The sequence below is a fragment of the Vulpes vulpes genome, chromosome 16 (assembly GCF_048418805.1).
Source record: "Vulpes vulpes isolate BD-2025 chromosome 16, VulVul3, whole genome shotgun sequence".
In the NCBI taxonomy this organism is placed as follows: Eukaryota; Metazoa; Chordata; class Mammalia; order Carnivora; family Canidae; genus Vulpes; species Vulpes vulpes.
This window is the reverse complement of record NC_132795.1, coordinates 74794338-74912475: the sequence shown is the minus strand read 5'-3', so window position 1 is coordinate 74912475 and position 118138 is coordinate 74794338. Positions and strand designations below refer to the sequence as shown.

General features: G+C 37.0%; 1 protein-coding gene across 1 annotated transcript; it reads left to right on the top strand.

The window, feature by feature from the left end:
• Window positions 1-10391: 10391 nt before the first annotated feature.
• On the top strand, window positions 10392-117328 carry LRPPRC (leucine rich pentatricopeptide repeat containing). The gene is made up of 38 exons (XM_025992562.2): window positions 10392-10867; window positions 25405-25601; window positions 27126-27248; window positions 30457-30578; window positions 30681-30739; window positions 31430-31516; window positions 32578-32704; window positions 33061-33205; window positions 33495-33640; window positions 33884-33989; window positions 34072-34179; window positions 41454-41572; window positions 43246-43339; window positions 46521-46587; window positions 58674-58701; window positions 60677-60734; window positions 61806-61912; window positions 62143-62220; window positions 62565-62609; window positions 62938-63051; window positions 64051-64181; window positions 64863-64948; window positions 66377-66584; window positions 76026-76150; window positions 76623-76729; window positions 84497-84565; window positions 85395-85485; window positions 92428-92570; window positions 92714-92819; window positions 95536-95662; window positions 101432-101520; window positions 105275-105479; window positions 107872-108011; window positions 108143-108258; window positions 110729-110803; window positions 112936-113020; window positions 115001-115143; window positions 117171-117328. Exons 1-38 carry the CDS (start codon window positions 10719-10721, stop codon window positions 117225-117227), a joined length of 4182 nt encoding a protein of 1393 aa, XP_025848347.2. The 5' UTR covers window positions 10392-10718; the 3' UTR covers window positions 117228-117328.
• Window positions 117329-118138: the final 810 nt, after the last annotated feature.

Here is a 118138-nt window from a genome sequence, read left to right as displayed (position 1 = left end):
CATCCTTGATATGCTCCCCTTTTATTGAAACTTTGGAGGATAGCTGGGTCATATTTTACTCTTTTGGCATTTTCAGTGCATTGGTTTTTAAAAATATATAATGAATTTATAATCAACAAAATGATAAAAGAAATGATAAGAACACAAAGAATGAATTAAAACTTTTAAATAATAATAAAAAAGAATAAACATTAATGTTTAGAGGAAGCATACTACTAAAGAATCGTGATTCTATCCAAACTCAACATTAAGGAGGACCTTTTATTAGTACAACAGCAAAAACCCCTCAAATTAGATTTGTACAACTTATTTGTTGGCTCAAATAACTGGGAAGTCAGGAGTAAATTTGTCTTAAAGCACAACTGGATATAGAAACATCAATGAGGGGCACCTGGGTGGCTCAGTTGGTTAAGCATCTGCCTTCAGCTCAGGTCATGATCCTGGGGACCTGGGATCGAGCCCCACATCAGGTTCCTTGCTCAGTGGGGAATCTGCTTCTCCCTCTGCCTCTTCTCCAGCTTCTGCATGCTCTCACTCTGTGTCAAATAAATAAATAAAATATTTAAAAAAAAAGAAACATCAATGACTTCATCAGCCTCTCTCCAGTCATTGGCTCTGCTTCTCTACACGTTCTCATTCTTTACCAGGGAGAGTGGGTCCCAGCAATTACTGATTCACATTTTCATGGCTGGTGACTCTGGGATTACATAACTCTCCTACTAGCTATAGTTAGTAGAATTCAACAAATTATGCCAATTGCCTTAGTTTGGGTCCCCAAAATAATCAATCACTCCAGCCAAAAGGATGGGATTGTCTCAGAAGCTAGTCCTGGGTCATGTGCTGATCCCAGTGACCTGAAGTAGGGGCTGGTATCAGAAATCAAAAGTATGTATGTTTGGGAAACATGTAGAAAAACCCAAAACAAAATGTTGACTAAAAAAAATCCTCCTAACATACAGTGATAAACACCTTTCTTCCCATATATAATTCATTTTTTAAAAATATTTATTTATTTATTTTAGAGAGAGCATGCAGGCAGAGGGAGAGAGCCTTAAGCAGACTCTGCATTGAGCGGAGCCTGACATGGGGCTCTATCTTACCACCCTGAGATCACAACCTGAGCAGAAACCAAGAATCAGATGCCTAACCAACTGTACCATCCAGGCACCTCCCCATATATAATTCAAAAAATGTGCTTTAATATAACATAATTCAACTGTCCCACCCTTGACTGAAAATATACAGCTCATTCTTCAGTGGGAGACAATGTAAAGACACATATCGTTTCTATATCCTGCCTTGTGTACCATAATTCCAGGCTATTTGCATTCCTCCCAAACAAGCCTGGAAAGCAAGATGGGCAGCCAAGAACAAGAGAGGTATTGGTGTCTTTGTGACTTAATGTAATGGAAAATCCATATATTCTTTGCTGAGCTTAAGTAAATGCTATTAATCTCCCTCTCCAAATTAAACTGAAATTATTGGAAAGCAAGTGGCATAACAGTGTCCAACTTTTAAAAAAACTTTTATTTAAGTAATCTTTTCACCCAACATGGAGCTTGAACTCAGGACCCCACCAAGATCAAGAGTTGCCCCACCTTCTGAGTGAGCCAGCCAGGCACCCCAAAGGTGTCCAGCTTTTATTTATTTATTTATTTTTAATATTTTAAGATTTTATTTATTTACTCGTGAGAGACACAGAGAGAGAGGCAGAGACACAGGCAGAGGGAGAAGCAGGCTCCATGCAGGGAGCCTGACATGGGACTTGATCCTGGGTCCCCAGGATCATACCCCAGGCTGAAGGCGGCGCTAAACGGCTAAGCCACCAGGGCTGCCCGGTGTCCAGCTTTTAAAATGTAAATTATTTTCAATCCTTAGAGAGACACAAGCCAAAACAAAAATTCCACATTATCTATTGCTCTAAGAAAACTAAATACATTTTCTAGTTCCTTAAAAACAATACAAACAAAAAACCCCAATGAACCAGGAAATTTAAAAGACGCATGCCACGTTTTAGCAAGCAGCAATGACTGTTAATAAAGACTTCCTAAAATGTATGCTCGGCTGTTGCAAGGATTATAACTGGTTTCTGTCTTGAAGGGACTCAGTTTATAGTACACTGAAATGCCAATTATGTTTGACTACTTTTCTGTATTGATTTATCCAGACACTATCTGCCCTGTGGGAAACACATAAACTTTCAGCCTTCACACATGGCAACACTGAGAAAATACCAGCAACAACCCCTAGTTGCCACTGCTAGTTACTTTCTTATAGTGAGTGACCCTGCATCTGTCTTCCTGGTTTGTGTGCTTATGAAAAAATTATTGTTTGACAGAAGTGTTGCTGAAGGGTGTAACAATGACAAATTGGACCTCCACTTATAATGAGAATCTGGGGGCTGTGTGCAAATAAAGGTCTGAGCAGAATAGTTTTTGAATAATTGAGAATTACACACATGAATAAATTTGGATATGAAAAACAGTCACAGATGGAAGAAGTCCTAGATTCATCAGACAAGGGCCTTAAGAAAAAAACACAAACATAGCTAAACATTAAATCTACTGCTTAAAATATGTGAAAGCTTTTAAGCAAAATAGGCTTTTAAACTCAAAGCAATCACTTGAGTTCTTTGTTCCCACTATTTTGAATGTATTTGTGTGAAAACTGGAGAAGACTCCAAAAAGTTCAACAAACAATTATGAATGATCAGTACTATTTTCTGATTCTTTGTGATCCATCATAAGTTGTTATGAGGCCAAGAAAGAAAAAAAAAATGGTTAATTAACCAAAGTAAAATGAGATTAATGTCCACTGCCTTGTAAATTTTCCATTTAGGTTGTTGAGTACCATACTTTCAGCTCAAATTTTGAAGATAAATATTTCCTTAAAAAATAAACAAACAAAAAACACCACCACAGCCACTCTGGAAAATAGTATGTAGGTTAAAAATAGAGCTACTATACTACTCAACAATTGCACTACTAGCTATTTATCCAAAGGATACAAACAGTGATCTGAAAGGGCACATGCACCCCAATGTTTATAGCAGCAATATCCACAATAGCCAAAATATGGAAAGAACCCAGATGTCCATCAAAAGATGAATGGATAAAGAAGGTATGACATATAAACAATGGACTATTACTCAGTCACCAAAAAGAATGAAATTTTGCCATTTTGCAGTGATGTGGATGGAACTAGAGGGTGTTATGCTAAGCAAAGTAAGCCAGAGAAAGATGAATACTGTATGATTTCACTCATATGTGGAATTTAAGAAACAAAACAGATGAACATAGGGGAAGAGAAGGAAAAATAAAATAAGATGAAAATTGAGAGAGAGGCAAACCATAAGAGTCACTAAACTCTAGGAAACAAACTGAGGGTTGCTGGAGGGGAGATGGGTGGGGAATGGCATAACTGGGGGGTGGGCATTAAGGAGGGCACGTGATGTAATGAGCACTGGGTGTTATATACAACTGATGAATCACTAAATTCTACTTTTGAAACTAATTTAAAAAATAAGCTTTAAAAAACACCTCATCACTTTGGTCTTTTTTTTTTTTTTTTTAACTACCACTTCGGTCTTCAATGAAAATCTTTGTCTCAGATTGTAATGGTTACAATCTTCAATATTTCAAGATTATATGTAAAATTATTTAAAAAATGATTTTGCAACAACATCAAGTTTTGATGCTTGAACAACTATTTGCTGAACAAGTCAATCAACTGTGTTGCTTCTAGCTGCTCTAGCTCTCACAGGTACATTTCCTGCTGGGTGTTGTTTACTTTGCATTTACAATGATGTGATTGAGTACAGTGTTTTTCAAACATCTAGTCATGCTAGCATTTAAGATGTTTCTTTATGAACATTCATATACCGACAAAAGTAGAGAGAATAGTCAAATTACCCACATTCAATGATTATCAAGATACTGTCACGTATTTTCTTACATAACCACACAACCCATTGTCACACCTCAAAAAGTTAGCAATAATTCCTGGTATTGTGCAATACAGCTCAGGTGTCTAAAAAATGTTTTCTTGTAACTAGTTTGTTTGAATTAGAATCAATAATTCTAAAATTAGAATTTTATTTATTTTTTAAAGATTCTTTTTTTAAAATTAATTTTATTTATTTGTCAGCGAGAGAGGGAGCATGCACAAGCAGGAAGAGCAGCAGGCAGAGGGAGAAGCAGGCTTCCCATTGAGCAAAGAGCCTGATGCTCCAGGGCCTTGGGATTATGACCTGAGCCGAAGGCCGACACTAACTGTCTGAACCACCCAAGTATCCCTATTTTTTAAATATTCTACCTATTTATCTGAGAAAGAGAGAGATAGAGAGCACATACAAGAAAGAGCATGAGCAGGGGGAGGAGTATAGGGAGGAGAAGCAGGTTCCCTGCTGTGCAGGGAGCCCCACACATGGTTTAATCCCAGGACCAGGGGGGAATCATGACCTGAGCTGAAGGCAGATGTTCAACCAACTGAGTCACCCAGGAGCCCCAGGTTCAATCAGCATTTAAAGAAAAAAGTGAAATAGAATAGATTAGTGACTATCCAAGGGCAGCACATGTAGTAAGGCTCATTATTGTTTTATACCATTTCTTTTTATATGTGTGTATTTGTGTCATTTATAAAATATATATTTTTTAAATAAAATGTATTTTCTTGCTGGTCACAGTCACAAAAGTGTGAAAGCCACTGGTTTAGTGATCTTCCCTACTCCATAGGCTCTGGGAAGATTTCAGTGTCCAAAAACACATTCTGCAGTTTAAGGAAGGATATATATACAGGAAGGAGAGCTCTGTATCTTTGCTTCTGCTGTTCCCTCTGCTTAGAACTCCCCTGACTAACCTGTCTACTATTTCATGCTTTCCCCAGCTTCCAAGGGCTGAAGTGTCATGGAATCTTTTTCTCTTCTCCTGCTTAGCTGTCACTTGGTTTGCCTCTTCTTTTTGCACTCATCACACTGCCTTTGGTAATGCTTATATGGATACAATATATGTTTTATACTATTGTATAAATTAAGTTCATTAAGTGTATCATGTATAACTTCTTTGCCCTGAGATGTAACTTGCTGTGTGCTTTAATTATGTTAACCACTTAACTGAATAAACTGACTTAGGAGTTTGAGACACTAACTATAGGTTATTAGGTGGGGTCAAAAAATCAGACTCTAAGGAGAGACCGAAGAACCAAAATCCATGAAGTTTAGACTAGATCATAAAAAACAGCAACAATAATTTTCCAGAACTTCCTATGCTTCTGGTACTGTAGGAACTTCACTTATTTTACCTACTACTTCCAAAAAATCCTGGAAAGAAGGTTATCACTAGCATTACACATAAGGAAACCAAGCAGTTAAGTACTTTTTGCAAAGCCTAGCATCTAAGCTCTCTTTCCTTATAAGATTCTGTTCAGAGGCTATTTCATTCACTGGGATAGGGACTCCCAATTTTTAAATGAACATTTGAATTCACTTCATAGTTCAGAATAAACTAAGGGAGAACCAAGGATAATCAACCTGGCCTTCTCTTCCACTTTGTCACAGCCCCTGCAGTCTACCTCTGCAGTCTAAGGAAATTGGTGAAGGATTTGGAAAGTCTGAACTGAAAAACAAGCAAACACCACTATTTCTCTCTTATACACATGCACAAAATGCACAGACACACATGTGTGTGCATGTACCTTGCATGTGTTAACTATTCATCCTTCAGACCACAGCCTAATAATCCTTTCCCTGGGAATCTTTCTGACCCCCGGGTAGATATACTCTTTCATGGAAACATGTCCCTTTCCCTCAGAACCCATTTCAGGGCAGTCCCTGTGGCACAGCGGTTTAGCACCGCCTGCAGCCCGGGGTGTGATCCTGGAGACCTGGGATTGAATCCCATGGAGCTCCTTGCATGGAACCTGCTTCTTCCTCTGCCTATGTTTCTGCCTCTCTCTCTCTCTCTGAATAAATAAATCTTAAAAAAAAAAAAAAAAAAAGAACCCGTTTCACTGTGTAACTTAGTGTGATTATTTGTTTAATATTTGCCTTGTCCTCTGGGGTACAAGCTCCATAACTATAAGGACCTGTTTTTGCTCATCACAGTTTTTCTAGCACTTAATTTGCCACTTGGGAGATTTTAGGTGTTCCATAGTGAATGCGTTCATGAGTGAATAAATGAATAAGTGCCTGGACAAATTTCATCAGTAGTTGTTTCATACTTTAAGAGGAAGCCTGATACAGCAACACTGAGAATGTTGTTTACGGATGAAGGGTTTCGGGACTAGAAACAATTAGGAGAACATCCATTCATTCTCACCTACCTCTACCAGCCTTGTTGCATCTGTAATCATATACCTTGTTTTTCCTTCTGTGACAATGGCTGGATGGTCTAGATTCTTACCTAAAGTCAACCGATTCACTTTGTACTGGATCCTATTTCCTCTTGCTCCTCAATGTACTCATTCTCTCTCTCATGCTATCAAATTTTTACTCCCTACTACAACCCTATTCAACAGAGTTTTCTACGATGGAAATATTCTCTGTCCATGCTGTTCAATACAGTAGCTACTAGCCACTTGTAGCTACTAAGTACTTGAAATTGGTTAATCATGGAGGGACTACATTTTTTTTAAAATTATTTATTTATTTATTTATTTATTTATTTATTTATTTATGATAGTCACAGAGAGAGAGAGAGGCAGAGACACAGGCGGTGCAGGCTCCATGCACCGGGAGCCTGATGTGGGATTCGATCCCGGGTCTCCAGGATCGCGCCCTGGGCCAAAGGCAGGTGCCAAACCGCTGCGCCACCCAGGGATCCCAGGGACTACATTTTTAAAAGTTTATTTTAAACTAGTTACCTACAGATGACTTCCATCAGATTCAACATGCTATTATTTCTTCCATCTCAAAAAATAACTAACCTCCCTTGACTTCACACTTCTAGATACCATCCCTTTCTCTGCTTCTCCTTCACAGTATATTCTATAAAATGTTTGTCTACACTCCCTGTACACACTTTTCCTTCCTTCATGTACTCCTAAACTTACTTCGGTCTATCTTTTGACTCAACATATCACCATAATGTTGCTCAGCATCACCAGCGACCTCTGCGTTGCCAAAACCTATGGTCAGTTTTGAGTGCTCATTTTACCAGAATGAACAGCAGCATTATACAGTTCATAACTCCCTTCTTGAAAGATTTGCTTCTCTGTTATTTGGGATCTCACCTTTCTCACTCTCTCTCTTTTTAAGATTTTACTTATTTATTCATGACAAACACAGAGAGAGAGGCAGAGAGAGAGGGGCAGAGGGAGAAGCAGGCCCCATGCAGGGAGCCTGATGTAGGACTCAATCCCAGGACTCCAGGACCATGCCCTGGGCCAAAGGCAGGCCCTAAACTGCTGAGCCATCCAGGGACACCCCTCACCCCCCTCAATTCTCCTCTTATCTCTCTGGCTATTCTTTCTCAGCTTCCAGTGCTGGATTTTCACCTTTGCATCCTCTAAATACTGAAATGTCACAAGCCTTAGTTCTTAAACCTCATCTTTTGTCTTTATTTTCTTCCTTGGTGCTTTCATCCATTTCCAAGGCTTCAAATATCAGGTATAGGCTGCAGACGCCCACATGTATTTCTTGCTCTGAACTCCAAACTTGCATGTTCTAGAACAAATCCCCCACTGAAACCTGACATTTGTATGTGTAGCAGGGCCTCAAGCTTCAGATTCTATAAGATCATTTCTGATTCACCTTTAAATCTGTTCTTCCCTCAATCTTTCCCACTTTATTTTTAAGATGTTATTTATTTATTTGAGAGAGAGAGCGAGAGAGCATGCATGAGTTGTGGAGGCCGAGAAAAATTAAGGCCATCCCACCTAAAGTTTAGCATTAGCACAAGTACAGCCATCTTAAGCCCCTGTGAATAAAAGCTGAACTTTATGGGATAAACTGCAGAATGTCCTCAATGTCCTCGGCAGGTAATCCCATATCAGAAAGACAACAGAGCCCACGCCCTTGGTAGAAAGTCTCATATTAGAATGAGAACAGAGCTCAATGCCCTAGAAAGCCCCACATCAGAATGTAAACAGAACTTGGAGAAATTCTTCCACCCCTTCTGAAAATCCCCTAGACCAGCCTATAAAAAAACCCAGCTGTAACCCACTTCGAGGTCCAAGTCCCTGCTCCGCTGTGTTGGGTATACTTGGACCCAAGCTCGAGCTTGCTAATAAACCCTCGTGCGCTTGCATCAGTGTGGGCTCCTTGGTGGTTTCTTGGATTTGCAGTCTTGGGCACAACAGAGTGGGAGGAGGGTCAGAGGGAGAGGGAGAAGCAGACCATTGGAGCAGAGGGCCTGATATGGGGCTTGATCCCAGGACGGAATAATGACCTGAGCTGAAGGCAGAGACTTAACCCACCCAGGTGCCCCAATCTTCTGCATTTTAATCAGTGCCACCTCCATCTCTCTAAACACTCAGGCCCCAAATTTTGGAAATGTTCTTGACTTGTTTGCCACCGCCAATCTATCAGCAATTTCTACTTTGTCCTACTATTTAAATAATGCGAGAACCTGACCCTTTTCCATTATCTTACCTAGTTCAAGCCACTATCACTGCTAGCCTAGATTATTACAAGAGCCTCCTGACTGGTTTCTCTACTTGAATTTACTTTTATTCCCCTAAAATAACCTATCCAAACAGCAGCCAATGATCCCTTAAAAATATAAATAGATTCCTTTCACTGCAAAGCACCAAGCTTTCCAATGGTTTTCCATCTCTTTCTGAATAAAAATCAAGGTCCTTACAGGAGCCTATAACATCCTGCATAATCTGGGCCCCAGCTATCTCAGACCTCCAGGCTGCTCCTTCCCTCTCCTCCCTAACTTCCTCTTTCCTCTAATCCACATGGTCCTCCTTGTTGTTCTTTGAAGGGGCTGAACTTGCCACCTTCAATCTCTTTATCCTGATTTATTTTACAGGACAGTTCTTAATTGTCTTCCCAAACTAAACTTTGGAGCCCTTAATCAGAGTCCAGACTTGACCTGTTTTGCTCTCTACTGGATTCCCATCTCAAACAGTGCCTGGCACTGAATAGGTATTCAATAAATCAGTGTTGAGTAGGCGAATTAACAAATTATACCACTAATGCCTAGTAGTATAACCCAGCATAATAAACCATTTAACCTTTTTCGGATCTCACTTTCCTCATCTCTCAAAGGAGAGATAAAACTAGATAACCTCGGGCAGCCCGGGTGGCTCAGCGGTTTGGCGCTGCCTTGGGCCCAGGGCGTGACCCTGGAGACCCCGGATCGAGTCCCACGTCGGGCTCCCTGCATGGAGCCTGCTTCTCCCTCTGCCTGTGTCTCTGCCTCTCTCTCTCATTAATAAATAATCTTAACCTCAAATATTTAATGCACTACTGTGCCTGGCACTGGGGAGGTGCTTCAGATCCAAGAAAAGGTCACAGTTCCTGCTGTCAAGGATCTAGACGTTGAGTGGGGTGAAGAGCTACACGGGGGATTACCATGGAGGGCTTCCAGAGTAAACTGGAGTGTTCTCACCTGGTGATGGGTAGGATGCAGCTAGGGGAAGAGGGGGCAGGAGCCTGTTCCCGGCTTCCCACGTGTGCACAGCGAACCCTTTCAGGTTGTGGAGGTTTACAAGGGCCTCCCGGGTTTACGCTCAGATTTGGCTCCAGACTTAATCCTATCATTATCTTACCTCCCATGCTGGTGCATTTACGGAACGAAGAAGCGGGGTGGGAGTTGGGGGAAGATCATGAAATCAGTTCCAGCTTTAAAACTACACCACCGGGATCCCTGGGTGGCGCAGCGGTTTGGCGCCTGCCTTTGGCCCAGGGCGCGATCCTGGAGACCCGGGATCGAATCCCACGTCAGGCTCCCGGTGCATGGAGCCTGCTTCTCCCTCTGCCTGTGTCTCTGCCTCTCTCTCTCTCTCACACTGTGTGCCTATCATAAATAAATAAAAAAAAAAAAAAAAAAAAAAAAAAAAAAAAAAAAAAAAAAAAAAAAAATTAAAACTACACCACCTTGGTTAGCATCCACCTGTCCTACGGCGAGGAACTACTTGTGCACTTAGCCTTGGACCTACGTATGCTTTTACACTGTTTTTAAGCCCCGGGAACACAAATCACACCGTTTAACTCTGGAGGCCCCTAGCACAGTACAAAGGTCCTCAACGTTTTCCAGTCCCACGCTTCTCGGAGCTTTCCAGCCAGGACGTGCCCATCGGCGCGGAGCCCAGGCCGCGGGACGTCTGCGACAGCATCCGCGCAGGCCCGCGAACGGTCCCACACCCTGGGACCGTCATAGTCGGCTCTTCTCGAGAGTTCCCGGGCGTCCTTGCTAGTTGGCCCCCCGCAAGCCCCTGCGCCAACCTGGGCGGAGCCGACCCCTTGTGACTCTACCAACTGAAAAGTGCAGGGGTGGAGGCACTGAGCACGCCGAGAGGAAGAAGACAAAACGGAAAGAGAACCGCCCTCAAATAACCGGTCAAGTTACCTTATTATTACTAGCACATCGCGCGGGGCTCCTGTGTCCTGAGAGAAATAGGCTGGCCCGGCTTCCGAGCTAAAACCACGCGCGGCCCCCCCTACGTCTGGCGCGTCCGGCCTTTGGTCTCTCCCGCGCCGGGCGACCCTGCGGTCACGTGCTCCCCCTGTCCTTCTCGCCGAGCGTGCTTCCTGCGGTGGGGACGGCCGAGCCATGGCAGCCCTTCTGAGGCCCGCTCGCTGGCTCCTGCGAGCCCGGGCGGCCCCGCGCCTCCCGCTTTCCCTGCGCCTCCTCGCAAGCGGCCCGAGGCGGCCGCACGCCGCCCCCTGTGTGCCCGCTGCCCGCGCCGGGCCGGTCGCCGGGTGAGTGCCCGGGTGTCTCCCCCCGCGTCTGCAGGGCGGGCGTCCCCCGGGGGCGCGATGCTGGCGGGGGCCGGGCCCTCCTGTCTCCGTGTGTGCCCTCTTCGCCGCTCTGGGGCCAAAAGGTGCCGGGGCCTCGGGCCCGCTCCCCAGCGCGGGTTTTAGGGTGACAGGGTCAGCCGACTGCAGAAGGTCATGCCGTGTGCTAGGCTGGCTTCCGGCTTGGATTCTGCTCTCGCCTGGGATTGGGTCTTCCTGTGCTCGGGCTACTGGCGTCCTATTAATCTGAGCGTGTATTGGGGTGGGGGGAGTTGAAGACTGCTACTGGCCTCGGGTGCTACTTACTCTTCTCCTTAGGACTGACCAGCTTGGGTGCTGCCCCTCGTGCGAGCATTATTTGTGATCAGTAACCTGCTGGGACTTGGATTTCCAGAGGTTTATTGTGGGAGGGATAGGTTGGGAATTTAAGGTGAGCCGGAGATAGTTAGTTATGGGGGGATAGAGAGGGACGTTAATTATGATCACTTTGGGCTTTTGCTTTGCCTTTCCTTTCGGCATTTAGAAGGGCGGGATATGGGTTGGGAATTGTCCTAGTAGGGCCCTGCAAGCGTCAATGAGTGAATAAGTGAACAAGTGCAGAGGACTCCGTGAGGATATAAGGAGGCCGAGGGATCGGTGGTGTCAAATGTGTGAATACTTTCGTGGATCGAGGTTTATCAGGAGATAGGTCTGGCATAGACTCGGAGGGGGCATAAGGAAGTTTGATGAAAAAGTAGGAAAGTGGTATTCTGGCCATCTGAGAAGGGGGAGATGGGCACTGAGGTTTTAGAATTGGAGAAACCCAGATTTTGAAAGACTGTTTATAAATAAAGTTATTTTGGGAAGACAACATAGGATGAAGAGCCAAGGATTTGCCATTGGGCAAGTCACTTAAACCATTTCTGGGCCTCAGTTTCCTTAGATGGAGTGGTAATAGGGTTGGTAGCACTGCGTGAGATTGTCTATAAAAAGCACTTAACATAGGGCCTGGTACCTAGGAAGTACTTTATTAGTTGTAATGGTAGTAATAACTATGATTACATGGATCTTTGTGGAGCAGCCTGGAAACCTATTCTCTGCATAAAATTATATGGAGGAAAAGTTTTACGACTTAACAACTCAGTTATAGATCTTAGGAACGTAACCTACTTCTAACTTACGGCCTGCCTGGATTTTGTTCTTAGGCCTGAACAGTTAACCTTCAGGAGCCATGCCTCTGCTTTCTCAGAAAGTATATCTCTGCTTTCAAAGACTTTATTTTGAGAAAGTTGTGCCAATTACTTTTTTAAAGATAGTCCTTAACTATCTTCCATGAGGCCAGAGGAGGGTCAATGGTATCTTTGATCTTCACTGTTGCATTCGAGGAAAACTGTAGAACACAATCTAGTAGAGAGGGTGTTGGTCTTGGTGTTCATTAGACCTGGATTCCGTTGGCCTGCTCTGTAATCTAACCTAACCTCTTTGATCCTCAGTTTCATGATCTGTAAGGTCGTGGTAACAAGGCCTTTCTCCCTTTTTTGCAAAGCTGATTTCTTGTCATTCAGGATTCAACTTAAATACTGTTTCTTCAAAGAAGCCTTATCTCAGCACTCAATCTAAAATCTATGCTATTTTAATTTTATCACGGTATGTGTGACTTGTCCAATATTAATCTGTTTTTTGTTTGTTTCCTTTAGTAGAGAAAGTGAATTGCGTAAGAGCAGGACTTTGTTTTGCTCACCACTGCGTACTCAGCTCATAACAAACAATAAAGAAATGTTCCATCTTTCTCTTGTACTCTTAACAGTCCTTTTGTGACAGTCTCCTGACCCACGGCCTGTAAGAATGCCCAGATCTTTCCCACCCGAAAAATAAACCCTTTCTTAGAACTCTGGACTTAACCTCTAGGTGCTTCCCAGTTTCCCTTCCCTTCTCCCTATTCCTGTCTCCTTTATTTCCTCATTTCATGTTCATTCTTCCACCCACTGCAATCACACTACTGGCAAAGCCATCATTGTCTTATTTATTAATTTTTTGTTGTATATATTTTTTATTTTACTTACTTTTTTTTAGTAGGCCCCACACCCAGTGTGCCTAACGCAGGGTTTGAACTCCCCACCATAAGATCAAAACCTGAACTGAGATCAAGAGTCAGTTGCTTAACTGACTGAGCCACCCAGATACCGTTATTTTATATTTTTAAATTATAAAACTCATGTGCCTTGAGGAGCAATTGCAAAATACAGAGGGATTAGTAATAAATTAAAAATCACCCTTAGGTGCCTGGCTGGCTCAGTCTCTGTAGTGTGAGGCTCTTGATTTGGGGGTTGTGAGTTCGAGCCCCACGTTGGGTGTAGAAATTACTTAAAAATGAAATCTTAAATAGATAAAATAAATAAAAATTATCCTTAATTCTATCATCCAGAGAGAGCTGTTGAAATGTATACATCCTTTGTGTGTGCATGTCCTTTTTTTTAAAAAAAAAATTTATTCATGAGAGGCACAGAGAGAGAAGCAGGCTCCTCACTGGAGCCCCCTTTGGGGACTCGATCCCCAGACTGGGATCACTCCCTGAGCCAAAGGCAGGCGCTCAACCGCTGAGCCACCCAGGCATCCCATGTGTGTGGATTTTTTTTTTTTTTTAAGATTTTATTTATTTGTTCATAGAGACACAGGCAGAGGGAGAAGCAGGCTCCATGCAGGGAGCCCGATGTGGGACTCAATCCCCGGACTCCAGGATCACGCCCTGGGCCAAAGGCAGGCACCAAACCGCTGAGCCACCCAGGGATCCCCACGTTTGTATTTTTTAGTCTTGCTCCCCATTACCCATTTCAGTACTTTTTTCTTTAACAAATTTTTCTTAAAAACCAGCTCTTACCGTATTCTCTGTGGGGAGTTTGAGGGGCAAACACTGTTGCTTTCCCACAGACTCTTTTTTTTTCCCCTTTGCACTTGGATCAGAAGCTGCTTATATTTTCTTGTGAGAGTTTTTGGACTTCTGTGCTTCAGAGGAAAGATAAACTTTGAATTATATCCATTTGGAAGTGGATCTAGATTGGTGATTGACTTAAAGGGGAAGAGCACATACTGCCCTATGACAGAATGATGTGACTTCTAAAGTTGGAAGGAAGGAAACTTTCCCTGGCTTATTTCTTAATAAGAAAAAAATCTTAACAAATATTAAGAGTCTGTCTGGGTCCTTTGGAGTTATGATTCAGCCTCTGGTTTCTGTGTCTATACACTTCTTAATTACAGAGGGCTATGATAGGCACATGTACAGCTCATATATTCTGTCCATAAAAGAGGAACATAATACTGTGGTATTTCAGAGAGAAGAGCAGTCATATTTGTGGTAGGGGGCTCACTTGAGTGTAAGAGAATGTATGGTAATGAGTAGTCAGAGTGTTCTAGGGGAAGAGAAGAGCATGAAGGGACTTGGAGATCAAACTTTTATCTTGTGTGGCTACATGGGATTGGATGTAATGGAAGTTGATACCACCAAGGTCAGTTGATTCCTTGTAGCTACTAAGGTTGTTTAGAAGTTGGTCATTTGATGATTGGAAGCAATCGGAGGGTTTTGAGAGGTATAGGTCCTGACAAAGTTTACATAGACTGTAGGAGAGACAGAGGTTGGGGGTGGAAAGATCAGTAGGAACAACATTGATACTACAGATTAGGGCTAATAGGACCTCAGCTAGGTGGTGCAGAACTGAAACGCTTTTCTTCTTGAGAGGGAGCGAACAGGAGATTGGTCAGCATGTTGGCAAAATAAATTTGGAGATGAGGCTAAATAGTAGTACCTTCAGATTAAATCTTTACCATTTTCAAGTTGTTTGTATGATTACATCACACATATATTTCAGGAAGAGTGAAGTAGTTTATCTGGGATCTCCAGTTGGGATTTAGCTACAGACTCAGCTGCCCAGACTGTAGGCACTGGGCAGCCGTGTCTGTAGGCAAAACACTGAAGTGTTTTGAATATATTGTGTTTTAGGTATTGAAGAGATTACTTATAGACATAAAGACATTTTTTAAAACGGGAAAGGAGAGAAAATGAGTGGGAAATATCAGTGAGGTGACAGAACAGGAGAGACTCCTAACTCTGGGAAATGAACAAGGAAGGGAGGTGGGCGGGGGGGGGGGGGTTGGGGTGACTGGGTGATGGGCACTGAGCGGGGGCACTTGACGGGGTGAGCACTGGGTGTTATGCTATATGTTGGCGGATCGAACTCCAATAAATACACACAAAAATACATTTTTTAAAAAGGTGATATGATACATTATAAATTTAGGAACTAAAGACAAGTAAGTAAGAACGTAAGATCTGAGAATGTAAACTCTGGAAGGGATCTTTAGAGTAATCTTGTCCATCCCACTCTCACTTTATAGATTCTAAAGAGTATCTTGTTCCATATCACATCATAGGTCCCAACCTGTTCATCACTTCCTGTCCAATCTGAGTACCACTGAAACTGTTATTTATTTTAAGTTTTTTGTTTTTTTTTTAAAGATTTTATTTATTTGAGAGAGAGAGCACACAAGGCAGGGGAAGAGGCAGATGGAGAAGCAGGCTCCATGCTGAGCAGGGAGTCTGATGCAGGACTCCATCCCAGGACCCTGGTATCATGACCTGAGCTGAAGGCAGATGCTTATGTGACTGAGCCACCACTGATATTTTTCTTAACGTTGGTTTTAGGTTTAGACTAACATTATCGTAACTTTATCTTAAGCAAAAATATTAGTAAAATAAAGACCTTGATGTGATAGTTATTTTTAAGTATTAATTAAAATAGATAAAACTGCTAAAATAGAAAATTTTTGTTTAATTTTTATTTATTTATTTTTTTGAAAATTTTTGTTTAAATGCTATCTATCTTGTCTAGTGGAAGGGTGATATTTTTGGAAATACTTTACTATTTCAGTTAATCTTCGTGATATCCTTGTGGGGTAAATACTGTTATCTCCCAGATTTTACAGGCTTAAAAGTTGCAATAACTTGGCCACATTACACATCTTTTTTTTTTTTAAAGATTTTATTTATTCATGAGAGAGAGAGAGAGAGAGTCAGGGAGAAGCAGGCTCCAGCAGGGAGCCCGATGTGGGACTTGATCCCAGGTCTCCAGGATCAGGCCCTAGGCTGAAGGTAGTGCGAAACCGCTGAGCAACGCAGGCTGCCCTACGTTATATATCTTATAAAGGGCACAACATGATGTCAGGCTGGTCTGCAAAACTCAGGTTCATGCTCTTCAAGCTCAGAGCTCTTGTGTTTCCACCATGCCATGGAGCCTTCTGTTTTTGTCTCTAAGATTGTGCTTGTCAAGTGTTCATGAAAATAACATAATAGGGTAGGATGTATACAGAGGATTAAGTAAGCCTTTCTAGGGCACTTTGACATGAAATTTTCTTCATTATACATAAAGAAGTGAGAATTAACATTGTATTGGTGAGATTTCTTGCTTGGACTTTGCAGTTAAATTGGCTGGGGGCTTTGGTGATAGCTATTTCTTTCCTGTCTCCACCACTCACTCTGGTGTAATCTTTTGTCACCCTTTACTTGGACAATTGCAGTATTTTCCTAAATGGTATCCCTGTCTTAATTCTTGTTGCTCTCTAATTCTTTACCCCATGGCTAGACTAATCTTTTCTTTTTTTTTTTAGACTAATCTTTTCAAAACAGAAATAGATCATGCCACAATCCCTGTTTATAAATCTTCAATAGGGTTCTGATACAGCTCTGTACCTAGAATAAAATCTGTACCAAAAATGAAATCCAGAAAGACTCTTTATCATCACAGTCTTTCATGATCTAACCCACTCAGTAACCCAGTCTTCCTCTCCAGCCACATCCCGTGTGTTGCTTACTTGCTTGGCCTGCTGACTGTTCTGGCTTGCTTGGAATACTGCTCCCCTGTTGTCTATGGCTGCTTCTTTTCATCCTCAATTAAAAAATTAGTGTCATTTTCTTTGAACATTTCTTTTTAAGATTTTATTTATTTATTTTTAAAAAAAGATTTTATTTATTTATTCATGAGAGAGACAGAGAGAGAGAGAGGCAGAGACACAGGCTCCATGCAGGGAGCCCGATGTGGGACTTGATCCCGGGACCCCAGGATCACGCCCCACTGAAGGCAGGCGCCAAACCGCTGAACCCCCCAGGGATGCCTTAAGATTTTAAGTAACCTCTGCACCCAACATGAGGTTTGAACTCATAACCTCTGCATACTCCACTGACTGAGCCAGCCAGGCACTCCAAATTTCCATTTGGTTCCTCATTTTCAAAAAAAAGTTATTATTTTTTGTAATCTCTCTACATGTAGTGTAGGGCTCAAACTCAGGAACCCAAGCTCAAGAGTTGCATGCTTTTCCAACTGAGCCAACCAGGCATCTCCATTTTCTTTGAACATTTTATTTGAAGTAGAGCTCTGTTTCATTGAAGTCCCTTGTTTATGTCCTTCATAGAGCCTAACACAAGTGTTTATTTTTTTGAAGTTTAATTGAATATCAGGTTTACTTACCAGATAAATAGAAGGGCTGATCCTAGCATAGTGCCTTATACATTGAAGGTGCTCAGTAAATATTTTTTGAGTTAATAAATGAAAGAATGTAGTGTTGTGATCAAAGTTAAGAACAACTATAGGATATTAAAGAGAGAATGACATGAAGATGACTTTGGGAATGGTTGATCTGGCAGTTGTATGAATAAATCCTGAAACCTGAGAAAGTAATTATGGATTTGTTGCAAAAAAATCCATGTATTCTGGATTGAGCAAAGGATCAGAAAGATATCTGAGGAGTCAACAGATAGATGTGAAAGGTGAGAGGGATTGAGCAATAAAATAACCTAAGATTTTTTTAAAAAATTATTTATTTATTTATGAGAAACAGAGAGGCAGAGACACAGAGGGAGAAACAGGCTCCATGCAGGGAACCGACCTGGGACTTGATCCCATTTCTCCAGGATCACACCTTGGGCTGAAGGCGGCGCTAAACCGCTGGGCCACCAGGTCTGCCCTAACTCAAGATTTTGAGCTTGAAAGAACAATGCAGTGGTGGTAAATATAGCAGTAGAGAAATTTGAAAGAAGTACCAACCACTTTTAAAAGGAGGCATTATTGGGGCGCCTAGGTGTCTCAGTTGGTTAGGTGTCTGACTCGATTTCAGCTCAGGTCATGGTCCCAGGGTTGTGGGATCCAGCCCTGAGGTAGGCTCCATGCTTTCTGAATAGTCTGCTTGAGATTCGTTCTTTCTCTCTCTCTTCGCATTGCATGCATGCATGTGTTCCCTCTCTCTCTTTTAAATAAATAAATCTTTAAAAAAAAAATTAGGGATGCCTGGGTGAGTCAGTGGTTGAGCATCTGCCCTTCTCTTCGGTCATGATCCCAGGGTCCTGGGATCAAGTCCCACATCAGGCTTCTCACAGGGAGCCTGCTTCTCCCCCTGCCTATGTCTCTGCCTGTCTCTCTGTGTCTCTCATGAATAAATAAAACTTTTTTTTTTTAAGATTTTATTTATTTATTCATGAGAGACACAGAGATGTGGGACTCGATCCCAGGACCCCAGGATCATGCCCTGAGCCAAAGGCAGACACTCAACCGCTAAGCCATGAAGGCGTCCCTAAATAAATTTTTTTTTTTTTTTAAGATTTTATTTATTTATTCACAAGAGACAGAGAGAGGCAGAGACACAGGCAGAGGGTGAAGCAGGCTCCATGCAGGGAGCCTGACGTGGGACTCAATCCCAGGTCCCCAGGATCAGGCCCTGGACTGAAGGCAGTGCCAAACCGCTGAGCCACCTGGGCTGCCCCCTAAATAAAATCTTAAAAAAAAAAAAAAAATTAAGGGCAGACCAGGTGTCTCAGCGGTTTGGCACTGCCTTCAGTCCAGGGCCTGATCCTGGGGACCTGGGATTGAGTCCCACGTCAGGCTCCCTGCATGGAGCCTGCTTCGCCCTCTGCCTGTGTCTCTGCCTTTCTCTCTCTCTCTCTTTCTCTGTCTCTTGTGAATAAATAAATAAAATATTAAAAAAAGGGAGGAGGCATTATTGGAGCACCTCGCTGGTTCAGTCAGTGGAGAGTATATAACTCTTGACCTCAGGGTTGTGAGTTGAAGTCCTACATTGAGCATGGAACCTACTTTAAATAAAAAGAGGCATTACCCATTTTTAACATGTTAAGCTTAAGTGGAATCAGTATATGTAAAAAATGTTTTTAAAAGAATTGCATACCACGATCAAGTTGGGTTTATTCCAGGTGTGCAAAGCTGACTCAGTATCTGAAAATCAATCCATGTAGTCAAACATATCAAAAGGCTAAAGAAAACTCAAGTGAAATAGTTAAAATTAGGGATTGGTGAGAACAAATTTGAGGTCCCCATTCCCTACAAAATAGTACAGCAAGATAAGCTGGGAGAAAGAGTGAGAGAGAGAGAGGCAGAGACACAGGCAGAGGGAGAAGCAGGCTCCATGCTGGGAGCCCGACGAGGGACTCGATCCCAGGTCTCCAGGATCACACCCTGGGCTGAAGATGGCACTAAAACCGCTGAGCCACCTGGGCTGCCCTCCAGGTTTAATTTTTACCACTTTCCATTGTGAACCCCTTATTGCAGCCAGGTTAGTTTTCTTGATTCTTTTCTGCCATGTTGAGCTCATTTCGGAAGGAGACTACCCAAGTACAGATCTGGGACCTGTCATCCTGTCATTAACTAGCTTTTGCTATGACTTTGGGCAATTTGCTTCAGTTTTCTTATCTATAAAATGAAGATTATGGTAATAATTTTTTGTTACCTAGGAAGCATCATTAAATGTATAATAAATATTAATTACTGGTTATACCTATTCTATTGCAAATCTGTATACTCTTTTTTTTTTTTTTTTTTTTAAATTCTGGGAGCTCCAAAGTGCTAGATCTCCGATGACTCATAATAGCAATGAAGAACGTAACACAGAAGGGAGAATTTTGAGAACATGTGTGATTAGTTTCCTGTATATTTGAAGTTTAAAAAGAATGAGTAATACTTCAATAAAAAGTTTATTTGAGGGGCCCCTGGGTGGCTTAGTCAGTTAAGCATCTGACTGACTCTTCAGTCATGATCCCAGGGTTCTGGGATCAAGCCCCATGTCCGGCTCCCTGCTCAGTGGAGAGTCTGCTTCTCCCTCTCCCTCTGTTGCTATTCCCCTTGCTTGTGCACGTGTGTTCTCTCTCTCTCTCAAATAAATATATATGTGCTGCCGAAGTGAGTACTCTCTCAAATAAAAAAATCTTTAAAAAGTTTATTTGAAAAAATAAGTGTCAGGAATACCCAAGACAGTGCAGCCCCGGTGGCCCAGCGGTTTAGCGCCGCCTTCAGCCCGGGGTGTGACCCTGGAGACCTGGGATCGAGTCCCACGTCGGGCTCCCTGCATGGAGCCTGCTTCTCCCTCTGCTTGTCTCTGCCTCTCTCTCTCTCTCTCTCTTTCTCTCTCTCTCTCTCTCTGTGTGTCTCTCATGAATAAATAAAATAATAAAAAAATTAAAAGAATACCCAAGACACATAAAGAACTCTTAAAATTCAACGATAAGAAAACTTAAAAAGGGAAACATAATGATCCAATTGAGAAATGAACAGAATATCCGAACAGATAGGTCACCAAGAAAGACATAAAGGAGGCAAATAAGCATATGAAGAAATGTTCAACATCATATATCTTTAGGGAATTGCAAATTGAAACAATTAGATGCCACTACATACCTGTTAGAATGACTGAAATCTGAAACACTTGTGGCACCAAATGATGGTGAGGATGTGGGGCACTAGAGAGCTCTCCGAGTCATTGCTGGTGGCAATACTGAGTGGTACAGCCATTTTGGAAGACAGTTTGGCAGTTTCTTTCAAAGCTAAATAAACATGAGCTTACCATATAATCCAGCACTCAAACTTTTAGATCCTTAACCTAGATGAATAGAAAATTTACAAAAATCTGCATGCAAATTCTTATGGATGCTTTATTCATGCTTGCCCAAATTGGAAGCAGCTAGTATGTCTGTCCTTCCTTCAGTAGATGAATGGATAAACAAATGGTGTTAAATCCATAAAATGGAATATTACTCAGCACTAAAAAGAAATGCGTTATCAAGTCACAAAAGGACATAGAGGAACCTTAAATGTATTTTGCCTTGTGGAAGGAGACAGTCTGAAAAAGTCTTTGTACTATGTGATTCCAACTACAAAGCATTTTGGAAAAGGCAAAACTACAGAGAGGGAGAAAGGTGATTACCAGGGGTTCAAGAGGAGGGGGGGAAGGGATGAATCGGTGGAGCATGGGGCATTTTTAGGGCAGTGAAACTGTACTGTGAGTACTGTAATGCTTGTCATACATTTGTCAAAAACTCTTAGGTATGTACATATACAGAGTGAACCCTATTGTAAATTATAGGCTTTAATGTATCATGATTGGTGTATCATTTGTAACACATGAACCACAGTAATGCAAGATATAAATAGGGGAAACTGAGTGGAGAGGGAAGAGGATATGTAGGAACTCTACTCACTGTACAGTTTTTCTGTAAACCTAAAAATGCCTTGAAAAAGTAAAATATTAGAAAAAAAAACCAGGGGGGATCCCTGGGTGGCGCAGCGGTTTGGTGCTTGCCTTTGGCCCAGGGCGCGATCCTGGAGACCCGGGATCGAATCCCACGTCAGGCTCCCGGTGCATGGAGCCTGCTTCTCCCTCTGCCTGTGTCTCTGCCTCCCTCTCTCTCTCTCTCTCTCTCTCTCTCTCTCTCTCTCTCTCTGTATGACTATCATTAAAAAAAAAAAAAAAAAGGTTTAAGAGGGGAGTCCCATGGAAGCCTGCTTATCATAATCTGATCCTTGTACCTTTTTGAAATATGGACGTACAAAATCAATTTTTTGTACTAAAGAGTCAAAATAAAAACTACCATCAATTAAAACAAACAGAAAAACAATGCCAGATTTTGCTAGAGAAAATTTATGAGGAATCTGAATATTAGTGGTGAGTGCCAGAGTCTTAGGAGGGAACCTAAGATGTTTAACTCAAAAATGCAAAGGAGTCATTTATGACACGATAAGATGATAAAATGATTTTCCTTTATGTGGTTACATCAATTTTGGTCATCAGAATTTGGAGACAGTGCCTTCTAGCATGTGCAAGTCTGATGGTTAGGTGCCTCTGCTACATGGATCCACCTTCACCCCTGGACTTTACTTTCTGTCACAGCATACGTATTGTTCTAGGCATGAAATTCTTATTTCCTGTTGAGTATGTTTCTGTGGAATTTAAAAATAAATTTTAGGCCAAATAATATAGAAAGCATTGCCAGGTAGGGAAGCGCTGGAAACTTCCTTTTGAAGAGTGAAGAATCCTTTAGTTAAATAACTAACCTTCCTTCACCCCAGTTAATTCTATGGTGGATTCATAGTTCAGCTTATCTAATTAAAGTCGAGTTTACTTGTGTGAAGATTTAACCGCATTAAAGATTTATTTGTGAGAAAAATTAGCTTTAAAATGTTCAGAATTGGGACGCCTGGGTGGCTCAGCGGTGGGGCACATCTGCCTTTGGCTCCGGGCGTGATCCTGGAGTGCCGGGATCGAGTCCCACATGTGCCTTCCTGCATGGAGCCTGCTTCTCCCTCTTTGTGTCTCTGACTCCGTGTGTGTGTGTGTGTGTGTGTCTCATGAATAAATTTTTAAAAATGTTCAGAATAACATACTGGTTTACTAACCTCTCTGTCTTCTGTCTGAATTTTGTATTTGTTTGATCATGTATTTTAAAACTGCATTTTAGTAAAGGTTTAACTTTTGTGCTTTTTCACAATTTATAAGATTTAGGTATGTAAAAAATCTTGGCAAATACATTTCACTACAATTGTGCAATTTTTCTTTTTTAAACATTTTTTATTTTCTTTTAAAGTTTTTTTTTTTTTTTTAATACATGATAGACACAGATAGAGAGGCAGAAACACAGGCAGAGAGAGAAGCAGGCTCCTCGCAGGGAGCCCAATGTGGGACTCCATCCCAGAACCGCAGGATCACTCCTTGGGCCAAAGGCAGGCACTCAACCGCTGAGCCACCCAGGCGTCCCAAATTTTTTTTTTTTTTTTGAATAATCTACACCCAACGTGAGGCTCGAACTCACAATCCTGAGGTCAAGAGTTGTATACTCCATGGACTGAGCCAGCCAGGCACCTCTCCAGTTTTGAAATTTCTGTATTAATCAGTTTTCATTGTTGAACAATATTATTTATTACACACTCACCTGAACTTCATGTTCAGAGTGATTTAAAATAATGTTATTTTATGTTTACCGAGTGAGGGCATAGTTTAGTAACAGCTGATCCAGTAGACAGGTGAATGGCCAGGGAAAACCTTTGAAAATAAGGGATAAACATGTAGGAGTGGTACATATTTCTGTGGATTTTAGGTAATTCAGCTCATTTAATCAGTTAGCCATTTACAATGTGCTGATCAATAGATTTGTAAAGGTAAGACGGAGTTGTCTTATTTAATTAGTGTCCTGGTTTTTTTCCATTGTTTTCCAGTCTGTTTACATAGGTAGACTTATTGATGACCAGAGTGCTTGTGATTTGTCCCAGATCACAGTGGTAGGAATTTTAGTATCAAGTTACTGCCTTTGTATTTTACATAATCTTGTAGTGAAACTTTCGTTGTAGCTTTAAAAAAAAAAAAATTATTCATGAGAGATACACAGTGAGAGAGGCAGAGACAGGCAGAGAGAAGCAGGCTCCACGCAGGGAGCCCGATGCGGGACCCGATCTCAGTTCCCCAGGATCCCACCTTGGGCTGAAGGCAGAAGCTCAACTGCTGAGCCACCCAGGCATCCCTATAGCTTTCTTTAATGTAATATCACATACTTAATCATTTAATTTGTAGCTGATTTTTCCAGGTTAATAATATAGGCTAGGAAACCAACAGTTTTATTTATTTATTTTTAAAAAAGGTTTTATTTATTTGAGTGAGAGAGAGCGTGCATGAACACAAGTGGGGGGCGGTGGAACAGAGGGAGAAGGAGAACAGTGTTCCTGCACTGGGCAGGGGGCCCAATGTGGGGCTCCATCCTAGGATCCCAGGATCATGATCTGAGCTGAAGGCAGAAGCTTAACTGTCTGAGCCACCCAGCTGCCCCAACAAGTTTATTTTTAAACTCACTACTTTGTAAACATTTATTTTGGTAATCATAGTAAAGATGTGCAAATGCAAGAAAAATGGGATTATCATCCTGTAGGCATCCCTGGATTAATAAGCATAGTATCAGACTTTGTTAATATGTGCTTTGTATATATTATTTAGTTATAATTCCTGGCTGCTATGGAAAGTTTAAGGTATTTTGGAATAAATGTGTAAATCTTTGCACATTAGAAATTTTGTCTTAGGGGCACCTGAGTGGCTCAGTTAACTGCCTGCTTTCGGCTCTGGTCGTGATTCTAGGATGCTGGGTTGGAGCCCCTCATCAGCTCCTTGCTCCTCAGGGAGACTGCTTCTCCTTCTCCCTCTCCCTCTGCCTGCCACTCCCCCTGTTTGCAAGTGCTCTCTCTCTGTCAAATAAAATCTGTAAAAAAATAAAAAAGCAATTTATGTTAAATAATGTTTTAATACAATAGTAAGTTTAAATTCAAAGATTTATGACAGGGTTGTCACACATAAGGATTATTTTTAAGTCTGGTATTTGTAAATTAGGTACAGCCTGTATTTCTATAGTATGGATTACCTCTGATTCCGTGTTTGAGAGCATTTGGCTTACGTATTAGGCTCCATATTAAAATATTGAATGATTTAAAGGTTGTTTGCTCTTTATAAACACACGTGCTAGTCTGATCTTGTCCAATTTATAATTTTTTTTTTACTTTCTGAAAACTAATGATGGTTTATACCAGGAATCCAGTTATATTTTTAATGAATGCTGTTGTTCAAATAACTAGAAAAGTATATAATTAGCATCTTGACAGATGGAAAGCAGATAGGATTGGGAGCTGAAATTCTAAAATGCTTCAGATTTATTTAAACAGATTGGAAATTCTTTTGTCCTGAATGACTCTTTAAGATACTGTATAATTTAAACTTGGACATTGGTCTTCTATTAAATTTATAATGAGATTATACCTAGAAAGCATTTGAAAGCAGTTAACAGAATTTTGAGTATGTTAGATCTCTTGTCTCATTTGTAGAGCTTTGTAGCATAAACTGCTTCATTTTCCTTCATTAATCTGGTTTTACTTAAGAGAAATTTTAAAAAAACTCTTAAATCACACCATATTATTATCTTAGTTTCAAATAATTCCATGTGGAAGGTTATCAAGACATTATCAAACAATTATTTAAGGGATTTACTTTGCATACATTTTGTGCTTTCTTTCTTACCTTTTTAGACTTCTTTAAGCATTTTTGCCTTTTGCACCAGAATTTAAGTATTTAGTAACCAATAAACTTTGCTTATTTAAATAAATTTTGCTCAAGAAGAGAAATATGGATAGAGTTGAGTTAATTACCATTTGTGTTTCATTTTATAGAGGGCTACTGAGCCAAGCCAGGCCATACGCCATTGCTGTTGAGAAAAATAATTTTCTTCAAGAGGAGCCCACTTCTCATAGAAGGAACACCAGTCAATTTGACTGGGCTCTAATGAGATTGGATAATTCTGTCCGAAGAACTGGCCGCATCCCAAAGACTCTTCTACAAAAAGTCTTTGACGATGCCTGTCACTCAGGTATTTGAAAATTTCCTGTATAAAAAGTTGATTGTCTTGTTTGGGGGCAAGCTTGCTGTAGAATATGATTTGATGTTTTTAATTTTGTTTGTTATTTCTCTTGATCATCAAGATTTTATGTCAGGATTGTGATCTTATGGTCTTTCCAACTCATCAGTGCAAAGTTTTGAGTGAAACATTTTGTTTTAGATGTTTATTTTGAAATTAGCAAATAAAAATAGTCTTTTTGCTTCCCAAAGCAAAAAGTTTAAAGAGAATCACTTTTAGTAGTAACTTGTCTTGGTAGTTATTATTTTTCTTACATTCCATTGTACAGTGTCAGCTTTCCCTAAGATGCTTATGTATGATAGATTTCCAGAAAGATCATTATTTCCCTTTCATTTTCACTTAGTTTTATAATCTGTTTGAGTCACTTACTTTGATAGTCTGGTGGAAGCCTGTGGGCCCCCTTACCACCACCACCCCCCGCCCCCCGCCCGCAAACCCACATGGAAACACGCACATAATTTTGCATATAGTTACAGAATATGCTCCAGCTTCCTAAAGCCCATCTGGAATTATTCAGATTAAGAAGCTGTGGGTTTAATGATGAGGGATAGCAAAACAAATATCAGTTATAATTGTGTGCATTTAAAGGCTCTTGTGTCATTTTCTCTTTTTGATTTATTCAGAGTTGTATAACTATTACCATAGTTATATTTAGAACATTTTTATCACCTCAAAAAGAAATCTCTAAACCCTCAGCCATTATCCCTCAACCCCTCATCCCTTCCAGCCTTAGGCAACCACTGGTGTACTTTCTGGCCTTACAGATTGGCTTATTTTGGATACTTTATATAAATGGACTCATATAGTAGGTGGTTTAGTTTTGGTTTTGTTAGGTTTTAAAGTCTTCTTTCAGAGACACATGGATAAAGGGAGAGGGAAGTTTATTATTTTGTAATTGATTGTAAACCTAAATTTGGTATTCATGGGTTTTAATTGTACTGCATTAGACTGTTTCATGAGATACTGAGAAGCTTAGCCTTTGAATTGCAGTAAGCATTGCTTATAAATTTAGTTCTAGGTATTTTTGTATGCTAGAGTCTTGTAGATTAGATAGATTCATAACCTTAGCTTCCTTAAGAAAACAAAACTAATTTTAAAAACATAACTTTTGGGGGCAGCCCAGGTGGCTCAGCAGTTTATAGCGCTGACTTCAGCCCAGGGCCTGAAACTGGGGACCCGGGATCAAGTCCCATGTCGGGCTCCCTACATGGAGCCTGCTTCTCCTTCTGCCTGTGTCTCTGCCACCCCCCCCCCCCCCCCCCGTATCTCATGAATAAATAAAAAATCTTAAAAATAAAAACAACTTTTGGTAACATTGTAAATGATACTTGTGAATTGGGGTAGAATTGTTCCAGTTTGTGGGTATTTTTAATACTGTCTTGGTGAGACAGGAGATTTTTTTGGATATTTACATTTTGATATTTTTCTGTATGAAATAGCTACTGTGTTAAATTTTATTCATTATCTTTTTCATAGGTAGCCCAGGTGGCAATCAAGCCTTGCTTCTCCTGCGCAGCTGTGGTTCTCTCCTGCCTGAACTACAGCTTTCAGAGAGAACAGAATTTGCTCATAGGATATGGGACAAACTTCAGAAATTGGGTATGACTGTTTAAAAATATGATGTGTATATGTAAAAGGTGTAGATTTTTTTTGGTCAATAAGAATTTTCTTTACATAAATGTTCCAATTCAATTTGATGAAAGAGCTACTTGATGATATTTTTTGGTGAGTTATAGTGACATCTAGGGGCATTAAGAATAAAATAATTTAATGTAGCATTATGTGTCAATTATACTCAAATGAAAAAATCTTCATAACAATTATTACTTTTTATGGTAAGTTAAAAAAGAACAGAATAAAAAGGCATTTGGTTTGTCAGAGTTAGGAATGAATGTACCATTTGACCAAGTAGTTCATTTGTTAGAATATAGGTACACATATACTCAAATATGCAAATGGATACCCTTTATTGTAGCTTGTTTGTAAGAAACTGGAACCAACTCTAATGTCTCTCACTAGGATTGGTTAAATAAATTATGAAGTGTTCATGAATTGGAATACTGTATAACTACTTAAAAAAACTGAAGTTCTATAGTAATGCAGGTGTTCTCCAGAATATAAGTAGAAATAAAGGTGCAGAATGGTAATATATAGTATGCTAGCATTTTTTTTTTTTAAAGATTTTATTTATTCACGATAGACAGAGAGAGTGAGGGAGGCAGAGACACAGGCAGAGGGAGAAGCAGGCTCCATGCCAGGGGCCTGACGCAGAACTCGATTCCGGGACTCCAGGATCATGCCCTGGGCCGAAGGTCGGCGCTGAACTGCCGAGCCACCTAGGGATCCTCGTATGCTAGGATTTTGAAGAAAAATGTTTATATCTGTATATGAATACAATATTAAAATATTTCTGGAAGGATAATAAATACTAGATAAAATTTTTACTCTGTACCTTCTTATGCTTTTAAAATTTTGAACCATGAATGTAGTATCTGTTCAGAAAATAACATAATTTAGAAGACCATTATAAAATCCAATGTTCATTCTTGATTTTTAAAAATCTTAAAAAGAGGGGCGCCTGGGCTGCTCAGTCCATTGAGTTTCTGACTTTTGATATCCTCTCAGATCCTGATCCTGGGGATATGAGTTCAAGCCCCGCATTGGACTCTATGCTGGGCATGGAGCCTACTTAAACAGAGAATAGAAGGATGCTTCTTTAACATGTTAAAATTTAAAGCCAACAACTAATATGTGTAATGGCAGTAAAATAAGATATGAAACAATACTAGAAATTACTGTTTTTTAGATGATGTGTTTATTTACTTGTAAAATCCCAGAAAATCAATTTAAAATAAAGTAGTAGGAAATATTAAATGTTGAAGAATCTGTAACTTTCCCTAGTTAGAAAACAAAATGCATAAAGGATCCAAGTTTAGTCACAAATATGTAAAATATATCCTTCAAGAAACATGTCACTCCATATGGAAGACTCTATAGAATAAACATAGCCTCACCTCAGTTTTGAATTCATCTAGAATTAATTTTGATGATGAGTTTTTTAAAATTATAGATGAGGGCAGCCTGGGTGGCTCAGCAGTTTAGCACCGCCTTCAGCCCAGGGCATGATCCTAGAGACCCGGGATCGAGTCCCACGTCGGGCTCCCTGCATGGAGCCTGCTCCTCCCTCTGCCTGTGCCTCTGCCTCTCTCTCTATCTCTCATGAATAAATAAATAAAATCTTTAAAATAAAATAAAATAAAATTATAGATGAATATTTGACATCAGAATGGAAAAAAGAGTTTTCTAGGTACAAAAGCAGCAGAAAAGTTGAAGATAAAGAATTGATTTCATAAAAAATTTCTGAATGTCAGTAAGTCATGTAATTTGAAAACACATGTTGGACTGGGAGAAAGATTTGTGGGTTTTTTTTTTTTTTTTTTTTTTTTTTTTTATTTATGATAGGCACACAGTGAGAGAGAGAGGCAGAGACACAGGCAGAGGGAGAAGCAGGCTCCATGCACCGGGAGCCCGACATGGGATTCGATCCTGGGTCTCCAGGATCGCGCCCTGGGCCAAAGGCAGGCGCCAAACCGCTGCGCCACCCAGGGATCCCTGGGAGAAAGATTTGTGAAGAAGGTTATATGTACTTCAGTTTTAGAGCTGTAGCCAACCATTATTAGAGTTCAACTTGAATTGATTTTTTAGAAATATTCAGACACTGTATGGTAACATGTAATTGCATTGCAGATATTGAATTTTACGTGGTTCTGTTTAAAGCCCTGTATAACCTATTAATATGGTTAACAGATTGGACACTCAGGGCAGACCACCTACATTCAAATCTATGATCACTTACTAAGCCATGTGGTCTTGGACAAGTGGAAGAGTCAGTTTTCCTCATATATATAAGATAGGGATAAGAGTGACTGTCTCAAAGCTGTTGTGAAAAATGGCTGGGCCTCTTGATGAGAGCACTTTAAGTACAATTCCTGGAACATAGTTATTAGCACTCTACATGTCTAATAAAATAAAAACAAATACTAACTTAATAGAATAGGTCTCTGCTGTCGAGAATCTCAAACTGACCTCAGATATTGACCAGGCCTCTGGTGCTACAGAGTGTTAAGTAAAGATATGAAATTTAATTCATGCAAATCTAGTAAAACATATTAGCCCTAGGTTGATATGATGACCATAATGTCATCAGTGGGTCGAGGAAGGCTGAATGGTAACCATGATTGATGTGGCCGTAGGCAAGATGGACCCAGAAAGTAAACAAAGGGCTTTGGAATACAAGTAGTTAACAACAGCAGACTAGAAAAATAGTGTTCAGCAACTGGAAATGGAGCCTTCAGAGAAACACTTTGAGTACCCTGGTTAGTAAATAAGGAAAGTTGCTAGCACTGTCCTACTTGTATGAAACAACTATAGTCAAAGTTCATCTTAATGTGTGTGTATCGTGGCAAGGACTGCTTTCTGTAGAAAAATCTTTCAGTCACTTTAAATACAGAGGTATTGTCAACATTTTCCAATAGGAAGGGAATACTATGCTGCATAAGTAAGAGAGTTCTTAACATCTGAATAAGCAGTTACTTGTAACTGTACAGTAATTCAATTAATTATTGTCTTAAATACTTAGCTTGCTCTGTTCTGACAGGCTTTCTATATAGATGGGTCAAAGTATGGGGTGAAATGCTGAGGTGATTACCCTTTTTGTTTGTTAAACTTAAGTACGCGTATTTTAGTTGTGATAAAGGATATGATTTTATGTACTTTTCTAAAAGTTTGATTTAAACTTTTTTTGTAGGTACTGTGTATGATGTAAGTCACTACAATGCTTTACTTAAAGTCTATCTTCAAAATGAATATAAATTTTCACCAACTGACTTCTTGACAAAAATGGAGGAAGCAAACATTCAACCAAATCGAGTAGGTAGTTGCTATCATAAATGTTTTTTTGTTACGTCGCTTTTTTTATGTCAGGGAAAAAATAGCATTTAAAAAATATTAACTGGCCCATTTCATTGACAGGTGACATACCAGAGGCTGATTGCTGCTTATTGTAATGCAGGAGATATTGAAGGTGCCAGGTAAGGAGCTCTATAAATGTATGTTTAAGTGAACAAATTTGTAAGTCTTAAAGCCTAGAATATATTCACTCACCTATTTGTTTTTAAATTAAAGTGTTTTCTTAGGGAAATTACTTCACAATATTTTAATCTAGCAAATTTGGTAATACAACTTAGATAAAATATAAAGTTGTGTAAGAGGAGAAAGACAAGTGAATATTGCTATTTTAATTAAAAATTTGATTTACTGGACCAGAAGCTTAAAGTTGCTGCGATGTATAAAGTTGGCTTTGATCTTTGTAAATTGATATTTCCTAAAGGAAATGTTCTCAGCCATTTAAACTATTCATTTATAAAACTGGCAATAGTCTATCTTGCTGATTCATATAAAATCAGTTGTGACATTTCTTTCTTTGTATAAATTACTACTTTTGGATGGAGGTTTTAGGAAATAAGGGATAGATTGAGATGTATAATTCATTTTTAATTAAATGGATTTTATTAAACTTTATGCTTTTTAAAGGTTAATTAGTAGTACAGAAGAAAGAATTAGGTTTTAAAAACTTGCCTGCTGTTTTTACCAAGAGTAGTTCAAGATATATAATTTGATATAATTGAAATAATTTCAGGGAGTGAGATTTTCTGTACATATGTTGTAAAAAGTGTTTTTGATGTATATTTCTAAGAAGTGTATTCATTTCTCTTTTTCAGCAAGATTCTTGGATTTATGAAAACTAAGGATCTGCCAGTCACGGAGGCAGTTTTCAGCGCTCTTGTTACAGGGCATGCGAGAGCAGGGTAATGTTCAACCTAAGATTTTATTCTCAAGCAAGGTTTAAATTAAAATAATTGTAGGGGCCCCTGGGTGGCTCAGTCTGTTAAGCGTCTTCCTTTGGTTCAGGTCATGATTTCAGTGTCCTGGAATTGAGCCTCGCATTGGGCGCTCTCCTCCACAGGGAGCCTGCTTCTCTCTCTTCCTCTCCTGCCTGCAGCTCTGCCTGCTTGTGCTCTCTCTCTGTCAAATAAACAAAATCTTAAGGAAAAAAAAAGAAAATAATTGTATAAGATTCTGAAACCATTTTTATCCCCTCAAAAATTTTGAATGTGTGAGGTAGAAGAACATGCAACTTTTATTTTTTATTTAATATATTTTTTTTTAACCTGCAACTTTTAAATAACTTAAATGTATCTGTTTTGTAAAACTTGTATTTGAAAATTTTCTATTTTAAAAGATAGGGCTGATCCAAAGCCCCTGACTTTCTAAAGTATTTTAATTGCTCTCTTCATGCCTGTGGAAAGCAGTTTCATTTTTGAAGAATAATTTCCTAAACATTATTCTTTCCGTAAAAGGTAAATTTGAGTCATAGCATACTTGACAAAAGAGGACATGTTAATTTAAGGTCTACATGATTATTATGCAATTTGGTTTCTCTTTTGGAAAAGTTGCCTGTCAAAATTTGAGATGTTTATTATTATTGTTACTTCAGAGACTGATAACCATTTTGAAATGTACTTGCTGTTTTCTGATTTTCTTTGCTAATTGGTCTAAACGGTTCATAAGAATTTTTAATTTTAATAAGAATAGGGTAATACATTTATTTATTTATTTTTAAAGATTCTATTTATTCATGAGAGACAGAGAGGCGGAGACATAGGCAGAGGGAGAAACAGTCTCCCTGCAGGGAGCCCGATGTAGGACTTGATCTCAGGACCCCAGGATCACGACCTGAGCCAAAGACAGATGCTTAACCACTGAGCCACCCAGGTGCCCCCTCGGGTAATACATTTTAGATTGAATGATAATACTACATTTGGCAGTATTATAGTAATCTGTTCTCTTTTCTTTGAATAACTTCTAGAGATATAGAGAATGCAGAAAATATTCTCACAGTGATGAAAGAGGCTGGAATTGAGCCTGGTCCAGACACATACCTAGCATTATTGAATGCATATGCTGAAAAAGGTGACATTGACCATGTTAAGCAGGTATGACTTATGTCATGTAAATAAAAGTACTTTAAAATCATTTATATAAAAAGTAAAAGTCATTTGTGTAAGCCTGCATTCCATTTTCCATGAAACAAAAAAGTGTATTTTAATTCTGTTTTTAAAGGTATTTCTTGTAGACTCTAGTATTGAAGGAGGATTTTTATAGTTTGGTACCTTGGTGTTGATGTAAATTATTGCTGAAATATAATATTTTCTGTCTTAGAAAAGAAGTCCTAAACCTTTAGATAGTGTATGTTCCTAATCTTTAAAATCTTAGTATTTTAATTTATTTGGCTTTAATTTAAAAATGCTGGTTTCTAACTTGTTCTCCTAATTTCTGGAACTGCTTGCAGACTCTGCAGAAGGTGGAGAAGTCTGATCTTTACCTTATGGACCGTGATTTATTGCAAATTATTTTTAGTTTCAGTAAAGCTGGGTATTCTCAATATGTCCCAGAAATTTTGGAAAAAATTACATACGAAAGAAGATATATTCCAGGTAGTTTTAAAAAATTTATTTTCATGATTTCTCTAAAAATCTGAATTAGTATTCTCTAACAATAGGGGATTGTGGTACATGAATATAAGACTCTTAATAAGTCAGCTTAATAAGCTAAATAGCTTGAGTTAATGAACACATGGGAACATTTTGATTTGGAAATGTTTCACTGTTATTTAGGCAGATATATCCTTTTGGTATTTGCAGTTCATAAGTTTGACTTTCATAGTGGTTTGCAGTGTAAAAATATTCAATTCAGTAACAAAAAATGCCTTTGTTCTCTTCCCAGATGCAATGAATCTCATTTTGCTTTTAGTCACTGAAAAATTGGAAGATATCGCATTTCAAATCTTATTAGCTTGTGCTGCATCAAGGGAAGACCATATGAGTGACTTTGGCAGTTTCTTTTTACGACACTGTGTGACCATGAATACGGTATTCTGTCTGTTTTTACTTTGTAGGCAGTGTAATAGGCAGTGAAATAAGAGTTTATTAAATGTAAGAACATATGAGATGAGACCAATTAAAAGCATGATGAAAACTTTGTTTCTGTGTCTAAGTTTATCTGGTAGAAAGAAGATGAGAGGTTCAAATTTTTCATCCCAGAAGTGGTAGAACGTTTGCAGAAGTCAAATGGTAGGATATTTGCGGATCCACTGATGTGTCTTTTTTCCCTAGCCTGCAGAGAAGCTGAAAGACTACTGCAAGAAGTTAAAGGAGTCGCAGATGCACACATCTCCTTTGCAGATCACACTCCAGTGCGCTTTAGTGGCCAATAAGACTGGTACTATATTCTCATCATTAAAACTGACATAAGTAAGTTTTGCTGAGGTAGCTGTGTAATGTTTTAATGGTATCTCTTTCAGATTTGGCAAAAGCTCTGATGAAGGCTCTGAAGGAAGAAGGTTTTCCTGTCAGAACTCATTATTTCTGGCCATTGCTGGCTGGACATCAGAAGGAGAAAAATGTTCAAGGTTAGATTTTGCCTTTTACAGATTTGTAATGGTTCAGAGATCCAGAATAAGTTTCTACACATATCTAGTTGAATTCTTAGGGAAGGTAAACTTTTTTCTGGGTAGTAGATCTTCTGAGAAAATAGAATTGACTTAAATCATAGTCAAGAATTGGGTAAGTCTTTATAAAAACATAGTGGGTTTCTTTCATCTTAATTTCATTTCTGACTTCATCTCTGATCTTAATATTCAAACTTGAGGGTGTAGTTTTAAGTGGTTCATTATTTTTTTTAAGTTTTTCCAAAACCTCTTTAGTTCTTGATTTTGCATATACTATTTGAGATTAGTTTGTCTAGCCTTATTCAAGAAAAAGTTCTACATAATCGAGCCATTTTCTTTGTGGACCAGTCTCCTTAACTGAGCCAAGTTACATAATAAGAAAGGAAAACTTATTGTAAAATGAGTGCTCATGACCTGACAGCCTGCTGATTGAAGGACAGAAATGTTCAATCTTCCAGGTTCTTAAGTACGTTTAAGCATTTAGCATACTTTTCCCTTGTACACATGGGATGCCTATAGGATATGAATAAGAATTGAACAAATATTAAATTTTAGAGTACAGTATCTAATTCTTTGGTTTGCATTATTGGTAATTCAGAAAGAGTAGTCTCATAAAAAGATGCTTTTAACAGAAGTACTTCCCCCTTGGGGAAACAAAAAATGGTCTTTTTCATTTTATCTCACAGTATAATGTGCTTTAGAATGAGATGCAGAGTTGTTAGTATGACATTGGGTGACAAACAAAATGCACAAACAACAAAAAAAGTGCTTTTAGCAGACTTTCATATTGCAATTTTATTTTAAATATATAGTCGTCTTCTGGTCTAAAGGAAATAGTGAAACAAGTATTCCCTAATTGTTTCTGGCTATAAAAGTCTCAAAATCCTTTTTAGAAAAATCTTTGTGAAAACAATATGCTAGTTGATTAACTCTTTGCATATCCTCCTGTTCTGAAAGCTCCAAGAAGTAACCTTTAACCCAGTATTTTTGAACCAGAGAAAGTTTACATCATTCTATGGAAATCTTTGGGCATATTAGTGTTGTCCATCTCTACACAGATAAGAAAATACTTTGGAAAATACCCCCATTGAATATTTGTTCATCAGGAAAATTTGCTTTTTTCAATCTTATGGTTGTATCCAGACTTGAATTGCTTACAACATTTTAACAACTTAGTAAACATAAAAGAATTCAGGTAATTTCTTTTTATAGTTATAGCTCAAACTAGTAGAAAAGTGGGCTTTATGTTGAATCCATCCTTTCTTGGAATCTTATAATTTAGATTTCAGAGGTGCTTTGTTGAAAGCTCACTTTATATTAATGAAACAACTGAGAGCAGGAGAGAGATTCAGTGACAGACCTTATGTTCCACACCTAGCTGTCAGTTATGCTGGGATTAAAACTGAGGATTTCTGTTCTATTTTCAATTCTCTTTTTAAATACCATAGTACCTCCACATTAGACATTTGTAAGTGTTATGCTGTATTTAAATATTATAAAAAGTCTTAACTATTAAAAGTTAGATGCCAGTTTTTGCATCAAGGACATTTTAAAAAATGGTATCAAGTTTTTTAATCAGTGAAGGTTTTATCTAGAAAAATACAAAAGCTGAGAAAGGTAACTTGAAAGTACATGATAGTGTCAGTTGTGTTGCAGTTTTTAAAAACTAGTTTCTCCTTTGCAGGAGGTCCAGAGATACAGTAAAGTATGTATTCTACAATTTTCCTTCATGTAAAAACAAAATGACTCTACGTATTCTATATGGTTTCTTTAGGGTAAGGTAAGAAGGTCACGTTTTTATTAGTGCAATGACCTTGTTCTTTGTCCAGGAGAAGTCCTATATAAACTGGTAGAAAGAACAGAAGAAAATAATGGCTGCAGTGATGGAGTATGTAGAGGAGTGTTTTGTTTGTTTGTTTGTTTTTTAAGATTTTATTTATTCATGAGAGTCACACAGAGAGACAGAGACAGAGAGAGGCAGAGACCCAGGCAGAGGGAGAAGCAGGCTCCATGCAGGGAGCCTGACATGGGACTCGATCCCGGGTCTCCAGGATTACGCCCTGGGCTGAAGGCAGTGCTAAACCGCTGAGCCACCTGGAGTGTTTCTTAAGGACTAGATAAAACCCTTCAGGAAACCAGAGACAGGTATTTAGAGGTCAGATCAAACTGAACCAAGAGTTTTCAACAACACTGTGATCATATTATTACTGAATTCTAGAATTATTCCGGCTGCTAGTTCAGCCATCACCAACCCCTAAGAAAGATTCTCAGAATGACTTCTTCATGGCTCATCTTAATAGTATTTTTCTCTGTGGCACAAATGGAAAAGTCACCACTTAGAATGTTAGCCGATTGACTTACATGAGGAAATAACCCATAATGATTGAAGATCTGCATCCCTGGATATATTTAGAAAACATAAAAATCAGAGGTATGGAAGGGGTAAAATATAGAAGGAAGGGCCAATATGAAAGCCTAAGTGCCAGTTAAGTGGTTGAATAGAGAATACTTTCAAAAACCAAGAAATTGCTTCTAATAGAATGAGTGCCCTGGGTAGAGTCTAAAATGATGCGGAATAAAAAGTCATAGTTGGTAAAAGTGGTTCAGGTAAACCATTTATCTTTCCCACAAGTTTGAATTACTTCAGTTCTTAGAAAACTTTGAATGGAGACTTTCCTTTAGACTCATAAACTTTGTCATGACTGTCTGAAATATTTTTTTTTGAAATATTTTTATTAGATTGCCTAGTCTTAGTTTAGGTTTTGTAAGTTCATAGAGGTTTGGGATCTTTGTTTATATCTGTTAATATATGATTATCTTAGTCTTTTTATTTTAAAAAGAAATATGGATTGTATTTTTTAGGGGGAGGTAAGTAAGTATGTGAGATCAGTAACACTTTCTCCTTATTGATAAGTGTTTCTGTCTTCCCATCGTTCAGTCAGTTATTGAAGTGAATATCTTTGTATGCTCCTTCAGAATGCCTTGAGGGAGTGACTGAACTTACCCTATCAGAAGGTATAGATCCAGCTTTTCTTTTCTTTTCTTCTTTTTTTTTTTTTAATGACATTTTTCATTTATATGACACAGAGAGAGCACAAGCAGAGGGAGTGGGAGAGGGTGAAGCAGGCTCCCCACTGAGCAGGGAGCCTGATGCAGGACTCGATCCCAAGACCCTGGGATCATGACCTGAGCCAAAGGTAGATAGATGCCCAACCAACTGAGCCACCCAGGTGCCCCCTCAGGTTTTCTTAAACCAACTTATGTTCAGTTAGAAAAATATGTAAGTTAAAAATGCTGGCAACACAGGTCATTTAAATGAGCAGAATGCTCTCTTCCCCTAATACACATGATTGGAAAAATGATGAATTAAGAGAATAAAATGTATTTGAAGCATAAATATTGGAGTGAAGTTTTGTACAGAAATAAGGATCCTGTATTTACAAATAACTTTTTGGCCTATTTTCAGACAACAGAAAATCAAATATATAGTTACCTTACTGTACTACATTTATTCTATGTGTCATCTAAAGAAATTTAAAAAATTATTAGGGTATTTTAAGACAGCTAAAATATTAAATAGTTATTGTTACTGTTAACATATATTGAGTACTTTTAGGGTTTCACACGTTTTTCTCCTTTAAATGATGACCCTAAAAGCCAAGTAGAGAGCTTTATTTTCATCATTCTTACATTATGGACAGGGACTACTAAAACTCAGTTTTTGGTGGCAGAACAAGTACTTGGTCCCAGGTTCTTTTGATTCCAGGAAAAACTGTAGGTTTTTGCATTTTTGTTGTGTTACAAGGCACATATGAGATTTGGTTTTTTTATTCAAGATATGTCTTTGATCTTGTAGTACTCACACATTTTAACACTTTTGTTGGGATCCCTGGGTGGCGCAACAGTTTGGCGCCTGCCTTTGGTCCAGGGCGTGATCCTGGAGACCCAGGATCGAATCCCACGTCGGGTTCCCGGTGCATGGAGCCTGCTTCTCCCTCTGCCTATGTCTCTGCCTCTCTCTATCTCTGTGTGATTATCATAAATAAATGAAAGAAAAAAAATTTAAAAAAAAACTTTTGTTAAAAATGAAGATTGACTTTTTTTTTTTTTAAAGATTTTATTTATTTGTGCATGAGAAACGGGGGAGGGCAGAGACACGCAGAGGGAGAAGCAGGCTCCATGCATGGAGTCTGACATGGGACTCGATCCTGGGTCTCCAGGATCACGCCCTGGGGTGAAGGCAGCGCTAAACCACTGAGCCACCCAGGCTGCCCGATTATTTGACTTCTAAAGACATTTCCAGCTTTGTTTACATAGAGGAGTAAACCACCCCAGAAGACTGAGTTGAAAATCTTAAGTTGACCCCTGAACAACAAAGGTTTGAATTGCACAGGTCTCCTTATTCATAGATTTGATTTTTTTATGAATATAGTACTATAAATGTATTTTCTCTTTTTTAAATGATTCTCTTAATAACATTTTTCTGTAGCTTACTTTATTTTAAGAATATAGCATATAATATACAGAATATATGCAAATTGGCTGTATATGTTATTGATAAGGCTTCTGGTTAACAGTAGGCTATTAGTAGTTAGGTTTTTAGGGAATAGTATGAAGTTATATGCAGATTATCAATTGCTCTGGGAATAGTATGAAGTTATATGCAGATTATCAATTGCTCAACACTAAGCCCTGTGTTGTTCAAGAGTCCACTGTTGATATTAATCAAAACTAAGGTGATACTAGGATTCTTATTCAGTATGTCCTGTTTTTCCTATTGTCCTCAATCTTCCTCTAGGCCTAGGCCTCAAGAATTTCTCCCACATCTTTAGGTAATATTTATAATTCTTGGTACTTTGTTTCTGTCCATTCACTAGGCCTTATAGGTCAGAAAATTATTCCATTCATTGAGTGCCTTGACACATTGACTTGCTGAATCTAACACGGATGGTAGTTAGGAAGGATTAAGCCAAGTGTTATTTGATAAAGTGTCTAGAAGACACAGTTCCTGGCATATAGCTATTTTTAATGTGTAATTTGAGAAATGATGGCTCAGAAAGGTGAAGTTACTTGTTCAGATCTATACAGCCATTAAGTGCCAGAACAAGATTGAAAACTAGGTCTCTTTAAACTTTGAGCTTGTTTTTGTTTTATCATTTCACCGAGAATCTTATCAGAAGTATAGCTATTTATTTATTTTTATTTTTTAAGGATTTTATCTCTTTATTAGAAAGAACACAAGCAGGGGAAGCTGCAGGCAGAGGGAGCGGGAGAGGCTGGTTCCCGGTTAAGCAGGGAGCCCCATGCAGGACTCTGTCTCAGGTCCCTGGGATCAGGACCTGAGCTGAAGGCTGATGCTTAACTGGCTGAGCCACCCAGATGCCCCCATAGCTAATTTACTTTAAACCATGGTCATGAAAGCAGTCATTACTGGTAAGGAAGAACATTAAGAACGTTAGATTAGCACAAGTCTGTTATGAGTAATTGAAAAGCAATTAGCTATATACCTTCCTCCCAAGTGCTTTAGTAATCTTTGCATATAAAGAGGAGCAAAGTGTGATTCGCTGTCTTTTATAATAGTTATCAATGTTACTAGTAGTAATTCCTAGTGAATTGTTAGAGGAATACTACTAAATTTTGCTTTCAAGTATTGGTAGGCTTGTTGTGTGCTCTGTGGACCAACTACATGCATTTTCTCCTAAATTTGTAACTAAGCATTTGCTTTGTCTTTTAAGGTTTTTTTTTTTCCAGTATTATGTTTATACTGTAAAAAATATATTTAAACATCTAAGAATTTGAAGATCCATTAGGTGGTTTTAAATATAACAAACTGTTTAACCTGAATAATAATCTGAATTTTATCTAAAAGAAATGTGCAGGTATTTAATGTAGTCACAGTTGCCTGTGTATTTCTGTATTCAGCAGGAATTTACAATCAAGTATTTGTACTTGAGAATATTACATAAAAATTTTATTGAAATGTAACTTTTCTGTAGAGGATGTGTTAGGGTAAAACTAGGGGCTTCTTTTTTTTTAATATTTTTAAAAACTTTTTTATTTACTTATGATAGTCACAGAGAGAGAGAGAGAGGCAGAGACATAGGCAGAGGGAGAAGCAGGCTCCATGCACCGGGAGCCCGACGTGGGATTCGATTCCGGGTCTCCAGGATCGCACCCTGGGCCAAAGGCAGGCGCCAAACCGCTGTGCCACCCAGGGATCCCAAACTAGGGGCTTCTACGGATAGTTTTTTTTTAAAGTTTTATTAGAGAGAAGCACAAATGGGAGGAGGGACAGAGAGAGAGGGAGAAGCAGACTCACCACTGAGCAGGGAACCCCATGTGGGGCTAGGATTGTGACCTGAGCCAAAGAGACCCTTAACTCACTTAGCCACCCAGGCTCCCCTAGGGGAAGTTTTAATGTGAAAGTAATGAAACTAAGGAAATGAGTTTTAAAGAAAAGTCGTCTTATTAAACTGTGGCCTCTGTCAAATTGGGTGACACCTGAGTAATTTGATAATTTTCTAAATTAATTGCTCTGATAAAAAGAAATCAGTTTGCACTATCTGAACCTAACTATAGCTTTGGAAAACATGAAATGATCTTTTAAGAAGTTAATAAAAGATCTTTTTTTGAGTGGAAGAAAGAAGCAACAAACACTTTAGTAGATTTTCAGTTTTAATTATAATGAGATAACAATTTTCTTAGAATCAGTTGTTCCTTGTCTATTTTTATTCCTGTAACTATGAAATCAGATGTTAATAACAATTAGGGGATTTTTTATATAAGTGTTTAAGAATACTTTTGTCTTTGACAGATCCCCTCTCACCCCCCTCCGCTCTTCCCTTCCCTCTGCAGTGTTTGTTCTGGTCCAATTTCAATTTCGATCTATCACTGCTTTGTAATAGCAGTGATGTTTTATGACCTCTGTTCATTTGGGTGCCAGAGGTATTAGGCATGTTGCTCAATTGTTTTAAATTTTCTTACCATTTCTAGAATATTTCCTTAGCACTTTCTACTGAATTAACAGAGAGATGAAGAAAGGAGGAATTAATTTCTTTTTTCATTTATCATCTTATTTCTCAGTTCTGTTGCTTTTCTGCTTTCTCTTTTTAGATAAACAAAATGAGTAGTTTTTCCTACATTATGATTCAGAAAGTAAATGAACTGAACTTTCAGATCTTTTGTTAATTTATTCCAAGTATCTCATCTGTGTGCTTCTAAATTTAATATTATAGGTATAATTGAAGTTCTCAAAGCAATGCATGAAATAGGAGTAAGTCCTGATCAGGAGACATATATAAATTACGTGTTTCCATCCTTCAGTAATGCGAAGTCAGCTCGTGCTGTTTTGCAGGTGAGTACAAGAAGGTGTGGTTTTAATTTCATTTTTTTTTTTTTTAAGATTTTATTTATTTATTCATAAACACAGAGAGAGAGGCAGAGACACAGGCAGAGGGAGAAGCAGGCTCCATGCAGGGAGCCCGATGTGGGACTCGATCCCAGGTCTCCAGGATCATACCCCAGGCTGCAGGCAGCACCAAACCGCTGCGCCACCGGGGCTGCCCTGGTTTTAATTTCATAATTAAAGACATTTCTTTCCTCCCTAATTGTTTAGTGATAACCAAAAAAAAAAAAAAAAAAAAAAAGTCATTAAGCAGAGTACTAAAAATGTCATTGTACAATTTTCTAAAGCTTTGTAAAAATATTGGTTAGTGTAAAGTAAGTATCATGGTTAAACTTAAAAAACTTGGAAAGGCAAAGCAATAATTTTCTTGTGTGTTGAAAGACAGACAGTAGGCCAATATCAGGAAAAAAATGTAAATAAAACAATAGATGCTCCTTAATCTATTGTAACTGCAGTTTTCATTTTTTGACTATTTTCATTTGTATATGAATTTTCATAATATCCTCTGTAGTATGCTTACTTTAAAAAAAAAAAAAATCTTTTGTTTGACTCCAGCATTATTTTCCTACCTAGCACTTCCTATTCCCATCAGAATGGGAATCATTTATGAAGGGGCATAGAAAGAAATTGACTTAGAGTGCATTGGATCAGCAAGGGTTGCACTTTCACTTTCACAACAAAGTGCTATACAATTAGGAACAACATGGCAGAGCACCAAACACTTTTAATAAGAAATACTTTGTTCAAAAGATCTGTTTCCTACAAGGTTATTCACATAATGCCTAGGTTTTTCTAATATTTCTGGAGTGTTTTTTTCTTTCATTGAAATAATTACATAATTACAATCCTCTTAAAGGCAGAGTTTATGTCCTGAGTGTCTTTACTTCTCTTCCCTGAGTACTTAAGAGTATTTTGAGCCTGTACTATACATACTTTACTGTTAAAAATATATTTAAACAAAAGTAATTTTCCTATATATTCTTCTCCACAACCTACCTACTTTTTTCACTTGGCATTTTCTATTACACATGTAATTCTACCAATTATTTTTTTATGGTTGCATGCTGTTTTATTGTATGGATACAGCATTATTTATTTTTGGTTATTGCTTATTCTTGATTGGGTGGTTTTAAATGTGCTATTATACAGTGATTCAGTAAATGTATTGGAGCTGAATTTTGGCTCAGATACTTCAGTTCTTAAACAAGTGATGATGTTGGGACATGTGACTAGCCATTTGGAGTTAAGTAAATTAAATTTGATCTTTACCTTACCATATGTCCCAAAGTATCATTTTAGATCAGTGTGTTGAATTTTTATTTTGTTATGAATGAGAGAACTGTCCTAGTGCCTTCAGTAGTAAACTCTTCCTAGAAGGAAGGCTTTCTACGGGTAACTGATTATCTGAATTTGAAGATAAGCATTTAATTTGGAATGTTGGAACTCCATCTCATAGCTTTTGCAAAAGTTCTGTTAGTTCACATATTCTAAAAAATGATTTTTTTTAAAGGAAGGATTATCCAAGACTGTGGTGATATAAAAAATGGGAAAATGGGAAATTTGAATGGCATATCAAAATATTTTTAGCTAAAGTGTGTTATTGAAATATGCTTTATCCCTAGGAAAATGGATGTCTGCCTGAAAGTACTGTATTTTCACAAGCTGAATTGAGAAGTGAAGCAGTTAACGGGAACTTAGCCTATATTTTATCGTTTTGTAAGTATGAAACATTAGCAGTAAACTTGACAGGTATTGATTTCAGTTATTACTAAGGGCATGTAGGGTAGTTGGTGCCCTCGATAGCTACCTTAGAGAAGGTCAAGGTCAAGGTATCTTTATATGTTTTTTATGTATTTTGCTTAAGTCAGACTGATAAGACTGTTTATGATTTGAACTTGTGGATAATTTGGAAATAATTTTAAAATTAAAAGGAGCTTGGAGATAACATGGTGGTAGATTTGTACTAGAAGACTTGAGTTCTGTTTATAATTAAACTGCTAATTATGTGACTTGGAACAGGTCTTTCTGTTTCAATTTCATGAAATGGGGATAGTGTTTCTTAGCTAGCTTGTAGGAGTCGGTGTGAAAAAAAAATCATTTGAGATACTGTTTCTGAAAGTGTTTTCTAAACTAATGCCTACTATAGCTATTGTTAAATGAAGCCCATCACTTCTAGACCTCATTAACCAAAACATAGCAGATGTTTATTAAATGCGTATAAATGCTATGATGCTTTACAGTATGCATCACATGTCAATAAAATTACCTACACTGATAGATGAAGAAAGGCACAGAGAGGTTAAGTGATTTGGTCAAAGTTAGTGATTGAGCCAGAACCAAGATATTCTGATTTTAACCTTATTGTTTCACCCTGTTACAATGTGCTAATAAGACCTTGCTTAAAGTCTTCATTTTTGAACATGTCTGTGACATTACCTGTTTTTCTAATCTTGTGAAAAGGATACCATTAAAAACTAAAACACACAAACATCAGTTTCTAGACCCCTAAAATGTTAGAAGTTAAGCTGGGATTGATGTATATTCAAATTGTATAGATGGAAGCATTGTAAAAACCATATTATTGGTATTTAAAAAATTTTTTTAAAGATTTTATTTATTTGTCAGAGAGAGGAAAGAGCACAAGTAGGCAGAGTGGCAAGGAGAAGGAGACTCCTCACTGAACTAGGAGCCTGATGCGGGGCGCGATCCCAGGATCTTGGGATCATGACCTGAGCCGAAGGCAAATGCTTAACCGACTGAACCACCAGGTGCCCCTATTATTGGTATTTAAAGTAGTTCATCTTAGTATTATAAGAAAAAAGCAAGTGTTCAGTATGAAAAATGGTGACTGTTATTTAAGTTAAAGGTTGGGTATTGGGCAGCCTGGGTGGCTCAGCGGTTTAGCGCTGCCTTCAGCCCAGGGCCTGATCCTGGGGATCCAGGATTGAGTCCCATGTGGGGATCCGGGATTGAGTCCCATGTTGGGCGCCCTGCATGGAGCCTGCTTCTCCCTCTGCCTGTGTTTGTGCCTCTCTATCTCTGTGTCTTTCATGAATAAATAAATAAAATCTTAAAAAAAAAAAGAACGTTGGGTATTAATGCCGGCTGCTGAGGGTATTGATTTTTGCCTTCCACTCAGTATAATATATAGATTTGCCTTACTGACAGGATGAAAACAGGAGCATTAGCAGAAGAATCTGGGTACACAAGGTGCATACCTGAGAGCTGCCTTTTCCCTTTATCATATCATCCGTTCCACTGCCTTGTCAGCCTTGATTTTTCAGACTTGTTTGTTGCTACGGAAACTGAATGGCTTTTTTCAGCAGCTTTCATCTTGCTGAGATGTTTCTGGTCACCTTTTTAAGGAATAAAAACTTGACAGTATTCTGTAAAATACTAATTTGAGTAGTATAAAAATAACTTTTTAAAAGGTTGTTTATGAAATTTGAAAAAAATTCCAGGAACTTTAGGAATAAAGAGTATTTTAGCCACTCCTATCAGTGCCCTCCCCTCCTGCTTTGATTTACAGGTCTTTGAAGAGCAGTTCTCTAATGGCTGTAGTCAATGTAGAGAGATCCTAGGTAGTCACTTTTGGTTACTACATTACAGGGAATGGCAGGTAGTAGAGAAGAGTACTGGCTTATTTTGATTCAGTTTGGTAGTAGTAGGAAACATTTTCCTATTTGAGTTTGTAGGCATGGAAAATTAATTGGATCAAGCAGTATTAAAGGTTGCTGAAAGATATGTAGTTATGTCTACTTTAAAATGCCTTGAGTGAATGCTGGTCATTTAAAAAATGATTTTTAGATTTTCAAGTGCTGCGTAAAACTATTGAGAAACACTCTCTATTCAAGGATATAACGCTTGATCTAAAACAGTTCTCCTTAGGTGTGCGAGTTGAATTTTTATTCATATTTAGGAGAAATGGGCAAATGCTCTTAGAATCTTCCATGTTTTTTTCCATAAGTTTTTTTTTTAAGTTAACCATGTATGTCTTAATCTTTTCTAAACTGTACTAATTCTGTTTTCAGAATTTACATATACTGTGAGCTCCTCTCTAATTCTGTCCATCTTGGGTCATTTAATAGTCACATTACATGTAAAAAGATTGAATCCATTACTTATAACATGGTACCATTTTAATGCAATGACAGGGAAAAATAAATTCAGGAGATGCCTACTTTGATTTTTGCCCTTCCTCGTTGTGGTAAGAATTAAGTGAAGAATCAGGCCTGTGTGTTAAGGCAAATCAGGCTTAGTGTCAGCATTGAAACATACAATGTTGTATATTGTTAAATGGCAAAATGAATAGTAGAGCAAACAAATACTTTAAAAATGAAGAGTGAATTTGAATCAATTATACCACAGAGGTAAAGACTTATTTTATTATGGCTTTAAGTTGTCACTCTCATATGAATGAGGTCATTGATCATAGTAGAAAATGGAATGACAAAGTGTGAACGTTCAGCAGAACCCACTGCTACTATGAGGAAACATCTTTTTTCCTTTAAAGGACAGAAGTGCTATAGGGTTACAATATCTTCCTTCATAGTGCTACATTGTCTGGTAACATACAGTTTTGGTATGTTTGGTAACATACAATTTGGTACCAGACTAACTCAGTGTGCTGGTAGATTAGTTATTACCATTTATGCCAAAGAATATTTATAAATTCATTAGTTGTATTTATTCATGATAATAAAGTAAAAATGTTTTTAAAGGATAGCTTATATTGCATATATGTATTGTTGCATTATTTAATTAATTTTGTATGAGAACATTGCCATTTTAGAAATAAAATTTCCAAAATGAAAATTAAAAGGTATGTGTTTCCAAATAAGGTAATAAGTTTTTTGGGTTTGCTCTGGAATTTAATGATGATCACTTTCTTTTGCAGTGGAATCAAATACATTGCCTATCTCATCCTCTTCTTTAAGAAGCAGTCTAAGTCTAGGCTTTAGGAGGTAAGATGATTACTTTATAATGTTCTTTGCCTGATTTCTCCTGTTTTTCTGATCTGCTATATAAGGAAAATCTAGATATTCTTGTCTTCCAAATCTTCTAATGTACTAGTTGCATGAAATAACTTATCTGTGTTAATTTCCTCCTACGTAGTTGACTTGAGTGTAGGCAGGCTTTTAAAGCATCTTTTCTAAGAAGTACACACAGATTTGGTAAAAGTCGTGTTTCAAAGAAGAAAGCACTGTTTGAAAATGGCAGATTGGAGTTACAAAGTTGTATGTATGTTTGGTGGTTAGAGTATTTAATTTCAAGGTAACTTTAGTCAGTGTAATACTACTGTCTTCTGTGTGCTCAGGGGATATTAATGACCTTTCCCCCCCCCCTCAGTTTTGTTATTTTGAAAATTTTCCAACATAATTAGTTGAAAGAATAATAAAATACCATTTATGTAGATTCACTATTTTTGATATTTACCATATTTGCTTTCTCAACACTTAATTTTCTAATATATACACACAAGCAAATATATACGTTTTTTTTTTCGTTTTTTTGTTTTTTTTGCTGTACCACTTGAAGTTGTTGGTATCATCGTACTGAATCCTTCAGCTTCTCTCTCATAAGAATAACGTCATGATCTATATAATGGCAATACCAGTATCGTAAAAAATTAACAATATGATAATGTCACCTACTATACATAGTTAATAGTTAGATTGTTCCACTTCTAAAAATAGCTTCTTTTACAGTTATTTTACCTTTTTTTTGTTGTTGTTATTTTACTTTTTGATTGAAGATTCAATAAGTACATACATTGCGTTTGGTTGCGGTCTCTATTAATCCAGAACAATTTCCCTATCTTCTTTCTGTCTTTATGACATTGACTTTTTTGAAGAGTCCACATTACTTTCTCTATAGATTTGTAGTCATCTAATTTTTTTCCCTCATATCAGACTCAGCTTGAATACTTTTAGCAAGAATATTTGACAGGTGATGGCATTTCTTACTGCAGCAAAAGAGGCAAAGTTGGTGTCATCAGCTAAGTTTGATCACTTGGTTATGGTGGTGGCCACCATGTCTCTTGCAAAGGAATTTCACTCCCTTTGTGATTAATAAGTCTGTGGGATGATAACTTCATGACAGTGGGTCTATCCTGTTTCTCAGTACCTTTCATTCAGTGGCTTTATTTTATTTTTTGAAAGATTTTATTTATTCATGAGAGAGAGAGAAAGAGAGAGAGAGGCAGAGACACAGGCAGAGAGAAGCAGGCCCCACGCAAGGACCCCGACATGGGACTTGATCCCGGGACTCCAGGATCATGCCCTGGGCCAAAGGCAGGCGCTAAACCGCTGAGCCACCCAGGGATCCCCATTCAGTGGTTTTAGCAGCCATTGGTAATCTTGTTGAATCAGTTGCTTGCAGTGGTAGCTGGAAAATGATGAGTTTCTAATTTTGTCATTCTTTATTATAATGTTAATGACTTCTGACACTAATCTCAGTAATTTTTAGTCTATTTATTGGTGGGAGCATGAGGGTTTTCGGTAGACTTCTCCAGAACCTCCATTATAGGCAAGGAGAGAGAACAGGTAGGTGGGATTCCATGTTACTGCCCTTTCTTTAGCCAGTGCAGTTCCACTTTTCTCTGTGATAGTCTTGTCTAGTCTTGTTATTTTTTACATTAAAAAATAAACCAACCAAGGACTGTGCCTTTAAAATTAAAGTTTGAAAAATACAGAATACATAATTAAGTGTATAGAAATGCTATAGAGCCAGATTATTTATTTTTAAATATTTTATTTGCAAAAAAGAAAAAAAATCTTATTTGCATCAATTTGCCAACATATTGTATAACACCCAGTAGAGCCAGATTTTAAAAAAAGAACCCATAAAAATAGTTCAGAACCCATAATTTATTATGAAGTGAAGCATAGTAACAATGTCATTTGATTACCCTTGAAAAATGTCTTGAAAAGGTTTTTCATATAAACTTCCATGTCATACGTGTTTCCTTCTTTAACCTGACTAACATATTTTTTTGGTCTGTTTAAATGGCAGTTGTTATATTTCACATGTCCTGGCTTCTTAAACAAGGTACTTAGACTATAAAGTTGATGCAGTGTGATGGGGAAAAAAAATTGTGTATTCAAATTATATACCTTGATCAGTCATTGAGCTTGTAGTGCCTTAATCATTAAAGTATGTTTTAATGTCTCTGCATACTTTGCCCCTCTGGTAAATATGCATCTGCTTGCTGTGTTTTCTGTTTCTGCTTTTAATTTTGTGTCCCCTTCTTTGCTGTAAGAGTTTTTCTTGTCACTCTTGACAACTTTCAGTGTATTTACTGTAAGTAACCTACACACGCTTAAATAATTTGCTGTGTTTGATTTGTTGTGGGCTGGGAAATTAGGCAACCTAAGTTGTGGTAATTTGGAAAAGTAAATGGCTCTTAATAAAGGCATGTGTATCTTTTTGTTATTGTTTTGTGACAGATTTTGTGGCAGCTGTTTTGATGATGAGAACATAAGCTCTGTGTTTGGTTTATTGCACTATCTTCAGTGCCTAGATTAATACCTGGCACATGATCAATGCTGTTGAATTAATTTGGAGGCATTATTTTCTACCTCTGTGTTTAGGCATTCCCTTTAATTCAGCAAGTATTTATTGTGGAGATTGGAGATGGTGGTTGAGATCAGACTGAAATATGGTAAATAACAAAGGAACTTGGCCTTTATTTTGGAGAAAGTAGACAAATTTGTGCAGGGTGGAGGCTTGGCTGAGGTAGATACACATTTAGAATATATTTAAATCTCAAATATGATATTTCTCATTTCTGGATATACAGTTTGGATTTTTAAAAATATATCTTCTCTATCTCCTTAACATGCTTATGCTTTTTTCTTCCTTTTTGACTATATGGAGATATTGTTGATAGAAGTTTTAATGTCTTTGTCTATTAATTCTATCATTTGTGTCACTTCTTGGTCTGTTTTTATTGGTTAGTCTTTTTTGCCTCATTATACATCATACATTTCTGCTTCTTTGTAATTTCTGTTTAGATGCCAGATGTGGAATTCATTCTGTTGAATATGGATTTTGTTTTGTTTTGGTTTTTTTTGTATTCCTTTACATATTTTTGAGCTTTGTTCTGATGTTTTAAGTTTATGTTAGTTTTCTTAGTGCTTGCTTTTTTTTTTTTTTAAGATTTTATTTATTTATTCATGAGAGACACAGAGAGAGAGAGAGAGGCAGAGACGAGACACAGGCAGAGAGAGAAGCAGGCCGCACGCAGGGAGCCCAACACAGGACTCGATTCTGGGTCCCCAGGACCAGGCCCTGGACCAAAGGCAGCGCTAAACCGCCAAGCCACCTGGGCTGCCCTTAGTGCTTGCTTTTATGCTTTGTTAGGCAGGATTAGAATGGTCTTCAGTCTAGAATTATTCCCACTAAATTAATTCAGCCTCACTATTGAAGCAGTATCATTCTGAGTATCCTGCCTGTTAGCCCATGTTTTGTTTTTATTTTTCTTTAAGGTTTTTTATTTTTAAGTAATCTCTTATACCCAGTGTGGGCCTCCAACCCACAACCATGAGATCAAGAGTCCCATGCTCCACTGACTAAGCCAGCCAAGCACCCCTAGCCCATATATTTTTGAGATCATTGGGAATGTGAGCTAGTCTAATGCTTGTGTGGGTTTTGGCAGTTGTCTTTTTTCAGTCTCTGGAAAGGTCTCAGGTAATTCCCTAGGCTTCAGATTGTTGCCTCTCTCCCATGTGATTATAAGTACTCAATGAAAGACTGAGCTGTAGGTCTCCAGAGCTCTTTATCAGGGTCTCTCCTCTCTGTTAGTGTGTGCTATAGCAAGTTGTAACTAGTCCCTCTGGGAAAAGTATTTGAATCTGTGGGTTCTAAAATTATATTATGTTGGTGAATTTTTCTTATTGTAGATATAGAAAAGTTTCAGGCTGTGGTAATAATTTGGTATTAGTCAGAAGAACATGTGCATATTTTGAAGCATTTGTGACTAGAGGTGATTTTTTTTCTTTTGCACCTCTAAAACTTAAAAATTCAGAACAAAATCAGTGTTGTTGCAATCCAGTATCTTAAACATTACAATGTAGTCTTCTTTTAGTTGATGCTAATTTGAGTAGTATGAGTAGTGTGTGTATTTTAAAATCCCTTCGCGGGGATCCCTGGGTGGTTCAGTGGTTTGGTGTCTGCCTTCGGCCCAGGGCATGATCCTGGAGTCCTGGGATTGAGTCCCACAGCTGGCTCCCTGCATGGAGCCTGCTTCGCCCTCTGCTTGTGTCTCTGCTTCTCTTCTCTGTGTGTCTCTCATGAATAAATAAATAAAATCTTTAAAAATAAAAATAAAAAAATACAATCTCTTTGCAAAGGGGCACCGAAGTGGCACAGTCAGTTAAGTGTTAGACTCTTGGTTTCAACTCTTAGTTTCAGCTCAGGTCAAAATCTCAGGGTGGTAAGGTCAAGCCCTGGGTTGGGCTCTGGGCTCAGTGGAGTTTGAGTTTCTCTCCCTCTCCCACCCCACCTCTCCTTTCCTCTCTCAAATAAATAAATCTTTAAAAACAGACAAACAAAAAACCTCTGCAGGACATTCAGTACAACTATTGAAGCAGTCACCTATCACATGCTTCTCCAGGTCCTGTTGTACTCTATCAACTTTAGAATTGGTGAATGAGTAGAAGAAAGCTGAGTATTGATCAGCATTCCCAGTAGAGTTCAAATTAACCATCTGAGACTCCTGTAAGGATTAACATCTAAGATTCACTTAGTTCTTCCTTAAAAAAAGTCATAGTCATCTAAAATGTAAGAAGTTATAGAGCTCTTGAATGAGATATCATAGTCACTTTAGATAATCTTAAGGGAAACTTGAATATGCATTTCACTATCGGAATGCAGTTTTGGAATAGTTATCTACCCTTAGTGTAAACTGTCTCTTAGTGCTAGGTTTAGAGTCCACAAGGCAGTAGTTCCCAGCATGTATTTTGTAACTTCTTGGCCCGGATTAATTTTTAATGCTATCCTACAATATTTTTGAAATACCAACACTATTTTTCTTCATGTCTTTTGAGAGTAGTCTTTGAGTGGTGAGCTAGTCTTTCTGTAAGTTGATAAGCTCAAGATATGAGCATTAATTACCAATCAAGTATATGCCTTCCTGAAGTTTTCCAATTTATTTTTTTAAATATTTTATTTATTTATTTGAGAAAGCTCAAGAGCGAGCACAAGCAATGAGAGGGGCAGAGAAAGAGGGAGAAGCAGACTCCCCACTGATCAGGGAGCCCAATGTGGGGCTTGATCCCAGGACTCTGGGATCATGATCTGAGATGAAGGCAGATGCTTAACTGACTGTGCCACCCAGGCACCCCAGTTTTCCAATTTATAAATTGCCTGTTAACATATGTTGGCAAAGTCACCATAGAATAGTATTTAAATTCAATGCTGCTTAGTTAGGGTGAGATTATTTGAGATTATTAAGGAATTTTTGCTTCTAAACTTTTTTTTTTTTTTTAAATAAGCCTATTTATAAGAATATTTTCAAGGGCATTTTGGATCTGATAAAGTTAGTAAATTCTTATGTCAGATCCAAGGCAGCTGATATTAAGTATGAGTAAGACTTTGTTCCTAACAATAGTGCTAGCTGAAGAAAGTTCAAATTAGAAAGAGAGCAGTATATATACTATATGTTTTTGAAAACACCACCACCAGAAATATTGAGTCGCCTCTAAAAGGCAAATGTTACTGAAACTAGTAAAAAACTTGACTGGGGGTATAACATACCATAAAGATAAGTGCTTTAGAATTGACATGCAGGCATTTAAGTCTTTTTTGCCACAACAGAGTCTTGTGATAGAAGGAGGGATTCCCTGACTCATGGCAATAACCTGAACTTGGCAAGTGGGACTTTATGCCACTGTGTAATGGTGCTGCTTTTCATATGTTGAAGAATATATCAGGTTTCTCACATTAGCCCTATTGAATCCACCAAGTTAAATGCCAGATGGTATGGTCTTCTTTTCAATCAGCCAGTGAGGCTCCCACCTGTGACATTTTATAGGCGGAGGGGAAGTACTTCCTGAACTATAATTTGAGTGCTCAGAAACATTAGCTCTTATTTGTGTGTGCTGGGGCTGGGACCACAAGATAATAGGTAAGTCAAGGATGAGCGGGAAACTTTTTTGCCAAGTTGTTCATAGGTGGAGATCAGAAAGTAAGAAAGCAACTGCAAACTGGTCTTGATAATTATGTGCACGTGGAGGAGAAGGTACTGTCTCTTCTGCCAAGGTTAAGGGAGGGATGGATGGGTCAGGACAAGATGTGCAAAGAAGGCACTGAGCTGAGTATCAAGGGATGAGTAAGAATTTGTCCAGGGTGAAGGAAGGGCGTTCCAGGCAAAGGCATTGAGGCTGACAGAACCGTGCATCTGGGGACCTGAAGGTAGACTGGTAAAATCGTAGCCCAAGAAACTCAAATAATGGGAAGAAATAAGGCAAAAAATGGTAGCCTGGGGCCCTCCAGGAATGATCTCATTTTAACTCATGAGGTTTGGACTTTGAGTCATGGCTCTGAGCCATTGAAAGATAAATGTAATGAAGGAAAGACTGATGGTGGCTATTCAAAGAGGGGAGAAAAGGGTGCAGGTAAGGCATAGATGATGAACAGTTTGTGGGACCTTTTGGGGTGCCTTTGAAATTTCAGGTGCAGATACTTAGCCTTTTCTTCCCTTTTTATTAAGTAATCTTTTTGTTCATCATGGGCTCAAACTCATGACCCCTAGATCAAGAGTCACATGCTCTACCAAGAGAGTCCTATGCCCCTACTAAGCCTTTCTGTTTTCTCTTCTGTGAAACAAGGAATTTAAACCTCTACATGCTGGATTGTTTTAAAAGTAAAGGGAAGGAGAATTTCTGAAAGAGATTGAGTAGTGTCAGTGGGAGATTGGCAGAGAATGATCAACAACACAAATCTTAAAATAGTCAAAGGGGACCAGAAGGTGTTGAATTTTGAGTTGAAATTGGTGGTAATTTTAATGAGTGTACTTTCAGTGGAAGTTTGGGGACAGAAGTCAGATTGCATTGGATTTAGGAGTGAGCATGCAGTGAAGAAGTGTTGACTATTCTTTACAAAAGCTTAGTTTTAAAGGATTCTGTACTTTCTTTTGGAATCTGTGCCATTTATCCTGAAGGTTCACATTCAAGGTAGGGCTTTTAGTCATTGTCTGTTATTTTAGATACATAAACAGTTTTGAAGTTTTACTTCCATGCCTTCACTGGGTACTTAATGTTGGTTTGAGAACAATTCAATCTTAGTATTTTTTATTTTAGGTAAGTTGATATTTAATGGAAGATATGATTAAGTAGCTTTTCTTAAAAAGGAAGCCCAGCTTATTAATGTTAAGAGTTGGAGTAGAGGTTCAACCTTTAAACCAGAGATGGTGTTTGTGTTTTACTGTGGAGTTTTCATTTACAAAAGTAGAACTCCCAAAAGTATTCACCAGCCAACTTCAACAGTTAAGATTTGGCCATCTTGTTTCATTTTTTTCCTCCCCTAGCCCCCCTTCTCCCCTAGGATGGACTGTTTAAATTACAGATCTCTTGTCATATCCTATCTATAAATACTTTAGTATACATCTCAAAACTTATTTAATTTTTTAAAAAAGATTTATTTATTTGAGAGAGAGCATGCACTCAAGTTAGGGGAGGGGCAGAAGGTATGAATCTTCAAGTAAGTCCCTGCTGAGCTCAGGGGTCCATTTCTGAACCCTGAGATCATGACCTGAACCAAAACCAAGAGCTGGATGCTTGACTGAGCCACCCAGGCAGCCCTTTTTAAAAATTCATTCATTCATTCATTCATTTGAGAGGGAGAAGGGAGGAGAGGCAGAGGGAGGGAGAGAGAGAGATAACTCAAGCAGATGGGGAACTCAATCTCACTATCCTAAGATCATGCATGACCTGTGCCAAAATTAGGAGCTGATGCTTAACCAACTGAGCCACCCAGGTGCCCCCAGAACTTTTTTTTTTTTAATAAGTTTTTTTTATTTTTTATTTTTTAAATTCAGAGAGAGAGAGAGAGAGACTGAGAGGCAAAGACACAGGCAGAGGGAGAAGTGGGCTCCATGCAGGGAGCCTGACATGGGACTCAATCCCGGGTCTCCAGGTTCAGACCCCAGGCTGCCCGCAGCGCTAAACCGCTGCGCCACCGGGGGTGCCCTATTTTAAATACAACAACATAACCCCTGTAATTTTGCACCTGATAAAATTAACAGTAATTGAGAAGAGGGATTCATCAGCTTCCCAAAGGGGTCCATGACCAGAAAGCTAACAAACCACTTTAAGTCTTGCCACTTAATATTGTTTACTTTTGGGCATTGACACCTTGCTCGCAAACTCTTGATTTCCCTTCTCCTTCCCTCACCCACCCAATTCCTTAGATGTGGTAGGCACCAAGGCTTAAAGTTCCCTGGAATTAAAGCTGTTTTTAGGGCACCTGGGTGGCTCAGTGGTTTAGTGTCTGCCTTTGGCTCATGCCGTGATCCTGGGGTCCTGGGATGGAGTCCCACATCAGGATCCCTATGGGCAGCTTGCTTCTTCCTCTGTCTATGTCTCTGTCTCTTTCTGTGTCTCTCATCAATGAATAAATAAAATCTTTCAAAAATAAAAATAAAGCTTTCTAACCTGGTCAAAAAAGATACCTAATTTTTTTTAAATTAATAATAGACTTTTATTGTAGTTTACTGTTCACTGTGTAACATTTTATCCTCATCTCTTGGGTTCCCACTTTTTCACTTACTATTTGACAAAAATTTTTTTTTAAAGTCTTTTTTTCTTTTATTTTTGCATATAGAAATGTCAAGTAGAGGAGGCTGCTCTGTAGTCAGTAAGTGGGTGATTTGAAAACTTGTAACAATTTAGAGATTGTTTTCTGCTACAGCCTTCAGCTATGGTTTTGGGGTCAGTTTATCATTTCTTCTATTAACTGATTTCTTAAGAATTTTTCCCGAATCAAAACAAACACTATAATAAACCTAGGGCTTCATAAACATTTTTTCCAACCTATAGATAAGAATCCATCTTCTTTTTCAAAGTTTTTTCTTAATGTGCATCAATGGGAAGGATGATTTCATCATAAGAGGATTCCAGAGGGACATGGAACATGTTTGTATTTTTTAGTTTGAAATAATTATAGAGGGATCCCTGGGTGGCGTAGCGGTTTGGCGCCTGCCTTTGGCCCAGGGCGCGATCCTGGAGACCCGGGATCGAATCCCACATCAGGCTCCCGGGGCATGGAGCCTGCTTCTCCCTCTGCCTGTGTCTCTGCCTCTCTCTCTCTCTCTCTGTGACTATCATAAATAAAAAAAATAAAAAAAAAAAAAAGAAATAATTATAGAATGACAGAAGTTGCAAAAATGGGTGGAGAGCACATAGGCCCTCTGTGTCCTTCCCCCCCACTGGTTACATATTATATAACTGTAGTACATTATCAAAATCAGGAATTTTACATTGATACAACATGTGTGTGTAGTTCCCACATTTATTACATGTATAACTTTGTAACATCCCTGCAGTGAGGATAAAGAAATACTTCATCACTGCACATACCCTCTACCAGCACCATCCCCTATAATCTACCACTTCTTCCACCCTATCCCTAACCTGTGGCAACCACTAATTTGTTTTCCATTTATATAATTTGTAATTTTGCAAAGATAATATAAATGGACTTACAGTTGTCATGTTTTGAGACCAGCCTTTTTTTTTTAAATTTATATATATATTTTTAAAGATTTTATTTATTTATTCATGATAGTCACACAGAGAGAGAGAGAGAGAGGGAGGCAGAGACAGGCAGAGGGAGAAGCAGGCTCCATGCACCGGGTGCCCGACGTGGGATTCGATCCCGGGTCTCCAGGATCACGCTCCGGGCCAAAGGCAGGCGCCAAACCGCTGCGCCACCCAGGGATCCCATGCGCCACCCAGGGATCCCGAGAGACCAGCCTTTTTTAATCAGCAGAATGCCCCTTAAAAATCCATCCAAGGGGATCCCTGGGTGGCGCAGCGGTTTGACGCCTGCCTTTGGCCCAGGGCGCAATCCTGGAAACCCAGGATCGAATCCCACGTCAGGCTCCCGGTGCATAGAGCCTGCTTCTCCCTCTGCCTGTGTCTCTGCCTCTCTCTCTCTCTCTGACTATCATAAATAAATAAAAATTAAAAAAAAGAATCCATCCAAGTTGTTGTATGTGTTGGTATAGTTCATTCTGAAAAAAGGAAAAAAAAATTAATCTCTGTACCCAACATGGGGCTCAAACTTAAAACACTGAGCTCAGGAGTTGCTTGCTTTAATGATAGCATCCCCAGCTATCACCAGCAAAGCACCCCCATTCTGAATATGTTTTCAGAGTAAAAATAAGTGCCTTGTTAACTCACTGTACCAAAATTCAGTCCACTCAAAGCTGCCCAACCTCAAGTTTAAAAAGACCTATAAGGCCTCAAAAAGCCTATAAGGGTACAGATTTAAAAAGGCTTATTGATTTTTTATGGGCATTTTACAATGTAAATGTATATATGTAATATATTTTATAAGTTTTAATTAAATTACATTTACATTAGAAAATTACTATTAAGACATAATCTTTTTAAAGTAGATGACATTTTTAAATATAAAGAGCTTAGACGGTGCGCCTGCAGTCAAATTCTTGACTCTTGGTTTCAGCTTAGGTTGTGATCTCAGGAGTCCCTTCATTGGGCTCCATGCTCTGCATGGAGTCTATTTCAGTTTCTCTCTCCCTCTTTCTCTGCCCCTACCTCCTCAACTCCCATGCACATGTGTGCACTCTCTCAAAAAAAAAAAAAAATATATATATATATCTTAAATAAATATATAGAACTTACAGACATAAAGTTTGCAAAGCTTAGAAATAGTGTAAGACCAGTGTTCACTGGTTATCTTGTTGTATAAATGGCTTTTCATTTAAATAGGAAAAATTTTGGTGAGCCATACTTTTTGCTTTCTTTGAAATAATTTCAGATTTACAGAAAATTACAAGAATAGCACAGAGGACTCTTATATGCCCCATTTACTAACTTTTAGCATTTGGCCACATTATCATTATTTATTCTCCATCTATCAATCCATATATATATACGTACACGTAAAGATAATGATTTTTTTTTACTCTTTAGGCTAAGGCTCTATGTGTCATGACCATTTACCTTTAAATATGGCAGTATGTAATTGTGCAAAACAAGGATATTTTTTCTTTTTAAGATTTTTGTAAAATATTTTATTTATTTTATGGAGTACACAAACGGGGGAGCAGCAGGTAAAGGGAGAGGGAGAAGCAGGCTCCCCACAGAGCAGGGAGACCGATACAGGGCTTGATCCTAGGACCCCAGGATCATGACCTGAGCTGAAGGCAGATGCTCAACCGCTGAGCCCCCCAGGCATCCCAGTTGTCTTTTGTCTTTAATTTTCTCTAATCTGGAACACTTGTTCAGCTTTTATCTTTTATGACATTAACATTTTTGGGGGGGCGACAGGCCAGTTTTTAATAGAATGTCTCTTACAGTGGTTCCCCCTGATTAACTTTAGGTTATACATTACTGCCCGGCATACCACAAGAATGATATTCTGTCCTCAGAGGATGAAGCCTAAAAAACATACAATGTCTATTTGTGTCCCATTAGTGTTGTTAATTTTGATCACCTAGTGAAGATGTTCAATTTCTCCGTTATATAATTTCCATCTTTCCATTACAAGTAATAAGCAGTCTTTACACAGATGTTTTGAGAGTATGTAAGTATCCTGCTCTGTCAAACTTGGACCCAAAGATTTAAGGATGGTTCTTAATGATTCTTGTCCAAAATAATCTATTTTATTGGTTCAAAATAAGAGCCAGCCTTTGTAAATTAACTGGTCCTAAAAATTCAACTTAACTTTGGAAACATTCATTTACTTACTTATTTTATGGCTTTGATCTGTATGCATTGTATATGATAATTGCTACTATGTTTCAACTTAAAATGTTTATTAAACACTGTATTTATTTTTAATCCTTTACTGCCCTCTGCAGGTGTATGGATGTAAATCTTTGGAGCAAGGTAAGTCCTCCTAATACTGCAATTCCAAAGAGGATATATAAAAAGCTATTAAGAGCAAAAGTTGTAATAGCTTCATAATTTATGATGTGTTATTATAAATTAATTAATTTAGAATTTTGAAATTGGTAGTTTTAAAACTGTCTTCGTAGAGCATGAAATTTATTTATTTATTTAATTTTTAAAAAATTTTTTTAAAATTTTTATTTATTTATGATAGTCACAGAGAGAGAGAGAGGCAGAGACACAGGCAGAGGGAGAAGCAGGCTCCATGCACCGGGAGCCTGACATGGGATTCGATCCCGGGTCTCCAGGATCGCGCCCCGGGCCAAAGGCAGGCACCAAACCGCTGCGCCACCCAGGGATCCCAAGCATGAAATTTATTATCAAAGTGATCCTTAGTCCTAAATTCTTTGTAAGGTTTTCAGCTTTTTTGAAGGATAGCTGCTAACATTATTGCAGTGACATTTGATTTACAGATTTAATAACTAATTTAAGAAATATATTCATATACATGTGTATCTATATGTGAATGATATATAGATCAATTTTAAATTACTATTTTTTAAAGAAGTTAACTACCTTTGTGCAGGAACTACAATTATCCTTATGCTGAATTGCAAGAAATATTCATAACTAAATAAAATCAATGTACATTATTAACTGGAATTCCCAATTTTTAAAAATCTAAATTCTTAAAAATCTAAATTTCATTAATTCTGTTTCAGGTATTATACTGCCAAACTATATAGTCAGTTATAATTTATGATCATGAAATCTATATTTAGAAGTGAGTTTTTTTGACAAGAAAATTGTTTTATTGTTTATTCATGAAATGTGTTTCTGTTCAAAATTCGGTATTAAATGTAGCTATCTTGGATCTACTGTATGGTTGTAACTTCTGCTAGAATGTATTGCCTACCTTCTATACATGTCTGTTAGTTAAAAAACAGTTTGTAGATGAAAACTGTTTCGTTTTGCTTTGTTTTTGAGTACTTTCTACCTTAACTATCCTTTGAATTGCCATTAACTGCAGCATGATTTTCATGGTGGAGTGAAGTGAGATATGGTCAATTTTGCCCAGTTTTCTATATTAGCAAATTAATAGTAGTAGAAGTAAGTGCATGCTAGGCACTATCTTAAGAGCAAATAAGTTCAGTCGTAGAATAGACATAAAGTAGTAGTTCAGAATTCCTAGCTTATGTCACTTTGGAAAAGAGCCGTTTGTTTCCGTTCTTACTGTCTTTATCCCAAGGATGTATAGTCCAATACTGTGTTCAAAAGTTATAGGTCAGTACTGTAGGTTTTGTAGTCATTTTCATCATAAAATACATATTTGGATTTCTTCCAAATTAAAATTTTGCTAGCAGAATTAATGTTGAATAAATGTTATGTTTGTACAATCAACTGATAGGAATCTGTGAGAACAAGCACATTAGAGCTTTTGACTCCTTTGGTTTTAATGCCATTAAAATACCTGGAAAAATGTCATTGGGGAAAAAACTTAAAAAAAAATTTAAACTATTTAGCATTCCAGTGTGTTTTACTTTATTATTTCTATAATACATCATTTGAAAGGAGGAAACTGGTCCAATTTCAATAAGACCAAAAACAACACAACGAGAAATATATTGGCTGATAATTCCTATAAACTATTTCCTGTTTCTTTAAAACAATATATAAACAATATATAAACAAAATATATAAACAAATCTGTTTGGAGGGTTTCTTAGTGACAGTTCATGAAACATTGTAGTTTTCCTTCAACATGGGTTTGTTTTGTTTTTGTTTTTAAAGACAAACCTATTATTTAAAAACGAAACAATTTCCTTGGCTGGTGGGGGTAGTGTTGAATTACTGTGATATAGAATAATACCTTACTGGGAAGAGGCTTTATTATTTCAAGAATTCAATTTCAGATTGTATTTGTTCTTGTTTGCTTCTCTTGCTGCAATGCGTGCATTTTCTGTCTTACCAGATAACAGAACTGTTGTATAAGGATGGACGTTATTGCCAAGAGCCTCCAGGACCAACGGGTAGCGTTTCAATTTCGATGATTGTAACTTATCCACAAATCCATTCTTCTGTGTAATGATGGGCTAGAAGGATTACAGCAGTAAACATTTTCTTTTTGAAAGTGAAATTTGAAAACATTTGGTTATAAATCTTTATATTGATAACCACAACATTTTGAGATCTCTGAGGTGTTTGGTTTTATCATTGTAATTGTTTTACAGACAGGATTGGAGGCTTTTTTCTGTTTGAAAAAAGGAAATGCTTCGTATAGCACTTAGGAAAATAGACTTAAAGACGAGTCATTCTTAGTGTTATTTTAATGTTTTGCAGGTGTGGCTAATTTTAAATAAAAGAGATCTTTAATCTTCAGGCTTTTCCCCCACTTAAATGTAATTTATTATCCAAATATAGTATTTTGGCATTTAATGATTTTTATTCTCCATATAATAAAGCCTAGAATATATGGTTTTCAAGAAGGTACCCTTCTTGAAAGTTCAGATTTTCTATCCTAGGTATTAACACATGGCCGTATACATTTTATGCTTGAATGCATAGGAAAATTACTGTTGTTACAAAACATCTTTGTTAATCTTGGTTTTTCATTGGCTAATAGGCAGCTCTCCACAGGATTACTGTATCTACTTATTAAAATTATTTAACTTTCTATACTCAACATTTGACAGTTGTTCCTAATTTTATGTGTTCCCTAAATATTGCCCACCAAAAGATTAGTGCAGAAATGTGTACAAGGCATTTATTTATTCTTCCTCCTTGTGATTTGGACAAGAAAGGGGTAAGGCCTTGGGCAGGACCACTTCTGTCACAGAGTGGTGGAAAAAAATAGATTGAAGTAAGATTCAGTACTGAAAAGCTGTCACTCGGTCTGAAAATAATTAATATTCCTTTCACTCACCAGTTAGATATGTGCTCCCAAACCACATAATCTCTATGCCTCAGTGATCAGTGTTGCCATTTCAGAGCCTCTCATCAGGGTGACATCTCACACCAAAATGATTTCTTATAAATTAATCTTGATAACATGACAGTCTCAGTAATTTTAGTGGAATGCTTTCTCTTGTTTTTTTCCACAGAAGCTGTTGGCTATTTTCTTTATAACTTGATTGACAGCATGAGTGACTCAGAGGTACAGGCCAAGGAGGAGCGTTTGAGACAATACTTCCATCAGCTGAAGGAGATGGTACCATTTCATTTTTTGCTATATAATGCCTGTCCTGTCTGACATGTATCTATTAGATTTGAAATTGCTGCTTTTAAGTACAACCAGACCACTTCTCAATGACATACACGAGTTGGAGACTTAAATTATGTCTGAGATAATTTCTGTTAGACAAATTTCAGTTTGGTTGTCTAAAACTCAGGATGTTTTTGTTTTTGTTTTTTTTTCTTTCCTCCTTTCCCTTTGTACAGAATGTAAAAATTACTGAAAATATCTACAGAGGCATTCGTAATCTACTGGATAGCTACCACGTTCCTGAATTGATTAAGGTGTGTGTGAAATAGTAATCAAAATTTTAAAAAATGCTTAATTTATATATTAAAGCATGTTAAAATTGTATTTAGTATGATGCTTCTGGCCAAAAACCGTTTACTTAAGTGACAACCATTAAAAGAAGGTTTTTCATTGATGGTTAGTAAATACTGTTTATATATTGAAGAATGTGTTTAAAATATTTATTACAATGGTTAATGAAGTATGAATAGAATTTCTGGAAGATTTTAAAAAGATACAAAAATAATAAAATGAGCTGAAACTTCTAAAATTCACTTTTGACATTTGCTAATATATTTTTCCATGTGTTTTCTAATTTTAATTTAAATCTCAATTTTAGGATGTTAATATATTGGTTGATAGAGAGAAGATTGACTCTCGAAAAGTAAGTAGGTTCTACATACTATAACCACCACATTTAATTAGAGAGAATTCTAGCTTGGGTCCTTATGAACCCAGTGGTTCCTAACATTTTTGTCATCTGTATACACCTAAGAAGTTGATAACAGCTGTTTCTCATCTCAGAAAAATCAGCATATCTAAGAAATTTGCATGCGTATCTCAGGAGTTTAAAAATTCCCTGGAGTCCATCCATGGATCCCCAGATTAATGACCTTGATAGCATTTATACTTCTAGGAAAGGTCAGTTTAAAGGGAAGAATGACAAGGGGCACATTTTCCTTTTGTAGTGAATTACTTTCCTTTTCCTGTAGACTATGCAGCTGCCATCATCTGTTTTGGAGGCTACACTTGAAAAACTAAAAGCTGAAAATCAACCTATAGGAGATGTTTTAAGGCAACTCATACTGGCGCTTTGTTCAGAAGAGGTAACGTTTGTTTAAATATTTCAAATGTGCTATTAAGGTAAAAAATTCTTTATAGATAAAAGTAATCAAAGCCAAATATAATATTTATGATTTTCACAATTGATTATTATACGTCATGCATGTGAAAAGTGCAATTAAATGAAAGGTTAACTAATTTCAGCTACACCTTGAATGGCATGTTTTCGGGTTGCTGTAGTTTGTTTACGATAATCTGCAAAGTGAATGATAGTAACAGCCGTGATAGGTTTATCATACATGCCAAATGTCCTTTCAAGCCATGGCTCCGGTCTCTTATATCTAGATTGTCAAGCAAGTGATACATGCAGTAGTCATTTGCAAGTCAAATATTACTAGGTTGTTAATGCAGGGATTGAAATTCCATTTTCCTGCTGGAAAAAAGCTCTTTCTGAGATAAAGGGTCTCTTGCCTTTTTTCAGCAGGCGTCCAGCTGTACTTTGTGTTCATTTTAGTGTGTGTCTGCAATTTGTGGTATATCACTAGACTTTTTCAGTTTCTAGTTCAATATGATTTGGTTGTATGCCTGTGTTTTTAGAGGAAAAAAACATAACTGACGTTAAGATTATAACATGGTACTGTTGAATTCTAAAATATTTCTTCACTTTAGTCGGATATTAAATTAGATTGTGAGTAACTTTGCAATGATATAGTTCTACATATGGAAATTGGACTGTGAGTAGGGGCTAACTTGGTACATATTTAATTTGGACATCTTTTTTATAATGCCTATAGAGCTAAAACATCACATTTGGCACAATTACTTGTTTTTGTATCACATGTAACATGTATCTACATATGTATCTTGCCTGCTTTTTAAAAGATGAATAAAATGACCAAGGAGAAAAGTGAAGTTAATAACCTGGATCTATTTGTTTTTAAAGTGCTGTTAACTTTTTCTACAGTCTGAATGCTAAACCTAGAGATTTTACATTTTTACTTTTATATCATTTCTTCCTTTTTTACTTCTGTTCTTTATCTTAGAACATGGAAAAAGCTCTTCAATTGAAAGCAAAATATGAATCAGACATGGTTGTTGGTGGCTATGCTGCTTTAATAAATTTGTGCTGTCGACATGGTAATGCAGAAGATGCATTGAACCTGAAACAAGAATTGTGAGTACTCTGCACTGAAGCAGATCATCAGCATTTATGCTGATAGACAGTCTTTGATGGATCATGTAAATTGAGTATTACTCTTTTTAAAAATTATTTTTTGTCAGTGTTTTTGAAATTGCATAATATGACTCCTTTTGATTAATTATGGTTTGTTTTCAGCAAGGAGTCATTACTTAAGTACAAGACACTCTATTCCTTATAGCCAAGGTTTTTTTTCCCCATTGACTACATAAGTGCATATCACAACAGGGGTGATGGTAACTATTTTACAAAGGCTTAACATTTCCCTTTCTCGACCATAGTATAAACAACATTCTGTCCATTTCTCAGGTATCTTTGTTTCCCATCCTGATAGATTTATTGATTGAAACTATGTCCTTTTGAGTATTTGAATGTTTATGACAAGGTTAGAATCATCTAAAGTGCCATGAAACAAAAGAGTTCCTAAATTTATATCATTTGCAGATGGGGTGATGCAATATATACCTAGTGTTAGATTTTTGAATACAATTGTATGTGAATTTGAATATGGCTTCAGAAATAAACCTACACTGAAATGTAGAGGCATGTGTTAACAATTCAGAACAACTGATGCATTTTTGAGAAGGATAAAATGGCTATTGCAATTTTTTTCACAGTCAACTTTCAACATAATATAAATGTACTTTTAATTTTTAGTGACCGTCTAGATTCATCTGCTGTCCTTGACACCAGCAAGTATGTAGGCCTTGTAAAAGTATTGGGAAAACATGGCAAGCTCCAAGGTAAGCCTCGGCACATAAAGGAAATATGTGATGCAAGTATCTTGCCACTGGAATAACATGTGAATTGATATTAATGGTATATCATGTCCTGCAAAGTGCTTGAACACTTTGCATACAAATTTGCATGTGAATCCATCCAGAGCTGCATGGACAGTGTAGGCCATTAGTTTTAATGGATTGGCAAGCTTGTCATTTACATTTGCACAGCTCAGTGCTTTTTGCATTTCTACAGCTAGTTTTTATTAGCATTGCTGTTTGGATTGAGTTTGAAGATCATGACTTATGGCACAATTTGCTGATATGCCTGCACTAATGGCTTTGTTTTTGCTTAAGAATGTCTGAAAGCTGAACATAAAACCTATAAACATAACCTTTATTTAAGAATATGAATTTTCCAGTAGTCTTTGTCTTAACTTTTAATAACATTAGCAAAAAATATATGGTTTAGTAAGATTTTATTTAGAAGTTTGCAGAGAAAGCCTCACTGATTATATAGCTGATATGCATACTCTAATTTTCTCATTGTTGAGATAATACTAAGCCTAATTACATATACTTCACCATATGTTCTTATTGTTTGTTTTTCTTAAATTTCTCATTGGGCTTTATTTTGAAACTTTCTTTTTTAGCCTTCTTCTCTTCCCTTTATTTCTAGAGAAGATCTAAAAAAAATTTTACAGTGAGAAATGCATAGAAAAAAATACTTGAAAAAAAAAATACTTGATTTGAACATTGGATTTTTTAAAGGAAGTCTTTAAGACAGAAAACTCTTTATAAGGATTAGCCTGCTTTTTTAAAATCACTTTTTGTAAAGCGGTCAAAACATTTGTCTGTGCAATAATTAAGAACAACATTATAAAAATGCACTTATTCCATATCCTAAAATGTTTGTTTCTGCCTTCCTAATGAAGCTTAATGAACCTAATGTATTAACATGCAGTCTTTTGGAAAGCTTTCATTGGCTCTGCTTGGCTAATTAGTATCGACATAGCAAACAGGCCCTATCGGTATCAGACCATTAGTCTGGCTGTATATACAGTGTAAACACATCTTTATTATCTGGCCTCCTGACAAGCCATCTGCTGAAGAAACAATGATGTGATTTAGCAGATGTTAGCTCTGAACGATAAAAGCATCCATTTAGGAGGATCTTACAGCTATAGGGCAGACCGTACAGGGTTATGTGGTGCAGAGTGGGCACACAGTCCCTATCTATAATTTGTAGTCAAAGTTGCAGGGAAATGATAAAACCATGCTATTGTGGATTTATAATTGTAGTCTCGTTTAGAAATGCAAGTAGTAATTAACTTGAAATCGGCATTATACACTAGAATTTACATTCCTGCTGGGCTTGAAATGCTGTTTTAATAGCAGTTTGTTTTCCCTACATGAAATTACCTAAGGGTCTTTTGTGTTACTTCATTGTAGATGCTATTAACATTCTAAAGGAGATGAAAGAGAAGGATGTTCTTATCAAAGATGCAACACTCTTGTCCTTTTTCCACATCCTAAATGGCGCAGCTTTAAGAGGTGAAACTGAAACAGTGAAACAGTTGCATGAAGCCATCATGACTCTAGGGTTAGCGAAACCATCTACTGCCTTAAGTTCCCCATTGGTCACACTCTATCTGGAAAAGTAAGTTAATTGAATTTTGAATTTAAATGTTGGCATTAAAATAATGAGTCTGATCATTTGGGGATTATACTTTGTCAGTACCTCTGTGCTGCTGTGGAAGCCATGGAGGTTATTAGCCACCGAATAAGGGGACTTCATATGGACTGGGTGACCTTTAAAATGATGAGCTGCCCTGTGGTCCTATGGGTTACTTCTCAGTGGAATGGTCTGTGGTGTGATTCTTTCTTTTGTGGGGCATGTGATGATATTAAATGAAATTGAAACCAATTTTTCACAGTTTTGAGCCTTAAGATGTTAATTAATAATATAAGAAGGAAGGAGTCTCTGGGGCTTTTGATTATGCATTGTGACTGTCATTCAGGTAATAATGTAACAGCATCTCTTTGGTGCTCCTTTTCTCCATGTGGTATTTGATTTTAATAGCATATGCCAATACAGTTATTCTAATTTCGAAAAATACTGTAGAAGGTATCTTTGTGCCTTGGGGGAGGAAGATGAATTTGTTGATACAGTGAGGTTTACGGAGTTTGAAATTTTTTACATTTGGAATGCTCATGTTGGTGACCAATTTATTTGCAGTGCAAATCATAAAAATCAACCCTACTCTTGTAATGAGTGAAACATTTTAGTAAGACTATTAAGTATTAAGCATCATTATCATCTTGTTTTCTTTTGGCATTTGTTTTCTTTTTTTTTTTTCTTTTAAGTTTCCTAGATATTTCCTCTTCGTCTTTTTCATGGCGTAATGCAGTTTTTAATCTACATATTTTGTGATCGACATTTTCTGATTTATTTTATTTCCAATGTAGTTAACATACAGAGTTATATTGGTTTCAAAGTGTACAATATAGTGATTTCAACACTTCCTTATATTGCGGAGTGCTCATCAAGATAAGTGTGTGGGATTTTCCTGATTTTAGTGAGGATGTGACCCTGTCAATGCTAGGAGAAAAATAAAAGATACATCTTAATGGTTCTCATAGTCTTCCCAAATTTCTGGTAGTTTTTCTTCATTTATTAGAGAGTATAATTAATTGACTATAATGAGTGGTTTAGTAGTAAATTTAAAATGGGGAACAAAAATCCATCTAGGCTCCATGTTAGGAAATGTGGGTATACATATTTATACACACAGAGATACATAACACATATATGTTTCATGAAATAATTTCTTTGCCATCCAATCAAAAAGCAGTTTATCAAGTTAGATGATTGGCCAGATCTTAACCTCTACAATCTCAGCATTACATCCTTTTAAAGAAATAGTGATTCAAACAATTACTATGTTACTGAGTTCTCATGTTCACAGCCAACTTTATATAGAAATCCTATAATTAATATGCTTCCTACTAGAATTTTTTTGATTGTTTGAAAGACCCATCTCCGCAAATTGCATGTGGAGCTCGGCATAGGGATTTGAAAGAATTGGGCCCAGTGCCCAGAAGAATTAGACCCTCCTCCACTACTGGGCAAAAATAAAATAATTAACAATGAAAACGAGGCCATGGTAGAAAAGTATCTTACAATAGAAATACTTTGAAGACACAGAAGACACGAAAGTTTTCTAAAAGAGGTCTGCAGATGGGGCTCATGAACCAAGGAGAACTTACCACAGGAAAATGGAAATTATCATGAGATTCAGCTGTTAACCTGGAGTATGCTCTGTTTTCTGATTGTACAGAGATTTGTGTGTCTCAGTAAAATTTGACTGTCCTTATTAATTGGTCTAGAGAAACTAAATTAGTATTTTTTGTGTGTGTGATTTCTTACTACTTTCAGATACATAGAGAAATTATTACCTACTATTTTGATTTGCTCAGTCTTTTTTTTTTTTTTTTTAAGATTTTATTAATTCATGAGAGACACAGGCAGAGGGATAAGCAGGCTCCATGCAGGGAGTCTGATGTGGGACTTGATCCGGAGACACCAGGATCATGCCCTGGGCTGAAGGCAGGCGCTAAACCTCTGAGCCACCCAGGGATCCCCAATTTGTCCAGTCTTTTTTGCTATCTTGGCTTTCTAAAGATAGTCTCCATAGCCAGATCTTTCAGTTTATCATAATTAAAAGGTTTTGTTGACTCTTTTAGAGTCATGAGAATAATAAAGAGGAGATAAAGGAAATTTCATGTTCATAAAATAGCAGAAAACAGTAGTAGCACATCTAGTCTTGGATAAGTTGGAGGAAAAATTGTCTTTGAAAACTTTTTTCAATTGTGTTTTCCCTGATGGAAGATAACTAATTCAGAATCATGACAAGTACAGTACAAAGATTAGCTACAATAGCCTGCCAAAAAGTCCTCCTGTATTTGATTTAATTAAATATGTTTAATCTTCAATAATATCACGTAATTGACCTCAGCAGGTATGAGCTCATCTGGAGAATAAGCCTTATTTATTCAGACTTGAGATAAAAGTATGAAATATTTCAGAACATCATACAAAATCTTTGTCTTTTCATTCAAAGAAAAGCATCTTTTTGGAATGCCACTGCAAAGACTCTAAAGAGACTGTCACTTAAAAATTAATTCTGAAACAAATACATGAGATTGGGTTTTTTAGAAAGATGATCTTCAAAATTTAGTAAGATCTTAATTTTGAAACTTATTTTCCTAGCAGTAAATAAAACACAGGAGAAAGTAATACTATGTCAGTTTCTTACTTGGAAAATGAATAAAAAGCTTTATGGGTATGGAAAACAATGATTTTGTTTCTGTTATTTGCAAAGGGAAATACAAAATAATAACAGGTTTGCAAAATTGTAAAGGAGTTGGTAATCTGTTTTTGTATTATCAAAATGGTAATACTTGTATTAAATGGCAAGATATGCAGAGTTCAATAAAACCTTCATGTGTTTCATTTATGTTAGGATTATTTTTTAAGCCACATGTCCACATGTAGTCCAAATGAATTTTATTTTAAACATTTTTTTGGTAACTTCTTAAATTTTTTTTTTAATTGAAATCGTGCCTGATTCTGGAAATAATCTGGGTCCTTCATATTAAGGAAGAAAAAAAGTGCTTTAAAATAGGTTAAAGGAGCTTTTGATTAGTCCTTATGCTATGGTAAAGGAAATGAAATTAATAAATCTGGGCCATTAGGTTTAAAAGCATAGAAATGTGTATGATGTAGTTTCAGATGCACTTGTTTTATAGCTTATCCGTTTTGGTTTCATTGCATATGAAAAATATCTGAAGCTGTTTAACTGGATTATTTAGTACAAATGATCAAAGAAGCTTTAATTTCTGCTTTCCATTAAGGACTTTTCTTTGCTGATTTGTGCTATAATCTGTATATGCCCACATGCATTTCATTTAAGTGAATCATGGACTTTGTATATTTAATCCTCCCAGAACTCTTGCTAAATTAATCTTGATTTCTTCATAAAGGTCACAATTTCTGTAAGATGAACCTATAATAAAAGTTTTAAAACTCACTGTAGCACTTTAAAATGTTATATAAATGGGAAATATACTTTTTAAAATGCTAGTTATTCTGTCATACACACTCCCCTTCAATTTTAGCATCTTCATTTGTACTGGATACTTTTATTATTTATGGGAATGCATGCCTTTTACAGTAAAACTCTTTATGTGCTGAAAGGAAATTAAGGAGGTTTGGCTCTTTTACTCCATTATTGCAATTAAGAATTTAGCATCATCAGTGCCAAAGGACAAAAGTGGTTCATTTGCCCTAGGGGGACAGGACAGTGATAAGATGATTTTTCGTCAAGGATCATTGGGTCGTAATTAAGTTACATTCATGGCTATTGCTTTTTGAAGGATGATTGGTAAATGACAGGCTTCATGTGCTTAGTACGGACAGTGTTCAGTAGGGTTTTTTCTGCCTCTGTCAGAAAATCCTGTTGAGCCTGATAATGTAAATGTGGCATTTTATTCTGAACAAAAGAGCAGGGAAATGAGCTATCTTGTCTAATCATTCAGTTGTTTAACACCGACTTCCAGTTTAGACTCAATTGGCTGGAAAGCACTTGACATGTGAAGTTAGTGCTGTTCGGAACGCATGTTTGAGTAAATTTTAAAGTAAGTGACAGCTAAATTGTACCTAGGGAAATTACAAAGCCTTCAACACAGTTAATTTTTTGGGGAGGATTAGTTGTAATTGCAACACCAGTCTCCTTGAAGATTCCTCATTTATAGATGATGAACAGAAAAAAAAAACATTTAGCTCTTTCAAAGGCTGGTTCTCTTAACAGAATAATTTTTACGAAGATGCTGGTTTCTCTTGAATTTGATTGCTCTCCACACAGAACAACTCCTTAAGATTTATAGAATAGTTTGTTTTTAGAGTGTTGAAGTGCTTTTCCCCCTAGTTTTAAACTTTTTTTTCTTCCTTAAACTCCCCCTTTCTCTAGTGATTTCAGATTTTGAGAGCTTTTCAAGTCAGTAATCCCTTTAGGTAAATTGGCACTTCACTAACACTTTATGCATAGTGTTGAAGCACTTTATTACGATTAAAAATCAATATTTGTCATTTTTTGTTGTTTAAATTAAGTATGTTCTCTAGATTGCAAAGTTATTTACTATAAGGAGATTAAGTTTGAAGCTACTGATAGTTGAATAGGTAGTTGTCACTAGTTCTAACAGTATAAGATTGTGTGAAATGCATTTATGACTTTTGCAGTTATGTATAGAAGGAATTTGACTTAGGAGTGCTTTGTTTCCTGGTATCTTTGAGTAGATATTTTTTTGATCAGTGGATGCCTCCTATGAATGTATGTCCAGTGTTTATTTTTCTCTCAATGACATGATAGCATATTTTAATTCCATAATAATGATTAAAATGAAAGGTGATATCAGATTTGCCATATGAGCTTCAAGCTTGCCATTTTAGATGTTCCTCCATGAAATAATGAGAAATTAAAAGTATATAGGGTCATATTCTCTTAAAAAGTGAATTGGAGATTCTAGAGTTAATTTTAATATGGGCCAATTCCATTCAAGTTAATAAATAAAATTCTTTTTTTAAAGATATATTTATTAGAGAGCAAACTTGAGAGAGCACAACCAAGGGGAAGGGCAGAGAACAAGGGAGAGGAGAGAATCTCAAGCAGATTCTACTGAGTGCAGAGCCTGATGCAAGGCTTGATCTCATGACCCTGAGATCATGACCTGAGCTGAAACCAAGAGTTGGATGCTTAGCCAACTGAGCCAACCAGGTGCCCCCAATAAAACTCTCTTTTAAGTGTTCAGATTAGTTACTAGACTCAGCCTATGATATATATGTGTTCTTTTTTTTTTTTTAAGATTTTATTTATTCATGAGAGACACACACACACACACAGAGAAGGAGAGGCAGAGACACAGGCAGAGGGAAAAGCAGGCTCCATGCAGGGAGCCTGATGAGGGACTCGATCCTGGGTCTCCAGGATCGGCCTGGCTGAAGGCAGCGCTAAACCGCTGAGCCACCTGGGCTGCCCTATATATGTGTTCTTAAAATTCAGAATTACAGAATCTTTTTTCTGTTCTGCCTTCATATTTAGACTCATAGAATTTGATAAAGCTTGTATTTGCATCAATCAAAAAATTTTTAAAAATGCTGCTTATTTATTAGTATATGGTTTCATTAATGAAAATTATGTATTTCATTGAAATATTTGGGGAGTGTCTAGTCGTTGAAAAAAATCATAGTGGGGGGCAGCCCGGGTGGCTCAGTGGTTTAGCGCCGCCTTCAGCCCAGGGCCTGATCCTGGGGACCTGGGATTGAGTCCCACATTGGGCTCCCTGCAGGGAGCCTGCTTCTCCCTCTGCCTGTGTCTCTGTCTGTGTCTGTCTGTCTCTCTCTCTCTCTGTGTCTCTCATTAATAAGCAAATAAAATCGTTAAAAATAATCATAGTGGGTTTGCCTTTTTGTTTTGTTTTGTTTTGTTTTTAGAGATACCAATATGTTACAGAGTTGGTTTTCTTTTAGCATTATTTGAGGTTTGTGAAAGCAGTGGCTAAATTTTTATCAGGAATGGGCTTTTAAAATTTTGTAACACATTTGTACATAAAGCTTTCAGAATTTTGAATACAGACTGAAGCATAGAATCAAAAGTTGTGTTGCATCCAGAATTAATGTAAGATTTCTTCAAAACATTACTGTTATTTTAGAGTAGTGCTTTAAATCTGCTGTAGTGTTTTAAAGTAGACAAAGGAAATCATAGAATCATTCTAGGTCACGGAGCCTAGAAGTACACTGCGTGGTAAAGTGCTGTCCCATATCTTGGGTATAAAGCAGTTTCCACCTTTTTCCTTTTGATATTTTGCTGTTCTTACTGATTTTATCTTGCCTAATAAAAGTGGTACTTTCATGTGATGATTTTCTCTGCCGGTATGAAACATTTGAGTTGATGAATCTAATAAGCTGAAATTCTTAGAACCTCACATTAGAGAATTAGAACTGGAAGGGAGGGCAGCTCCGGTGGCTCAGGGGTTTAGCGCCACCTTCAGCCCAGGGCGTGATCCTGGATACCTGGGATCATGCATGGAGCCTGCTTCTCCCTCTGCCTGTGTCTCTGCGTCTCTCTCTCTCATGAATAAGTAAATAAAATCTTAAAAAAAAAAAAAAAAGAACTGGAAGGGAACACTGGTCCTTGGGTTCAGCCATTGTGATAATCTGCTTTTCCTCACCACTTCTGGAAATTGATCGCATGGCTATAGCCCAGCTGCATATAGTACTTATCAAGTGGGAATGCAATTCAAATGTCCTGTGAGTATTTAACTATTTTCATAGCAGTGTCAATTTAGATACCCTTTTCATATTTTTTATTTTTATCACCCAAGGTTTTAAGCTTTAGTAGGAAAGATTGATTTCTTCATATTATACAACAGATGGACATTTTTATTTCTTTTTAGTATGACATGATCCCACCATAAGTCAGAATGTAGATGATAGGGAGTGAAAAGAATATACTAATTATTAGTTCATTTCTCCAACCCCCCCCCCCCCCCCGTTCATTAGTTCATTTCTGTTATCAGTCCACTTGTATGAAATGTTTCATTATAGATTTCATTTTCATTTTGTTGGCAACCTGAGAGTAAGGAGTGGTACTTAAAACTACTAACAAATATATGAATTATTTCCATTTTGCTATTCTTGTCTTTTCTGTTGTTGTTCTAAGCATGTATAATCTTCTGAAGCATATATTTGGAGACCAAAGACTATTAACATGTCTCTTTGATTGACAGAACAATTATTCATTCATTTATTGATAGCTTTGACCTAATGTAGGGGAAATACAATTGAGACATACTCTTCTATTTTGGGAATTGATCTGAAAAAGCAGATCATACTCCCTTAAAAAAAAAATCAGTTTATGTTAGTTGTTCTCTTGAAAATATATTAGTAGTTTTCCATTAGATGGAATTGTAGAAAGCTAATAACCGAACTTGTGTCTGAAGAAAGGGAAATACTGATCATATAAAGGTTTATATCATATGTGGTAGCTACTGTAGCATTTCTCTTGTATGACAGTAATCTAGCCTGCAACATCTACTTGCCGTTTTGAAATTAACCTGTAATTTAGTCTTCACCCCAAATGACAAAAATTCAAATGACTCTGTGGGGTGCCAGAAGATGCACTGTAAACAGGGCTTAGGAAGGGGATAAGGTAGAGAGCTCTGGCAGGATCGGCTCGCTTTCACTGTGTCAGTATTATTGCAGTAAAATTAACACTTCTTCATGGTATTTTCCTTTCAGTACAGCTTAAAATCTTAATCTAGATAAAATAGTAATTCAGTCTCGGGCAATAGAACATTTGTATAATGGACCAAAATGTTAGGGCTTCAACAGAAATTTTTAAAATGCTTTCCTTTTTTTGAAAACTATTGCATGTAAGAGCAAGATGTTTTCTCCACAGAGCTTGTTATAAACTGTCACTAACCATGCATCCCTTTTTTTTAATTTCACACTTTTCTTTTAAAAAATATCTTTTTCCACATTGCAACACCTTATTAGGTTAAACAAGCAGCAGTGTTTTTACTAGAGCATGATATGTAAGTAGATGTAGTCAACTGGAAGTGTTAAGTGGGGAGGCAGTGCCTTCCTCTGTTTACCATGGTAGCCTGAGGCTAATCATTGAGTCTCTACAAGCCTTAGTTTCCTCATCTATTTAAAAATAAAGGAGGGTGGCATGTAGAATTGGATCACATAATTTCTACAGTTTTTCGGAGGTCTTACATATTTCTCATACTGTCATTTTCCCTCTAAGGGAAAAAGTAGTTTTTGAGGACTCACAAGAATGCATTTCCACACTCTTGTTTAAGAAACTCCGACTTAATGAAAGCACCTTTTTCTTTTAATTTATTGCCACAGAAGAGAAATCTTGACTTTACAATGGGAAATAACTTTTTTTTAAAGATTTTATTTTTAAGCAAATTCTGTGCCCAACATGGGGCTCAAACTCAAAACCCTTAGATCAAGAGTCTCTTGCTCCATTGGCTGAGCCAGTCAGGCATCCGTGGAAATAATTTTTAAAAACTTGCCCTCTAATGAGGGTTTTCTTGGAATTCACTGACTTAAGAATGTCCTAGTTTTTGGCCACAATAAGTTTCTGAATATATGAATCTTAATGTTATTTCCTCCATGCCTGGAGAGGTAGCAGTATGACAAATACAGTGATAAAGTTGAAAGTATTTGAAAATTCCTTGGTAGCTACTGATGGACATTTCATAGTGTTTCCCAAATCTAGAATTATTGAGGACCATAAACACACATAAGAAGTTGGAAATAATATTTGATAGTAGTCTTTGTTTTTAAAAATAATGTATTCTTATAAAGCAACTTAATATATGAAATCAAGGGGTGCTTGGGTGGCTTCGTTGGTTAAGTGTCTGAGCCACCCAAGCACCCATGAAATCAGATTTTATTTATTATAATCTCAGAGAATGCCTTCATTTATTTGGACTCTTTATTAAGAGTGCTATCTAGGGGCACGCAGGTGGCTCAGTGGGTTAAAACGCATCCATTCTTGGGTAGCCCTGGTGCCTCAGCGGTTTAGCACCGCCTTCAGCCCAGGTTGTGATCCTGGAGACACAGGATCGAGTCCCACGTTGGGCTCCCTGCATGGAGCCTACTTCTCCCTCTGCCTGTGTCTCTGCCCCTCCCTCTATGTGTGTCTCTCATGAATAAATAAAATCTTTAAAAAAAAAAACGCATCTAGTCTTGATCTCAGGGTTGTGACTTTAAGCCCCATACTGGAATCCATGCCCAACTTTTAAAATAAAAAGAGTGCTATTTAGCAAGTGAAATGATGAAAGATGAAGAAGGAGAAATAGGGAACTGCTAATAATGCCTGTAGCCAGAACATTTGTTTATACTATATAAGGATTGTTTCTCTCTTTGCCCATTTTGGCTTTTTCAAAGCCCAGTCATGTACATTTTGACTGGTCATTGTGCATCTAGATATACTTTATTCATTGTTCATATTTTGATGTTTCCAAGGGATGACATAGGTGCTGCTCTTGACATCGCCATCGACTGCTATGAAAAGTATAAAGTATTACCAAGGATTCATGATATCTTATGTAAACTGATAGAGAAAGGCGAGACGGATCTAATTCAGAAAGGTTGGTCATCTCCAGTATCTTGCTTAGTTGTTTTTCTTTCCCCTCTTTTTTAATCTCAACCCATTACTATGAAGAGAAAATTAAACAGGAAGGGAAGCACATCCAGTGGGGACTTTGTTGTACTTCTTAACTAAAAAGGACAATATCAGTAGATTTTCAGTGCTGTCAATATTCTTGCTTTTAGTAACTATTTGTTTTGCACACTAGCTCCTCTGTTATTTTTTACTCTTATTTCTTGGTGATCTGAGTTTGTGAGTTTTTTTCTCCTTCTCCTCACCAGTTCTCTCCAAAGCTAGTCTTAGATACTTAATGTCATAAATGTATGCTGTTAGGTAAGGAATGTGACAGAAAATTGGTTGATACTGGCACTAGTCTTTAAGTTAGTGTAAATATTTCTTTTAAAGTTTCTTTATATTTGTCCAGAACTTCAAGTGATACTGTGTTTCTTTATATATTTTTTTCTACTCTCTAGCAATGAACTTTGTGAGCCAAGAACAAGGTGAAATGACAATGCTGTATGATCTCTTCTTTGCCTTCCTACAAACAGGAAATTACAAAGAGGCCAAGAAGATCATTGAGGTATGATTTTTAACTACTGTATTCTAATTGTACAGCTATTTAGACTCTTAATTGGAATATATTTAAGAATTTTAACCTTTAATTACAATTGTTCTGATTCGTGTTAATAAAATTCAGTCCCAATAATGGGGGTTGGAGGAGGGGCCTGGCCAGCTTCTTTATTGTATATAATTACGGTTCAGAAAAGGCAGCCTGGTTGTATATTGAATTTGTTTCTTCACTTTGTTAAATTCGCTGTTATGTATCAAAACGATATTTGCATATTAAATCTTGGATTGTGGAACAATTAAATTAAACTGGCATTCCTGGGTGTAAAGTTGCTAATCCTCTTTGCCAAGGAATTCTTTGTTCTTAAAAGCAGTGGAATTTAATTTGCTGCAGACCATGCTCAGATTTATTTGTAATGCTTGTCTACAAGTTAATCAGCCAAACAAGTGCTGTCTGCAACTGTTTGGCATTTAATTTAAAATTTCCTCTTCTGTGTTTTTTTTTTTTTTTTAACTATGGTAAGCAGCTTATGGGAAATGGTAGGTGACAAACCTGGCCTGTTTAGGATTAGTGTATTTTATCTAGGCTTGATTGAAATTTTACTTACTGAAATTGATAAGTCAAAGGGCAACTATAAAGTCTGTCCAAATTATGATTAACTTCACTATTAAACAATTCCATTTCCTCTAAACAAAGCATTCCACAGCGAAGAGACCCCATTACCTTAGGGGAAATTATTTGATGTGAAATAAATAAAATATATATCAGTAATTGTTTTTCTCCCAGATCAGTTTGCCATTGCTCCATGTCTTTTTCCAAAAATCCCCGTGATGGGTGGGACACAAAGGTGGTATTTGGCCTCCTTGTTTGTATATTAATGACTGCTTATGATGAAGTTGAAAATGTAGGTATACAACCCCGAAAGTTATCAGTTTCTCTTGATGTTTGTCCAGAAGAAAGGTATGAAAAGGGAAGACTGTGAAATTGATTTAGAATATTTAGAATGTTCTTCTCTGTTTGTCTTACAACTTAATCTATCCTTCTGTCAGGGGAGTGGGTCATGCTATCTTGGAGAGGTGCTTCTATAGCTCAAGTACCTCATTGTATTTTCTAGAAAATAATATAAATTTTTTCATTAAAAGTGCCTAGTGTATCTGAAAATGTGAGAAGCTGTGTGCATTTTGAGTTCAGCTGCTCTGTATGCCTGGTATCAGTATTAGCAGGGCACTGATCACAGGGGAAATGAAGCTCAGGTATTCAGATAATAGTGACAAGAGGCACTATGGTAGGAAATCATGTGTGTCTCTTTATGTAAAAATAAAGGCATAATATGAAGAGCCAAAGGCATAAGAATGAGTTATCTTTGCCATCTACTTGCTAGTATGGTAATGGACAGTTACTAAACCTTTTTAAGCTTCCTCCTCTATAAAAGGGAATATAGTATCTTTCTTTAAGATTCAATCACATAATGTATGTAAAGCAGCTTGCATGTTTCTGGATTATGGTCATAATCAATAATATTAATTCTCTTTGCCCCTTAAAAGTGGGGATTGTGTTATCTTCTTTACCCCACATAATTCACAGTATGATGCTTAGTATAAAGGTACATGTTACCACATAAATAGGCAAGAGAAAACTGCCTCTTAATTACTTTAAAGCTTTGCCAAATGCAACATCATTGAATGTAAGCTTTTAGGGATGCTGTCTACTGATGACAGAATTTTCGTAGTGGATGTGTACGAAATTGCTTAAAGGATAAAGGATGGCTTTACAGAACTCCTGCAGTATTCTAGGGTAAGACAGCAGGTGTGTGATACATGGGAATATACTGAAGCACATTTCTAGTTTATTCTTTTTAACAGTTAGTTGGAACTGAAGTGGAAACTTGCTTTTTTCACTATTAAAATTTAAGACCTGGAATTCTCTCTTGTAGTTTTCTAAGGATTATTGAAAATATGAACGGTAATAAAAAATTAATAAACTATGACTGTATCCACATGTGAAACACATGAGCAACATTTTTTTTTTATCATTCCCCAAAATGCATTAGTGTCAGGAATGGGTATGGGTAGATTTGCTAGGGTTGAGTTTCCAAAGCAAAATATACAGTGAAGCTTCTTTGTATTTCAAGCACTGTGGGAGATAAGATAAGCCAGTCATAAAAATGTTAAATGAAGAAAGAAGAGATTCAGTGTGTAATAGGATTTGTGTTGTTTTTTATTTTTATTTTTATTTTTTAATTTTTTTTTTAAAGATTTATTTATTTATTCAGAGAGAGAGAGAGAGGCAGAGACACAGGCAGAGGGAGAAGCAGACTCCATGCAGGGAGCCCAACGTGGGATTCGATCCCAGGTCTCTAGGATCACGCCCTGGGCTGCAGGCGGCGCTAAACCGCTGCGCCACCAGGGCTGCCCTAGCTGGTTTACATATATCGTGTATTATATATAATATATTTAACGTAGTCTTATATTTTATTTCTATACCTGGATTATTGTAACAGAAGGGCTTATAGATGCTATTCTTATAATTTTCTGTAGTTCCTGAGTTTTTTATAATGAGCATATAAATTCTTATACTCAGAAAAAGTGTATTCTTCCAAAAGAAAGAGTAAAAGTGAATCAGACTATTGATTTTTACTAAAAGTGAGTCAGACTAAGAACTAATGTGAAATTACTTGAATATGAGATTAATATTTGAGAATAATTACTATATGAGATCAAGAAGTGTTAACTACTCTAAGAAAGGTATGAATACTTCTGAGAGTTCAAGAGTGAAACTTACTTTCAGTGAAAGAAATTAAGACTTTCTGGAGGATATGGAGCATGAGGTAGGGATGGATGCATATGATATTCTTTAACATTCAAGAGTTTTATGAGATTGGAAAGGCTATTATAGGTATTAGAGGTAAAGCAAAGAAGTAGAAAGGGGAAATCTTTAAATAGTTCTTTTCCTCCAGCTTTATTGAGGTACAATTGACATGTAACATTGTGTCAGTTTAAGGTGTACAACATATTAATTTGATTACTTCTATTTTACAAAATAATTACTGCAGTAACATTAGTTAATAATACCTCTCTCACCTCACCATTTATTTTTTGTGGTGAGAACATTTTTTTCCTCTCTTAGCAGGGCAGCTGGGTGGCTCAGTCAGTTAAGTGTCCAACTTTTAATCTCAGCTCAGGTCTTGATCTCAGGCTGGGGAGTTTAAGCCCTGTGTTGGGCTCCAAACTGGACATGGAGCCTACTTAAAAAATGTGTGTGTGTGTGTATATATATAAATAAATCTCTGTAGGGGCACTTGGGTGGCTTGATGATTGAGCGTCTGCCTTCAGCTCAGGGTGTGATCCCAGAGTCTGGAGATTGAGTCCTACATCAGACAGGAAGCCTACTTCTCTCTCTGCCTATGTCTCTGCCTCTCTTTCTATGTCTGTCACAAATAAATAAATAAATAAATAAAATCTTTAAAATAAATAAATCTATATAGATATATTGGTGTATTCTCTTAACAACTTACAAGTATATAATATTTTTTATTAATAACTTTTAAAAAAGTTTTTTATTTATTCATTCATGAGAGACAGAGAGAGAGAGAGGCAGAGACATAGGCAGAGGGAGAAGCTGGAGAAGCCGCAGAAGACCCCGGGCTGAAGGCGGCACTAAACAGCTGGACCACCGGGGCTGCCCCAGAAGCTATTAATTTTATAAAGGAAGTTTGTACCCTTTGGTATCTCCCCATTTCGCCTGAGCCCCTGGCAATCACCATTCCAGGAGTTTGGCCATTTAATTTTAGTTTTAATTTTAATTTTAATTTTATTTGTTTATTCATGAGAGACACACAGAGAGAGAGAGAGAGAGAGGCAGAGACACAGGCAGAGGGAGAAGCAGGGTCCACGCACCGGAGCCCGACATGGGATTCGATCCCGGGTCTCCAGGACCATGCCCTGGGCCAAAGGCAGGCGCTAAACCGCTGCGCTACCCGGGATCCCCCAAAAAAAAGAACTCTAATGAGCATTATTTTTCAATGACCACATCATTCCATAAGACAAATGAACTGAATCATCATAATTCCCATCTTGACCTATAGGTATATTTGATTTTCAGATTATTAAGATCTTTTCTTAGAAGAAATGTTATTATTGTTAAGGCCCCTCCCTGATATGTAAAAACAGAAATTTTGTCTTTATAGATGATAACCTCTTCTGTGGTTCACCATAGCAGAGATTTGGTCTAAAGCTCAGACATCCTGTGTTCTAGTCCCGTGCTCCTTTGGCTAGAAATTACAATAAAATGAGATGGCATTTTCTTTTTTGGAAAGTTATATGTTTCTAGGGATTTATCCGTTCCTTCTCTGTTGTCCAGTTTGTTGGCATATATAAGAAGATGGTGTTTTCTCGTTTAAGAAAGGACTTTAGGGGCGCCTGGATGGCTCAGTGTTTGAGTGTCTGCTTTCAGCTCAGGGCATAATCTCGGGGTCCTGGGATTGAGTCCTGCATCAGGTTCCCGCAGGGAGCCCGCTTCTCCCTCTGCCTGTCTCTCTGTGTCTCTCATGAATACATAAATAAAATCTTTAAAAAAGAAAGAAAGGACTTTATTTTTTCAGTCAAGTATTTTTTAAAATACTTTAGTCACCTTCCAGGAAGGAAGTGTTGCAAGGTCATTTAATAACATTCCTAATTATTTAATAACTATCCTACAGGATAGTTCAGTTTGTGTTTTAAGACTGGACATTAAGTCTAGGGAGGGATGATACATACAAGTATGAAAGGAGTTAAATTATTATATGAAATGTTAAATAACTACATTAAAGTTTTCCATAAAGAACTATATTATTTATATTTATTCTTAGCCCTTCGAACAGTTCAGTAATTCCATACTTACCTCCTGCCATGTTCCAGGCCCTGCTAAGTTTTCCAGTTACAAACACAAAGATCTTGAGTAAGAGTCTGCTTTAAACTTGCTTAGGATTTCTCATTTGAGCCTTTTCCTTTGAGGTTCAAACTTAGATTTAAAGCTAAACACTATTACTAATATTAGCAACACTTTTATAATTCCAAATGATTTTCATATACATCTTCATGTAAGGCACACAAAAGAACTCTGAAAAGTAGTCAGGGCAAAGAAACTTTAAGTTCAGAGTGTCAGTTTGGAGCTTCTTTAGTTAGTGGTAGTCATGGAATTTGAGATTGGGTTCTGATTTCACATTTTCTCTTGGTTCTCCTTACACCATTCCTACCTCTGTGATCTGTCTTTTTATTTTTATTTATTTTTTTAAAGATTTTATTATTCGAGAGAGAGAGAGAGAGAGGCAGAGACATAGGCAGAGGGAGAAGCAGGCTCCATGCAGGGAGCCCAGTGTGGGACTTGATCCTGGGACTCGAGGATCATGCCCTGAGCCAAAGGCAGATACTCAACCACTGAGCCACCCAGGCATCCCAGTATTCAGGTTCTTGTTTTTGCTTGTCCATTCCCTCTTACGCACTTGATTTTCTTCCTGCTACATTGAGTAGAGGATATGAGGTAGTTCATTTATTTTCCATTTCACAGTTCTAGCACTAATGGCAGGAAAAATCAAAACAGGTAAAAACTTCTATTTGAGTCAAATTTAAGATGGTTTTCCTTGACATAGAGTTTGAAGTAGAAGAATCTTCATTGCTTTCCACTTTAAAGATAATAATTACTTGCTAGGTCCTTTTACTAGTATATATAGAAGCCTGTTACGGTAACAGCAAATTTTATATCAGACTATGTAACAAAATTAAATGAGAATTATCTTTTATTTTGCATTACTATTATTCATACACAAGTGAACCTAGTACTAAATTGTAACTTGACAAAGAATGTTTTGAAGCACAGTAACCTCGGTGGAAACAAACAAACATGCCAGGTTTTTTTTTTTTTTTTTCATGCCAGGTTTTTTATTACAAGAGTTATTTTTATTTTATTCTCACTGTCCATTAATTAGATTGTATGTAGCAAAAACTAAAACTAAAACTAAAAAAAAAAACAAAAACAAAAAAACTAGGTGAGTTCATTGTTTTAATTAAGCATTAACCGGTTCTTTGAAAAGTTATATTTAACATCCCAATAGAATTCTATTCTTCTCTGTATTTTTATTACATTTTCTATTTTTGCTTTCAACTTGTAGTGTTTAAAATTCAATAAGATGTTAAGAGATAAGCCAGAAATGTAGACTATTACAGAAGCCTAGGAGATTTAGTTAATCTGACCTAGATGTTCTTTTGATGATTGAGATTTATAACGTAAAAACAGTTCTCAATTTCAAAATGAAACGTAGGAATATCTGTGGAATAAGTCAGTTGTCCTGCCAATGACAGGCGGATTAATCAGCCACAAAAAGGAAGAGTTTACCATAAAAGTTGTGCTATTTGGATCAGCAGTAACATTGAAGTTACAAGTGAATGTGGTCCTTGCATTTTGCCTTCTTCTAAAGAGGACTGTCCAGCATTTTTGCAAGGGCTTCTTGTACATGTTTGCTTTCATTTGGTTTCATTATTATTGGTTTCATTTTCCGTATAATGCATGTGAAATCAAAGAGGGAATGTGAGAAAAATCTTTGAGTAGAAATTGTAGAGCAAATGTTATGTATTAATGATATGTGAGAATATATTAAGCATTTGGTCTATTCAGCATTTATTTCTTGTATCCCAAAATGTACATTCTTACTTGCACAGTTAGAATGAGAACACTTTTATAACTTCTAGCGTACCAGTTTGTCTGTTATTGTACCAAACCTAAGATGTTAGTGTCTGCTTCAGTTCTTAATTGAACATTGTACAATAATGTTTTAAGGAATAAAAAAATGAAGACTTATAAGTAAGCGATCAGCTTTGAGGGATCCCTGGTTTAGTCAACGAAGCTGAGTGGAGAAATCAGTGGAGGTACCTCCTCTAGACTGGAGCAGCCAGGGCTAATGAGCATGTAGTTTTCTTATCATAATGCTGTGATTGAAATGTAGTATTTAATGGGGAAGCCCTCTTACACATGATGAAAATACTATAGTTAGAGTGACAAATCCTTGGAATTATGTGTGAATTAGTTTGCCTTTTATTCCAGGATCCAGTATTATAAAATAAGTGCTTTGAAGCCAGAGTTATTGACTAAAACCCTAGAATTTCTGATTGAGAATATAACATATATCTCAGTAATTGAAATAAATTAAGACTATGAACTAATTTAAAGTGCTTAGCTTATTTGGAGTACCTAGCTCTTTAAACATTTAGACAGTAGGCAAGCATTTGTGGTATTCAGAATACTTTTTATCACTAAATTTTACAAAGTATGTTTCTTTTAAAGTAAAAGCCATTGGTTTATTGTGATGATGATTAATAAATTTGTGTAACATTAATATTTTTTGCTTCCTGAACCTTTAGGGATCTCTAAAGTGTGTGTGTGTGTGTGTTTAATTTGACATCTTTTGGAGTGGATTTAGTTCATGGAGTCAAGATTTCCTTTTGAACTAAAGAAAGTTTAACCATTTTAATATTTAAAGATTTATGGAATGGAAATTGACCTGCAAAACAACATTTTGACGTAACTCAAATCTTCTAGATATTGGTTACTAATGTAGGTTACTATTTATGCTCTGTTTTAATCCTAAAAGTCTTTGATAACTGTGATATTAAGTTACAGGTTTCTTTTATATAGTATTTTGGAAGGACGCAGTAGATTCATTAGAAGGAAAACTATTTGTCTTTAGGGAAAATTAACATTTAAGCTAAACCTTTACCTCATGTGCTATATGATTATTTTATTTTACAGACTCCAGGCATTAGAGCTCGATCTACAAGACTCCAGTGGTTTTGTGATAAATGTATTTCAACTAATCAGGTTTGTGTTTAATTTCTGGTTTCAAGCACGTGAAACTGAGTGGAGAGCAAGTATCCTATATGTCATATGAGCATTTGGGGATTTAGAGATATAAAACATTATTAATGGAAGTAGCATAATTTTGGTGGTTTTTTCCAAATAAGCAGTAGCTTAATTCTTGATTCTGAGTTGCAGTAGAATCCCTAAAAATTTTAATTTGGCCCCCAAAGATTTTAGCTTGCTTTATCCTAGTTGTTGGCTTGAGCAAGCTAATCTGGTTTCCTTTGCAGTTTAAGTCTGCTTCAGTTTTTAGTGACTAGGGGAGTCACTTGAAGGTAGCCCAATGGAATTTCTACTTCCCGTCTCCACCAGTGTGTAGATACTCCTATCCTGCCAAGTGAAAACCACAGGGAAAGAGGAATATAACACCTGCGTGTGGAGGAGTAGTCTTATTAATAAATAGAGGATGTACTACTCACTGAATCCTCTACTCCAGATATCTCTGAATTCTTCAAAATGCATCTTCATAGAGCTTCCCGCAACCAGATGATTATTCATGTTTTGTTCTTGATTACAAAGTCCTTAAGCTTTTTAACTTCAAAATATTGTTTTTAATTGTGACAAACTACATATATAACATAAAATTTATCATTTTAACCATTTTTTAAATGATCATTTCAGTGACGTTAAGATACATTCACATTATTGTGCTCAGCTCTTTAACTGTTGAAAATGAAGTTAATCTGCCCTTTGGGTAAAGCTTATTTGAAGAATTATTAAACCAAGATTTGTCAGCTATAAAATATGTCCTTTACACAGTCTAGATCCATCTATTAATCTTATTTTTAAGGTGGAAGTTCTAGAAAAATTAGTGGAGCTGACACAGAAGCTGTTTGAGTGTGATAGAGACCAGCTGTACTACAGTCTGCTAAAACTGTATAGTAAGTAATCTGACTATTCTTCATGTTTTCATCTTGAGATATTTATTCTATTGAGAGCAGGTGCAATAAAAGAGTATCAGAAAGGTATAGTGATTGTCACATGTGTGGTCTTCAACAGACACTTACGTAGAGGCCAGATTGAATTTTATCACAGAATATTATATTGTATCACTCGACACCATACAGTTTCCATAATTTCTGACAGTCTTATTGCAGTAATGAAAACGTGAGAAAAAACTTCATCAGGGCCACAGAATTTAATAGGACTTTTTGAGGAGAGACTAATTTTTTTCTTTCTTTTTATTTAAGTTCTCTAATAGATTTACCAGTCACTCCTATAAATCACGTGATCACTAACATGTTTATGTGTATAAGATATTTTGCCAGAAAAATGCATGTTGATACACAGACTCATTACTAAAATATTTTTAGGGCAGCCCCGGTGGCGCAGCGGTTTAGCGCCGCCTGCAGCCTTAGGTGTGATCCTGGAGACCCTGGATCGAGTCCCATTTCAGGCTTCCTGTATGGAGCCTGCTTTTCCCTCTGCCTGTGTCTCTCCCCCTCTCTCTCTTGTCTCTATGAATAAATAAAATCTTAAAAAAAAATTTTTTTTAAGTTTATATTGTTATATAGTTTTGATTGATTTTATATTATAAATATTTTCTTAGATTACCTATAAAAGACTACATTGAATGGCTATACTAGAATTTACCCAGCCAATCTTATGTGACTAGAATTCTATTTCCCACATTATAAAACAGTGCTGCATTAGCCATCTTTGTACCTTAATCTTTGTTCACACCCTTAGTTGTTTCCTTCGGCTGGATTTATATTTGTGTTCTGAAACTCTTGATCTCTAATACCAAACAATACTCTGGTATGTCAATTCCAGTTTATACATTTGGGCACTTTTCAATCTCTTTTAGGGTATTTGGGTGGAGAGGAACGACACTTTGAAGAGTCAATGACCTTTCTTTCTTTCCTTGCTTTGTAGATATTTGATCTAGATTATTTTCTTTTTCTTTGGGAAATTTTCCTTCACCACACATAGAGAGCAGTGAATAACTTAACTCATTTGTCTTTTTGAATTTGTATTTAATATCATTAGAAGCTTTATCTTCCATTTTGATGGTATAAGTAACACTTGCTGTAAAATTTCTATTTTAGTTGCTTTTTGCATTGAACTATATACTTCGCTATGTAATTCTGAAAACTCTTAAAATTCAGGGCACCTGGGTGCCTCAGTGGTTGAGCATCTGTCTTTGGCTCAGGTCATGATCCCAGGGTCCTAGGATCGAGTCCTGTATCGGGCTCCCTGCAGGGAGCCTGCTTCTCCCTCTACCTATGTCTCTGCCTTTTTCTCTGTGTCTCTCATGAATAAATAAAACCTTAAAAAAAAAAACCTCTTAAAATTCAATATTTTTTGGGTTGAAAGGTCAAATTCTGGCATATAATACTGAGATTGTTATTGAATATATACAACTAGAAAAGTTACATTTTAGGTATTTAGTCTTTAATTGGCGGGTTATAACTTGTAATTATATAAAGGTAATTCTTTCCTTTCCCCGTGCCTTTCTCCCTTTTGAGGAACTATTTCATGCTTAAATTCTAATTTTATACCAATTTTTAAAAAAAAAAAAAACCTTGAATTTATGTATCCAAGTGAGTCTCAGCAGTTAAAATAGTCCCTACAGAAAACCATTATTCCTAATTATGCTGGATAATGAGGAGGACACCGCAGATAAAAAGGTAGTGCTCTGTGCAGTTTGGCCTTTAACCAAGACTAACAATATGGAATGAAAGAATACCCAGAAGAATCGACGACATTCAGTGGTAGTCCAGGGAAGGTGGAGGTGGCCAGCCTCACAAATGTCTTTTTTTTTTTTTTTTTAAGATTTTTATTTATTTATTCATGAGAGACACAGAGAGAGAGGCAGAGACACAGGCAGAGGGAGAAGCAGGCTCCATGCAGGGAGCCCGATGTGGGACTCGATTTCAGGTCTCCAGGATCATGCCCTGGGCTGAAGGCGGCACTAAACCTGAAGGCGGCGCTAAACCGCTGAGCCACCCAGGCTGCCCTAAACGTCTTTTTCCTATGCAGATGACCTTTTGCTGTGGTTTTTTTTTTAAAAAGAAAGAAAAGAAAAAGAACTAAGTTCATCTTAAAATTTCCTTTAGGAGTAAGCAGTCTCTGAGGCTTATTACCATTTCTTTCTCCTTAATCCCTTCTCTTTGCTCTTGGACACCTTCCTCCAGTTTGTTGCTCTGTATTTTAGCCAGTGGTCTGAATCGCCCTGTAAAGTGAGGGTGACCTCTTCTAAGGCTGGAAGTCAGAAGAATCATTTTCACGAAGTATACTTTCTAAACCAGTTTATATACTCCTACCTTTGTAGCACTGTAAATAGACAATGTGGTTGTGGTAACCTTAATCCTCTCCTTTCTGAGGAACAAACAAGCTCTCCTTTTTGGCCTTCTCTTCCATTTTGCCCTTGTATCACTGCTGAAACATGTTAAATAGTTTGTAAAGCACCATGGACTCAATTCATTTGAAAAGGAACATATGTAGAATGATAAATGAAATGTGGTCCTATTGTACTTGAAAAATCCATATTTTGGATTGTGGATTTCTGAGAAAATAATTTGTGTGGCCTACTGGAACTTGTTATGAGCTCATTCTTTCTCAGGATATTATTTTAGTTCTTGAAAGAAGTTGGCCTAATTATTTGGGGTATTTGTTGAAGAGCATTTTTTCCTTTGTTTTAAAATGGTACGTCAACACCCATACTTAATGGGTGAATCACAACATACTACAGAATCACAACATACTACAGAAACAAGCACAAAACAAAGATACACATTGCTCAGTGCCAGTGCTTTATGATAGTCAACATTCATATAACCATAGTCTAGTAAGACATAGAATCTGTCACAATTCAAACTGTTTTTCTATCTTTTCTAATATACTTTGACCTTTCATTGTGATAGTCTTGCGAAATTAGTTCCTAAGACCTATAACATTACATGAATGAAGCAACCACTTCTCCTGCATAAAGAATATATTATACTGGGGGCATCCCTGGGTGGCTCAGCGGTTTAGCACCTGCCTTCTGCCCAGGGCGTAATACTGGGGTCCAGGGATCAGGTCCCGCATCGGGCTTCTGGCGTGGAGCCTGCTTCTCTCTCTGCCTCTCTCTGTGTGTCTCTCATGAATAAATAAATAAAACCTTAAAAATATATATATAGAAAGAGAGATTACAATATTTTTACCTTCTTACTGAACATTTTATTGTATTCTAAACACTTCAGTTTCTTTTTATATATATTAAACAGTTTATTATTTGTACACATTATTGGAAAATAAAAACAACTTTAGGTTTGAAATTTTGCCTTAAAATTTTTTCACATCTGTTTTTAAAGATCCAACATTTATGACTTTGGCATTTATTCTACCTGAGAAGTTACTTATGTGCTATTTTTTTTTCAAGTACTTATGGCCATTGACATTTCTTTTCAGACGGTGGGTTCCTCATTATTATACAAGTAATATATGAGTATATTCCAAATTACTAAAGATTCAAGCAATAGTATAGAATCAAAAGTGGAAATGTCAAATTGCCTACCCATTCAGAAGTAACTTGTCAGTTGGCCATATTTCCAGTTATTTCTTGTATTTCTAACCATTATCCATTTTACATATATACGTTATTTTGATTGTTTTATACACTACTTGTTTCATACTCTACATTAAGTTTTATAGCTTCCTTTTTTACTTAACATGAAATAAATCCCCAGGGAGAGATCAATGCCTTTTCTTTCTTTAATTACCAACTTTAAGTGCTGGTGCCCTTGGAACTTCTAAAGTTGACCATTGATTTTTTTTTTTTTTTTTTACTTTGTGAGTTCATTATGTATTTTAATATATTTGTATTTCAGTTTATTGTAACCATTATCCTTTTATTTTTGTGACCATTATTCTTGTAGGTGCTCAGATTGTTCCATCTTTGACCAGTGGGGACTCCTTTACATAGGCTTCTATGTCATTTGATGCACTTCTCTAGTCTTTGCTTGTTTTCATGCAAAACAGGACTATCCAGGCTTGTGTAGCATAATCTCTATTCCAGACCTGGAGTCCTTGTTTTAAAGGGAAGGTTATTTAGTGACCATAATCAGACCATAATTCAGAAATTGCCCTATTCAATCAGTAATTTGTAAAAACTTGCCACTTTAGGGCAGCCCCGGTGGCGCAGTGGTTTAGCACTGCCTGCAGCCCGGGGTGTGATCCTGGAGACCCGGGATCAAGTCCCGCTTTGGGCTCCCTGCATGGAGCCTGCTTCTCTTTCTGCCTGTCTCTCTCTCTCTCTCTCTCTCTCTCACACACACACACACTCTCTCTCTCTGAATAAATAAATTTTTTTAAAAATCTAAAAAAAAAAAAAAACTTAGCGACTTTATAATTAAAACCCTGAACTAGAAATTTTCGTCTCTTAGTTCAATACCATACAGACTGTGTATGCAGTGCCAACTGTTGTTATTCACTGGTCATATAGCCATAAATTACAGCCCCACAACTATTTGTATTCTTGTAAACTCACTAGTAGTCTCTAAAATCATTAGTTGTATAACTTAACAGTTCTGAGAGATTAGTTAGTAGTCAGCCCTCTTGTTCTTTAAAGAAGGGGAACCGTGAGTTCCAGAAATGTGATGATGAGATTGAGAAGCAGAGCATCCAGTCCTTGGTCACAGCTCAGATTTATGGCTGTTTGATTATCCAGGTAACAAGTAGAATTTTTATCTTGGTAGAAGGAATTTTAAGCCCCAAAGGGATATTATGGCAGAAAGATATGACCTTCCTTGTGCCTTTGTTAGGATTTCATACAGGTACAGATGTTAGCACACTGAATAGTTGGATTATCTCAAATTTTTATTATGTATTTTGTGATCCAGGTATATTTACAAGAAGTTTTTTCCCTTGAAACAAAAAAAAGTGGGTGTTTTATGTATGTCTGTTTTGTATCGATGTGTGTGTAAATATAAGTGACTGAGTTGTTGTTTTATGCTATATATATATATATATATATATATAATTTAATTTTCATATATTTTGAAATATTTCCTTGTATAAGTTGCTAGTCCATTTTATTTTATTTTATTTTATTTTATTTTATTTTATTTTATTTTATTTTATTTTATTTTTGTTTTTGCTAGTCCGTTTTAATTAAAGGTGCATCTTTGTAACATCTTGTCCTCCTAAAGTAGAAGCTTTCATATACTTGTGCCTTTTCTAGAAGAAGAAAATTACTTTCCTAGAGTTGTTACAATTGAAGACACAAGAGTTGTACATCCTCCACCCACCTTCTCTTCAGTGTTTGGAATAGTTATGTTATCTTAAAAATGATTCTCTAAAAAGCATCATAGCAGAGCTGATACCAGTTCTTAGAAACCTTCCCTGTGTCTTCCATAGTCCCCAGGTATACTCTTTGGCAGGGGACAGAAGTGTTCTACCTTTCTCTTCTCCAGAATTACAGATGCTGGAGCTTAGGTTTTGTTTTTCATTTATTTAATCCAATTAGTTTTATATACTCACATACTTGAGAAATTACTCTTGAATTATACATTACATGAGAACATTTTAATGAAAGGAAGGCATAATTAGTTTATGAGAGTCTTGTTTTGAAAACAGATTATAAATTTAAGGGGTTTATACGTGAATGATTTTATTATCAAAGTATATACAAAACCACTGCAATCTGTATATGACCCGGGGAAATTTTCCTACTATTATCTTTTTCTTTTTCTTTGTTGCATATTTCTGAAAGAACATGAATGTGTTTTATTTTTGTTCTTTGAATTTTTTTTACTTCCAGGAGCCATTAGCTTTTCAGTTGGACAAGTGTGGAGAGAATCTAGGAAAATCCCATCTCTTTTAGTATTTTTGTATTTTTGAGAAATACATTTATGTATGTTTTCTGGAACATTTGTGTTCTAACACAGCCCCCTTCCTAGAACTGACTATACACAATGAGAATACTCTTCATATTTGGACATTTTAAAAAACACACTTAAAGCAGTATTTCTTTGTGCTTAATAGTTGTATTGAACTTATTGTCATGATATTTTTCATATTTTGCTCTAGTTCTTCATAAGCAAAAGTTTATTAAATGACTTGCCCTTTTCTGTTTTCAAAACCTATCAGAATGTTTAAAAATAAAGTCTTAATTATTAAATTTTTGCTGTTTGCAAAGATCAAGTTACCACATAAAAGGAACTTGATTTTTCAGTGAAGGAATCTTCCTGTTTCCTTCCAATAAACTTCCCTTGCCCTATAATACTTACTTAGTCTGTTGGCATTATTTTTGGGATATAAAAAAATCTATCACACGGTGTCCTAGACATTCTTCAAGTCAGCAGAAAAGACAGAATTATTCTTATTCTACTAAATGAAATGGATTTGTTTTTGTTGATTTGATATTTTTTAAGAAAATCATAAATTTTTGCTCTTCCAATCACTTTAGACCTCCAGCTATGTATTATACTGTATATATGTATCCATCATCTTTCCAAAGTCTGGTGGGCATAGTTGAATTGCTATCTGTTTCTGATTTTGATTTCAGCAATGGGCAACTTCTCAGTTACTTTAAAAAGACAGACTTTTTATTAACATGATTTTCAAAGTGTAGTAAAGGGGGCTGTGGATTCTTGTTTTCTTTTTTTTTATTTTTGTTTTTATTTTTGTTTTCTAATAGGTAAGGAGTTTCCATTGTTGAAAAGTCAAAAAGTATACAGAAAAGTCTTATCACCTTTGGCCCACAGTTATCCTGCTCTTTCCCTGGAAGCAATATTTCGAATAATGCTTACTTCAACCTGTTATAGGAAAAAATACTAAACATTTTTATGAATTCTTCTTAGGATGTTCATTAATTTCTGCTTACTCAAATTTTACAGAAATAAATGGTGACTGGCAAAGAGCTGATGGTGTGTGGAATAAAATGCAAGAAGAAAATATTATTCCACGTACAAAGACATTAAGATTATTAGCAGAAATCCTTCGAAACAGTAATCAGGAGGTTCCATTTGATGTACCTGAGGTAATTTGTTTTTAACTGTAAGCATAACAGGTTTCATTGTCAGTAGAACTACAGGGCATAGTTTAGCCCCAGTTTTATACTAAAAAGATCAATCTGTATACCAGTTTTTTTTTTTGTTTAACCGAATAACTTTTGTCTTTAAGTTGTGGTATGAGGATGAAAAGCACTCCGTGAATCCTTCACCCTCACATGCAGAAATTAATATCCAGAAAGATCTATTGAAGGCCTGCAGACAAAAGAAAAGCAAAGGTAAATCCATATGGTGGGGTCTTCTAATAGCAACATGGCATCTAAGTCCTTCTAACAAATTAGTAGTGTTCTCGGAAGGAGATGGAACTTATACATATTAATTATTTTCTTTTGTTCTTTAAATAACAAGAACATTTTGGGATAGTTGGAAAAACTTAATTATCAATGAGTAGTAGATAATATTACGGAATTATCCCACCCTTTTTAAAAAAGTTTGTTTCTTTTTTTAGTATCTCTATACCCAGTGTGGGGCTTGAACACATGACCCTGAGATCAAGAATCTCATGCTCTTCTGACTGAGTCACCCAGGTGCCCCTATCTCATTTTTGTTATACGATAGTGGTATTAAGTGGTGGTAATAGGACAGTGTCGTTAAATTTTGAGATCTATAATGAAGTACAGAGAGATTCAAAGAAATGCAAGATATCTATAATTTATTTTAAAATAGCTAAGCCATAAGGAACAAAGATAAAGCAAATCTGGCAAAATGATAATGATAATTGTAAGATGAAGGTGATGGGTATATAGAAGGGTCCATTATACCATTCTTTATATTTTTCTGTGCATTTAACATCTTTTATAATAAAAACTAAAATAGGCCTACCTTTTATCGAAAATTCTACTACGAGGTAAAAAAATAAGCTCTTATGCTTTCTCAGTCATGAAGAGTAACTTTATCCTTTGGGTCATTTTCCTTTGCAGCATATTTAGTGTATACACCCTTGAGTTTTTCAACATCAATATACTTAACCTAAATCTAAAATTAATTATGACCATCATTACTATTTGAGTGTATTAGTGAAATTCTGATTTGACTGAAATGAATATAAAATACAATTAACTGTTTTGAAGGCTCTAGAATGCCTTTGTATATTGACTTTGTAAAAATTGTTTTTATTTAAGACAAATGCTTAACCAGTTAACTAAATAAATATAATACAGTATTTATTATAAATGTACCCCTGTTCTAGTTTTAATATATAATGTGTATTTATCCTATTAGTTCCTCAGAGTTTTTAGTTACTTTTGTGTATATCTCAGGATTTAAATGCTTAGCAGAATATAAGTACTTTGGAAATGCATCGCTTGCTTTATCGAATTTCTGGTAATTTAGGATATACTTACTGACTTTCACACCAGAAACTTGTGGTGAATGAGTGTGGGGCATTATTATAGTGATGGCCTTTTTCTTTCTTTTTCCAACTAATAGAGAATAATAAACAGAGTCATATCAATTCATACAAAGACTACAATTTTAGAGGTGCCAGGGTGGCTCAGCTAGTTAAACATTCCACTCTTGTTTTCAGCCAAGGTTGTGATCTTGGGGTTGTGAGATTTAGCCCCATGTGGGGCTCCATACTCAGAGTGCAGAGTCTACTTGAGTTTCTCTCTCCCTCTGCCTCTCCCCTTATTCACATGTGCGTGCACATTGCTCCTGCTCTCCTTTCCTCAAATAAATAAATCTTTTTAAAAAACTACAATTTTAGAAAACAACTAGTGATATTTTCTAGATTATTATGTTAATATTAAGTATTCTAATTATACTTACAATTTATTGAGCAAACTATGCTTATTGGGTAGTAGACAATAATTACTGAATGATAGATTTTATCTGTTTTCCTTGGTTAAGATGCAAGTATTGCTATCATACCTTTTCTCTTTAGTTTTCTCTGAATTTAGCATGAAAGAATGTTTTTGACATTGTCACTTCAGTTTAATTGAAGGGCTCTTGCAAACTGCCCTAACTTTGAAATAGAAATATCATGTCTACTTGTTCAGAAACCTCTAAAGTAGTTCAGAATGTTCTGAGCATTAATACCATGTTCACTCCTAGCTGTGTGTACTATATTTCCTTACATTGAGCTTTATACCCATCGAAGGTCATACGTGATAGTTCACTGGTGCCCCATCTCTTTTTTGATTTGTTTATACACACCAGAGAGTGGATTATAGTTTCAGTTGGATGTTTATAGCCAAGCAATTTTATTTCAGAAAAGTAAGTGACTGAAAAGTGTAGTTACTTCTCTTTTGGTAACATCTTTTCATTCACTGACAGTTATTGTGAACAAGTGAAATAAAACTGTTAATCAGTCAAACAAATGTTGCTTAGTTTACTTGTTAGATACCTGTATATTTGAAAATTGTATGTTTTTGTATAAGTCCTGTCGTAGCCAAATAATTTGATCTCCTAATTTTAGAATTATAGGCTATATTCACTTTAATGCTATTGTGTTGAAATGTTAACCATTGTAACCACCCACTTATAGATTAAAGATTGCTTTAAAATGCATCTTTTGCTCCCCTCAATCTAAATTATACTTCTGGTTTATTTTGGACCTTAACACGTATTTTGCAATTTATTTTGAAACCGGTATCATCTTTTGACAAACCAATTCAGAAGAGTTATTTCTCATTTTTATTGGCATGAAAATAATTTATTGACTTCAGAGAGCTAGTATAAAAAGTAATTTTAAAAGGAAGTCCTTTCAGGTACCAGCCATGTGGCTTAAGTAGCACGTCCCATACTGTGACTTTGTTTTTATAAAGATGAGAAGGGTGACCACATCTGCTCTTTTGTTCAGTGTGTGTCTCTGTAGAAGTGGTATGGTGGGTGAACATGAAAACAAATGCATATGTGGCTTTGGAGCTTCGCTCTAGGGTATTTTCCCTCCCTTTTGACATTTCAGAATAACATCATCTTTTTTTTCCTTCACAGATGCACATACTATTTTCCTGAAAGCACAAAAGCAAAACATTGTGTTGGACAGTGAAACTTACAGCAGTCTTATAAAATTACTATTGGAGAAGGATAGTTTGGTAGAAGCAGTGCAAGTGAAAGAATTGTGAGTATTGGGACACCTGGGCGGCTCAGCGGTTGAATGTCCGGGCATGATCCCAGGGTCTGGCATCGAGTCCCACATTGCAGGGAGCCTGCTTCTTTCTCTGCCTATGTCTCTGCCACGTTCTCTCTGTCTCTCATGAATAACTAAAATCCATAAAAAATAAAAAAGAATTATAAGAGTCCATTTATTAAACTTGTCACTTAAAAAAAGTATCAGCTATCACTAGGATTTTCCTAATGATTTGTTGTAGTAGCAGCTGCTTGAATATCCTCAACCACACACAAAAATCCTATGAAATGATTTTCTAATTTCATGGGGGTTTTGTTTTTATTTTTTACAAAAGATAGAAAATAAAATTACTGGCCCTGCAAAGTGTAGTACATTTTCTTTTCCTAATATAAGCTCACCACTTATTTATGAAGCCCTTATAGAGAAAAATAATTTTTTTTCCTTTATCATACTGTTTCTTGTTCAGCAGTTACATCCGTGAGCCTTTTGTGGTAGAAGGAGCCTGATATAACGAAATGCCGAAGGGCTTTGAATTTAGGTAGGGGTTTCAATCTTACTTGAAATCTCTATTGGGGAAATTACCTCCCATCTGTGAGCTTCATTTCTTCTATGTGGTGAGTGGATGATAATAAGATTTACACCAAAGATGTAAAGATGTAACCCTTCTAGGTGTTAAAGGACATAGAGTGAAGAAGAGAAAATATAGGTGCTCAAATTTTAAATGCCTTTTCTTTTATACTTCTGTTGTGTTTTTTTGTTTGATTTTGGATTTTTAAAAAAAAGTTGGGTGGTGGTGTTAGAGGTTTTGTCTCTCTTGCCAGTTCATTAGAGTAAAATTAACCAGAATAAGAATAAAATTTTCTTACTTGGTGTGTTAGTTAACGGACTCTGTCGTCTTATCCCCAAGGAGTTATCATGAAAAGTTGAGTTATTAACCAGAAAAGGTCTAGAAGGGAGCAGATCACTGACCTGCTCTGGAATGGAGACCTGTCCTGATGATGAGTCAGTAGCCTTATTTTCAGTGGCAGAGGTCAGCCTTTTCCTAGTGTATTGCAAGTTCTGAAATAATCTCTCTTGGCTCAACTTTGGCCTTCAATATTTTGAAGTCACATTACTTTTGAAATATTAGAATGGTTGCATAGAAAATGGATGCTTGCCATTCTTGCAGTTTGCTGGAAAATCTGGTGTTAATGCTATTGTTATGTTAAAGCTGTGTACCATAGGGTCATATTTACTGTGTTTCGTTACTTTGAAAAGTGTATATGACTGCACTTGTCTGTGGAAATACATACATACACGTGTATATAGATGTGTAGATATATCTATATACAAGCACAATATGTGTGTGTGTGTATATATATATATATATATATATACACACTATACACACATATATATACACATATCCCCACTATGTATGTATGTGTATATATATATACACACACACACACACACACACAGTCTTGAATCATCATTGGTATATCCTATGTCAACGACACTCTCACTAACACTTTTTAAAAGTTCAAGTCTTTAATGTATTCTATATCTCATTTGTGTGTTTCTACTCAGTTGCTAATTAAATTACGTATCTCTAGAATACTCAAGACATGCTCAATTAGTCACTTGGAAAATTTGACATTGAACAGTATACCATCATCTGTAATCATTGGAAGGGGGTGGGCGTTTTTCCTAAAATTACTTTTCTCAGAAAATTATTACCTAAACTCTATCCTAATACTGCCCATGTAATCAGCAGCATTCTGAAGCAACAGTGATTTGGGAGGAGCAGGGGCAGAGAACAGAAAGGAGCATTTTATGTTGAGAACTGGCTGTGATTAAGTGAAGGGACAGAAGCATAGAAGGAAAGTGTATTTAAAATTTTTAATCCTGAGGATGGTAACAGGAATCTCTGAAATACTTCCCCAAAATACAGATTATCATTTGTTTTTGTTTTCATTTTTATTGGGCTTGTTTTAGAATGGTGAACCTCACATTCTGTTAGCATGAAAAGATCCCCCACAGCCCATCCCAAAGGTTCTGATTCATTTGATCTGGTGTGGGCCCAGGAATCTGCATTTTACTAACCACCCAAGTGATTCAGTGATCACATGTCATAAACATTTTGATCATATACCATTAATAGTGCATTGTACTAATGTAGTGCATGTTAAGTATATTTTAAAACACACAAAATAGAAATTTTTCAGAGGACAAGATTTAGAAATAGAGGCTTAACCCTCTTCTTGCCTCATCCTAGAGCATTCATGCAGCATGCATTCCTTTCATCGAAAATGGCTCACTGGGATCCCTGGGTGGCTCAGCAGTTTGGTGCCTGCTTTTGGCCCGGGGCGCGGTCCTGGAGTCCCGGGATTGAGTCCCACGTCGGGCTCCTAGCATGGAGCCTGCTTCTCCCTCTTCCTGTGTCTCTGCGCCTCTCTCTCTCAATCTCTGTCATGAATAAATAAATAAATATTCAAAAAAAAAGAAAATGGCTCACTGATGGTGGTTTTTCAAACTGACGTTGTAAACAGTGAGCCATAGTCCGTCTCTTTAATGGGACAGAACCAACATTTTGTTTAAAAAGAAGAGAAAATAGTGAATGAAGCGCTTCAAGTGGTAAAGATCATTTTGTGAGTTTTATTTATATGTGCACTGGTAAGTAGTGTGAAACCTTTCTTACTGTGTGTGACTGGATCTTGATCACACACAAGTGTGAAAGCTACTGATCTAGAAGATGCTTGCAAGCACAGCCCTTCTATTTCCCCTGTATGTACAATGTGTAAAATGTAGGTTGATCTTTCCTTCCCTCCTTCTCTAGATCTTCATGAAGCCTTTCTGTACTCTTGAGGGCATTTCTATCTTAGCTATGTTATCCTTTCAGAAGTATTTTGCAGCTGCCTTCCACATCTAGCTGGGTGGGCCTAAGAGAATCCTAGATGCAAAGCCTTACCGTGCCTGTAGGTACCTAATCAGGGTACCTAATCCTTTCCCTTGAACCAAAAAAATGTTATATCTGACTATGAAAAATTGTTATCTTGGGGGTGCCCAGGTGGCTCAGTTGTTGAGCTTCTGACTCTTGATTTCAGCTCAGGTCATGATCTCAGGGACACGAGGGTAAATCCCAGGTCAGGCTTTGTGCTCAGAGCACAGGGTCTCCTTGAGATTCTCTCTTTCCCTCTCCCTTTGTACCACCCCGCCCGCACCCCCCCCCCCCCACAGGAGCATGTGTATGCAAGTGGGTTCTCTAACTGTCTCTCTCAAATAAATCTAAAAAAATTTTGTCTTGGGTTATTTTGAAAGTAACTTTTGGCTGGAAATTCAGAAGTGGTAGTTCAAGCTTCTAACTAGGTCATCTCTTCCAGTGCCCTGAGTAAAAAAGAATTGTTACTTTTTCTAATGGCCATCTTTATTGTATTATGGTGTGACCAGATGAGCCACAGTAGCAAGTAGCAGCACCCCCATGTATTTTGGTACTGTTATTGTCAGTTCATAGATAGCAATCTGTTGTTTGGGGGTTATTTTAGTCTGTTATTTTACCTTGCATGATTCCACTTACTCAGTCTTAAGAGCAGTAGTTTTCTCTATGAACTAAAGAATGCAGTCTTTTTTTTTTTTTTTTTTTTTTTTTTTTGCTGTACCTTTGCTGTCTCTGATGTGTTGCATTCACTTGATCTCTAGTGAGAGTTCTTCATTTTTATCAATAAGGTAATTTAACATTTCCTACAAGTTATGGAACCTCAAAAGTAACAGTAACAGCAGCCTTTAAAAAATTAGCCAACTCTGTTTCATTTTTAGTTAGAGTTACATTTCCCCATGTTTCAAAATTTAGATACAATGAATTCTTTCAAGGGGAGGGGAACTGCTTATTCAAAGAGCAGAAAGGGAGATTACTATTTTAAATCTCTGATAACACTAAACTGTATTTTTAGGAAACTGTGATTTCCATTCCTCCATCACAGTTGTTGCCACATGTGGCTGGCTAATGACTACCCTATTTATTGGACATCATGGATAAGGAATGTTCCCATAATCTGGGAAATTTGATTTGACAGCTCTGGACTAGATTTTTTTTCTTATAAAAGGGAAGATCCGAAGTATGGGTCAGAAGTATAAACTTCTTTTATTGTTTGAGAGAGATCTTTGTTCACAGAGATCTTTGCCAGTAACTTTTTGTAGTTCTTTCTCATTTGGCTAGTTTGGAATATATTTTGGTTTGGAATGGTCAGTTTGTATATATGTAAAATATAGATGCTCAGTATATAATAGAGGTGGGGAGAGTTTCTGGCTTCCTGTTAGTCCCCACTTTTGTATTTCTATTGAATAGGCAGTTTCTTGAGATAGAAGGAGATTATTGAAAAAAATGTTCTGTGTTTTTGAGGTTTTTGAAAGGCTGATAGTTCACACTTGATATCAGTTAAAAGGAAATTTTGCTACTGCATGGTTTCAATGAATTTAGGTAATATTTTCATGTAAATATGGTATAATACATGTAATAATGTTGGCTTAAGAAGTGAGCTTAATTTTAATAGTGCCTTCTGTTTATTTAATCATGCTAAAGATTGAGAAAGTAAATCCTTTATTTTATGCAGTTTATAGTCTCATGCACGAGTTGTTGACTTAAGAGCTTTGACAGATGGGACAAAGGAAAAAAGTCAAACTGAGCAATGGGTGCTTTGGTGGGATTAAGAGGATTGGTTGGGGGGATAAGAAAATCCTGTGGTCGGGGACTGCAGGGGTGAATCTCCGTGGCTGGAAGTGACTGACTGAGAGGATGGGCACGTCACAGTGTTTTTGGAGGATTTTCTTGGGATTGACGAGAATAATTTAGCAGTGACCCTGCTTTTCTCTCAATCTGCTCGGCTTAGATGTTCATGTCGGCAGGCCGAGATTGTTGGCAGCAAGATCATCACTGAGCTTGATAAGGCAAATGGTGGCAATTGCTTTTGCTCCTTGTGACCTGTGGAGATTTCCTAATCGGGAGATGAACCCTGGGGGCATTAAGGATGCCGAAATTTCATCATAGGAGATGTGCAAACAGTGTAGCAAACAGAAATCATCTCAGCCGAGGGTTGGTTTTTAATCACATAGGGTTTAGTCAGAAGTAAAGCGATTTTTGCTCTTGAGCTTTAAAAAGTTGGGAGATTTTGTTTCAAATCTAAAGGCTGGGACAAGGTGGTTGTGTGAAATTTTTAATTTTAATGTAACAATGGTTTTAGTTCTGCAGTACGCTCACCTTTAAAAACTGTATGTATCTAGATGACAGAAATTTGAAAATTAATCAACCAAATGATATGGTGTTAGTAATATGCTTTCGTTTATATTTAAAATATACAGTGCTGAAAATAAATGTTCATTTTTGTTGCCGAAAGAATAGTTTTACATTTTATAATTATGGTGAATGTAGAGAAAAGAGGAAAAAGTATCCAGCTTAGGATACAGCAGAACAATGCAGGGCATACAGTTATTTTATCATCTAATATGTCAGCATTCAAGAATCTGAACCGATTGTTTAAAAAAAATCTTGTACTTTGTTTCTTTTGTTGCTCATTTCCAACTTTGTCATCTGTCAGAATGCAAAAAAAAATTATCCTTCTATAACCATTGACAGGATAACACAAAAGCTGTCTCCAGGTCGATATTTTGCAGCAATATTTTTAACATACGAACAGTAGTTTTTATAATTTCACCTTGGTGCTCAACCATTTATTATCGTATCAGAAGCATGTCAGTAATTCCTTTCTAAATGTCTGCTTCTTTTAGCGCTGAGACCCACATCAAGGGCTTCACACTGAACGATGCTGCCAACAGCCTCCTCATCATAACGCAAGTTAGGCGGGATTATTTGAAAGGTATGTCACAATGCTTGACCTTTACGTCACATTAATGCCTCTGCAGATTTTTCTTGTAACGCCCTTCGAATACTTGGATAAAGGAGTCCATTTAGCAAATTACCTGCTTATCAAGAGCCTTTTGTGGTAGCTGAGAGACGTAAATTACTGTACATGCATTTATAATACAGCTTGAATATGAATGTACTTGTCATTTGACCACTTAGTCCAGTTTCCATTCCATTTAACACAAGATGGGTTTTCTTAAGATGAATCACAGCTCTTCAGACATGCAAAATTTGTGTTCCAGAACGAGAGAAAGTACAGGCTTTCAAGTGCGTTAAAATTCACAGCACAAGTCATTTTGCTTTGGAAATTAACATACTTTAGAGCATCTGAAACAATTCCCAGCAGTTGTTTCTTGCATATTGTGTTGGTTGTGTGTGAGATAGCAAATGAGTTAAATTGAGTGTTAAATGTGTGAGATTGTGCACCAAATGATTATAATATTGATTTTTTAAACTTAATCTAATACTTTTTCAATAGTTCATAATACCAACAGCAATAAAATACAGTGTTTGTTTGAAGTTTAGTGTTTTTCAATTAACGTTCAGAAGATAACCCCAGAAAGCTCCAGAGATGATTTTTGGGAAGACTGGAAAGGGGGCTGTTTGTTTAGTGGAGGGTATTTGTGGATCTGGAAGTCTTATGAGTGAACTCCCAAGGGGAAAAAACGATGACTCTCTTAAATTTAGGTAAGCATCTTTTCTCCTTGGGCTTTAAATATGAATTTTAGTCAGTACAGTCAAACCATTAAAATCATGGTGTTGCCAGTACAACAAAACCCACGCAGGAAATCTTTAAGCAACATTGAAAAAGCTCTCTAACTGTTCACTATGATACCTCCTTTCTTCCTCGGTCTGTAATAATGATGTTATTCTTGATTTGCATGTTTATAAAATAATCTCACATCCTTGAGGAGGAAGTTGCTAATTGTGCAACTTTAATGTTGCCTATAATTCTAAAATGTGCTGGTTTTTAGATGTCCTCCTAATTGATTGGGACTGAGTATGTATGTGATTTCTCTCTTTGCAGAGTTTGTATTTCAGCACTCCTTCCCCAGGCAGGGCCAGGGGAAGTCCTTTTGGACAGGGCTTGTTACTAAAACTTCAAAAGCTAGACAGTCCTTTTGGACAGGGCTTGTTACTAAAACTTCAAAAGCTTTCATTTTGTTTTTTATTTTAAAAAACCTCTTTTTGTTAAGTTGATATTTTATGTAAAAAATTGTAAAACATTGAAAAGTTAAACTTGCTCCCCACATAAATAAGCTTATTTTTTTGTAAACATGGAGATAAAGATATGACACTTTTTTAATTTCAAGGGGTTAATTTTTGAACCGAACGTGAACTGAATTTGTTTAACTTGACTACTGTCTTCCACTTATATATTTGGTGCCCTGTGAAAACTACAAGAAACTTTATGATGTGATTTCACATCTATTCTTCTCAGCTATTCAGTACATCTGTAAGTTGGCTGAGAGCAGGAGTCATGACATTACCACCTCCACTCCCACATACCACCTCCCATGCCTTGCCATCACCTAACCTGTTGTTAGAGTACGGTGATCATTGGCAAGGGTGGGAATGGTGTTGGCACAATCTCTGTCTTCTTATCTTGCTCCGTGGCTGACTAGAGCTTCCAGTTTTTAAAATCCCTTTCTCCGGGGATCCCTGGGTGGCTCAGTGGATTAGCACCTGCCTTTGGCCCAGGGCGCAATGCTGCAGTACCGGGATCGAGTCCCGCATCAGGCTCCCGGCATGGAGCCTGCTTCTTCCTCTGCCTGTGTCTCTGCCTCTCTCTCTCTCTCTCTCTCTCTCTCTCTCTCTCTCTCTCTCCCTCTCTCTCTCTCTGTGTCTATCATGAATGAATAAATGAATTTTAAAATAAAATAAAATCCTTTTCTCCTTTTCAGGTTTCTTTTTTCTCAGTCCTATCTAAAAGATAAAGCCAGTTTAATCTTAATATAATTTTATAAGCAAATGCTATTCTGGAATATTAATAGCTGATTTGTGGCACCTTTGCAATATAATCATTATTAGGAAATTAAGGTGACTGTGAAAAGGGGAAGAGTAGGGGTGGGTACCATTTTGGGTGCCCCTTAGGTCCTAAACTATATAGAAAGCAAGTCCTGTTACGGAATTTGATTTAGGTTCTAAGTTCCCATGCTCCCTTAGGATAGACGTAAAATAATAAACTGTCCCAGTCCTCTCTCTCACTTACACACGTAACCAAAGATGCAGGCTCTAGGGTGTTGGATTCTTGGGTTGGTGTCTAGCAATATGACCTTGGGCAAATTATTTAAACTATCTCAGTTTCTCACCTGTAAAATTGGTATTTCTCTCAGAAGTTGTGAGTACAGCTGTGTTTGCATGTAGTAAATGCTCGGCAAAGGTAGAAAATGTTCAGTTTATGCTAGTTACTGTCATCACTATAATTTTCATATTTTTGTTCTTCTTTTGATCCAATGGTAAGAAGCTCTTCTCTAGCAGATAATACTTAGTTAAAATAATATTTTTTAAGTTGATTATCTCTGTATGACTACCAGTTAAGAAAATTTTATCAAGCTTTTTAAATACAGATCGTATTGTACTACTAAAATAAAATAACATTTTTGTTTCCTAGATATACATATGTATTTATAAAATTTTAATGAATGTGCCATGTAAACTACCTATTTTCTCTTTTCCCCATCTGAGAATCACTGGTTTAGATTGTAGATTAGAGTATTTAAAAATTGTTTACTCAGTAATAAACCCTCAATGCATTATGTTTTTTACTGTAGCACTTTAAAATAGACTGTTTAATTATTAGCTTTTCCCCATTCTTCTGTAGAAGATAGGTTGTTCTCATTTGGAAGCTGCCTTCTAAGTCTTAGGGTTTTTTTCTAGGTTACATTGCTTTAATTTTGAAAAAGCCAGGAAGTTTTTCTTGGTAGCTGTAGTGTGATTGTTATGCTAAATATTACATTTTCCCTTCAGTCTACCACCTTATCTTTAATGTGATGATTTTGCTTCACTGGCATATGAGTCCATAAATCAGAAGGATAGTCCATATTTATCCATAACCAGGTACTTAAAAAAAAAAATCCTGTGGCTTTATCCAAGGGGATCTTATAATATTTATTTTCTTTGAAAAATGAATGCTAGCAAGTATCTATGAAATATTCAGTCATCTAAAATGAATTTGTTAGTGTGGAAGTTGAATGTTCCAGTTTGGTCACAGCTGCATAATCGATCCTCTTAGGCTAGAAAGAGACATTGTTTTCAAGGAAGAATCTTTGGGATATTAGAAGATTTTGATAATCAGGTAAACTGTGAGTCTAATAAAATCTGGGAAAGCATGAATGTGGTAGAAGTTGTAATATTTTGGGAGACTCTTTAATTTTTAAAATTCGGATTTCTATTTTTCTGAACATGCCATTTTCCTTGAAATTAGTCACTAAATGCTATTTCTGAAGGCAACCCACATTCTGTCAGTAACATTTGTATTTTCTCTGTGATTTAAAGAAGAAATTCTCTGCTCTCTGATATTTTATAGTCAAATCATTATTTGTTTTAGGTTTCTCATAAAGTATTAATATTTTCTGTAATCTGGAATAAATTATTCATGGCTTTTTGTGGGTAGCCATTTGGTGCTCGTATTTAAAAGCTGGTTTTCAAAATGCATTAGTACAATTCATAAAAGAAAAACTCTGTCACCTGCTCTTCTATTGTAGAGGCCCTAACAACACTAAAAATGGCCTTGGATCTGAAGCAGATACCTTCTAGGGTAGCAGTGACCCGCCTCATTCAGGCATGTGCCATGAAGGGTGATGTAGAAAGCATACAGGAGATTCAGAAGATGGTAAATGGACTTGAACATTCAATTGGACTTTCAAATATGGTTTTCATCAATAACATTGCTTTGGCAGAAATAAAGAAGTGAGTATTTTCAACTTTTCCTTTACTGGATACTGATAGCATTATCTCAAATACCACTTTTTAAAAACATTCTTAGGCTATTAGAAACTGTATCAACTGCAGAGGAAATATTAATGCCAGTTGCTGATTGTTTTCTGTTAGGGAATAATTATATGTTACAAAATGTGTTTTAGCTTTGAATGAGACCTTAGAACCACATTTACCAAATTTGTAAATCCATGAAACTTTCTTCCATGGTTGGTAACTTTTTTCATTCATACTTGCCAGGCCCTGGTTGTTGAAACACTGATACAGATGTGAAAAATGAGTTCATTTCATTGTCAGCAACACTTGAGGGTGACACTCAACTAGAACACTGCAGAAGCAGAGGGACATGCAAGCTTGTTAAATAAAGATAGTCATTTCTGTTTTCCCCACTGTCCTACCCATCCTCTCCTGTCAACACACACTTAAAAAGGGAGGTGTTTAGAGGGGATTCTCTTACACCATCTCTAGATTCTTTGCAGAGACTTGCCACTGTATAGAAGTAAATAAATACTTCATTTTTATTAGCCTGGCTAGCAAAGTACATTGCTTAAGTTGAAGATTCGTGGGGGTAATTACGGAATTGACACTCTTCATACTTCTAAGTGTTCTTTAGTAGTTAACCTCATATACAGTTAATGCCTTGTGATCATTAAAACGTAGTTTGTTTTTGCAGGGGTTTTTTGTTCCCATTTCTTTGGGAGGAGAAGTTTTGCTTTTCCCTTTTAAAATTATTACCCGCCCCAGATAGAACTTTAAATTTTCCCTTAATAAGAAAATGTGATGGGATGCTTGGGTAGCTCAGCGGTTGAATGTCTACCTTTGGCTTCAGAGCATGATCCTGGAGTCCCGGGATCGAGTTCCACATCCGGCTCTCTGGCTCCTTGCATGGAGCCTGCTTCTCCCTCTGCCTGTGTCTCTGCCTCTCTCTCTCTCTCTCTCTCTCTCTCTCTCTCTCTGTCTATTATGAATAAATAAATAAATCTTTAAAAGAAAAAAAGTGATTAAGTTAGAAGAACAAGGAAATTAAGATCTGAATGAATTTTAAAATGTTACCATATTAAACATCATTTTATATGAGGTGGAGAATGTGTTTTTATTCACTATTAAATAATTATCTCACTAAAACCCATAAGAAAAAGGTATTAAAATAGGGTATTTGGGCAGCCCGGGTGGCTCAGAGCTTTAGCACTGCCTTCAGCCCAGGGCCTGATCCTGGAGACACGGGATCGAGTCCCACCTCCAGCTCCTTGCATGGAGCCTGCTTCTCCCCCTGCCTGTGCCTCTGCCTCTCTCTCTCTCTCTGTGTGTATGTTTCTCATGAATAAATAAATAAAATAAAATCTTTTTTAAAAATATATTTTAAAAAACCAGGGTATTCATTTTTATTAGAGAATTTTTATATTTAGGTAAGAATTCCAACATAAAATTGATTATTTGGATGCAGAGTACCATATCATAACTGTAAAGTATCGATCCAGGAGTACCTTGACCAAAAAGATAATCATGCAGATAATTTTTATCATAACTTGTTACACAGAGCTATGTCATTGTTTTTTGTTGTTTTTTTAAATGTAAAGACACTTTTTTTTCTGAGAGTTTTAGTATAAATTGATTATTTTTCAAATGTGTGATATCCAACAAAAACAAATTGATGTGGCTGTGGTTGATAGACATGAAAGTAGACATTTGAAGACATCATCAGCATCTTTAAGAATTCTGAGGTATTACGCATTATCTTCACCCCATGTAGTCGGGAGTAGTTGTTAGATCGTAAAGCCAAAGTTATAGCACTTAAAAGACTTTTCATTTTATACCCAACGAGCTACAGAATCAAATTAGATATTTAAGGTAAACTATTTTAAGTTACTGTCACTGATTCTTCCATATGTAGTCATTTGATCTTATCTCCAGAGCATTGTTTTTTGTTTTCTGTGTTGTGTGTGTGTGTGTGTGTGTGTTAAGATTTTATTTATTCATGAGAGACAGACATACACAGACATAGGGGGAGAAGCAGGCTTCTTCGGGAAACCTGGTGCGGAACCTGATCCTAGGACCCTGGGATCATGACCTGAAGGCTCTACCACTGAGTCACCCAGGCGCCCACCTGAGCATTGTTTTACAATAAGCACGTACTTCGGTTATTGTAGCATGAACTAGTGATTGCTTTTGCCACCTATTTGTGGCAGTTTACATGGTGGTTTTGAGTCCAGTTTACATGGTGGTTTTTATTGGGTTAGTGATAGATATGTTTCCTTTTTTTCCTAAAGTATTTGTATGTGTGAATCTCAAAGTAAGTTCTCATATTAAAACTGCCTGCAGGAAATACTTTTTTTTTTTTTACAGTTGATTTTACTTTGTCTTACAGCAATAACATAGATGTTGCAGTAGAAAACATTGAAAATATGCTAACTTCGGGGAGTCAAACCATGGAACCCCAATACTTTGGCTTGTCATACTTATTCAGAAAAGTAATAGAGGAACAGATGGAACCAGCATTTGAAAAGAGTAAGTGAGCTTTTCTCGCTAAAGAACACAGAAGCACATTTTCTCTCTAGTGAGGCTGGACCAAATGTCGTTGGTGGGTGAGTTATACCACTGTTTAAACAAAAGGTTTCTCTTACCCGTTACTTTTTCAGTAAGCATCATGGCAGAGAGACTGGCCAATCAGTTTGCAGTTTACAAACCTGTCACTGATCTTTTCCTTCAGCTTCTGGATTCAGGCAAGGTGGATGATGCCAGAGCTCTCCTACAGGTAATGACTAACCACCCCTGAAACAATGGGCCTTGTGACTTGAGAGAACTATGAGAAATTACTAGACCTAGGTATGGCATGGTAGGGTTTTGGAAACAGAGCATGGTGCTGCCAGTACATTTAAATTCTTTATGAACCAAGGTCGCATGACAAGGGCTGGATTGTAAGTGGAGGTTGCTGGTTTTAAAGATGCCAGTCCAGGCTAGAAATGCCCTAGGACTTAAAAGGGAGTGAAGGAAGATGTGTTTTGCTGAATGATGTAAAAACAAATGTTTCTGTACAGATAGGTAATGCAAAACCATTCCTTTGATTTCCTACTTTAATTTCTCCAACACTCTAAAGACTGTACATCACCATGGCAACACAGTTTGCAAACAAAAAGTAGGAAATGTTTGCTTTTCAAGTACAGCTTCTCACTTGAATACTCAAACATTCGCAGTGCCTTATTCAAGGTTTATTAAGAGTTGAATTTGCTTTCTATTCACTTGCGTGTCACAGACACATTAAATGACAAATGCAGGTCTCTGTGGCCCGCGCTCTCAGTTAAATTAGCAATCTTCAGGGAAGGAGACAACTGTATTCATGCCATTTTAACAGCACTAAATAGAAAGCTGTGCCAAATGCCGACAGAACGGTGGGTGATCGGAGCTGCCACTGGCAATGTACACAAACAGGCACCGCTGGGGAGCCCTTCCCAGCAGGTGGCAGTCAAACAGTCACTGCGATCCCGCCAACGGCTGTGTTTGTGTAGACTCCCTGTGTCAAATTGAGGCCCGGGACCAATCTCTGATAGTAAATAGTATTATATTCAGTTCCATTTTTACAAGCTGCAAAACACGTTAAGCAGTAGATGGGGAAGGTGAAACTGTGCCCCTGTGCTGGAGCTCTAGTTTTGATCCTTGAAGTTCATCTAGTTTGACAGACTCCAAGCCATTTTTAAAAGGAGTTCTTAAGTTTCTCAGTGTGAACAGTTTTGTAAAAGATGGAACTTGGCACTTGCCTCTTAGGCTTTTTTTTTTTACTTCTTATTCCTGGACAGGGAGAAACTCCAGCTAATTGGGAATGTTTTGGTTTGGTTTGATTTGATTACCCCCCCCCCCCCCCCCCTCTTTTTAACAGAAAGGGCAGTTCTTGTAGATAAGGAATTTCAGGAATTCTTTCATTGTCTTACCTTACTGCTTTTAGTGTTAAAAGTTCCATCTAAAAGGAATAAACTGAGGCTTTATCTTTGTGTGTACACATTTCTAAGTGTACCTACTAGGGGGTGTGCATCTCTACTTACACATGTCAGAGTCTTCGTTCCATTTTAACACACTATTTTGATAGTTCTTTATGAAGTGGCACTTGCTGTTTCATCTGCCAGCCTGTCCTGAGCCAACATTGTCCAGGCTCTTCCTAGAGTGCGTGCTGACAGCAGCCTTAGCTGGGAGGAGGCAGGGCTGCTGCCCATGCCCTCTAAGCTGCACTTACACAGCGGCCTGTCTAGGGCTCTGGGTGACAGCTGTGCGTTGATGCAGCAACCACAGTTTTTTTGTTGTCATCCCTTCAGTAGATGGAGGCTTCAGATGATAAACCCTTTACCCATCCTTTACCTGCTTGTCAAACAGTCAAAGATTATTCTTGCTGCAGCAAAGAATACTTTATTCACAGATGTCGAAAACATCAGTTTATAATGTAAATGTTCTGTGTGTCCCCAAAAGTTCTTTTTATACTATTCGTTTTAGTATTGACAATGTTTTAAAGCTTTGAAAGAGCAATGTGCTTTTAGAAACTTAAAAGAATGACATCTGTGATGAGTGTAAACTAAAATATTGTCTTGCCATATTTGATTTCACTATAGCATCTAAGATTGGATAGACACTTGATTTATCTGGTCTGTCACATAAACTTTTTTTTTTGAGTTTAACTTTTGTCTCTTTCTCAAGCGCTGGCTGTCTGTTGCAATGAAAGCCTTTTATAAAATAGAGAGATTGAAATCAGTCCTTTTGTATGCATAAGTGTAGGTAATTATACTTTAAAGAGAACTTGCTTTGTACATTTTAATTTTTATAAAGAAACGAGCAGTTATCTCCCTGACACCTTATTAAATGTATAATTAACCTTATGATCCCTAGCTCACTTGTGAATGCTTGGCAGAATAATTGGAGAGGAATAGTGCTTCTTTTTTTCCTCTTTCTTTGCAGTCCTAAACCTTATTCTGCGGTTGTTGAAGCATTAGTTTAATTTTTCCCTTTTCTTTTTAAACAAACTTTATACTCGCAGCGCCAAGGGCAGCATATTCACGAAAGCTCAGCGTAGCTCGCATTTGTTTTCTGTTTTCTTGCCGTACAAGAATTGGTTGACGATTAGGCCTTCCCATTGGTAATGATACATTGCTATATTATTGTGAACTTTGTTAATTGGAAATATTCACCTTGGTCTACTTGTTTATCAAAAACCTTCACTTACCAAATGATGTTTCGATTTTTAGAGATGTGGTGCGATTGCTGAACAAACTTCAATCTTCTTGGTGTTCTGTATCAGGAACTCTCAGAGACCAGGAAAGGTACTGTGCTTGACTTGCTGACAGATGTGGGATGCTAGAAGCCAGCCTTATTTAGGGTGCTGAGTTTCACATAAGAGCTCTGGGTCGGTCAGTACCTTACCTAAAATCACTGTAGACACTGAAGATTTTGCTTATCTCTACTTCACTTTTTTAGATGTTGATAGAGAGTCCGTTCTGGCTCCTTTGTTTTACTGGAAATGCAAAACAAGTTCACGCAGTGAATTCCCTGTTCATGTAGTTGTGTGGAAGGAGCCCTAAGAAAGGACCCTTAACAGGTGTCTGGCTGGCTCAGTAGGTGGAGCATGGGACCCCATCTTGGGGTTGTGAGTTTGAGCCCCACATTGAGGGTGGAGATAACTTTAAATAAATAGATAGATATCTTTAAAAAAAAATAAAAAGAAAGTAAGAAAGTTGCCCTTAGAAATGGAAGAGAAATATCCTATTGCTTAGGTCATTTGGTCCATTTAATAGTGGGGAAGCGCTTGAGGAGAAAGATACTTCACTGCAGAGTGTCTCCATGCTGGTGTCTACTTCTGGCCAATTTCTCAGGTCCAAGCCATCAGGTAGATGAGCCATTTGGCTTTGAAACTAGCATTTGCCACAAATTAATGTTCTCTAGTTGTATAGTTACCTTATTTACACTAAAAAGCGGTGTGTGTGTGTGTGTGTGTGTGTGTGTGTGTGTAAACAGAACCAAGTGCTATTTTTGATGTTAAAAAAAAACAAAATCGGGATCCCTGGGTGGCGCAGCGGTTTGGCGCCTGCCTTTGGCCCAGGGCGCGATCCTGGAGACCGAGGATCGAATCCCACGTCGGGCTCCCGGTGCATGGAGCCTGCTTCTCCCTCTGCCTGTGTCTCTGCCTCTCTCTCTCTCTCTCTCTGTATGACTATCATAAATAAAAAAAAAATTAAAAAGATGTATTAAAAAAAAACAATCGTATCTCCAAAAAATTTTTGTAGATATGATTTTATCATTGAGCATAGCAAACCTCATTCTTAGGTTTTTGGGGCACATATAAAGTTTCAAACTGAGGGCCAATTGTAATGTTTGTTTTATGCAAAACATTTAGGTTTCCAGTCTGAGAGGTCTGCTTCTCCTTAAGTTCCCCCACACTAACACACTGGTTTTTGTTTTTAAAATGTACCTAATTGCACTTTTTATGTCTTATATTTATTTATAGCAAATTGCTTTTCAAAAATATTTAGTTGCCTTTATTTTTCCTTTCAAAGAGACTATTTTTTAAATTTGTGATTAAAAAGTATGAGACATCCAAAAAGCACTTGGCACTCTACATGTCTGTGCCCATATGCCAAGTATCTACTGCCTTGCATGGAAGACAGACAGGAAGTGTCCCGTAATATATTTGCTCAGAACATTCCTCTCAGGAGACTAAATTGCAGGAAGTCCTGGAAGGATTCAGATCCAGTTATATAGATTGACTGAATAAATGTGTAATGAGTGAATTAGAATTTTTTAAAATTCCACTTATATTGTCTAGCTGTTTGACAGTAGGATAAATAAGATATAGTTTCTTTTGTGAGCTGAGAACATGGCATAAAGGTATAGAAATCCATCCTTGATTTATCGAGCAATATCAGAACGTGTTTGGTTATCACTAGGGTGTGGCAGGTATGTATTCACTATAGGAACTAAACCCATAGGTTTGTCCAGATAACCTCTGAAAGTACTCAAGTAAACATTCCACTGAGATCTGGAAATGGCTCTGTTTATATACAAGGCAGGGAAAACTTCAGAATGTTTAATCAAATTCTTCATTTTATTTAAAAATCTTGGCACCTTAAGATACAGTTAATATATCTTTGTACCCTTTGGGATTTTATAACTTCTTGGGAAGGTTACCAGTTGACAAAAGAAGCAATCTTTATGATATGTTAGAAAATTATTCATAGACATGTGAATGGAATTTCATTAACTTTTGAAAAATGCTTGTTTTGGCTGTAAATTATTAAATCAATAAATACTAAGATATACAGAAGGGGGAAAAGGTAATGAATTGAATAGACAGTTGTGTAGTAATTGTGAAGATTTTCTGATATAATGTCCATATATCAGTGTTTTATTTCACTCTTCTTTCAAGCTGTGGTAACATTTCCTATATTTAATTTTCTAGGCATCCACTCTGAAGTCTTTGTTAGAATTGATTCCTGAATTAGTTGAAAAGGAAGAAGTATACACTTCTGCCATGAAATGCTGTGGTAATAAGTTTAATCTGACTTTGTTATTTAAGTGATTTAGATATTTGTTGTATAGTCAACTAAGTTAGTCTTTAGCTCAAAGACCGTAATCCTAAATATCAGGTAACTATGATATTCTAAAGCTAAATCAATTATTTATATGTTTTAAAACTATGAGAAAAAATATGTAATTATTCATAGAACTAACATAAGAGTATTCACTGAGCATCCTTGGTTGGGCCCAGCTATGTTGAATAGGATCCCAGACTCCAGAAAGCCCTGGAAGTCCCCTTGGGTGAATACACCCGGAAGCAGTCTAGTCTCCCCAAGGCCACCTAAAACAACATGAAATAGATACATATTTGAGACTATCACGTGACTTGTCTTGTTCCTTTGGTACCCTCCCCACCTGCCTATACTTGTGAAATAACAGATCCCTTAATTAAAAAATGGGCCCCAAGATTTTACTTTAAATCACAGTTGAAATTCCAGTCTTCTAAGCAGATGATTGCCAGCTCATCACACATGAAAGGGAACTAGGCTAAAGTCTTCTCAGTAATCAAGATAAGTGTAAGCATTTCCTCTCTAGTTATGATCACCTGTCCATCTGCCACCCACTGATCTGCTCATGTGAGGCAAGGGGCAATTAAAGAATTACTTTATTGATTTCATTGTTGTCAGAACAATAAACTGCAATCAGAATTAGTAAATTGGTTCTCTGTCTTCCACCCTTACAAGGGGACCATGATATATTTCAAAATAGAGGCAGTAATCCTAAAACTTCTCATGGTGCCTGGGTGGCTCAATGGGTTAAGCATCTGCCTTAGACTCAGGTCGTGATCCTGGGATCCTAAGATCAAACCCTCCATCAGGCTCCCTGCTCAGTGCGGAATCTGCTCCTCCCAACCCACCACTCCCCGCCTGTGTTCCCTCTTTCTTGTGCTCCTTCTCAAATAAATAAATAAAATCTTTTTTAAAAATCATAAAACTTCTCAAAGTTTTGGGTTTGGGAGATGTTAAATAATGACTACCAGGAAATAGTGTCAAACAGCATAAAACTGCTACTAAATTATGTAATGTCGCTTGGGAATTGGGATGGGGAGGAGCCGGGAGACCATGAAGGTAGTAACAGGCCACATGGGAGAGTTTCTGAGTAGCTTCCTGGACAATAGTAGAGCTTGAGGTGAGCCCTTGACAGTGGCAAACAAGGGCTTTGGTCCCTGTGGGGACCAGTTTTCCTGTAGAGAGGAAATTGACTTCACCCAAACTGCAAAGATCTGACAGTTGATGAGTCATCCATGCTCACTCCCTTTGGGGAGATACTTAATTTACAATAGGAGAATGTATTGCCAGTCTTTTTGGTGTTGTTTAGCTGATGATCTTCATTTTTTTTTTTTTAACGATTTTATTTATTTATTGATGAGATACACAGAGAGAGGCAGAGATACTGGCAGAGGGAGAAGCAGAGATACTGGCAGAGGGAGAAGCAGGCTCCATGCAGGGAGCCTGATGTGGGACTTGATCCCAGGACTCCAGGATCATGCCCTGGGCCAGAGGCAGGTGCTAAACCACTGAGCCACCCAGGGATCCCCCTGATGATCTTCATCTTGATGTAGATCTAGACTTCCCCATAATTTACACGACCCTCACCACAGTAGTCCTTGAGTTAGCTTGATTTCAAGTGTGGTTTTAAGCAGAAGCAGGTTGGGTGGTGTGTGTTTACTTTGTGACTGAGGACTTTGGTTTGTGGTCACTTTAACTGTCATGGGTCTTTTAATAGCCTTTTTGTCCTCATCTCTTTCATCCTGAATGATGCTGAATGAGAGGTGTGGGGAGGAGTGAGGGACCTGTGGACTCTGAGTGTGGCATTTTGTTGAAACTAGTTAAGTATTCTTTTGCCTTGGGATAAAGGGGTTCAGGAATCCCTGAGTGGCTAAGTGTTGTTGGGAAAAGAGGAAGGTAGATTGTCTTCATCTGTGATTAATAATATCTTTTTTCCAGTCTTAGACAAGGATGCTGTATCTGCTAAAGTGCTATATGAAAATCTGATTGCAAGGAATATAAAATTGAATGATCTGTTACTAAAGCGTTATGCAGTTTTGCTGAAGAGTGCTGGAGAGCCTGTCCCCTTCACCGAACCCCCTGTGAGTATTTCTTAATTAAGGGGGGGAAATACCTCTAGAGATTTCTGTATGCTCTGTATTAATGTGTAGAAAAAGTAAGTTGAATACTTAATTGCATACGGATTAGATCTCTGTGAAGAAGCCTCGGAGGAAGGCTTCAGGAACTGAGCAGTCATGCTGCGGGTTTGGCTGTGGGAGAACATAGCCCTCTGGGGCTGAGGTTTGAAATAGAAGGTCAATTTCAGACCTTCAACTATAGGTATGGATTTATCAAATGTCCTTGGGGCAATTCTCTCATCATTTCAACTTGAAATAGGATTTAATGGCCTGTATTTCAATAGCCAAGCACATTGTCTCCCTGTGAATTACTTGTTCATTTCAAGCAAGTTGGTTATTTCTTAATCTAGGATTTTTTTTTTTTAGGTAGAATTGACATAATAGTTTCAAGTATGTAATGTAATGATTCCATATGTGTGTATATAGCAAAAGGATCACCACAGTAAATCCATTAACATCCATCACCACACAGTTGGGAATTTTTTTCTTGTAATGAGAATGTTGAAGATCCACTCTCCTAGCTACTTTCCAATATTCAATATAGTATTAAGTAGAGTCACTGTGCTGGATGTTACCTCCCTATGGCGTGATCGTTTTATAACTGGAAATTTGTACATTTTGACTCCCTTTCACCCCTTCTGCCCACCTGAGGCAACCCCTAGTCTGTTATCTATACCCATGAGCTTGGGGTTTTTTGTTTGTTTTTTGATTTTTTGTTTTTGTTTTTTAGATTCCACATAAGTGAGATTATATGCTATTTATCTTTTCTTTCTGATTTATTCCATTTAGCTTAATGCTCTCAAGGTCCATCCATGTTGTTGCAAATGGCACAGTTTTTTTCTTTTTTATGACTGAATAATGTTCATATATATCTCATATATGTGTGTATCATATATTCATATATCACCTTTTCCTTATCCACCCATCCATTGATGGACACTTACTTGCATTATCTATCTCCATGGGCTGGACTACTGTAAATAATCAGTGAATAGTGAACATGAGGTTGCATATCTTTTCAAATTGGTTTTGATTTCTTTTGATTAATATTGAGTAGTGCACTTCCTGGATCAAATGATATTTCCATCTTTAGTTTTTTGAGGAACCTCCATACTGTTTTCTATGGTGGCTATACCACTTTACATTCCCACCGACAGTGCATGAGGTGCCCTTTTCTCCACATCCTCACCAGCACTTTTTATTTCTTGTCTTTCATATCGCAGACATTCTGACAAGTATGAGGTGCTCATTGTGGTTTTGATTTGCATTTCTGTGGTGATAAGTGGTGTTGAGCCCCTTTTCATGTGTCTGTTTACCATCTGGAGGTCTTCTTTGAAAAATGTCTTTTCAGGTCCTCAGCCCATTTTTAATCAGTTGCCCAGGACATTTTGTATTGTTTTATTCTATTTTAATAAGAGAAATCATACATGTGGGGCGCCTAGATGGCTCAGCCCATTAAGCTGATTTCAGCTCAGGTCATGATCGTGGAGTCCTGAGATCAGCCCGCATAGGGCTCCTTGCTCAGCGGGGTGTCTTTTTCCTCTGCCCCTCACCCTGCTCATGCTGTCTCACGACTGCTCTTTCTCTGACTCAAATAAATAAAATCTTTTTAAAAAGAGAGAGAAATCATACATGCAGAATTTTTTTTATTGTGTCATTAAGCTGCAAGTCAGTACTCATGTTTATTTGAACCTTCCGTAGTCAGGCATAAATGGCTGCACACACATCACATGTGTGCACACAGTGGAGGCTCTCAGTGCTAGCTTTAACTCTGGACTTGGGCCCTTCAGCTAGTGATTCCGTGAGCAGAAAGGAGTGCTGAGGCTTGAGGGGATAGCGGTTGCCATGGGCCCGGTGGTCTTTGCTATCAGTTTGTAGCACGTTATGACTTTTGAGGGTTTGGTTTGGTTTTTTATGACTTGAGTTTTGTGCCATCAATTCTCACTGATAACTACTCCTATAACTTCCCTCCCTTTTTGTCTCCTTAACAGGAAAACATCCAATTTTATAGAAAGCAGCTAAGGGATTCAAGGAAAGACCCTTTGTGAAACAAGTAGGCAGTACTTTATTTCCTGTGTATTTGTGACTCAATGTCTAAAATGTTATTTTTTAAGTATATTTGAGAGGACAATAAAAAACTGAAAAGTTACTTTGTGTATTTTTTTATTCATAATGTATATGTTCAACACTTTATTGACAATACTGTGTGCAGGTATGCATGTAGTCACTAGACTTTCTTGGGGTTTTGCCTACAACATAAATCTGTGGCATTTTCTTTGCGGCTTCTGATGTTTGAAGCTGTCAGTTTTCAGGGTTCTTCTCCTAGTGACTCTTCAGGTTCCCTGCTCTGTTTTGTTCATTATTTTCATAAAAATGTTATTCCTTTATTGAAGATTTGCTTGCTAATATTGTCTATCTGAAAATTTTGGAGCTAGACAAAATGATAGTGAGCTTTCTAAGGCTTTCCTGCTCCATAATAGGAATTTGCTTCATGTGTGAAACCCTACATAATCTTCCACTTTTGTAGATTTTTGGCACCAGCAGGCATGTTATATTATAAGTCATCACATCTAGCACTCATCTTCCAATGAGAAATGGAAACTTAGAGACTGTCCCTTGCCTTTGGTCAGGGTGCTCTTTGCCAGTGCCTAGATGTTCCCCACTATGCTTTTCCCTTCTACCACGGAGGCTTCTGAAAGGCTCTGTTCATAGCCATCTGTAACACTGAGCCCTAGCCATGACTTTGATCATGGAGCAGAGCAGTGCATTTCCTCTTGGCTTGGTTTCACGTTTGCCAACACAAGTACACCAGGCTTTCTTACTTCATACTCATCCTTTGAATATGTGATTTTATATATGAAGGACATTGTGGTTTATTTTTTTTTTAATTTTTATTTATTTATGATAGTCACACAGAGAGAGAGAGAGAGAGGCAGACACAGGCAGAGAGAGAAGCAGG

Excerpts from the sequence above, each read along its gene's own strand:
- LRPPRC (XM_025992562.2), top strand. The coding sequence starts at position 10,719 with ATGGCAGCCCTTCTGAGGCCCGCTCGCTGGCTCCTGCGAGCCCGGGCG. Across the intron at positions 41,573-43,245 it reads CAGCTCGTGCTGTTTTGCAG|GAAAATGGATGTCTGCCTGA; the intron begins GTGAGTACAAGA and ends CTTTATCCCTAG. Across the intron at positions 92,571-92,713 it reads TTCCATTTGATGTACCTGAG|TTGTGGTATGAGGATGAAAA; the intron begins GTAATTTGTTTT and ends TTTGTCTTTAAG.